Here is a 144,179-nt window from a genome sequence, read left to right on the forward strand (position 1 = left end):
TTGAACTACCTATCTTTCTGGGGGGTGTTTTAGCGATAAAGGGGCCTGTGTTGTGGTGTGCAGAGATAATCTCACATTCATGGGGGGTTCTGGGGTACTGTAAGTTGTCGGCTAAATAGGTGTGCGTCTTTGTCATTTTCACAGTGATGTCCCGTCCCTGCAAGAGAAGGGTCCATCTAGCTGCTCTAATCTGGCTTACTGTACCGTCCTTGAGTCGTCTGTCCAGTAAAAGTTGGGTGGGGGTGTGTTCGGTGAGAATTGTGATGGGGTTCAGTCCGGTAATATAGGAAAAATACTGCACTGCCCAAAATACTGCGAGCAGGTGCCTCTCACAGGCTGAAAATCCCTGCTCCACAGCATCTAAAACTCTGGAGGCGTAAGCTACGGGCCTTAACAGGTCGTGCCGTTCCTGGAGGAGCACGGCTGAAAGGGTGCGGTCTGTGGTCGCTATCTCTATGGCGTAAGGGGAAAGCGGGTCTGGAACTTGTAGTGCGGGGGCTGCTATGAGTGCCTGTTTTAAAGAGTCCACAGCATCCGTATGCTGCGGAAGCCATTCCCAAGGGGCTCCTTTCTTTAGGAGGCCTGAGAGGGGTGCTGCCTTGCTGGCGAAACCGTCAATGTGGTTTCGGCAGTCGCCAACCAGTCCTAAAAACGACCGGAGGGCTGAAACATTCTGGGGACGGGGCAATTTAGCAATCGAGTCAATCCTTTTATGCTCGATCTCGCGTTTACCATGTGTGATAATTGTTCCCAAATATATCACTTTTTCTTCCAAAATCTGGGCCTTTTTGGGGTTGACTTTACAAACAATTGAGTGTAAGAGTTCCAGGAGTTCGGACAGAAGTTCAATGTGCTCTTCCTTGGTGTCTGTCTGCAGTAGTAGGTCGTCTACGTACTGTACGAGACATTCGGGGCGAGAACATTTGGCTAAACCATTTGCCAGCTGTTGGTGGAAAATGGAAGGGGAGTTGTGGAATCCTTGTGGCAGGCAGGTCCACGTGTACTTCTGTGCTTTAAAGGTGAAGGCAAATTTGTACTGGCACGCCTTTGCCAATAGAATGGACCAGAATCCATTACTGACGTCCAAAACCATAAAGAATTGAGTCCCTGCTTGAGCATGGTCTCGGGACTTGTTGCTACTGTGGGGGCTGCTGCAGGGGTGACTTTGTTGAGTTCCCGGTAATCGATGGTCAGTCGCCATGATCCATCAGGCTTTCTCACTAGCCAAATCGGGGCATTATTAGTGGAGGCTACTGATCTAAGTACACCCTGCTCTAGTAAGCTTTCTATTACCTTGGAGATTTCTCCCTCTGCCTCTTGGGGAAATCCATACTGTTTTTGGGGTCTAGGGTCAGGTCCTGTTATTTGTACGGAGCCAGTCATCCGTCCACAGTTGTGCTTGTGGGTCGCGAATGCTGCCCTGTTCTTTTGCAGAACTGCCCTAATCTGCTTGTCCGTATTAAGCGTGGTCGGGTTGAACCAAAATTCGCCTACTGCGCTAATTTTGTTCATGTACTCTCCAATGTTGAGCGTTGCGGGGTCTCTTGCAGATTTTGCCATCTTCCAGACACACTGGTTGACTGGATCGAATGAAAGATTGTGGGAATTCATGAAGTCGATTCCCAGAAGGTGTTCTGCTGTGTGGGGCAGGTCAACTAAAACTACGGGGTGCTTGGTGGTGATGTTACCAATTTCAATGGGAGGGCTGTGATGTGTCCCTGCTGTGAGTGGCCTGTAAAGCCGCTGAGGGTGATAGTGGCTGTAGTGGGCCACGTGTCTTTTTGAAACAGGGTGGAGGAATTTATTGTGCTGCAGGGCCCTCCTGTGTCTCAGAGAAATTCGATGGGCTGTCCCCGAATTTTTGCTGCAACTACCGGTCGTCCGGACCTATCCCAAAGGGTGTCGCAGACCCAACTGGGAGAGCCCGTACCATCAGTCCGTTCCGGTCAAGTCCGTCTGATCTGAACGGGCGCTACCGCTATGAATGGGCTCTGTCTTTTTCTTACTCAGAGTGCCCGTCTGCGGGGCTCTCTGTGGCTTTTCGGGGCATTGCATTCTCTTGCAAAGTGTCCCAACTGTCCACAGTTGTAACACTCCTGTGACTTGGGTGGGGGGCTGTTCTTTCCCTCACTCACCCATGCGGGGTTGTGGTGTGTTTTTACTGCCTGCATATCTGCTCCGGCCTGCTTTTCCTCGGGATTCTTAACTGCAGGCTCACTTTGAACAGATTGCTCCCAAGCGCGGGACAATCTTTTCACTACCCACTTCTTGTTATGGGCCTCCTCTGAGGGATCATAACTCGCGCAGGCTTTCTGTCCTGTTTCTGTGATATGGGAGATAAGGGTGCGGGTCCATTTGACCATGTTGTCTGGGGACAAATGAGCACAGTCTAAGTCTCCAAAGACTGCTGCAAAGTGGATCCACAGGGGTCCAGCAAACGCTGTGGGTTGCTCGGAGTTCTTTTGCCTACATTTGTTGAGGCCATCTATGGGGTCACCCCGGTTATATCTGATCGCATCCAGGATCGCGGTATGCATTTCTGCAAGGGTGCCACCTCCTACATTCTGTGGGTCGGGAAGGGCTGCTGCTACTGAAGGGTCTAAACTTAAAACCGTGAGCCTTACATGCTCTCGCTCATCCAGGCCGTACATGGTCGCCTGATGCTTAACTGTGGCAAAGAAATGGTGGGGGTCCGAGGTGGGGAGGAACGGTGTGATCTTATCGCACGCGTCCCATAATTGGGTCACTGTTAAGGGGGTGGAATATAGATATTCCGCATCGTCCGATGTGGCTGTGCAGTGGGTGGTTACAGGGTTCATTGGAGCTTGAACTATCTGCTGTGTGGGGGGTTGAGGCGCTTTTCTCTTTTGTGGCTTTCCCTGCGCACATGTTCCCTGAACATATCTCTGCACTGTTTCATTCAATTCTTCCCAATCAGGGCCGTCTTCCTGATCTAATCTTTCTCCAAAGGTTTCCTGAAAACCTTTTTGAACAGAAAGCAGCGATTGCAGCTCTGCAATCTGCTTCCGGCACTTTACGTGATCTAACGTGCTTTGTCTTTGTTCTGTGGTGGCAGCATGGAGTGCTCTTAATGCTGCCTTGAGGTCACTACACTGTCTCTGTAATGCCTCTACCTGTTTTTCCGTTTCTTCTCATATCAGGACTGCACGTTGTGTGTCCTGATAGGCCTTTTTGTATTGAGACTGGAAGCTGCGTAAGTGCACCAGGCAAGGCTGGTGAGCCCTTTTGGCATCATCCACCTCTCCATCTTTTGCTGCCAATTTCCTTCTCAAGTCTAAATTCTCCTTTTATACCTCGCTTACATCGACCTTACTCATCCGATGTATGCCCTCAACTTCTTTCCGGAGTGACCTAACGACCTCCTCTGTGCCTCGCAATTGTGCCAAGCAGGACACGATTGCATTCGGCTTGTGAGCTTTCCCTAAGCTCTTTTGTGGACCTCGCTCAGGGTCTCCCACCAAGTATGTCCTATACTCCCGGGACCTGATTCCTCGTTGTCACAGAATTCATTCTAAAGGAGCCATCCTTTCCCTTTGAGATATTTCCTGATCTCTTTCTCCCAAATGGGACATTGTCCCACTCTACTGCTGCTGGTCGCTGCGACCACAAATTCCTCAGAGTTCATTAGGCGCTGCATTGCCTGCATTACCATCTTTCCTATCCGAATGCTGCTCCTCAAATTTGGGACAGGGGTACTAAGGCGGTGCTGTAAATACGGGTACTTTCCAAAATACAAACTTCCGACACTTTTGTCGCAACAAAAAATCTATCAGTTTTACTTTATCGCCCTGTTAGTTACGCATGCATACACACACTTCCGAATTATGGGTATTGATCAGAACTGCTTGAACACTTGTGGTTTTCTGTTTCCAATTGGATCTCTAATTCAAATTCTTGGGTTCTCCCGGAGTGGTTTTCCACTTCTAGATCGGGTCCCGTCAGGATGTCGCCAAATAATGTTGCTAACTTTTGCCTTAGTTTAATTGCTCCGTTTTATCACCTGTGCTCTTGAGTCGCCAGATATCTTTCTGATACCGCCACGTGGTTCAAGTCCGAGTAATGATCAATAATCCAATACACCACTTAGTAAGATTTAAATCAAAGCACATTTATTATACACAGTAATCACTACTCATGTACAAATTCTACATCTAAGCTACTTCTACAGTTAACAGGCCAATACTTAACTTGGAACTGGCCCACCAGGTCAGGGAAACGAATGGCCTTTCGTTCGGGTTCTGAGCCTGCGGGATTCGAAGTTGGTGCAGATTGGTAGCTAGGAGCGCCTATCTCGTAGCGAGCGTTGAAGTAAGACTTACTGGATATCGGCGGCGGCTGAACCGGTCACTGTCAAGGGTTGGTTCGTGTTGCTGAGTGACCCGGTCCAGAAGAACGATTTGAACTGGAGCTTAATTCTTATAGTCCCCAGGGGCTTCCCGCCTTTCGGGGCAGACCCTGTACCTGGTTCCAAGTGATTGGACTACCGCATGGTGTTTGCATTTGACTGTCTCAGTGGCTGGGTCCAGAGAGAGCAAGAAACCTAGTGGCCTCTGTCTTTATAGTGGTAGTGTCCTGACTGGTGATTGGCTGCACTGTGTTGTTAATTACTGGTCATCCTGTGTGTCAATCACTGCCTGTCTGCATCTCATTATATACATCAGTGGATATTAGGACACCATCCTTCTGATGCCTGCCCTCTGCCAGCTCTGGAACCCACCATCCATCTTACCCGGGACAAACCTATGGTTGTTACATATCGGGGTCCAGACCGACACTCCCTCCACCTTCTTGTACCTCCTCCACTGTCCCCAGATCCTCAGTGTCGCCACCACCACCGGACTTGTGGAGTAATGGGTCGGTGAGAACGGCAAAGGAGAAGTTATCAAAGCTCCCAGACTAGTACCTTTACATGACGCCGCCTCCAGCCGCTCCCATGCCGACCCTCCCCCATCACTCATTTCCTAATCATAGCTATATTAGCCGCCCAGTAGTAGTTGCAAAAATTCGCAGTGCCAACCTACAACTCCCCCCCCATCCCTCCCACTGCGCTCCAACAGCAATCTCCTTACTCGCGGGGTCTTATTCGCCCACACAAAGCCCGAAATGATCCTACTCACCCACTTAAAAAAGGCCTTAGGGATGAAGATGGGGACGCACTGAAAGACAAACAAAACCCTGGGGAGGACCGTCATTTTCACGGTCTGTACCCTCCCTGCTAATGACAGCGGGAGCATGTCCCACCTTTTGAAGTCCCCTTCCATTTGCTCAACCAACCGGGTCAGATTGAGCCTGTGCAGGGCGTCCCATTTCCTGGCCACCTGTATACCCAGGTAACGGAAACTTTTCTCTACCATCCTGAGCGGCAGCTCTTTCAGTCTCTTCTCGTGCCCCTTGGCCTGGATCACGAACAACTCACTCTTTCTCATGTTCAGTTTGTACCCTGAAAAACTACCAAAATCCCTCAGGATCCGCAGAACCTCCCCATCCCCTCCACAGGGTCCGAAATGTACAGGAGCAAATCATCCACGTATAGCGACACCCGATGTTCCACCCACCCCCCCCCCCCCCCCCCCCGAACCAGTCCCCGCCAGTTCCTCGAGGCTCTCAGCACCATAGCTAGCGGTCCTATAGCTATGGCAAATACTCACGGGGAGAGGGATGAGCTCCCCTCTGACACCCGGTGAAGCTCGAAGTACCCCGACCTCAGCCGGTTTGTACATACACTTGCTGCAGGCGCCTGGTATAGCAATTTCACCCAACCAATAAAGCCCTCACCAAACCCGAATCTCCCCAGCGTTTTCCACAGGTACTCCCACTCCACCCAGTCAAAGGCTTTCTCTGCATCCATCGCTGTTACCACCTCCACCTCCCCTCCTTCTGAGGGCATCATAATAATATTCAAAAGTCTCCGAACATTGGTATTATGTTGCCTGCCTTTAACAAACCCAGTCTGGTCTTCCTCTATCACCCCTGGACGCAATCCTCAATTCTTGTGGTCAGAATCTTAGCTAGCAATTTGGCATCCACGTTTAAGAGCGAAATCGGCCTGTATGACTCGCATTGTTCCTGGTCCTTCTCTCGTTTAAGAATGAGTGAGACCAAGGCCTGTGACATTGTTGGGGGGAGGGTTCCTTTCTCTCTAGCCTCATTGAAGGTCCTCATCAGGAGTGGGTTCAGTATTTCCAAAAAATTCTTATAAAATTCGACCTGGTAACCATCCGGCACCGGTGCTTTACCCGATTGCATGCCCTCTATACCCTTGACAATCTCCTCCAATTCAATCGGGGCCCCCAGCCTCTCCACCAGGTCCTCTTCCACCTTTGGCACTCAACTGGTCCAAATATTGCCTCACCCTTCTGCTCCCGCCGGGGGCTCCGACTCATATAGTTTACTATCGAACTCCTTAAAGACTCCATTCACCCCCCCTGGATCCAAGACCGTGTTACTCTCCTTATTCTTTACTCCCCCGATTTCCCTGGCCGCCTCCCTCTTTCGCAGTTGGTGTGCCAGCATTCTGCTCGCTTTCTCCCCATACTCATAGACTGCTCCCCTTGCCTTCCTCAGCTGTGCTACCGCTTTCCATGTGGTCAACAGTTCAAAGTCCGCCTGCAGACTCCGCCGCTCCTTTAGTAGCCCCGACTCGGGGGCCTCCGTGTATCTCCATTGCACTCGGAGTATCTCCTCCACCAGTCTCTCCCTCTCCGCTCTTTCTCTCTTTTCTCTATGGGATCGAATTGAGATGAGCTCCCCTCTGACAACTGCCTTCAGAGCCTCCCAAACCGTTGCCGCTGCTACCTCACCCGTAGCGTTTGTTTCCAGGTAATCCTGGATGTTCCTGTTAATCCACCCGCAAACCTCTTTGTCCGCCAGCAGCCCCACATCCAGTCTCCAGAGCAGGTGCTGCCCTCTCTCCTCACTAAGCCACAGGTCCACCCAGTGCGGGGCATGGTCCGAGACTGTGATTGCTGAGTATTTTGTCCCCGCGACCTTTGGGATTAACGCCCTGCTCAAGACAAAGAAGTCTATGCGGGAATAAAACTTATGAATGTGGGAGAAAAGAAAGAACTCCTTCGCTCTCGGCCGTGCGAACCTTTCACTCACCTTTTGGTTTCTTCTTTTTCGACTCTTATTTGAACACGATTCCATAAATTGGGGGTCACCTCCTTTTCCTCTCGCTTTAATCAACTTATGAAATTAAATAAAAATCGCTTATTGTCACAAGTAGGCTTCAAATGAAGTTACTGTGAAAAGCCCCTAGTCACCACATTCCAGCGCTTGTTCGGGGAGGCTGCTACAGGAATTGAACCGTGCTGCTGGCCTGCCTTGGTCTGCTTTAAAAGCCAGCGATTTAGCCCAGTGTGCTAAACCAGCATTGAGAACTTTCCAGAAACATCCAGCTTAAAAGCCGTTAAAAGACCACTAAGGGCGAGAGCTGCTAAATGTGCGACCGTTCACTCCATGGCCGCCACCGGAAGCCCTCTTCAGCAAGTTAATCTGATATGATTTTGATTTTAACAAATGGATGCTGGCTACATCGAACGTAGAACTGTACAGCTCAGTACAGGCCCTTCGGCCCACGATGTTGTGTGAACTAGTCTGAAACTAGGCATTAATTTGATCGCTAGTTTTCCTGCAACTGAATTAAGACTGGGCAGAGTTGTATCTCTCTCTTAGAGTAACATTTACAATCCTCTGGCATCATCCCAATATATCGACAAGATTTTGGCCAGAGTTTATTTATCTCCCTCGGCATCTTGACCAGTGCAGCAAGACATCAGGATATCATTTAAATATGGTGTTGCATCTCTCTAGCCTCTGGGCCCCCTGCACTCATGCAGGGCACCTCTGACTCAATGCCAGCCTGGCAGAGCCCCTTCTGCCAGTGCCAGGGTGCCCAGGTGGCACTAGCAGTACCAGGGTACCACCCTGCCCAGAGGGCTTGCATCTGCGGGCCTCCAATCCCTTGGGAGACCCCCACAAGTGCCATTCTGTCTGGTCTATGTTTGTGGAGACCAGTACTGAAATGGTGCTGGCCCGAGACCTCCAAGGTGAGGGGGAGATGGGGTTGAATCCCACACCAGTAGATCTCAAACTCATATTGGAGTAAGACTAGCTGTCATTTGTCAGAAAGTGATCCAGCACACAATGGGCAGGATTCACATCGCAATGTCTTGTGAGCATGTTGGATCTCGCGAGCCAGGTAGACCCTGGAAGTGGGATCTCCTGGCATCTACCAGTCATGCTCTGCCACCCCAAACCCCTCTCCCTGTTTTTTTCCTTCCCTCTCACTCCTGAATACACTGTAGCCAGGTATATTTACTGCCCTTTATAGCCATTAACCCTCGACCCAGCCACTGTAGCATATCCAAGGCAACTTGCACCTGCAGCTCATCAACTTTATTTGGAACACTGCAGATCAGTAACCTTTTGGAACTTGGGCACAAATTTAGGCTGATGCTCCAGTGCAGTACTGAAGCGGTGCCATTGTTTGGTATGAGACATTAAACCACGGTCCCACTTGTCCTCTTCATGTCATGATTTTTTTAAAATTCGTCATGGGATAAGGATGTTGCAGGCTGGGCTGGGTCAGCATTTAGACCCCCTCCTGAGGGGGCTGTTGCTGTGGGTCTGGAGTCACATATAAGCCAGACCAGGTAAGGATGGCAGATTTCCTTCCCTAAAGGACATTAGTGAACCAGGTGGGTTCTTGTAACAATTGCCTATGGTTTCATGGTCATTATCAGACTTTTAGTTCTCAGTTCCAGATTTTTATTCAATTCAAATCCCCATCTGCCCTCATGGGTTGAACCCAAGTCTACAGAGCAGTACCCTGGGTCTCCGGTCGGCTAGTCCAGTGACAATACCACTACCATCACCACCTCCCCTTTACCATCATTGTCACAACATACAGCTGCCAGGCTAATGACAGGTGAACGGATTTGGATTTTTGTTTCTGTCCAGCAATTCCAATGTTCTGATGGAGAATGGGGAGCCATCGCTGTAGCCTTTGGATTGTATATTGGATGATAATCCGGAGCATTGTGGCATAATCATACTTTCATCCCGGTTGTAGTTGGCACCAGTTTCTGGATCATGTGAGACAATTGTCTAATAAAGGAATATCCATGAAACCACTGAGAGTGGACCAGTTGCTGAAAAGTTTGCTTCTGGGGGCGCACGGAGGCCGGTGTAGCCCCTGGGTCATCAGGGAAATCACCGGCACTACCATCCTGCCTGATCCTGCCAGGTTGGTATTGACCAGGGGCAGGGGGGAGGAGGCAGTGCTGGTAATGATGGATGGACAGGGGGGAGATTGCCGGCGATAATGGTTAGGGTTGGGGGAGGGGGAGGGGGGGGGGGAGATTCCTGGTGGTGATGGATGGGTGGAGGTAAGATTGCCTTGCCCTTCACTAAGTTTGCAGTTGTAGCTGTAGTCGTTGTCAAATTTCAGTGGGAGATTCCTGGCGGTGATGGAGGGGTGGAGGTGAGATTGCCTTGCCCTGCGCTAGGTTTGCAGTTGTCGCTGCAGTAGTTGTCAAATTACAGTTACAACCTCTTTTTATGATGCAAGAGTATATCAAGTATTAATCATCATTAAAGTTGAGGTAAGATATGGCCTCCTGCTAAGCGGCCCTCTCCTCTGTCTCCTCCTCCCTCTTGCAGCTTGTTACCTCCTGACATTCCCAGTGATGCTCGATTCCCAGACGAAGCAACACCAGGTCATTCCTTTGTTTCAACACAAAATTTTTATTCAACAAAAACTTGCTTCACTGCACCAGCTGGACCTAGACTATCCAAACATGTCGAGGAAAAACAATTATGATGGCAGTAGCAGCCAGAAGAAATAACCCTGTATCAAACCTGTGAGCACTTTCATCAGGTGTTTAGTTGTGTGGGGTTAATACAGGGAGTAGGCTGGAGCATGTAGTTCAAAATAGCAGTCTGACATCAAATGAACAATACACATGTCATATCATAAAAGCAAAATACTGTGGATACTGGCGATCTGAAGTCAAAGCAGGAAATGCTGCAAAAACTCAACAGGTCAGGCAGCATCTGTGGAGAGAGAAACAGAGTTAGTGTTTTTGAGTCCAGTGTAACTCTTCGGCACTGGGCAGAGGTAAGAGTGTGATGGATTTTATAGGCGGAGCAAAAGAGGCCAGGAGTGGTAATGTTGGGTACAAAAGGTACATAGCATTGGTCCAGAGTAGGCAGAATAAAAGGTCAGCACGGCCCGAAAGCAAAAACATGAGAACAAGATACAGACTGGCATTTGGCTGAAAAAAAATGGAGGACAGAGTTCATGATCTGAAGGTATTGAACTCAACATTGAGTCTAGAAGGCTGTAAAGTGCCTAGTTGGAAGATGAGATGCTGCTCCTCCAGCTTGTGATGGGCTTCACTGAAACACTGTAGCAGACAGAGGACAGAAATGTGAGCATGAGGGCAAGATGGTGAATTGAAATGGAAAACGACCGCAAGGTCGGGGTCATGCTTGTGGATGGAGCAAAGATTTTCCATAATGGTCCCCCAATGGCCTCCCCAATGTAGAGGAGGCCGCATTGTGAGCAGTAACTGCAGTAGACCAAATTGGACGAGTCCAGTAAATCACTGCTTCATTTGGAAGGGGTGTTTCGGGTATTGGGAAGTGAGAAGGAAGGAGGTTAAGGGGCAGGTGTTACACCTCCTGCGTTGTCATGGGAAGGTGCCATGGGAAGTGAACAAGGGGTAGGGGGTGATAAAGGAGCATACAAGGGTGTCACGGAAGGAATGGCCCCTACAGAATGCTGACACGAGAAAGGAGGGGAAGATGCATTTGGTGGTGGCATCATGCTGGAGTGGGTGGAGATGGCAGAGGATGATCCTTTGAATGTGGAGGCTGGTGGGGTGGGAAATGAGGACATGGAGGACCCTTTCATGGTTCAGGGAGGGGGGGAAGGCGAAAGGGCAGAAGTGTGGGAAATGGGTCAGACACAGTGTGGACCAAAGTGTTAGAATCATATCGTTCCAAACTATATTTTTCTTTCAAAATATGAAAGGAGACTGTATTATTTGAGCACTTGGATTTCTTTTAAGGAAGGTTACAAGTGCCTCTTGGACTGTGATCAAACATGCCTTTTCTGAGAAATCACGTCACAGCATGGTACTTGAGGGGAAAGAGCTGTTTGTTTGTTTTGAACTGCAAATACTTTAATTTTATTTTTATTCATTTACGGGATGTGGGCGTCGCTGGTTAGGCCAGCATTTATAGCCCATCCCTTGTTGCCCTTCAGAAGGTGGTGGTGAGTTACTTTCTTGAACCGCTGCAGTCCTTGAGGTGTAGGTACATCCACTGTGCAGTTAGGAAGGAAATTCCAGGATGTTGCCCCAGCGACAGTGAAGGAACAGCGATATATTTCCAAGTCAGGGAGGTGAGTGACTTGGAGGGGAATGTCCAGGTGGTGGGGTTCCCAGATATCTGCTGCTCTTGTCCTTCAAGATGGTAGTGGTCGTGGGTTTGGAATGTGCTGTCTAACAAACTTTGCTGAGTTACTGCAGTACATCTTGTAGAGTGTACACACGGGTGCCACTGTTCAGCGGCGGTAGAGGGTTTGAATGTTTCTGGAAGGGAGAGCAATCAAGCGGGTTGCTTTGTCCTGGATGGTGTCAAACCTTTTGAGTGTTGTTGGAGTTGCACTCATCCAGGCAAGTGGAGAGTATTCCATTACACTCCTGACTTCGGCCTTGTAGATGGTGGACAGGCTTTGGGGGATCAGGAGTTGAGTTACTCACCATAGGATTCCTAGCCTCTGACCTGCCCTGGTAGCCACAGTATTAATATGGCCGGTCCAGTTCAGTTTCTGATCAATGATAACCCCAGGATGTTGGTTATGGTAGATTCAGTGATGGTAATGCCATTGAATGTTAAGGGGTGATGGTTAGATCCTCTCTTGTAGGAGATGCTCATTGCCTGTGTGTGGCGCGAATGTAACTTGCCACTTGCCAGCCCAGGCCTGGATTTAATTGATGGGGAAAAGTTGGTAAAGGCAAAGGCTCGTGATTTATTGGAAAGCACATGACATAGACAAGCTTTAAGTTTTGAACCTGGTGTTTTTGAAATCAGAGTGTATTTGAGAATAATCTGGGGAGGAAGGCTGCCGTAACTGGCTCTCACCCTGCCTTACTTGAAGTTCTGTGTGTGGTTATCAATCGGCAGCAGGAGACTCCTCACCTGAATATAACTTGTCTGCTTTTGGCAACCTGTAAAGCTGAGACAAGAAGAAAGGAACCAGTTTGATATCCTCCTCCATGCCGAAGCTCCGTTGGTGAGAACCTTCGTGCATCTTCACACAAGGAGCTCTAGATCGACAGCATCAAAGCCTTTATCCTTTATTTTATAAATCCACCAACAGCCATCTCTGCAGAGATCCTTGGCACGATTTTCCCAATGCGCTGTGCTCAGAACCAATCCCATTGTGCTGAGTGCATCGTAGAAGAGGCCTAAAACGGGCTTCGCCCCGTGCACCGAGCTGATCGCAAGTCATCAGACTCACAATGCCTGGCGCTATCTGGATCACGCCCAAAATGATCCAGATAATCATGTTTAAATGAGCCATTAGGTTCATCTAAATATGTGCCGCCTGTTTGAGGCTGCATTTTCCCGACCAAACTGGCAAGACCTCAATGGCACTTAGGAGGTGTATTGCATCCCCTATCTGTTTGTCCTTTGTTTATTTTTCGTGCTGGGTTATTTTATTTTTAAAAAATGATAGATAGTTGTATTTCCAAAGTACAATTGTGTGTGTGCCATTTCTGCAACTTGTTTTTAAAAAAGGAACTTCTTTTATAATAAATCAATCATTCTGAGTTGATGAAGCCTGGTTAAAGCCTATTTTTTTCTGGGTCTAATAGCAGTGCAGGTAAATAATTGGCCATCTTGGTGAGTGAATTAAACTTTTAAACTAATGGTGTGACCTGTGGCTCAATAAACTGCACACTGTTCCCAACTCGGTCGTAACACTGTCAACCACAGTGTATGGGGGGGTCTTCGACTGAGCAAAAAGCAAGCTATATCTCTTCCCATCTCACTGTCCAAGGCCGCAAAAATCATTTCCCGATTAAACAGTGATTTATATGTACTTTCAATTTTATCTACTGTATTCGCTGGCTCCCCTACATTGGAGAGACCAAGCGCAGACTGGATGACCACCTTGCGGAACACCTTCACTTAAACCGCAAGCATGAACCTGACCTTCTGGTCATTAGCCATTTTAATTCACCATTTTGCTTTCATGCTCACATTTCTGTCCTCGGCCTACTACAATGTTCCAGTGAAGCCCAACAGAAGCTGGAGAAACAGCACCTCAACTTCTCGTTAGGCACTTTACATTGTAATGAAAAAGGAATAATTCGCAATCGAGTTGTTAGAGACCCCTTGGGGAAGAGCGATCATAACATGATAGAATTTTTCATCAAGGTGGTGAATTCTGAGACCAGGCTCCTGAATCTTAATAAAGGATTCTACAATGGTATGAGATGCGAGTTGGCTTTGACAGATTGGGAAACGTTACTGAAAGGGAGGACAATGGATAGGCAATGGCAAACATTCAAGGAGCGCATGGATGAACTGCAACAATTCTTTATTCCTGTCTGGCGCTAAAGGAAAACGGGAAAGGTGGCCAAACTATGAGTTACAAGGGAAATTAGAGATGGTATTAGATTCAAGGAAGAAGCGTACAAATTGGCCAAGAAAATCAATGGGGATGATCTTCCGGCCTCGTTACACTCGCGCTCAAAACGTAACGAGGCCAATGAATAGCGGGAGAGGAGAAAAACAAGATCCGTGCCAGGCACCAAACAGTTTGTGATGCAACCGGCCCACTCCTGTAGGCGAAATCGGGATCTTGCATTAGCGTGGCGAGAAACCTATTATCACCACTCAAGCCCCATTTCCATGCAATCAATGAGAGAGACCCCATATCCAATGGCCTCCTGTCATTCATTGGCTTCCCCACCAAGTGCTCACATTGGCGCCGATTAGTACTCCTTTTTAAAAACGTGAACCTGGCGGAATGGCTTCCATGTGGAGGTGAGGAGGTGAGCAGCCATCTTTGTTCACAGGCAAAGAGCCCAGGTACGCTGGGCTTGCCACCCCAGTGCTCAGTGTGGGTGTGGGACCCTCCGCAGGGATGGGCCACCAGAGGAGGAGAGGCTGGGGGGCAACTGGGGAACAATCACTCACGGAACTATCATGCCAATCTTTGGATCCCAACCCCATTCTGGGGCAACCCTAGCCCTGCCCATCTGCCCCACCCATAACCCCTAGCGACTGCTGAGGACTCTGGCTGCACGGCTGATGCTATCATTAATAGGGAGTTGGCAATCGTTGGTATCTGAGCACTTGACACATCCCAAGTGGATACCCGTGGGTGGGTGGGCCATGTGGCAAGTGAGAGTCATTGCCTAGCATTCCAATCAAACCTTGAGGCCTGGACACTGTACCTGAACACTGCGGGAGGCAACATCACACACGCAGCAGCCAACATCCGAACACCCAGGGGTTGGCACACAGCTCCGGGAGCATGTCCACACTCGGAGGCTGGGTGAGCATCATGGGTGCCTGGAGAAATGGGCAAAGGGTCCGGGGGACAGCCCGTATTGCGGACGAAAGTGACAGAGGCATCATAATGGTTGTGCAAAAAGTTGTTCAATGTGCTGTACAGTACCCCATTCCCGATCGTGCTACCTCCCCACCTAACCCCCCCCCCCCCCCCCCCCTCCCTCCCCTCACCCCCATGCCCAACCCAGTGCTTTCAGTGATCTTCAACGTGCCTGGCCCTCCTAGCTCTACCACTACACTTGGTGTTTCCCAGGTCCATATCTGAGGTGAAGGCAGCTAGCTGCCTATCTCGTCCCGTGGCCCTCGATGCCCCTGGTGGATGTCCTTTGGTGCCGGAGGGTCCTCATAGAATCATAGAATTTACAGTGCAGAAGGAGGCCATTAGGCCCATAGAGTCTACACCGGTAAGAGCACCCCCACCCAAACCCACGCCTCCACCCCATCCCTGCAACCCAGCAACACCACCTAACCTTTTGGACACTAAGGGGCAATTTATCATGGCCAATCCACCTAACCTGCACATCTTTGGACAGTGGGAGGAAACCGGAGCACCCGGAGAAAACCCACGCAGACACGGGGAGAAAGTGCAAACTCCACACAGACTGCCACCCAAGGCCAGTATTGAACCTGAGACCCTGGAGCTGTGAGGCATCAGTGCTAACCACTGTGCCACCGTGCCAGTCCTGGCTCACATGTTGGTGGTACTTGAGGGAGCTGGTGGCCACCGTCCCCCCTCCATGGGACGGGTTCATGTTGTCACCCAACGCCACCTCCTCCCGATCGGTGCCCATAGGGCCCTGCAGTTCACCTTGGAATGGGGGGGCAGCTGCTTCGAGCCCCGGATGATCCTGCATCTCTACCAGCCCTAGTCGTTCCCCATGGTCCGCACCATCGTGTCGAAGCCCTCAGCAATGCACCTCAGTGACTGGGACATGCTCTGCAGCACCTCGGCAATGCCTACCTGTGACTGGCAGCGCCGCAGCCATGCCAATCTAAGAGCGGGACAAGTCCCACAGAGCCTAACTGTACTGTACTGTCATTCATTGGCTTCCCCCAGCGAGTCAGACATTCTGCCGCCAACCTCAGGATTTTATGTCTGGCACCCCTCCGCCAGTCTGGGCCCTCTCCCGCCGACTGTGTGAGAGCTTTTCCTGACGAGACACAGAAAGAGTATCGTTAGCCACATGCGTGGTTCAGTGGTGGGAAAGGGGGTGTGGAGGCGGGGAAGGGGAGGGAGGGATAGTAGTCACTTGGAGAGTTGGGGGGTGGATGCTCCCTTGGGGTGGGGGGGGGGGGGTGGCGGTGGTGTCTACTCACTCGTACTGCCCAGTGTAAGTTGTTGACCTCCTTCCTGCACTGCTGGCCAGTCCTCTTGGTCATACTGTTGAAACTAATGGCTGCCGCCACCTCATCCCAGGCAGCACTGGCTGTCTTGTGGCTCACCCTCCAAGACTCCCGGGGGAAGAGGACATCCCTCATGGTCTCCACCCCATCCAGGAGCCTCCCCAGGTCAGCGTCCCCGAATCTTTGGGCCGCTTTCCTGGGCGCCATTATTGCGAGCTGGCTGGGGTTGGCCGAGCAAGTGCAGCTAAGTGATGCTCAACCTTGTTCGCAGGGGAGCTGGCGAGCTCAATTAACGTTGAATTGCATTGACAGTTTTGCTGGCCCGAGCGGCAGGAAACACGCAGCAATTCCCACTCGCTACAACACTTGGAAATTTTTCTGGAGAATCGTGCCCAATAGGTCTAAGGATTTGGAGCAGTTTAGAAAGGGATTGATTATAAAGGGTAAAATAGAGCACGAGAGTAAGCTTGCGGGGAACATAAAATCTGACTGTAAAGGTTTCTATTGGTATGCGAAGAGAAAAAGATTGGCTAAGACAAATACAGTCAAGAAACAGGGGAATTTATAATGGGGAACAAAGAAATGGCTAACCAACTAAATACATACTTTGGTTCTGTGTTCACAAAGGAGGACACAAATAAGAAACCAGATGGGCGGCACGGTAGCACAGTGGTTAGCACTGTTGTTTCACAGTGCCAGGGCCCCAGGTTTGATTCCCGGCTTGGATCACTCTGTGCGGAGTCTGTACATTCTCCCTGTGTCTGCGTGGGTTTCCTCTGGGTGCTCCTGTTTCCTCCCACAAGTCCTGAAAGACATGCTGTTGGGTAATTTGGTCATTCTGAATTCTCCCTCAGTGTACCCGAATAGGCACTGGAGTGTGGAGATGAGGGGATTTTTACAGTAACTTCATTGCAGTGTTAATGTAAGCCTACTTGTGACAATAATAAAGATTATGAAGAAATGTTGAGGAACACAGGGTTTAGTGAGAAGGAGGAACTGAAGGAGATCAGTATTAGTAGAGGAATGGTGTTGAAGAAACTGATGGTATCGAAGGCCGAAAAATCCCCAGGGCCTGATAATCCACATACAAGAGTATTTAAAGAAGTGGCTCTAGAAATAATGGTTGCATTGGTGGCCATTTTCCAAAATGCTGTAGAATCTGGAACAGTTCCGACAAATTGGAGGGTATCTAATATAGCCCCGCTATTTAAAAAAGATGGTAGAGAGGAAACAGGGAATTATTGACCAGTAAGCCTGACATCAAGAATGGGGAAAATTCTGGAATCCGGTAGGTATCAAACATTTTATAGCAGAGCACTTGGAAAACTGTAGCAGGATCGGACAGAGTCAGCATGGATTTGTAAAGGGAAATCATGCTTGTCAAATCTACTGGAATTCTTTGAGGATGTGACTAGTAGAGTTGATGTGGTGGGGGGGGGGGGCGGTGGTGCAGTGGTTAGCACTGCTGCCTCAAGGCGCCGAGGAATCAGGTTCGATCCCGGTCCAAGGTCACTGTCCATGTGAAGTTTGCACATTCTCCCCATGTCTGCAGGGTCTCACCCCCACAACCCAAAAGATGTGCAGGGTAAGTGGATTGGCCACACTAAATTGCTCCTTTATTGAAACATTTTTTTAAAAACAAGAGTGGATGTGGTTTATTTGGACTTTCAGAAGGGTTTCAACAAAGTCCCACAAAAGAGATCAGCGTGTAAAATTAAAGCACGTGGGGTATGGGGTACTATATTGAGATGGATAGAAAACAGACAGGAATCAAAGAGTAGGAATAAACAGGTCTTTTTCCAGATGATAGGCAGTGGCGAGTGCGATACCACAGGGATCGGAACTGGGACCCCAGCTATGCACTATATATATTAATGATTTAGATGAGGGAACAAAATGTAATATTTCCAGATGTGCTGTTGACACAAAACCGTATGGGAGGATGAGCTGTGAGGAGGATGCAGAGGTCCTTCAGTGTGATTTGGACAAGTTTAGTGAGTGGGCAAATGAATGGCAGATGCAGTATAATTTGGATAAATGTGAAGTGATCCACTTGGGTAACAAAAATGGGAAAACAGATTATTATCTGAATGGCCATAAATTAGGAGAGGGGAATGTGCAACGGTACTTGGGTGTCCTCGTACACCAGTCACATGCAGGTGCAGCAGGCGGTAAAGAAGGCAAATGGTATGTTGCCTTTCATAGCGAGAGGATTCGAGTGCAGGAGCAAGAATGTCTTGCTGCAATTATACAGGCCTTGGTGAGCCTGCATCTTGAATATTGTGGGCAGTTTTGGTCTCCTTATCTGAGGAAGGAGGTTCTTGCTCCAGAGGGAGTGCAGAGATAGTTTACCAGGCTGATTCCTGGGGTGGCAGGACTGATGTATGAGGAGAGATTGAGACTGTATTCGCTGGAGTTCAGATGAATGAGGGGGGATCTAATAGATACCTATAAAATTCAAAAGGACCAGACAAGTTGAATGCAAGGAGACCCGTTGGTGGGGGTTTCCAGAACTAGGGGTTACTGTTTGAAGATACGGGGTAGACCATTTAAGACAGGGATGAGGAGAAATTCCTTCACCCAGAGAGTGGTCAGCCTGTGGAATTTACTACCACAGAAACTAGTTGAGGCCAAAACATTGTGGGTGGGGTTCTCTGTTCCTGAAACTAAGTGCTGACGCTGGGACAAGATTTGTGGACTTCTACGACAGCAAAACTGGCGCCGCACCTGGTCATTGAGGGGCTAGCACTCACGCCATGTGGAACACGACCAATTCCAATGAAAAACGGTGTCTGATTCGCTGGGTCCATGTTTGACATTCAGGAGGCTGACAGGCTGCAGCTGAATATACACACTTCACTCCCCACACACACTCATCCCAGCCAACAAGATGGCACTGGTTGCACTAGAGCACGCCCATCCTGTTGATGCGTCGGCTGGGGCCAGATGGCACCTGGGGGGACACCCATACGACCGATGGCCCTAAGTTCACAGTGGGCAGTCAGCAGCGTGGGCAGCTGCATGGCTGCCTTGCAGGCTGTGGCAATGGTGTTCCATGCCTGCCCACCCCGACCTCACAGCCCACCTCCTCGCTACCCCCCGCTACTCCCCCCCAGCCAGCGGCACACCTGTCGGCACACTATGGCAAAGTTGGACACTTTCTGTTCCCCCTCTCTCCCCCTCAGCAGCCATGGTGCCTGTTTCACGATTTTTGAAAGCACAAGTGAACCACGCCAACGGGATTTCCCCCCGGTGAAGGCGGAGAACCGCAGAGGCCCCGGAGAATACCGGGTCAGGCCCGCTAATGATTGCAAACGCCATTTACTATACATGCGGAGTGGAATGCATTGACGCCACTGTCGTGGCATCGGAGAATTGTGATTTGGCATGAACCCAGCGTCCGCCATGATTTCGGCGTCAAAACCGATTCTCCGCCCAATCGCCTTTCCCGATTTTGCCGTCGGCTGAAGGGGAGGCCTGCCCTATATGTTTTCAAGAAGCAGTTATATATACCTCTTGGAAAGAAGGGGATCAAAGGATATGGAGGAAGGCGGGATCAGGCTATTGAGTTGGATGATCAGCCATGATCATAATGAATGGTGGAGCAGGCTCGATGGGCTGAAAGGCCTAATCCTGCTCCTATTTTCTACGTTTGTATGTTTCTGGGCTCAACGTTGAGTTCAACAACTTCAGGCCATGAACTCCATTCTTTTCACCCAAGTGCCAATCTGTGTCTTGTTCCTATGTTTTTGTTTTAAGACAGCATTGACCATTATTCTGTTATTGATACCTACTCTGGGCCAAAGTTTTTTTGTCTTTTATGCTATTATTATCACTCGCTTTGCCTTGTGTACTATGACATATTTGTCATTTAATCTCCTTGACTCTTTAACCTATACCTAAACTTCTCTTTTGCCCCTTACTTCTTTCTCAACTGTATAAAATCCATCACATTCCTACCTCTCTTCAGTTCCAAAGAAGTCCTTTTGGACTCAAAACATTAACTCTGTTTCCCCTTCCACAGATGCAGCCAGACCTGTTGGGTTCTTCAGTTTTCATTTTAGTAGCTATGTCACATATCTGTTGGCTCCGTATGTTGCCAGTGGTCATTAACACTTCCTGATGGAAGTGAGCAACTGCTTCTGACACAAAGTTTCAAGCATTAGGAGGACACATAGCATCAACAAGATGAGTGTGACAGATGCCAATGTTCCTGCACTATGTTTTGGCATGCAGCACGGTGACACAGTGGTTAGCACTGCTACCTCACAGCACCAGAGACCCAGGTTCAATTCCGACCTTGGGTGACTCTGAGAAACTTGCACTTTCTCCCTGTGTCTGTGTGGGTTTCTTCCGGGTGCTCCGGTTTCCTCCCACAGTCCAAAGACATGCAAGCTAGGTGGATTAGCCATGCTAAAATTGCCCCTTAGTGTCCAAAGATGTGCAGGTTAGGTGGGGTCACAAGGATAGGGTGGGGGAGTGGGCCTAGGTAAGGTGCTCTTTTCACAGGGCTGGTGCAGACCTGATGGGCCGAATGGCCTCCTTCTGCACTGTAGGATTTCTATGCAGTATCTATATGCAGTATTTAAAATAATTACTTCTGAAATATTTCTGTTGAAAGAAGACCAACAGATCTCAAAATGTGACATCTTGCCAGCTCATTAGCATCCAGGCACACTGTAGCAGCCTAGTTTAGATCTGCTCACAACACAGACCAGGAATGTTACCTGAGACGTTCTTGAACTGTTCAAAACTTTTAGCAATCGGAAATTTTCACCTAATTTTTTTAAATAACCCATTTCTTCCTCTCTTTTTTTGAATAACACATATCTTCCCTCATTTATTTAAAATGTGCCTTAAGAATCTTTTAATTGTCCCTGCCCCCTTTGCAATTTATTAACCTTGCTTTTAATTGAAATGGTCTGTGAGTGATTGAAGATGATTAAAATCCTTCCTCTCTCATCATTGGTTGATGACAATGAATTGATTCATTTTCTATTGTCTCTGAGTGTCTATTGGTTAGATTTACTGCCAGTATTAAAATAAGCCCCTGATTGGTATATAAATGTATTGCCTAAGCCCCAGATAGAAAAAGAGGTTTGTGAAGGGTAGGTGTTTTGAAATAATTTCCAGTCAAACAGTATTAGTGTGACCCAATGAAATATTTTCATCTTGCTAGAAAAAATGGAGAGTTTGTGGATTTGTTTAAATAGCTGTGCATTTAAGTTGTCTGTGATGTGTAGGTTTTTGAAGCTACAAATCAGTGTTAAAGGCAGACAATTTTTTAATATATTCTTGGTTATATGGCTGTTCCTATTGGATACTGTATGCTTTCTTTAATTTTTAAATGGTGACCAACTTGAAAGTGAAGCTAATTTTATTTTGCCTCTTCTGCAGGACTTTTTCATTCAACATGGCATCAACAACAGAAGAACAGGTTCCCAACACTGCAGACAGCCAAGAGAGTCGGAACCAACAGGTACCTGATTGCTGTTGGGAAATGCTGGCATGAAATGTCCACTTCTGTCTTGCTTAGCCATGAGTATGTCTTGCTTAGCCATGAGTAATCAGCTAAAGTACAATAATTTGGATAACAAACACCAGTAAGGTCCAACATTTAATTCTATATTAATAGCCATTGAGTCTCATGAAGAAAATTGCATTGTCAGCCAATTAATAATGACTGTTAATTGTTTAGTTACAATTTTTTAAAGGTACAATTAAATATATTTGGCTATTTGCCTTACAAGGCTACCTCAAATGGGCATGGGAGTAGTGACTAAAATTGTGGCAGTTTGAGGCCATTGAGTCTGCACTAGCCTTGGAATGAGCACCCCACTTAAGCCCATGCTTCCACCCTATCCCTGGAAACCAACCCTTTTGCACAGGGTAATTTAGCATAGCCAATCTTCCTAACCACATCTTTGGATGTGGGAGAAAACTGGAGCACCTGGAGGAAACTCCTGCAGCAGGATGCAATCACCTGAGGCTGGAGTTGTGAAGCAGCAGTGTTAACTACTGTGCTACCTAATAGCTTCTTCTTATTATTTTTTTTTTTGTGTGATAATTCCCAGATGTAATTTTTAAAAACGTTTTTTGCTATGCAGCAGTATTAAAGCTTGCAAACTCTTGCTGGTCCAATACAATACTACCATGCCCTCTTAAAAATTTCAAATCAAACCCTGGAGTGAAGACCAGTGTATATGTTGGGTTCAGAAATGGTCAGCTAATGCAAGGCTTCCCATCTCAAAACACAAGTTTTGTGACTAGCTAAAATTTTTAATTGTGCAAATGTTTTCATGGATCTGCATGTTACCTAGCCACCCAATGCTAATCATAGCACTGCACATCCATTGTATTACAGGTCCTTGTTGAAACAGGGAATCTAGTGACCCTGACTGATGTAAAAGATACAGCAATTGAGATTGTTAAAAGTGCAGTCCAAGGCAACCTGGAAAAAACTAAAGCTGTTGTGATTGAAGGTGCCAGTGCTGTGGGTCAACTTGTGGCTACTGGTGTGGATATTTCTCTCCTCAAATCTGAGGAACTTGTTGATCATTACCTTCCTATGACCAAGGAGGAACTAGGTAACTTTTTTTCTTGTCCTTGGCTATGATCCCAAGATTTTTAAACTAGACTTGATTACATGCCAGCTATTCAGTATGCATTTTCTGTTTTATATGCATTTGAGTTTATTTTGTGAAATGTGGATAATGGTGTCCCTGTATCTGGAAGGTGGGTGCCACAGAATTCTGTCCTTGGGCCCAACTATTTACAATCTATATTAATGAATTGGATAGAAGGGTTCTACAGCCAAATGCAGATGACACTATAAAGGTGGGACAGTTTGCAATGAGGAATTGTGAACCAGATGACTGGTTTTTTATGACTATGGTTTCATGTCCATTGAAACTGGCATCTGGATTTGCCACTGCCTCCCCATAACATGGATAAGTGAGCTCATAACTTGTGCAAATAAGAGACTTTGGGGTGCTCCAGTACAGAGGATCTGGGTGTCCTTGTGCATGGAGGTAATAAAGAAAGCAAATGGAATGTTGGCACATAGCTAAAGGAGTGTTGTAACTGAGATTGCACCTGAAATATTATGCCCATTTTGGTAAAGTAATGGCATTGGAGACCGTTCAGAGGAGGTTGACAAGTTTATTTCGAGATGAGGCAAATGGAAATGGGCAGTTTAGGCCTATACTCCTAGAATTTAGAAGAATGAGAATTGAGTATGCAAGATGATAAAAGATATGGATAAAATAGATGGAGTGGATGCTTCCTCTTGTGGGACATTCCAGAATGAGAGGTCATGGTCTCAGGATAAGGCGTAGCAATTTAAAACCGCGATGAAGAGAAACTACTTCTCCCAAAAGGTTGTGATCTGTGGCATTCACTGCTCCCATATGGTGGATGCTGGGACATCGGTAAATTTTAAGGAAGACAGATTTTAATGGATTGCAGGGTTATGGGGAACAGGTGAGGCCATGATGAGATCAGCCATGATTGTAGTGAACAGTGGAGCAGGCGTGAAGCTAAATTTGCTGCTCTTGGTTCTTGCATAAGAGAACTATTATGTCTAATTCCAGCTCTTAGTCTGTAGCCCTGTGGGTAACAGCACCTCCCAGCACCATGAGAATCTCATTCTTGATTTATGGGTGGGGAAAAGGCAGGAGAATGATGATGAGGGACATCAGCTTTGATCAAACAGTGGACTTGATGGGCTGAATGGCCTAATTCCATGTCTAAAGTAATTCAATTAAATACAAACTATAATTGCTGATATTCAACTGGACTTTACTTCCCTTCTGCTTCAGCTGAAGTGGCCACTCCTATTGAAGGTTCTGATATTGCAACAGGACAAGGACCAAGTTATTATGTACGCTTGGGATCTTTATCCTTGAAGGTTCGCAATCGTGCATACGAGCGTTCCATAGCCAGAATGCAAAAAGCCAAGGAGAATGGCCAGGAAACACTCTCTCACCTCCACAACCTTGTAGATCTGGTAAGAGCAATTGGCTTGTTGGAGATGCCCTTTGGGCACCTTTTTTATTAGAGGCAGGCAAACACACTGGGGGAGGAATAGACCAGTCTGAATGGCCTAGACATTCACTAATCTAGTTTGCATGCCTTTGCTCTTCTGTACCACAGGTTAGATTTTGGGTGGTTCAAAAGCTTCCTATTGGAACAAACCAAGTTATAGTAACTGTCTCTCTTCTACAGAAAGGAAAGATAATTGATTTTTCAAATGAGATGCTTGTTCTTTGAAACTGAATATTATCTTCCATAAATGTTTCCAGATTGAAATGGCTAAGCAAGGAGCTGAATCAACTATCAAACTTCAAGATATTCAAGCCAAACTAAATCTGATCCTACTCCACTGGAAAAAGCACCAGCCAGGTGATCTCGCTGAAGAGGAGGGGTCAGAAAAACCTGAAGTAAGAACTTTTCTCATGACTGTCATAGCCAAGAAACCGTTTGTGAAGCCATACTTCCCAATGCCATCACTGGTGGTGCAGCAAAATCTTGTCCTGTCAAAGGGTGCATGACCAAATCTTAATCAATGGGAGCTCTTCTAATTAGTTGCATTATCAGATTGTACTTGTGGCATGACCTCAAGGCAACATTTTATTTTAACCTGGCCATTGTCCATAACTTTTCTTTTAACGTGAGCATCCCAATGCACTTGTTGTTAAAACCTGCATTTTGAATGAATTTGGCACCATTTTCGCTTTGGGTTAGATGGTCAAAATGTTGATTGGATCTTTACAGGTTACAGGAGCTTGGGGTTACAGGCGCTTGGGGCATAGTGAAGGCATACCAAATGGGAGGAGGGGTGTGAAGGTGTAGAATTGTGGAGAATGAAAGATGGATGAGTCATTTGAAAAGCCAAAGGAATGGGTCAGTTGGACTAAGTTTAGGTAACATAGTTTTGGAATGTAATGACATCAAGATCTTGGTAGTGTGGTGTTTACAGCAGTTTGGTGAAAAGATCAGGGTTGCAAAGTTGTCTGGTTCAGCCTTTGGTTGACTAGGAAATAGTTTCAGATCAAGATCTAAAAACAAGCATGTTCTTCTGCTTCCAGCAGTGCTGGATGAGGTGCATTGGAAGAATCTTTGCAGATTTTCTGGATAAATGAATGAGACCTGGCATTTCTATTTGGGTGAGGAAAGATGTTTGAGAATGGTCTTAATCTGGTGGTGAGGGAAAGAACCTCATTGGGGTGACAATATCCTCTGGGTTTGAGGCAAGGGTGTTGGATTACGGGGCTGTGGTATGAGTAATCCGAGATGGGCTGTAAAAAGGTAGGTTTTGGCAGGGAATTTTTTAAAAAATATTTTTTATTAAGGTTTTTAACACTTTTTTTTTTTTTTTTTTTTTTTTTTTTTTTTTTAACCCCTTGCAATCTCCCTGAGCAAGATATATACATGGCAAGATGGTATATTTACATAGCTTTATACACTGGCTGTTGGCCACACTTATTGTTTCTCCCCACCCTCCATGCCATCTGCTCGTCCATCCCCCTCAAACAATCTCGTTTCCTCTTTCCTTTTTTTACCCCCCCACACAGGGTTGCTGCTGCTGACCAGCCTTCTAACGCTCCACGAGATATTCTAGGAACGGTTGCCACCGCCTGTAAAACCCCTGTGCAGACCCCCTCAAAGCAAACTTAATTCTCTCCAATTTTATGAACCATGCCATGTCGTTAATCCAGGCCTCTAGGCTAGGGGGCTTCACTTCCTTCCACAATAGCAAGACCCTTCGCTGGGCTACTAGGGACGCAAAGGCCAGAATTGGCAGGGAATTATAACTGCAGCAATTCCCATTAACTAATTTATGTAAAGATCACTTGCTGATTCTCTAATTTGAAGGAATGCAAGGGTTATAGGTGTAAACTAAATGTTTTTAAATATTGCAGCAACTTGAATCTAAGTCGCTGGTCGTGACTCAGAGTTTCTCTGATCAACTCCAAACCATCTGCCGAACACTGGCTTCAAGTGTTCGTGGTCTGCCTCAGAATATTGAAGATCAAGTGCAGCAGGTCTGTAAATTAGCAGAAGAAATCTACAGCTCTCTTTCTTCAGCCACGTCCTTCCAAGATCTGTCTGCACCATTCCTGACCCAGACTAAAGAGCAAATGCTGAAGATCCGTGAGGGAATGGATGGGGTGATGGACTATCTGCTTCACAACACCCCCCTTAACTGGCTGGTGGGGCCCTTTATCCCACAGCTGGCTGAAGATCAGGAGCCTCTCCCTTCAACTGAAATGAAGCCATCTGATGTTGTGCCCCAATAGATGCTGGGGAAGAGATTCTTTCATCTATTCAGATTATATTTATTGAATGCATTATGTAGATTGTTTTCCAATTGCAATAGTACAAATATACTTGCAGTAACTGTTTAAGGAGTAGAATTGTCACTTGCTGCTTTTTTGGTCCAGTCAATAAACAAACGCATATAAAATCCAGTTTGTCTGAGTGTTCTAATTTGATGTCATCAGTACCCAGTTGGTGTCTGCAGAAACACCGTCTATTCCTCTTACCATTGCGTCCACTATACTATAACTCTGTTGTTTCCTGCCCAACTGAGCCAGCCATGAACCTGGTTGCTCCCACTTTCTCCCAATACTATCCACATCTGTTTATGTTTTGGAGGGAGATGACTGCAGGGGACCCCTGTACTGCCGTCCTACTCCTCCTCTATCTGGTAGTCACTCATTTCCTATCCCCCTCAGTATGTTTAACTGCTGTGACCAACTCTCAATGTGCTGGCCATGAGTTCCTCAGCACCATGGATGCTCCCCAAAGTGAATCCATCTGCAGCAGACACTTCTTGCACGTGAGGGAACTAGACCCTGGAAAGGCCCCTGAATTCCCATATCACAAGAGGAGCATGACACTTCTTGATCTCCTGCCATGACCAACTTAACCCTTAACTTAAAGAAACCTCCACTCCTCATGAAGAGCACCTCCTTTGCACCGACTTCCCATGGTTCCAAATTCTCAATACCCTCACTCTAGCTGAAATCACTCTGGCTGACTGGTCATGCACAAGCTCGCCGATCCTGTGCTTGCTTAACCTACAGCCTTATATACAACGGAGAGCTGGGATGACTCTCATAGCAGTTCACCCCTTTGCTTATTCTTCTTTGAATTCTTCTGCTTATTCTTCTTTGAATTCTTCTGAACGATACCTTAATCTCTGTTCACTTCAGACATTTTCTGTCCCAATTGCATCTGTTCGTTTATTCTTGTCCTGTTGAGTTTATCAGAGCAAACTTGAGCTGTTCACTTCTGGCTCCAATTGCAATCTAATTAGCTAAACTAAAAATTACTTCACGTTGCTAAGCAAACACTGCTGGTGTATTTACTCTTCATACCATAGCCCTCTCTAAGTATATTAGAATCACAGTTGGAACTGAAACCAACCTTCACACGGGACACTTTTGTCCAGCATGAATCTAACTAATACATTCTACCCTTCCAGCCACAGAAACATAAATTTAATCAATACAAGTCTAATTTTGTTAAAGCTACCTGTTTTCCTGTGCCCCAGAATTGAAATGCTGGTCAGAATCTGAGGTAAAATCAGATAACAGTTGGGTGTAGCCTTCCATGGGCATTCAGTTCCAGGGTTTTGTTTTAATGATATTGAATCACCCTTATCCCTTCTAAAGAGACTGATATTAAAAACAATCAATTCAGCATTTCTGACTGGTGTAATCACAATTACGGACTGTCATTAGGTTCGAGAAAGCGCTTTTGCAATTGTGTGGCAGTTCTGTTTTGTGCATGGAGAATGCAGAAATTACATATCTATCCTAAAGAATATCAGCTTGAGTATTAAAATGGCATCACGGGTTAGATTTGCTGCACCCCATGAAGTTGTACTTGAGCTCCGTCCATTTCCTTTCACTTTCATTATATTTGTATCCATTCCAGGAGAAATTACATTTGGCTTGAAAAGGTAGAGTAATGTCAGATAACACAAAATTAAATCTTAAAATCACAATTTCATGAAGCCTGTAGCACTCCAATTTCAAATTCTAAATCGGTCAATACCACAAACTTAAGTTTCTCAGGTAGTTTGTTTGTTTCTTCAATAAAATGATGGAAATATTGGTATCTTGGAATAATGGAGTAATGGTATTTTGGATTATTGGCACATCAGTACATTGGGATATTACATTATTTGGATATTAGTATACCTGCATGTAAAAGTCTGTCCCATTTCACTTTTAGTCGGACTTCATGTTTCTGCGAGTCATAAAGCTGTTTTTATCTGTTAGCTTTGTCACTTTTCTAAGTTGATGTATTTAGACTGCTGTGTCTTGTTCTGCTTTATCAGTGTCATTCTTGCCTATTTGGAACATAAGAAAAAGATAGGAGCAAATCATACAGAGCCTCCTGCTTGCACCACCATTCAATAAATTCTTATTGATCTATAAGATCAGAATATGGCCGATCTTCTACCTCCACTCCTCTCCCACTCGATCCCCATATTTTACCTAATATTTCCCCCATTCTTTTACTATGGACGTATATTAAATGGAAATGAGTGGGAGGGGGACCTCCGTGCCCACACTTGGAGCAGCAGGCTTCCCCTATATCAATGACTATCTGAGCATTCCGGCCTGCTAAAAGCTGCTGGTCAATCGGGTCCGTGCACTATGCTCACCCATGACCTCAGATCGCCAAGCGACATAGGCACACGTGAGTGATGGAAGAATGGGTTTTGCAGGATTGGGGGGTCACAGGTGGGGTTTGTGGATGGGGAGGAGGGTCAGCAGCCAGGGCAAGGGGTGGCTCTCAGCAGGCTAAGCTCCCTCTTTCCCCCCATCCCCCCCACCCCACTATTCCGACGCCGGTTCCCCCACTCAGACACTGACTGCTTAGCAATGAGGGATACGCCCCTCAGCACCCACACCCCATCCCAGTGTCTACAAGCAAACAGACTTTTGGGACTGCCTGGGCAGAGCATTTCCTGCCCACTGTTGGGTGAATACCAGCTCAAGCAAGATAAGGCCTTTAAGTGGGCATTGATTTTCCATTTAAGCGCCTCAATTGGCGATGGGGCAGGAAGGCTGTCCCTGGGGCATGCCATTGTGGCCTTAATTGAGGCAGTGGCAGGAAGGTGTCCTAACATCTGATTAAATGCCCCCCCCCCCCCCCCAACTTCAAATTCATCATGGTGGAGGGGCCATTATCTGCCCATTGTCTCCTGTCTGTCTTTTATGTCTGCCTTCCAGCCATCTCCTATTTTTTACTTGCATGTTATTTCAATCATCCTAATCCTATCATTTTTTAAAGTATTTGTGTACTCCCCCCCCCCCCCCCCCCTCTCCCACCCCAGTAATATGATCCAGAATCAGACCTCAATGTTTGCTGGCATACCGGACAGGAACCCCGATCACTTTTTAATTTGTAAAACTGTGAGGAAAGGATATTTCGCTCCAGGAGTGATTCCAAGCACACATAGGAATATAATAATAATATTTATTGTCACAAGTTTTTCTGGGGAAAACCAGAGAGGGAGAAAGAGCAGCTTCTTCCCTCTGAGCGTCCAGGACTCCAACTCTCCTTCCCCTGGCTCTCTGAAAATCATCCCACTCAGACAGGTTCTAATCACCACCTGTTACCAGGCAGAAAACAGCCTTTTGGCCAATTCATTGGCCAACAGCCAACCGATCGAACCATTTATCTCCTCAGGTGCCAAAAACTTTTGAGTTCTTTTGTAACTTTTGAATTCCTTACTTCCCCTGCTCGACTTAAAAACATATCTTGGATTGGGTGTTGTGCAATGAGAAAGGATCAGTTGACAACCTAGTTGTGAAAGAACCCGTGGGGATGAGTGACCATAATATTATAGAATTCTTTTTCATGGTGGATAATGAGGTAGTTGATTTGAAGACTAGGGTCCTGAATCTTAATAAAGGTAACTATGATGGTATGAGGCATGAGCTGGCTATGATGGACAGGAAAACATTACTGAAAGGAAGGACAGCAGACAGGCAATGGCAGGCATTCGAGGAATGAATGGGTTAACTCCAAAAGTTGTTTATTCCTATTTGGCGCAAGTGTAGAAAGGGAACCGCGGCCAAACCATGGCTTACAAGGGAAATTAGAAATAGTATTAGATTCACAGAAGAGGCATACAAGTTAGCAAGAAAAAGCAATAGACTAACGGATTGGGAACAGTATAAAATTGAGCAAAGGCAGACCAAGGGATTGATTAAGAAGGGGAAAATACAATATGAAAGTAAGCTAGTGGGGAACATAAAAACTGACTGTAAAAGTTTCTATAGGTATGTGAAGAGAAAAAGATTAATAAAAATTAATATAGGCCCCTTACAGTCAGAAAAGGGGGAATTCATAACGGGGAACAAAGAAATGGCTGAGGAACTAAATTCGTCCTTTGCTTCTGTCTTCACAAAGGAAGACATGAATAATGCACCGGAAGTTCTGAGAAAGACATGTTTTAGTGAGGAGCTGAAGGACATCAGTTTAGTAGAGAATTAGTTTTAGGAAAATTAATGGGATTGAAGGCGAATACATCTCCAGGGCCTGATAATCTTCATCCCAGAGTATTTGTCGAATTGGTTAGCACTGTTGCTTCACAACGGCAGGGTCCCAGGTTCAATTGCCGGCTTGGGTCACTGTCTGTGCGGAGTCTGCACGTTCTCCCTGTGTCTGCGTGGGTTTCCCCTGGGTGCTCCAGTTTCCTCCCACAAGACCCGAAAGATGTGCTGTTATGTGGATTGGACATTTTGTATTCTCCCTCCGTGTACCCGAACAGGCGCCAGAATATGGCAACTAGGGGCTTTTCACAGTAACTTCATTGCAGTGTTAATCATAGAATTTATCATAGAATTTACAGTGCAGAAGGAGGCCACTCGGCCCATCGAGTCTGCACCGGCTCTTGGAAAGAGCTCCCTACCCAAGGTCAACACCTCCACCCTATCCCCGTAACCCAGTAACCCCACCCAACACTAAGGGTAATTTTGGACACTAAGGGCAATTTATAATGGCCAATCCACCTAACCACATCTTTGGGCTATGGGAGGAAACCGGAGCACCCGGAGGAAACCCACGCACACACGGGGAGGATGTGCAGACTCCGCACAGACAGTGACCCAAGCCGGATTCGAACCTGGGACCCTGGAGCTGTGAAGCAATTGTGCTATCCACAATGCTACCGTGCTGCCCAAAATGTACTACTTGTGACAATAAAGATTATTATTATTTAAGGAAGTGTTCCTGGAAATAGTTGATCCATTGGAGGTCATTTTCCAAAATCCTTTGGACTCTTGAATGGCTCCTACAGATTGGAGGGTAGCAAATGTAATCCCGCTATTCAAAAAGGGAGGTAGAGAGAAAACACGGAACTATAGACCAGTGAGCCTAACGTCGGTAGTATGGAAGTTGCCAGAGTCCATTATCAAGGATTTCATTTTACAGCATTTGGAAAACAATGGTATAGTCAGACAAAGTCAGCCTGGATTTATGAAAGGAAAATCATGCTTCACAAATCTACTGGAATTCTTTGAAAACGTAACTAGTGGAGGTTTTCAGGGAGATCCAGTGGATGTGGTTAATTTAGACTTTTGGAATGCTTTCAACAAGGTCTCACATAGCAGATTACCATGTGAAGTAAAAGTGCACGGGATTACATAGTAACATACAGAGAAAATAGAAGCTGGAGGAGGCCATTTGCCCCTTCTTCACTAGAAAAGTGAGGGGGGATCTCAGAAACTTATAAAATTCTTACAGGATTAGACCGGGTGGATTCAGAAAGAATGTTCCTGGTGTTGGGGGATTCCAGGACTAGGGATCATCGTTGGAGGATAAGGGGATAAACCTTTTAGGACTGAGGTGAGGAGAAATTTCTTCACCCAGTGAGTGGTGAATCTGTGGAATTCAATACCACAGAAAGTATTTGAGGCAGAAACTTTGTGCAATTTCAAGAAGGAATTAGACGTAGCTCGTTGGGCTAAATGGATCAAGGGATATGGGTGGAAGGCAGGATCAAGGTATTGAACTTGATGATTAGCCATGTTTACAATGAATGGCAGAGCAAGCTCAAAGGGCCGAATGGCCTCTTCCTGCTTCTATTTTCTATGTATGTATATGTGTCCAGTAAACATCCATGGATCAAAATGATAACAGCAAAATAAAGAAAGGGGGAAAAGGGAATCAACAGGAAGGGCCCTTATAAGGTCAAAATCCACTTTTAAATATAGTTAGCAAACACAGGATTACTTTCCAATCTTTGAATAGTTATTTTAAAAGGCTGTTGAACAGAGAGAGAGAGATCCTGTCAGATTAATACTAATCTCTGACAGCCTTTTACAGAAGCTGTTGTTCAGCACACAGCCAAAACTCAGACTCTGCCTGTTACAGACCTGGCTCCTCCCATTAATTACATCATCCCCATTCCGCTCAAACCCCATGACCTACTTATGTTTAAACACAATGGGTGGGATTCCTCAGTCCGCCAGCTGTGTCTTCCAGCGTGGCACGCCCCCGCCGACCAATGGGGTTTCCATTGTGGCCACCCCATGCCGTCAGGAAACCCTTGGGCGTGGGTATGCTGCTGGCAGACCGGAGGATCCTACCAACGGAGAATTCCACTGAATGTCTCTAATTATCTTCTCCCCAGGGAATCCCAAGAAATCAGTTTTAAAAACCATTAGGCATCCCTTTGTAAACATATACAGGTTGGAAAGAAGGATTCACTCACTTTTACAACATCTTAATTGCACCCTTAATTGCACCTACTGCAGCCATAGTGTCCATCTGTCTTTTAAATCAGGATTTTTAAAATATCATACTACAGCAGATATATACACACTGTTATGGGCCAGGGTTTAGAAAACCCCAAAGTGTATTGTGGAGTTCACCTGACCCACAACTTTTAATAGATTGTAGTTATGGGGGGCACACGGGCCCACTCTGCAGGTGTGATGCAACAGAAATATACAGTACTTTTGAATTAAAACAATGTTTATTTATGAAACCAGTTAACACTTTATAAACCCACAGTAAACATCTTAACAACTATCAACACTAAATCCCCCAAAGAATACAGTACTCTCTAAGTAACTCTTAATCTTTCCTTGCAACATCCATAAGTCAAAAAACCCTCTTTACAGAAAGACATCAGGTTTAACTTCACTACTGAGAACAGTTACCACTTTGAAATCACCAAATTAACATTCATAAGCTTGCAGAGACTCATACACATCTTGCTGTGATTGCAGCTTTTTCAAATCTAAAACGAAACTAAACATACCCTGTAGCAAACAGCCTAAAGCGAAAGTAAAAGCAGACAGACAGCCCAGCTCCACCCACACTCTGACATCACTGATAAACACCCATTTCTTAAAGGTACATCCACTACAGATATTTTTATAAACACCCATTTCTTAAAGGTACTCCCACATGACAACATCCTAAGCCAGACTTCTAAAACCATTAGTGCACCAGATACATAGACTATACATAAGAAATTCCTACATTCACCGCACCAGCCCCTTGTCCTGTTATATAATACCACTCATTTGTAAAATCTTCTAGTCCTGACAAAGAGTTCACATGCTTAAAACAACTAGTTTGTTCTGTCAGTAGATGCTACCTGGTGACCTGCTAAGTGTTTCCAGCATTTATGTTCTTGTTTCAGGTCTCCAGTAGCTGCAGTATTTACCTTTAAGGTAATTTAAAAAAAAAAAATTTTAGACTAATATCGGAAAGATCTACAGAGTGACCAGCACAACAACAATGACTTCCACTTCCGCCAAATGTCCCGGAATAATTTAAAAATCAACTGGACGGTGCAATGACGACGTGAGGGCATGATTCTCTGGAAAGCTTTCTAAGTGTGGTAGCGAGCGGGACCTGCCACGTGTTTCCCGGCACTCGGCACAGCAAGACCAGCAATGCAATGCAACATTATTGGTCCTCTTAACGAGGCCTCATGGGCTTCACATCGCAAATAGAGGTTTGTCAGCCCACCGCTAACAAGGTCAAGCAGCTCTGAGACCCAAGATTTGGAGACACAGACCTGGGGAGGCTCCTAGATGGGGTCAAGGCCAGGACAGATGTCCTGTTCAGCCGAGAGTCCTGGAGAGTGAGCCACAGGGCAGCCAGTGCCACCTGGGATGAAGTGGCATCGGCCGTCAGCTTGGGCAGCATGATCAGGAGAACAGGCCTCCAGTGCCGCAAGGAGGTCAACGACCTACACTGGGCTGCACACGTGAGTTGATACCGCCCCCACCCAAAACCTGTCCACTCCATGCAACCAGCCCCCAAACTCTACATTAGCCTCCCCAACCCTCCCTTTACCCCTTCTTCACCAAACCTTCCTTCACACCACCGCCACCTCTGTGAACAATGCCCTCTCTGTGTCTCCACAGGAGAAGCTGTCCCACAATTGCTGGGAGAGGGCCATGACTGGCGGCGGGGTGACGGACATAAGAATCCTCACCTCCTTCGAGGAACGGGCCCTGGAGGTGATGGGGGTGGCCGAGGAAACAGCGGTTACCGATGCAGAGGTCGGCGCATGCCGCAGGGATGAGGATCCACCGGACCCCACCCGGTGGACCTGTCAAACATTGAGTTGTTAATGCATACAGATTGACCCATCCCTCCCACTGATCACTTGTCCATTCTCCCGCAAGACCTCCAGCCGACGGCGCCGGAACATCCGGGGTTGTCTCCCTCTACCCTGCCCAATGCCTTCCAGGAGAACACCTCAGAGGAGAGCTCTGAGGATGCCACCATCGATGCATCACAGCTGTTCATCTGCACCCTCCATCAGCGCAGATACACGCACCTTGGTGGGCAACGTTAGTGGTCAGGCTTCTGGGACACATTATGGTAAGCCCCACACAGTTGCTGATGTACGTCAGGTGGAGGCAGGAACCCCCAGGCGAGACAGCAGTCAGAGGTCTGCTGGGTCCCAGTCAGATTCCGAGTCCCTGGAACAGGTTTACCCGGAGCTGATGGAGACGTTAAGGTGCAGCTGGGACATTCGGAGGGAGATGTCAGCAACACTCCAGCAAATCCATAGTCGTTTGGAGTAGTCCCAGGAATTATGGGCACAGGTGTTGCCACTAGTAATGTGTGACACCGAGGCCAGCACTGCTAGGGTGACGACCGCAGTGGAGAGCCTGGTGCACGATGTCGGCAGCACGAGTGGAGGTGTCCAAGGCGTGGCGCAGATGATGACGGCCATAGATGAGGGCCTCGGCAGATGCTGCAGGACATGTCCCGGTCTCAGATGGGAATGGCCGAGGCACTGTGGAGCTTGCCCCAGTCGCAGGTGGGCATTGCAGAGGCACTGCAGAGCATGGCCCAATCACTGCGGAGCATCGCCAATGGCGGCGACACCATAGTGCAGACAATGGGGAGCCACCAGGGCTGGGAGAGCGAGGGCTCAATCCAGCTACCCCTCCGTTCCAAGGTGAATCCCAGGGCCCTATAGGCACCAACCAGGGGAGGAAGGGACATCGGTAGCCACCAGTTCCTCCCGTGTTCCACCCCTCTGACGAAATCGCAGTCAGCACCCGGAACAGGGTGGCACGGCTGTGCATGTGCCACCATTATGTGCACCGGGACCCTCCAGCCCCAGTGCCCCCAGAGGACACCCACCAGGGGCATCAAAAACCACGGAACATGGCAACAAGCTGGCTGCCTCCACCTCAGATGTGCATCCTCGGATTAGACTTGGCGGTGCAGCAAGGAAGGCCAAGCATGTTGAGGATCATCATATCATAGAATTTACAGTGCAGAAGGAGGCCATTCGGCCCATCGAGTCTGCACCGGCTCTTGGAAAGAGCACCCTACCCAAGGTCAACACCTCCACCCTATCCCCATAACCCAGTAACCCCACCCAACACTAAGGGCAATTTTGGACACTAGGGGCAATTTATCATGGCCAATCCACCTAACCTGCACATCTTTGGGCTGTGGGAGGAAACCGGAGCACCCGGAGGAAACCCACGCACACACGGGGAGGATGTGCAGACTCCACACAGACAGTGACCCAAGCCAGAATCGAACCTGGGACCCTGGAGCTGTGAAGCAATTGTGCTATCCACAATGCTACCGTGCTGCCCACAGGATTGCTGAGAGGGCACTGGGGGTTGGGGGTAAGGAGGGTCCTTCACACCGGACCACACATCCTGCACCCCAGACATCCGAACAGAATGTCGCCAAACACCAGCCACAGACAAGTGCCCCGGGCTGGTGCCCATCCCCTCGGCGTTTGGAAGGTGGCTGCTGCATCTGTGGTGCTGTCGTCCGCAATGTTCAAGCACAGTGTCCATGCATCAAGGTGTGTTTGGGATGCTAGGCAATGAGCCCCACATGCTACGTGGCCCACAGGGATCCACTTGGGATGCATGAAGTTCTCACTTAACCATGATTGCCAATTCCCTATTAGCAATAGCCTTCAGTTGCATGGCCAGACGCCTCCGTGGGGCAGACAGGCAGGGACTAGGGTTGCCTAGGAACCGGAACACACGATCCAGGAGTGGCATGGAGAACTTGCTCTGGGCAGGTGGGGGTTGCCCCCCCACCCGCCCTGATATTTTTCAAAGGGAATAATAATGGGTGCCAGCGCGACCACTTGTTGGGGAGGCAGCTGGATCACAGGAGGTGTTGGATATGGGGTGGCTCCCATTAATTGTATGAAAATGGGGCTTTTCTTTAAATTTAGAGTACCCAATGCATTTTTTTTTCCCAATTAAGGGGCGATTTAGCGTGGCCAATCCACCTATCCTACACATCTTTGGGTTGTGGGGGTGAAACCCACGCTAACACGGGGGGAGTGTGCAAACTCCACACGGACAGTGACCCAGATCCGGGATCAAGCCTGGGACCTCGGTGCCGTGAGACCGCAGTGCTAACCCACTGCGCCACAGTGCTGTGCTGCCATGGAAATAGGGCTTAAGTGCTGATTATTGGTTTCTCGCCAGGCCACGATGGGATCCCGATCTTGCCTATGGGAGCGGGTCGGTCGCATCACAAACGGTTTGGCGCCCGGCGCGGTTCTCGTTTTTGGCCTCTCCCGATATTCACCATCCTCGTTGTGGTCTCGCTCGAGCAAAACGAGGCCACTGAATCGCGCCCCAGGACTGAAAATGTGAGTGAAGTGAGTCAAATCGTCTCTCTCGTCCAATGTGACTGTGTGCTCGTGGCCAGCTGATTAAAGCATTGCTGTTTAGTTATACTATACTCCTTTGTGTATCTAGCATATTTCATCAATCAAACTCTTCCAGGGTAAGGCGAGTAAGTCCCTCCCCGCGTGGGCTGTTGCAACCCTGGACGTGACTGAAATGAACCAAACCCCGCCTCTGATAGTCTTTCATTGGTCAGCGCTTCAATCAGTTTCACTCCCTGCACATTGATTGCTCAGATATTCTGACAAACACTCAGTGTGCCCCACCCGGATAATGTCACAAGCCTTTTAAAATGCAGTGCCTCACACCAGGAACTGAATTTGTAGAGGGCGGAAAGAACAGTGCAAGTGCTTGAGACAAGCTGGCAAGTTTACGATTAAACTTTCTGCCTATTTCCCAAACTTTAATTAGTTTATTTTGTAGCCTCCCGATGGGGTTCCAAGTTGCCCTCTGCTGTTCCAAGAATCTCGTCTGGTGCATTTTGTCACAGGCAGACTTTTCAAAACAACTTTGTGCTTAATGGATTTTCTGCCCGAATTGGCAATAGACTGGTTAACTGTAAAAGTTGCTCTGAATCTGTTCTTCGTGTCTATTTATTTACTCCGGCATTATCCCACCCTGGGCAGCTGCCGGATAGCTGACCGAGAGAGTTGAACTCGCTGATTTTTTTTCTCGCTCTCATCCCAATTTATTTCCATTAGATTTCGCTGATTTTTGTTATGGCGTCGGAAGTGGCCGGAAAGGTTGAAGTCTCCGAACTACCCGAACCCCAGGAGAACGGAGAACAACAGGTAAGTGTGGGGCTGTGCAGTTCCAGCTTTCTGACTTACTACTGCAAACTGAAGGGTGGCCTGAGAAATCCTCCCATTGTGTGTTGTAAGATGATGAATTGCTTTCACTTCTAAATGGGAAGTATTAGTCACTGGGCTGTTGTGTGACCCTTGGCCTAATTTGCAACAATTTAAGTTTCGTTACCTTGAAATACAAAGCTGCATGTTTGTGTGTGTGTAAGAGCTTCTTTTGCAACAGTCAGACTTTTTTTTTAAAAATCTAAGCAGCGAACTTAAAATGGCATTCATTCTGAACAGGGCCTCTTTTTCTTCCCCCCCCCCCCCAACCACTATTCATCAGAGCACAGGGCCCTATCCCTAACCGCAAATTTCTCAATTATTTTTTCCTTAATGTAATTGTTTATTCCTTGTAATCTTATTTAATTTTTATTGAATTCTCAAAGTTACAAAGGACAGGGCAAGCCCTTAATCCATCTGCTCGCTTGCTCCAAAACAAATTCAAATTGAATCCGATTCATGACCTCCACGAGAAAGATATACACGAAAAGGCATTGCACTTGATTTTTGCCAAAATATATTTTGGGGTAATGCAATGGATAGCATTGTTGCTTCACAGCACCTGGGACCTGGGTTTGATTCCTGGCCTGGGTCTGTGCGGAGTCTGCACGTTCTCCTCATGTCTGCGTGGGTTTCTTCTGGGTGCTCCGGTTTCCTCCCACAAGTCCTGAAAGACATGCTTGTTAGATGAATTGGACATTCTGCATTCTCCCTCAGTGCCCATACAATGTACCTGAACAGGTGCTGTAGTGTAGCGATTTTCACATAACTTCATTGTAGTGTTAATGTAAGTCTACTTGTGACACTAATAAAGCCTTATTATTATTTATTATCTAGCCAATGATTGAAAATGGCTGAATGAAATAAGCTGGACAATCTCAGCAGGTCTGACAGCATCTGTGAAGAGAGAACAGAGCTAATGTTTTGAGTCTGGATGATTCTTCGTTAAAGCTAGAGAACTGGAAATCGGATAAGATCTATAATATGGTGGGGCTGAATAGGGGGCCAGTGATGGGTGGAGATTGAAAAAGATGTCGTGGGCAAAAGGACAAGGGGATGTAAGTATGTGGTGATGATGACCAAGAAGGGTGCTGTTAGTGGCACATAAAGACATCAAAATGTGCTAATGGCAGAACAGGGGTAAGCAGTGTGTCAAAGGTCAACAGGGAACAGATGCCCTAGTGGGGGGGGAGGGGATTCGATGGTGAGGGGAAAATGGATCATTGGAGAGAAGCTGGTGTTGTATAGGGTTTTAAAAGACTGAGCAAAATGGGGAGCAGTGATGCTAAATTTAACGTGAGGACTCTGTCACCAATTGAATAAAGGGATGAAGAGGTTCAGATGGAGGAGCTTGCAGAATGAGGACTAAGTTGAGAGAGGTGGAAGTCTTGTGCAGCTGGGAAAAATGGGATGGTACCTTGGATTTTGTCTGGCTGTTTGATGACCTTAATCCTTTGTCTCCCCACTTGGTCCTAAAGTGGAGGCAGTGGCATTGTCACTAGATTCGTTTTTAATAAATTTAGAGTACCCAATTCACCGGATAGTGACCCAGAGCCAGGATCGAACCTGGGACCTCGGTGCCGTGAGGCTGCAGGGCTAACTTACTGTGCCACGTGCTGCCCTTGCCATTACGCTACTTAACCAGAGACCCAGAGTAATGCTCTGGGGACCCGGATTCCAATCCCGCCACTGCATATGGTGAAATTTGAACTGCAAAGTCGAATGATGACCATGCCATTGTTGATTGTCGTAAAAACCCATCTGGGACTTCCGGGTGCGGCTATGCAGAGCTAGGTCGCATATTCGGTAGCTCCCGCTTGGAACAGACTTTTGGGCTCTTTTACAGGGCCCCCACGGCATTTGTTTGACATTTCCCGGTGTGGGAAGAAGACTGCAGCATTCCCCTGACAGTGTCCCCCAGGAATGTTATGTCTTTTGGCTACCAGACCTGGCAGAAACAGGAAAAGATTTGGCTGCAACAGGATAAACTCTTCCATCATGCAGGCGGGGGAAGGGCAAGCTTAAAGCTGTAAGCTGACCTGAGGGCCTTTATCAAAGGCGAATTCTAGCAGCAGAGGGAACAACTGTGAAAAGATCTCACCAAGGCCACTGAAGAAGCGGGGACGAGGCTTCCGGTGGCGGCCATGGAGGAGTAGGTCGCGCATTCGGCAGCTCCCGTCTGGAACGGACTCTAAGACCTTTTTCAGGAGTGTCCACAGACATTTTGTGGCAGATTGGTGAAGCAAACACTGCCAAAAGGATTCCCTCTTGAGACTTCCGGTTGCGGCTATGCGGAGCGGAGCTAAGTCGCACATTCGGCGGCTCCCGCAAAAACGGACTTTTGGGCTCTTTTCAGGGCCCTCAAGGGCACTTTTTTGACGTTTCCCAGTGTGGGAAGGAGTTCATAATAGCTCCCTGTCAGTATATGGCTTTAATTAGGAGCGGGGTGACAAAAAAGGTGGTGGACCGGAAGAAGGACAAAATGGCGGCGGGCGACGACCAGGCAGCGTGAAGGCAGTGGGCGGAGGAGCAACAGGAGGGTATCCAGCGCTGCCTCAGAGATTAAAACGGACCTGCTAGAGCCAATGAAGGCGTCTATTGATAAGCTGCTGGAGACACAGACGGCCCAGGGGGTGGCGATCCGAGAGGCACAACAAAAGATCTCTGACAATGAGGACGCGATCTCAGTCCTGGCGGTAAAGGTGGAGGTGCACGAGGCGCTCCACAAGAAATGGCAGGAGAGGTTTGTGGAGATGGAGAATTGGTCGAGGCGGAAGAATCTGCGGATTCTGGGCCTCCTGGGGGGGCCGGACGTGGGGGCCTATGTGGTCACCAAGTTAAACTCGCTGATTGGAGCAGGGTCCTTCCAGGGGCCCCTGGAGCTGGAAGGGGCCCATAGAGTGCTGGCGAGGAGGCTCAAGGTTAACGAGCCTCCGCGGGCAGTGCTGGTGCGGTTCCATCGGTTCGTCGATCGGGAGTGTGTGCTCAGGTGGGCCAAGAAGGAGAGGAGCAGCAGGTGGGAGAACGCGGAGGTTCGGATATATCAGGACTGGAGTGCGGAGGTGGCGAAGAGGAGGGCTCGGTACAATCGAGCAAAGGCGGTGCTGCACAGGAAGGGGGTGAAGTTTGGCATGTTGCAGCCGGCGCAACTGTGGGTTACCTACAAGGACTGGCACCATTATTTTGAGTCACCGGAGGAGGCGTGGGCCTTTTGTTCAGGCCGAGAAGCTAGACACAGGCTGAGGGTCGGGATGGGCGATTGGGGACTGCGATGGGTCCTAGGCGGGGAGGGGGGGGATCGAGCTGCTGCTGCTATGGTCAAGGGGGAGCTGGAGCGAGTGGGGGGGGGGGGGGTGTGTGTGTGTGTAAGAGACGGGGGTCTGCCACCATGGGGAACGGGCCGGGTGTGGGGTGCGGGCGCGTGGCTGGCCGAGGAGGGGTTATGGCTAGTCGGCGGGGGAGGGGGGCGGGTAGCCCCCTGATCCAGCTGATAACCTGGAATGTAAGGGGACTGAATGGGCCGGTTAAGCGGGCCCGCGTGTTCGCGCACCTGAAGGGGCTCAAGGCGGATGTGGTTATGCTCCAGGAGACACCTGAAGGTGGCAGACCAGGTAAGATTGAGGAAAGGGTGGGTAGGTCAGGAGTTTTACTCGGGGCTAGATGCCAAAAATCGAGGGGTGGCGATCTTGGTGGGAAACAAGGTGTTATTCGAGGCGTCTAGCATTGTAGCAGATAATGGCGGTAGGTACATAATGGTAAGTGGTAAGTTGCAGGAAGAGAGGGTGGTACTGGTCAATGAATATGCTCCGAACTGGGACGATGCGGGTTTTATGCGGCGTATGTTGGGTCGGATCCCAGACTTGGAAGTGGGGGGCCTGATAATGGAGGGAGACTTTAACACTGTGGTGGATCCTGCACTGGATCGCTCCAGGTCTAGGACGGGTAGGAAGCCGGCGGCGGCTAGATTGTTGAGGGGATTTATGGACCAAATGGGAGGGGTGGACCCTTTGGAGATTTGCAAGGCCGGGGGCTGGAGAATTTTCATTCTTCTCATGTCCATAAGGCTTATTCTCAAATCGACTTCTTCATTTTGAGTAGGGCGCTGATGGGGAGAGTAGAGGATACAGGATATAGAGTATTCGGCAATAGCCATTTCAGACCACGCCCTGCAATGGTGGACTTGGAGATGGGGGAGGAGAGGGACCAGCGCCCACTGTGGCGCTTGGAGGTAGGGCTGTTGGCGGACGAGGAGGTGAGCGAGTGGGTCAGAGGAAGTATAGAGAGGTACTTGGAGACCAACAACAAGGGGAGGTCCAAGTGGGGATGGTATGGGAGGCACTGAAGGCGGTGGTGAGGGGAGAGCTGATCTCTATCAGGGCCCACAAGGAGCGGGGGGAGAGGCTGGTGGGGGAGATGGTGAGGGTAGACCGGAGGTATGCGGAAGAACCGGAGGAAGGATTGTTGAGGAAGAGGCGCAGCCTCCAGGCCGAATTCGACCTGGTGACCACCAGGAAGGCGGAGGTGCAGTGGAGGAAGGCCCGGGGGCGGTCCACTAGTATGGGGAAAAGGCAAGCCGGATGCTGGCGCATCAGCTTCGGAAGCGGGACGCAGCTAGGGAGATCGGGGGAGTTAAGGACAGGGGCGGGAGCGTGGTGCGGAGTGGGGTTGGCATCAATGGGGTCTTCAGGGACTTCTACGAGGAATTGTACCGATCTGAGCCCCCACGGGAGGAGGGAGGGATGGGCCGTTTCCTGGACCAATTGAAGTTTCCAAAGGTGGAAGAGGGACTGGTGGCGGGACTGTGGGCCCCGATTGGGCTGGAGGAGCTGATCAAAGGGATAGGAAGCATGCAGGCGGGGAAGGCACCGGGGCCGGACAGTTTCCCGGTCGAGTTCTATAAAAAATATATGGACCTGTTGGGCCCGCTGTTAGTTAGGACCTTCAATGAGGCAAGGGAGGGGGGGGGCTTTACCCCCGACGATGTCCCGGGCACTGATCTCCTTGATCCTGAAGCGGGACAAGGATCCCCTGCAATGTGGGTCTTGCAGACCGATTTCCTTGCTAAATGTAAATGCCAAGGTGCTGGCGAAGGTCTTAGCCACGAGGATTGAGGATTGTGTGCTGCAGATCATCCATGAAGACCAGATTGGGTTTGTGAAGGGGAGACAGTTGAACGCGGATGTGCGGAGGCTTTTGAACGTTATCATGATGCCGGAGGCGGAGATAGTGGTGGCGATGGACGCTGAGAAAGCCTTCGATAGGGTAGAGTGGGGGTACCTGTGGGAGGTGCTGGAGAGGTTCGGGTTTGGGGAGGGGTTTGTCAGGTGGGTTAGGCTGTTGGAGGAGTTCCGAGTACTTTTGGTTGCACCGAGGGACGAGACAGGCGTGTCCCCTGTTTCTCCCCCCCCCCCCCCCCCCCCCCCCCTCTGCTCTTCGCATTGTGCCATAGCCAGGGGTTCAATTGCCAGAGTCGAGGAACTGGAGGGGGTTGGGGTGGGGAGGAGCATAGGGTGTCGCTTTATGCAGACGACCTGCTGCTGTATGTGGTGGACCTGGTGGGAGGAATGCCAGAGGTAATGAGGATCCTTAGGGAATTCGGGGACTTTTCTGGGTACAAGCTCAATATGGGGAAGAGCGAGCTGTTTGTAGTTCAGCTAGGGGACCAGGAGAGGGGGATTGGCGAGCTCCCACTAAAAAGGGCAGAGAGCAGCTTCAGATATTTGGGGGTCCAGGTGGCCAGGACTTTGGGGGCCCTGCGTAGGCTTAACTTTACAAGGCTGGTGGAGCAAATGGAGGAGGAGTTCAAGAGGTGGGACGCGCTGCTGTTGTCCCTGGCGGGTAGGGTGCAGTCAGTCAAAATGACGGTGCTCCCAAGGTTTTTGTTCCTGTTCCAGTGCCTCCCCGTGTTTATCCCGAAGGCTTTTTTTCGGCGGGTTAACAGGAGTATAATGGGGTTTGTGTGGGCGCGAGGGCCTCCGAGGGTGAGAAGGGTGTTCCTGGAGCGGAGTAGAGATATGGGGGGGGGGGGGCGGCTGGCGCTGCCTAACCTCTCTGGGTACTACTGGGCCGCCAATACGACAATGGTGCGCAAGTGGGTGATGGAGGGGGAGGGGGCTGCATGGAAGAGGCTGAAGACGGCGTCCTGTGTGGGTGAGGCTGGAGACGGCGTCCTGTGTGGGTACGAGTCTGGGGGCGCTGGCAACGACACCGCTGCCGCTCCCTCCAAGGTGGTATACCACGAGTCCGGTGGTGGTGGCGGCCCTCAAAATTTGGGGGCAGTGGAGGCAGCATAGGGGGGAAGTTAGGGCCTCGGCGTGGACCCCATTACGGGGGAACCACCGGTTTGCCCCAGGAAGAACAGGTGGAGGGTTTTCGGGGTGGCACAGGGCAGGGATACGAAAGTTGGGGGACCTGTTTGTGGACGGGAAGTTTGCGAGCTGGAGAAGTACGGGCTCCCCCCGGGGAACACCTTCAGGTACTTACAGGTAAGGGTGTTTGCCAGACGGCAGGTGGTGGAATTCCCACGGCTACTGCCGCACACAGTACAGGACAGGGTGCTATCGGGGGGGTGGGTGGGAGTAGGGAAGATCTCGGACACTTACCAGGTGATGCAGGAGGAGGAGGAGGAGGCCTCGGTGGTGGAGTTGAAAGGTAAGTGGGAGGAGGAGTTGGGAGAGGAGATCGAAGAGGCGACGTGGGCAGATGCCCTAGGGAGGGTGAACTCTTCCTCTTCATGCACGAGGCTCAGCCTCGTACAGTTTAAGGTGCTGCACAGGGCACACATGACCGGGACAAGGACGAGCAGGTTCTTTGGGGGTGTGTTAAGTGCTCAGGGAGCCCAGCAAATCACACCCATATGTTCTGGGCATGCCCAGCGCTGGAGGAATTTTGGAAGGGCGGTGTCGACGGTGGTAGGATCCAGGGTCAAACCGGGCTGGGGGCTCGCAATATTTGTGGTGGCAGAGGCGAAAGAGGCCGGAATTCTGGCCATTGCATCCCTGGAAGCCCGGCGAAGGATTCTCCTTCAGTGGAAAGATGCGAGGCCCCCAAGCGTGGAATCCTGGATCAGCGATTATGGCAGGGTTCATTAAATTGGAGAGGGTGAAATTTGCCTTGAGAGGGTCGGTACAAGGGTTCTTTAGGCGGTGGCAACCGTTCTTAGACTTTCTGGCAGAACGATAGACATTGGTCAATGGCAGCAGCGGGTGGGGGTTAACTTTATTTTTGTTTATGTTATTTACACTGGAAGGGTCTGAGGGGGTGTATACACCTGTTGTCTTAAGTCTGTGTGTTTAATGTTAATTTATTATTTAGGTATGGGGGAGGGGTTTGGGGGGTTGCTTTTTTAGATTGTGTTTTGTACTTAACCCTGTTGGGTTCTTTTTCTTTCTCATTTTGTTATTGATATTTTATGAAAACCTTTTTAATAAAAATTATTTTATTAAAAAAAAAACCCAAAACCCCATCTGGCTCACTAATGTCCTTTAAGGAAGGAAATCTGCAGTCCTTCTCTGGTCTGGCCTACATGTGACTCCAGACCCACAGCAATGTGGTTGACTCTTAAACTACCCCCTCAAGGGCAATTAGGGATGGGCAATAAATGCTGGCACAGCCTCCGATGACCATGTCCCATGAACAAATTTTTTAAAGAGCTGCTTCGCACTGAGCACAATACTACAGTGGAGGCCAGTGTTATAATAGTTTATTATGGTATGCTTTTGTACTCTGTCCCTTTTTTTGTAAAGATCCTGTATGCTTTAACCACTTTCTCAGCCTGCCCTGTCATATGTGCACGTGTTAACTAAACATGTTCAAAATGGGAGAGCTGACTATATTCCTCCAATATGGTTTTTAAAAATCACTACTTCATGTTGTCTGGGGTAAAGGAAATGCAAAAATTTAATTGATGCAAAGCAGATTCTGGGATGATCTGACTATTTGCATATCAAATCAAATCAAAATATGACTGGATCGGACAGGATTGATTTCCTTAAGGAGCCATAGATGGCTTTAATTCTGGAGGTTTTTAAAAAGTTGTGGGGAGGGATTACATTTGGTGTTGTGCAACTAAAAATTTCAATTTTGGGGATTGCAGATCTAGACAAGCTACATTCTATCAAAGTAGGGGGGAAGGGGAGAAAGAAAGATAAGAGTTGAAGGAAATGGGATCGGTATTTCATTAGAATGTCTAATTGCTCATTGTTGGCCCAAAATTAAATTAAAAAACTTATGCTGAAAATAATAAATGTTGGCAGTGTCTGTAGAGAGAGAGATGTGATGTTTTGTGGTCAATAACCCTTTTCTGCCTGAGAAAACCTAAACCAGTTGGACTGACTGCCCAATTTCAATGTTGTAACTTCTTCTATTTCTTGTCTGTTCTAAGGGTGACACTGGGTACAGCATCTCAAGTGGTAGCTGTAAAACTCTGATGCAGATGAATAAATACCTGAGATGCTCGCACTAAATGTCCAAATTAACGTGCTAAAATCCTTGCACAACCATCCTTCAGGATGTTTGTGCAATCTTTCCTGTATTTCCTTACACTGAGTATGGGACGTTGCTAGAAGTCCAACTGATCTCTCTGGAACAGTATTGAGCAGCATAGCATTATTGGAATGATTTGCTGTGAAATGATCTCGTGATTCCACAACTTGTGTGTTTCAGAATGTGGTGAGCAGAGTGACCAGCCTGCCACTTGTGAGCTCGGCCTACGACATGGTATCAGCTGTGTACAACAGCACCAAGGAGAACCACCCATATGTGAAGACTGTCTGCGATGTTGCTGAGCAGGGTGTGAAGACCATCTCTGCTGTGGCTGTCAGTGGTGCCAAACCAATTATAGACAAGCTGGAACCTCAAAGTAAGATTGGAGCATAAATTACTTCAGCTGACTGGGGTTTAAAGGCTAAAATGTTGCCTCAATGGCGACTGGATGTTAAGACTAAAATAATTGAATATTTTGCTTCAGGACCCTTGGGCACGTGGAATTTTGAAATATGAGCTTGTTCAAGCCAGCCTATTGGGCAGATGAATTGAACTTGGTACCCAGCAATTATTAAAAGAAACTCGAACGAAATGAAAAATTGTTTTTAAAACTTGTTAAAAATGGGTATAGAACAATTAGTTAACAAGTATGATTGAGTTATAATTTCTAGTTGCCACATGGCTCCACCCAAGTAGTGGGATAAGCAATTAAGTGTGAATTCTGCCTCCGATCTTCGTCTAAACCCTGAAGTACTTTTGTTTAATTATTGAACTCTATCTGCCCTTCTGAAGATTTAAAACTTGTATGGTGGTGTATTGGGTACACATCACTGACTTTCGGATGAAAACAGGAATTGGGTAGCTGCAAAAGATCATTTTTTTAAAATAAAAAAACAGGATATCCAATAGTTATTCCTCAACCAACGTCACAGATTTAGTCTCTAAGCCAAGGTTCTTCTGTGCTCAGTTACAGCAGCTAATGAATATGCCTGTAAAGGTCTGGATAAACTGGAAGAGAAGCTTCCAATTCTTCAACAGTCCACACCCCAGGTAAGAAACATCTACAAAATAACCCTGCAGATGGTACCTAGCTTTCAGAAGGATTGTAATGTACCCTGGTTATAGGAGGAATGTACTTCCAATCCACTAAAACCACCTTTATTATGATGGCTGATGAAAAAGTTGTAACTTTTAACTCCATCTTTGAACACCTACTTAGATGGTGTGCCATTAAAAATTAATAAATGCCCAATATTTTTAATTCCCCATGTCTATTAATTTCTAACTGGACACTTTGACCTTTGCATTTGTGGTCATATTGAATGACAATTTTGTTTAAAATTCTGGCTCTTCTGGAAGTATCTAATTGCACAGGTCAATCGGACTGATTGCCCAGCTGCATCTGAATCCATGCACATTTTTTATTGCCCCCTGTCCTGAATGAATTAAGGAGCCGGATAATGAGAACCCTAGTGTTCATCCCAGAACTTGATGTTTGCCCTCTTTTTGACTCTACTGTTTGACTAGTTGACTAGTCTTTCAATGTACTGCATTGTCATCTTTTTATTTAATTAATACAGGTTGTTGCTGATACCAAAGAGCTGGTTTCATCCACCATAACTGGAGCAAAAGATGCCGTCTCCAACACCGTGACTGGAGCCAAAAATACAGTGACTGGGGTAGTGGACATGGCCAAGGGGGCAGTGCATGGTGGCATTGAAAAGACCAAGACTGTGATGGTTGAAGGAGTTAACACGGTCATAGCATCCAGAGTAGGGCAGATGGTGGTCACTGGCGTTGACAACGCACTCAATAAATCTGAGGAGATGGTTGATCATTACCTTCCTATGACTGAGAAGGAACTGGGTAAGTAAGAAAGGATCATTTTTACTACCTCCTACTTGTCTTGATGCTTCATCCAAAACCGTCAAGTTGGGTCTTGCATGTATCAATAATCATTCTATATACTGTCAACCTTTGGCATGTATGCCCTCTAAATTTTACAGATTTGTATTGGAACACTTGGTTTGTAAACCAAAAGTAACAAATTGCTTGTTGCCACTTATTCCACTATTTATTTCCTGCTTTTCCCACACTCCATAATCTAGTCAAATTGTTCAATAGCTGAACTGTCCAAAGATTGTCGGTTAGATGAATTGGCCATGCTAAATTGCCCCTCGTATCCAGGTTAGATGAGGTTACAGGGATGGAGCATGGAGCTGGCCTAGGTTGGGTGCTCTTTCAGAGGGTCAGTACAGACTCAATGGGCCAAATGGCTTCCTTCTGCACTGTGATTCTATAATTTCCCAAAAGGAAAATGGGTCTTGTAAACCTCAAAAATATCATTCCCTTCAGCATGGGGAACATTAGAGCACTTACTTGACTCTTCCCAAGGTCCCTAATGGCCAGGAACTTGTCTTCCTTCTGTATAGGAGGCTTCAGACTGCAGGAGTATTAAACCTCTCCAATAGTGGTAAATCCTACCTTCAATTAGAAATGATAACTGTTCAAAAGTTGTCATTTAAATGCAGGTTTGACTAAGTATATTCCATCATGCAAACAGTTTGATTTGAAAATATTGGGTTGGACTTGAGGGTGGAACTTGAACAGCACCGTACTAATGCTCATCAAACTTTGAATGTGAAACCTGTTGTGAATAACGGCCGAAATTGTCAATAATATTGTGTTGCAGCAAAACTGGCTAATTCTGTTGAGGGCTTTGAGGTGGCTCCAGCACAACAGCAGAGTTACTATGTACGCTTGGGATCTTTATCTTCAAAGATTCGTCATCGAGCATACCAGCACTCCATTTTCCAAGATGCAGAAGGCCAGGCAAAGCAGCCAAGACATTATGGCTCAGCTTCACAACACAATGGATCTGGTAAGAGTACATCCTGCTGCTTGGTGGTTTTGACATGGAATGGAGTCTTCCTTGCCTCTGCAAGAATCTGCCCTCTGGCCCAAATGAGGTCTGGTAGTTTTAACCTGCATTGATATCTTCCGGTTCAGTATGATCAGTCTCTTGTATCACAGACATTGCGTTTTCTGCCCCCCCCCCCCCCCTTCATGCCAGTAGTTAGGCTCATAATGGCTTGTAACATAACTAGACCGGATCTGCTGCTGGGTAACATCTGGAGAGCTAAGCAGTAAACATTTGCCGGGCAGTCAATGACCCTTCACGTCGTTCTAATGCAAGTCATTGATCTGAACTTCCTGCTTTCTCGTGTCTAAATGTAACGAATATGGACTGAATTTTCCCAGTCCCCTCCACTTGGTGGAAGCGTGCCTGGGAAAACATGCAGGTTCAATATCCAGCCTGATGCAGTCCTGCCACTGGGGAAGTTTCCCATGGGTGAGGTTAGGATGCCTGTTGAATGGAGGCAGACCGGTATAGCCACATTAAAATACTTAAACCTCAGGCTTACCAGCATTTTGCTGACAGCAGAGCAACTCGCCCACTGTGGGGAGGTAGTTGAGGCAATGGACATAGCCTCCTGCTGCAGGTATTGGGGTGGGTACATCTGAGCAGGAGTCTTCATTTTCCTCAAAAGGGTGCTGACCACATCAAGGGTACCAACATCCCAAATGCTGCTCCCTGGAGGGATTCTCCTCTTATCAGTGTGGAAATCCAGTTGAGCCCCTCTGAATTTACTGCCTATGTCCCTAATCTTTTTTGAAGCTGCCTCTGTGCCAAACTTGAGGCTGCCTCTGTGCCAACCTATTTTGGCGGTGCTCATTTCTTGCCTTTCGGGCTGCTAAATCCGGAGTCCTCTAAGGCAAGTGCAAAGGTGACTAATTTAGAGACAACCTCTTGAAGGGGGTGGGGGGGGGGAACAGTTCACCGAGTGATCTGTCTCCGAGCAAGTGTGGGCTTGTAACCCCTGGTGTCCTGAAGTCCCGTAGGGAAAATCCTGACATATCTTTAACTTGTTGGTGTTCAAGTCTGACTGACTGAGGGTGGCACTGTGGTTAGCATTTTGCCCCTCAGCACCAGGGACCTGGGTTTGATTCTGGCCTTGGGTGACTGTCATGGACATTCTTCCCATATGTGTGGATTTCCTCCAGGTGCTCATGTTTCCTCCCACAGTCCTAAACTGTGCAGATTATGCCAAGTTGCCCCTTGGTGTCTAAAGATATGCTGGATAGGTGGAGTTGCATGGAAGTGGGCCAAGGTGGAGTGCTCTTTCAGAGGGTGTGTGGATTCAAGGGGCCTCCTTCTGCATTGTAGGAAATCTATGGTTCTATGAAGGTAGGTCTGGAGGGATTGTACATTGTACTGTCTGCCAGTTCAATTTTTCAGCACTTTATGACCAGCCCAGCTATATATGTATTTTTGCAGATTGAGTTCACAAAGAAAGGAGTAGATTCAGCAAATCAGAAGCTGCATGAGGTTCAAGACAAATTGCATCAGACCTGGATTGATTGGCAGAAGAAACAACAAAAGGGTCAAGTGGAAGAAGGGGCTCAGAAACCAGAAGTAAGGATTCATTTTTATTCTGGGATCAATGGTGGAGATTGAGGCATCTATTGTACAGAATGTTGCTACCAAAGGCGGACTCTTTGATTCAAACAGCCACCATACATTTTGAGATCCCTTTAATATACACGAGGATAAACCCCTTCACTTCAAAGCTATTAAAATTTAAACCATGTTTGTTTCAGTAGCAGACGGTGACAATGCGATACCTGACATTTGCCATAATGTGAGCCTTGGGAGACATTTAAGTAAATGTTGCCGTGACGGGTAGCAAAACATGTCTTTGTGCTGAGTCCCGAGATTTTTCCCTTTTGCTTGTCGTATAATTGGGCTACACAGCGGTATCCCTAATTTGAGAATCTATTATTGAACATCTGAAACTTGCTTTTAAACCTTCAAATTTTCTCTTCAGTGCCCTGCAAAAGAAGCCATTTGTGCTCTGACAATCCAGCCAGTGGACTCTTTGTGACCCAATAGGAAGGGCGTAGTAGCTGGGCCATATGTGGCTTATTTGTAAATTTTTGATGTCCTCTACTGGCAAGGGAATTGCAAATCCTTTTGAGTGGGTGATGGTGGTGGGCTACAGCCTTCTTCAACCGCTGTAGCCCTTTGTACAGATGGTGCCACTTGGAGGAGGTGACATGACTTAGCTACTCTTTGTCCCTCTTGCTGGTGGAAGGGAAGTTCTACCAGAGTAAGCTTGATGGAAATGCTGCAGGAGTGGACATTAATCCATGACGCCCAAGTACATAAATTGTTCCTCCAGCCTGGAAGATATTCCTTGGCTGTCTGAATGGGATATGCAATTGAGCCACGTTACCATGTCCAAGGAAAGTAGGAGGTAGAGGAGAGCAAATCTCAACTGCTTACGACCGAACCGGTTGATTTGTTACCATTGGCTCAATTCTCAAGGTGATTTTCTAGGAAAACTGAGTTTGATTATCACAGAGACATTCACTAACCAAGCACAAATTTGAGACCCGTCCAATGATCTTCAGACAACACTTTTTTTTTTTAAAGGTGATCGAAATTCTAAATTGTTTTTTTTATGTGTATTGCAGCAGCTTGAATCCCAAACATTAACTATGACTCGAGGTCTCACCCAGCAACTGCAGACCACCTGCTTGACCCTGGTTTCAAACGTACACGGCCTCCCTCTGCACATTCAAGATAAAATGCAGCAGATCCGCAGCACCGCAGAGACCATCCACTCCTCCTTCTCTGCTGCCAATTCCTTCGGTGATCTCTCTGGGCAGCTCCTGGTGCAAAGCAGAGAGCAAATGCTGAAGATCCGGGAGTCCATGGATGGGGTGATGGATTATGTGCTTCACAACACTCCCCTCAACTGGCTGGTGGGTCCGTTCGCCCCTCAACTGACTGAGCGCCCTCAGTCAGAGGAGATTGAAATGGATAAAGTTCAGGAATAGATGTGACCTGGCTGTAGCTATTTACTGTTGAGTGGTTGCTCTGCAGGGCCACACTTGTAGTAGGTTTGGCATTTAAGCTTTGAATTGACCTTGCTGTTTTGACTAAATTATATTTCTCTCCTACATCCCCTTCCTCAAACAGTATCTTTGTCTAACAAATTGCATGTGTGGCCCTGATGGGATTCTGTAATCTCACACTTCTGACTGGAGATGTATACTGACGCAGATCAATTAGCATCTCTGGGGGAGGGGGGGGGGGGGAAGGAAATGATGAGCAGTCCAACACCTTGAACAATCTATGATTCAGTTGTGTACATCCATGTAAAGGTGAAGTTTCAATTGCAATGCCTTTCCAGTAAGCTAATTATTCAGACAAAAGGTCAACAAGCTGAAATTTTCAGTTTCTCTCCAGTTGCTGTCTGACTTGTTTTAATGCTCTTCACTCCTACTGAACTGACAAATTCAGAAAATGTATTTTGTAACATGTGCCAACCTTAGATTTAATCTTTCACCCAGTTGTGCAATTTTGTTTTAGTCCTGAACCTGACTGAGAATGAACAATATTGATATAGACTAACATGAGTCACCAGCATCCTTGGACTATACAAATTTTGAGACCTGTTCTTTAATATTTCATGCAGTTAAGTGTCTGTACTAGGTGGAGAATTTGACCATTTGTATTGTGTAGTATTATTATGCCAAAAGAGTTTGACTTTACTTGTAGTTTTTCATCTTGTGATCCATGACTGAAGCTTTCCAAAGTGGCTACGGTGAATGATGTATCTGTACAAGCAGCATTTGATCTGATTTTGAAATACTTTTCATTTCTAATTGTCCAGAAAGATTAATACTTTCCCAAGTGTCACCAATCTGAAATGGGTACAGGAAGGAAGATTAATAAAATTGTGGGGTTTTTTTTTGTCAAAAATGAACCCAAACTTTTACTGAAGAATGTAATTCTCCAATTAGGTGCTATGATTCAAGCAGATGCTTGGAACACTAAATTAAATTACAAACATTTGGGGGGGGGGGGGGAAGGGAAAGTGTAGCTAGGATATAAATGCAATCCAGCATAGTACCTTTTTCATGATCTCAATAGAACTTCATAAATTAGTTATTTTTTTTGCAGTAATCACTGGGGGATATAAGGATACCACCATTCCCTGGGTCCCTGGATTATTAATCCCGTGGTGATGTTCTGAGGATGAAAGCAAATTACTGCGGATGCTGGAATCAGAAACAGAAAATGCTGGGCAATCTCAGCCGGTCTGGTAGAGTCTAAATGTCTCTTTGTCAAATGTTCTGGGGACCTGCATTTGAATCTTACACCATGGTTGATGGTGAAATTTGAATTGAATAAAGTCTGGAACTAATGATTACCTTGTTGATTACCTTGTTGATTACCCTAAAAACCCATCTGGTTCACTATTGGGGAAGGAAATTTGCCCTTCTTACCTGGTCTGGCCTACATGTTACTCCAGATGCACAACAATGTGGTTGACACAATTCTCTCCCTGACCCAGCCCCCCCCCCCCTCCCCCATACCTTACAGACTTCTCCCTGACTTCTAAGAGTGGCTGAACTTTGAAACTTATCTGCTTTATGGCAGCTAGTGCTGTAAAAAGGGGGGCGGTGACTTCCTTACCTCTATCTGTCCAGCTCTCAACGGAAGGCCTCAAGAACACGCTACCCCAGTTCTTGCCTGGTCTGAGTTGGAAAGAAAGGAACAACTGAATTTCCAGGGAACAAACTAGAAGCGGATTGGCAAGCCGCAAGGTTCAGGCCCAATATATTAAATGTCCCTTTGCAACTTCTTGTTCCCAACTATATTTTTTTATTCATTCACAAATGTGAGCATTCAGCATTTGTTGCCAGTCCCTAATTGCGCTTGAGTGAGCCAGCTTCTTGAACTCACCCCAATCCCCTTTAAGTCAGCCATTTTCCACCATGAGAGCTTGCCCCCTCTGTCCACCAGGCTCCTGAAATCAGAGCCCATCCCAGATGGCCACCTGCTCTGCCCATGACCAGAACAACTTGCTGCTCCCAGTCACCCTCTGCTTTCTATCGCCCCCCCCCATCCCAAATATCCCCATCCACTTCCTGTTGAATCGCTGCCTCTCACTTCCATCCCCCTCTCCCTGACCATTCACACCTTCTAGGCTCTGTGAAACCAGCTTGCACAACCTCTTCCACCACCTCGTACTCATTCACTAGCCATCCTCACTCAGCTAGCAAGGTAGCTTGCCCACCAGAGCCCATCCTATTCAAATAAACAAAGAATAAAGCCAGGCCCCTAATCAAAACCAAAAATCCTCTCTCTTTCTCCCCCACACCCCCCACCCCCACCCACTACCCCCATTCTCCACCATCCAGAAACTACTCGGCACCCTATTCCCTTCCCCAACCCAACACCAAGCCTTAAGAACCCTATAGGGCTCAAATAACCTAGGACATAGTGAGAGGGAATAAGGAACACCGAAATACAGGTTCAAACACCCTTGTTACAACATCTCCACACAGACCTCCCCAACCACCAACTAAGTCTCATGCAAGCCCCTTCATTTTAGTCCAAGTCAATCAGCCTTGATGAACGCCTCTGCTTCCTCCACCATCTTGAGAAAATGAAGGTTGCCCTCCTTCTCGCCAACTCTGCGGCTCATTCCCTTGTGGCTTCGCCGAAGTGATCAGTGGACCCGATCACGCATGATGGGGGCCCCTGCGCTTCCTCTTCCACCAGCTTCTTCAACATTGACTCAAAGTATTCAGTAAACCTCGGACCCTCCACCCTCTCAGACAGCCGCACGATCCTCCAGTTATCCAGTGTCAACCTATTCTCCAGCTCATCAACCTTCGCTCTCAGGCTCTTATTTCGCTCTTCCACCCTCTGCAACTCTGGATCTAGTGAGGCCAGCTGGTCTCTGTATCATGACAGCACCTCCTTCAACACCTCATCATGCTGCTGCACCATCGCAATCGTCTTCTCCACCGCCTCCTTTACAGGTGCCAGAGCCTCATCCATTGACTTTATGAGGGTCTCCATCATTTCCCTCTCATCCCTCTCAAAATGTTTGCGGAACTGTTCATCGAATTTGACAGCCATCACCTCTGTCAATGTCGCCTGTACCATCTGCGTGGCTCCACCTGATGTACTTGCCTCTGCCATCTTGGGTCAAACCTGGGCTCTGCACCTTGCTTGACTCCTCCGACAGACTTCAGCTGCCACCTTTTTTTTAAAATATATTTTTATTAGGGTGTTTGCAATTTTTATAATAATAACAATAACAGCAACATAAACATGGTACAATAAATATTTCCACCCCCATCACAATCTTCAAATCCCCCAACCATAAAACAACAGTCTGGCGCCCCCACCCCCCCCTGGAATTCTGCTTCTGCTGACATTTTAATTTTCCCCGAGAAAGTCGACAAACGGCTGCCGCCTCCGGGTGAACCCTAACATAGATCTTCTTAAGGCAAACTTTATTTTCTCGAGACTGAGAAACCCAGCCATGTCACTAACCCAGGTCTCTACACTCGGGGGCTCCGGGTCCCTCAACATTAATAAGATCCGCCTTCGGGCTACCACGGAGGCAAAGGCCAAGTTGTCGGCCTCTTTCGCCCTCTGGACTCCCGGCTTGTCCGACACTCCAAAGATCGCCACTTCTGGACTCTGCACCACCTGTGTTTTGAGAACCATGGACATCGCCTTAGTGAAACTCTGCCAAAACCCTCTTAAGCTGCAGGCATGCCCAAAACATGTGGACATGATTTGCTGGACTTCCCATGCACCTCGCACACCTGTCCTCTACGCCGAAAAACTTGCTCATCCGTGCCACCGTCATGTGTGCCCGGTGGACTACCTTGAACTGTATCAGGCTGGCACATGATGAGGATCTGTTAATCCTTCTTAGGGCATCCGCCCACAGACCCGCCTCTATCTCTTCCCCCTAGCTCATCTTCCCACTTGCCCTTAAGCTCCTCCACCAACGTTTCCTCCGATTCCAAAAGTTCCTGGTAGATATCTGATACCTTCCCCTCTCTCACCCATGTACTGGAGACTGCTCTGTCCTGTATCTCCTGTGGCGGCAGCAGTGGGAAGGCCGGACCCTGCATTCTCAAGAAGTCTCGCACCTGCCGATACCAAAACCCGTTATCAGGTGCCGTTATCAGTGCTCCCAAATTTGTGTCTTTACATGTCGCCGCCTCCATTTGCTCCCACACTGACCCCTCCCCCACTACCCACTTCCTAATCATGGCTATATTAGCCACCCAGTAGTAATAACAAAAGTTCGGCAGCGCCAACCCACCCTCCCCTCGACTGCGCTCCAGCAGCACTTTCTTCACTTGTGGGGTTTTACCCGCCCACACAAAGCCCAAAATAACCTTATTTCCGCGGTTGGTGGGGGGGGGGGGGGGGGGGGGGTTGGCGTTGCCGAACTTGTGCAGCTATTACTGGGCAGCGAATGTGTCTATGATTCGGAAATGGGTAATGAAGGGAGAGGGGGCGGCGTCCTATACAGATACTAGCCTGGGGGCACTGGTGACGGCATCATTGCCGCTTCCGCCGAAATGGTATACCACGAGCCCGGTGGTGGCGGCGACACTGGGGATTTGGGGGCAGTGGAGATGGCATGGGGGGAGGTAGAGGCCTCAGTCTGGACCCCGATATGGAACAACCACAGGTTTGTTCCAGGCAGGATACACGGCGGGTTCCTAAGCTGGCACAGGCGGGAATCAAAAGGATGGGGGACTTGTTTATCAATGGGACTTTTGTCAGTCTTGAGGGTGCTAGAGGAGAAATTTGGGTTCCCCCTGGGCACACTTTTAGGTACACGCAGGTTTGGGCGTTTGTGAAAAAGCAGGTGGGGGAATTCCCGCTGCTACCTGCCCGGAGGATACAGGACAGGGTGGTCTCGGGGATGGCAAAGTATCGGACATATACCAGGAGCTGCAGGAGGCGGAGGAGGCCTTGGTGGAGGAGCTGAAGGGCAAGTGGGAGGAGGAGCTGGGTGAGGGGCTGGATGAGGGCCTGTGGGCTGACGCCCTGGGCAGGGTCAATTCCTCCTCATCTTGCGCCAGGCTGAGCCTGATTCAGTTTGAAGTGGTGCACCGAGCGCATATGACAGGGGTGAGAATGAGTAAGTTCTTTGGGGTAGAGGACAGGTGTGTGAGGTGTTCGGGGAGCCCAGCGAACCATGCCCATATGTTTTGGACATGCCCGGCACTTACGGAATTTTCGAAAGGCTTTGCAAAGGCTATGTCCAAGGTCTTGGACACTCGGGTAAAACTGAGCTGGGGGTTAGGGATATTTGGGGTATCGGATGATCCGGGAGTGCAGGCATCGAAAGAGGCCGGAGTTCTAGCCTTTGCCTCCTTGGTAGCCCGGAGAAGGCTCTTGTTAATGTGGAGGGACGCGAAGCCCCCAAGCGTAGAGGCATGGGTCAGTGATATGGCGGGGTTTCTCAGGTTGGAGAAGATGAAGTTTGCCTTGCGTGGGTCCTTGCAGGGGTTCTCCAGGCGGTGGCAACCGTTCCTTGACTTTCTCACGGAACGTTAGATGGAGATCAGCAGCAGCAGCAATCCAGAGGGGGGGGGGGGGTTGATTTAATTTTATTTGTAAGGGGCAAATGCCCCACCTTGTTTTGTTTTGTTTGTTTATTAAATTGTTAATTTGTTAGAGGATTAAGTTGTTTTTGTTGGTATATTGTTTTGTTCTCTTTGCATTATATTTTCTTTTGTGGTGGTTTGTAAAAATTATTGAAAAATTTTGAATAGAAACATTTTATTTAAAAAAAAGAAAAAGAACAGACTCTGATACTCCAGGCCGCGCCCCCCCCCCCCCCCACTTCCCCATGGAGTGTGAACAACCCCCCATCTCCTGTTGACTTTTATACTATTACAAATCAAAGGTTTGAGATAAGACATCAACATTGTAATGACCACAGCAAGGTTACTCTGGAATATATAACCAGCAAGGCTTTTAAAGTCTTTTTAAACCAAGTCAGAGCAGATATCAGAAAGGTATACTGAAAAGTTGCAAGACCTGTCTCTTGCTCTCTCTCTCTCTGAAGTATTGAGCATGGATATTGCAAATATTCCTGAGAAGAGGAATCATCTGCAAAACAACATCTTTTGAGAATGAAATATGGAAATCTGCTCTGTCCAGCTATACTGAGGAAACCAACTGAACATAAAAGCCACAATGCAGGATCACCACACCAAGACCAGCCAAAGGACAGTTAACCGCATATTTCTCCATAGTTCATTTGCTTCGCAAACTGTAAAATATGTTTAAGTCTATCCTCATATTTTACCACCTGTACTAGTGTGTGTGGGGGCCCTGGGAATGTGTATTTGTGTGTGAAACAGAGTTACGATTTACCTAGTTCTTTTTTAATTCTGAAAATAGGGCCAATAAAATTATCCTGTTTTGTTTTGTTATTTACAGCACAGAAGGAGGCCATTCGGCCCATTGTGTCTGCACCAAAAGAGCTACCCAGCTAGTCACATTCTCCAGCCCTATCTCCGTGGCCCTCTAAATTAATCCCTTTCACATATGTATCCAGCTCTCTTTTGAACACTCCTACGGAATCCACCTCCACCACTCTCCCAGGCAGCACATTCCAAATCCCAACAACTCTGAAATAAAGAAGTTTCTCCTCATCTTACCCCTAGCTCTCTTGCTGACCATCTTGAAATTGTGATTCCCCTAGTCACTGACATACCAACTAGTGGAAACAGAATATCTTTATTTACCCTGCCAAAATTATTCAGAATTTTCAACATCTCCCTCAATAAGGTAACCTCTTAATCTTCTCTGCTCCAAGGAGAATCATTGAATTCCTACAATGCAGAAGGAGGCCATTTGGCCCATCGAGCCTGCACTGACCCGCTGAAAGAGCACCCTACCCAGACCCAATCTCCTGTGCTATCCCCTCACCCAACCCAAGCCCAATTTCTCCAATCTCTCCTTGTATCTAAAGTTCTTCTTTTCTGGTATCATTCTAGTAAATCTCCTCTGCACTCTCTCTAGGGCTTTAACATCTTTCCTTCGATAAGGTGCCCAGAACAAAACACAATACTCCAAATATGGTCTGACCAATGATTTGTAGAGGTGTAGCATCATTTCCTTGCTTTTATACTATATGCCTCTATTTACAAACCCAAGGAACGTATAAGCCTTCTGCACAACTGTTTCAACTTGCCTGGCCTACTTCAGAGAATTATGCAATTGAACCCCTCTGCTCCTGTACTCCCCTCAAAGTTGCACCATTGAGCCTATATTGTCTCCTCATGTTTCTTCTACCAAAATGCATTACCTCACATTTCGCTGCATTGAGGTTAATCTGCCAGGTGTCTGCTCATTTGGCCAACTTGTCAATGTCCCTCTGGCATCGTTCAGTGTCTCCCTCACAATTCATTATTCGCCCTAGCTTGGTATCATCTGAAAATTGAGAGATTTTGTCCCCAACACCCACCTCTAAATCAATTACATAAATCAGAAAAAGCAAGGGTCCCAACACTGAGTCCTAGAGAACATTACTTTCAACTGGTCTCCAGCCTGAGAAATGCCATCTATACCTACTCACTATTTCCTACTCTTGGCCAACTTCTAATCCATGCTGCCGAGGACCCATCAATCACAAACATTTTTAATTTGCTAACCAATGTGCCATGTGGCAACTTATCAAATGGTTTCTGAAAATCTAAATATACAACATCCACGACATTACCCTCATCCACTGCCTGTGTCACCTCATCAAAGAACTCAATTAAGTTTGTCAGACATGACCTGCCCCTGGCAAAGCCATGTTGACTGTCTAGTATTAACTTATTTTTCTCTAAGTGTATATTTATCACATCCTGTATTATGGCCTCCATCAGTTTTCCGAATATTGATGTCAAGCTGACAGGTCTGTAGTTTCCTGGGTTATCCTTTGCCCCTTTCTTAAACAATGGCATCACATTTGAAATCCTCCACTCCCCCGGGACTAATCCTGTGTTCGGCGAGGCTTGGAAAATTTCTGTCAATGGCACCACAATATGCTCCCTTACCTCTCTCAGCAATCTAATAATAATCTTTATTGTCACAAGTAGGCTTACACTGACACTGCAATGAAGTTAGTGTGAAAAGCCCCTAGTCGCCACATTCCGGCACCTGTTCGGGTACACAGAGGGAGAATTCAGAATGTCCAATTCACCTAACAAGTACGTCTTTCGGGACTTGTGGGAGGAAACTGGAGCACCCAGAGGAAACCCACGCAGACACGGGAAGAACGTGCAGACTCCACACACACAGTGACCCAAGCGGGAATCAAACTTGGGACCCTGGAGCTGTGAAGCAACAGTTCTACCCACTGGGCTACTGTGCTGCCCTATCATCAATATCTTTGGTCATCCAGGATACTCTAGCTTTGTATACTCCATATTTATTTCTCATGGATATGTACCTAGCTTGCACCTTATTCATCTCTCCTGTGAAAGCCTCCCATTTTCCAGCCATAGTTTTATTCGCCAAAATGCATTTCCAATCAACCTGCTCCAGTTCAACTTTTAGACCCTTAAAATTTGCATTTTCCAGCCTGGGATCTTAATCCGTGACTGATTTTTTCCCTCTTTTTCCAACTTATTATTGAATCGTATTATATTATGATTGCTATTTCCCAACTGCTCCCCCATTCTGACGTTCTCCACCTGCCCTGCCTCATTTCCTAGGACAAGATCCTGCACAGTTTGCTCCCTAGTAGGACTGGAAATATACTGTTCCAGAATGTTCTCCTGCACACACTGCAGGAATTTCTCACCTTCCATGCCCCATACTCTACCCTTTTTCCAGTCTACCTTAGGGTAATTGAAATCTGGATTTGGTGATGTGTAGTGAGGCAGACTTGATGAGGGAACTTAAAGAGAAGGAACCCTTAGGGGGCAGTGACCTCAACAAAATAGAATATATCCTGCAGTTTGAGAGGGTGAAGCTGGAATAAGATGTAATGGTACTACAATTGAATAAAGGTAACTACAAAGACATGAGGGAGGATCTGGCCAGAGTTGATTGGGGGGGGGGGGGGGGGGGGGCTAGCAGGGAAGACAGTGGAACAGCAATGGCAGGGTTTTGGGGAGAAATCCCGAATTTGAAAAAAACGGAAAAGGTTGGAACCAGATAGATTGTATCTGTCCGAGTGTTTTTCAAGGCCAGCAAAGCTTTCATCTAGGAATAGTTCCCTAAAGTGCACCAGGCCTCCCGTTCTCCAGGACCCGAATGATGGATCCAAGTCCAAAGGCAGAGAGAGGTGGTTGTCACATATCGGGGCAAGTGAGGACAGTGAGAGGAGATTGAAGTGCTGCTTCCAAATCTCTAGGGATGAAGTCACCACAGGGTTTGAGGAAAGTCTTCCCAGGGAGAAGGGCAGCGGTGCGGTAATTATGGTGTACATAGAACATAGAACATACAGTGCAGAAGGAGGCCAATTGGCCCATCGAGTCTGCACCGACCCATTTAAGCCCTCACTTCCATCCTATCCCCGTAACCCAATAACCCCTCCTAACCTTTTTGGTCACTAAGGGCAATTTATCATGGCCAATCCACCTAACCTGCACGTCCTTGGACCATGGGAGGAAACTGGAGCACCCGGAGGAAACCCACACAGACATGGGGAGAATGTGCAGACTTCGCACAGACAGTGACCCAAGCCGGGAATCGAACCTGGGACCCTGGAGCTGTGAAGCCACAGTGCCAGCCACTTGTGCTACTGTGCTGCCCATCAGGAAGTGGCGAAAGCCAGAGGGGCAGCAGATCTTGGATGCTACAACAGCCTCTCGCTTTATGGATGATCCATATTAGGGCCACTAAGAACGTCCCATCATGGTGATGTCCCTTCCCAGCTGACTGCTGACAGTGCATACCCTTACTAATATGGCTCATGTCATGGGAAGAGATCGGCCATAGCCCCAACATTGCAGGAGGATGATGATGACTTGCAGTGAGGACAGAGCATCGTTCCTCAAACAGCCACTGTGAACATGTGACTCCTGTCTGGCTAAAGGCAGCACACAAACTCTGTGACCAGGGAAATATCAGGCTGATGTTGCGCGGACAGTTTAATCTCTCCAAATCTAGGTTGCCTTTAGTTAAAGGTGCCCTTGAGTGCACAGGTCTCACAAGGGTCTAGCCACTGAGTTCCATGTGCTGAGATCAGACTCCAGTGACTGGGTGGCCCTGACCTTTGTGCGCTCCCCATTACCAAAGAGGCACTGGCATGACTGTCCTGTCACTGTGAGGGTTCAGGAACCATTGAGCTGGCTGCCTTGCAGAGAGCAGATGGAGGAGGCTCTGTAGTGACCATCCAGCCTTTCAGTGGAAGTTGGACGCAATTGTCTCAGTGACACAGCAGGGAGCCACAGAGAGGTTGTAATAAGTGAGATTTATTTCACTGACAGAGATGGTTGCTGATTTACACAGGTGGTCGCTATCTACAAATGTCTAATACCCGTGCCCATGCTGTGCAACCAGACCTTTCTAACCCCACTGCAACGTTTTGGTGTATTGCCAGGATCTACAGCGGAGGTGGAGGCAGCCTGCTGCCTGCCATGCCCTGTTGTCTGTGATGTACTTGACACATGTCCTCTGGATGACTGAGACCTGGAGGATCCTGGCCTGCTTTCGGGGTGCTGCTGCGTGGTGGTGCCACCCTCCTCAGCCTGTGGGGCTGGAGCTGATTAGGGGACAGGAAGAGGGGAGTCAGATGGGCTGCACACTCCCGATTGTCCTAGGTGGAAATCCCTGCACTATGCACCAGCTTCTCCTCTGCCCTGTGGGTGCTCGAGGACCCCTGGATTCTTCCTTGGGATAGATGGGCAGCTGAAGTGAGGTCGAGAGGCCTCACCATCCTCTGGCGCTGGCACTCATGGATCCCAACAAGTGCCTGCATCATGGGTTCATGCCCTGCACCATTGAATTCATGTTGTGCATCGTGAAGTGTATGTCCTGTGCGATGCAGTGCACGACATGCACTGTGGAGTTCATGCCCTCTACCAGTACAGGGCAGAAGACCTGCACCAAGGTCTCCATTGTGGATCACCCTCATAGTGTTGACCTGGCTGCCTTGGTGTGTTGGCAATTTCCTCAGACAGAAGGCAGGAGGAGGTTGGGGCACAAGACCGTGCCTCTAATCTACTCTAGTTTGATTTCAGATCAAACAGCCATGATAGGATTTCCTGCATATTGGCAGCCCAGTAATAAAACAGGAGATTCGGGAGGGCCAAACCTCCCGATCCTCTGCCTCTCTGAAGCAGAGCACTGCAAACTCTGGGACTCTTACCTACCCAGACAAATGCTGACATTTGTTGACCGTAATAAAAAATTCATTGGGTAAAAAAATGGGGATACTTTGAAATAAGAACAAAAACCTAGGTAGCACATTCACCTTAACAGTTTGGATCCTGCCCACTAGAGTCAGAGGGAGGTTATTCCACCTCCGTAAGTCCATTTTGATCTTGTTGATGAGGCTGGAAAAGTTCAGTTTGTGGAGTAAGGCCCAGTTATGGGCTTCGCGGATCCCCAGATATCAAAAATTAGAGGGCAAGAGGCAAAATGGCAGCAAATCAAGCTGAGCCCCTCTGACCATTGAGTTTACTGGGAAACACACACTTTTACTGATGTTTAATTTATAGTCTGAGAGTGTGCAAAATCTCGTGAGTATCTTCATGATGTTTTCTATTGATGAGATCGGATCCATAACATATAGACATAGGTCATCTGTGTATAATGAGATCCGGTGCTCCTCCCCTTCTTGGTCTATTCCCTTCCATCCCTCTGATGAACTCAACCCTATCGCCAGAGGGATAGGCCATCGCGAAGAGCAATGGAGACAGGGAAAAGCCTTGTCTAGTGCCCCTACCTAACGGAAAGTATTAGGAGGAAGTCATGCTTTGGCTTTAGGGGAATTGTAGATCAAACAAACCCAGGAGGAGAATTTGGGGCCAAAACAAATCCATCCAAGATCTCAAAAAGATAGTTCCACCCCACCCTATCAAACGCCTTGTCTGCATCCAAAGATACTATAACTTCAGGTTCCTGAACAGATGAGGGGGATAGGACAATGTTCAAGAGAAGTCGGACATTGGCCATTAACTATCTACCTTTGATAAAGCATGTCTGATCCTCCAAAATTATATCAGGAAGACATGGCTCCATCCGGGTGGCCAGGTCTTTCGCCAGTATCTTAACATCAGTGTTAAGGAGTGAAATGGGTCGGTATATCACACTCCACTGGGTCCTTACCCTCTTTCAGCACCACTAAGATTGTGGCTTGGGTCAAGGACGGGGGTACTGATCCTCTAGACAGTGAATCATTGAGCATGTCCAAAATTAAAGGTATTAGTTGCTCTGAGAACCTCTTATAAAATTTGGATGGGAAGCCGTCAGGACCCAGGGCTTTGCCGGATTGCAGCCAACCGATACATTCCACTTCCCGTTTCCTGCCTTCCTCAATGGCCGGAACGTGAAAACCATCTAGAAACCTCATCATGTCTGAAGTATCTGGAGGAGGCTCTGACTCATATAGCTCACGGTAAAACAAACTGAAAGCCTCATTTACCTGGAGAGAGGCTGAGACTAGGTTACCTTCTTTGGAACACAACACCTGGGTCGAGACCCTTCAAGTGTGCAAAAATCCTTGCCCACTTCATTGGTCCATTCAAACCCTTCACGTTCCAGGTTATAAGGCAGAGAGGAGAACCTCTACTGCCTCTCCCACCGGGGTCAGCCATTACATCTGTAGATCAGCAAGTAAGAAACTTCATAACGCCACGGCGAGGAGATCCCACCAGGACAGCGGTCTATACCGGTCCTAAGGCTGGATAAGCACAAATTAGTTTACGCTGAAATCTGGGGCGTCATTCGCCGACCCCCCGCCGGGTCGGAGAATGGCCGTTGGCCGCCGTGAATCCCGCCCCCGCCCCCGCCGAAGTCTCCGCTCCCGGAGATTGGGCGGGGGCGGGAATCGGGCCGCGCCAGTTGGCGGGACCCCCGCTCAATTCTCCGGCCCGGATGGGCCGAAGTCCCGCCCAGAAATTGCCTGTCCCGCCGGCGTAAATCAAAGCTGGTATTTACCGGCGGGACCAGGCAGCGTGGGCGGGCTCCGGGGTCCTGGGGGGGGCGCGGGGCGATCTGGCCCCGGGGGGTGCCCCCACGGTGGCCTGTCCCGCGATCGGGTCCACCCATCCGCGAGCGGGCCTGTGCCGTGGGGGCACTCTTTCCCTTCCGCCTCCGCCACGGCCTCCACCATGGCAGAGGCGGAAGAGACTCTCCCCACTGCGCATGCGCGGGAAACTGTCGGCAGCCGCTGACGCTCCCGCGCATGCGCTGCATTTCCACGCCAGCTGGCGGGGCAACAAACACCATTTCCGCCAGCTGGCGGGGCGGAAATCCCTCCGGCGCCGGCCTAGCCCCTCAATGTTGGGGCTCGGCCCCCAAAGATGCGGAGCATTCCGCACCTTTGGGCCGGCGCAATGCCCGTCTGATTGGCGCCGTTTTTGCCGCCAGTCGGCGGACATCGCGCCGTTGGGGGAGAATTTCGCCCCAGGTCTGACGCCGCTCCCGTGATTCTCCGGTGACCAGAGAATCCCTGGAGAATCGCTCGGGAGTCTCTCACGCGCAAACTACGCGGCGCGGGTAGGGGGCCATTGACAGAGGCCCCCCGCCTCCCATCCCTCTCCACTCTCGATGTGTAGGGTTGATCAGAGAACAAGTCTTTTAAACCAACAAAGCTATTTTATTCATCAGTATTAACTGGATTCGACACTTATGCCTAAGAAACAAACAGTTGACAAATACTATGCTCACTATACTTATCTATATCTACCTCACTAACATAATAAACTACTCTCTCACTATCTTCAGTCCTTCTAGCCAGCTCCTGCTCCTACCACCTACTCCAGCCTTCTGACCCACAAGGCTCTGCATCATTCCTTATATACTTCTGAGACTAGCTCCCTCTAGTGGCTCTCTGTGTACATTTCATTAACCCTTACATTACTGGCATGTATAATAATGCCATCTCCCCCTCTCTTGTTCCTGTTGTTTTTGAGCATGTTAAGGTGCTGTACTTTTCCCCTGATCTTTTTTTCTGCTAGCGCTGCTCATTATGTGCTTTGTGAGTTGGGTCAGGTCGGAGCATTTCCCGGTGTGCGTCCTTTGTTCACATCCACCGCCGATAGTCACAGTCAAATCTGCATATTAAAGTGAGACATCTAGTCTCACTTTAAAGTGCAGATTCCCGAGTACCCAGGGAGCTCGCCCCGGAGACCTGGGGCGAGTGCCGTTCTGCACTGGTCTCCACAAACGGGGACCAGATGCAATGGCACTCATAGAGAGTCTCCAAGGGGATCAGAGGCATGCCATTTGGAAGTCCATATGAATAATATCCAGTGACGCTTCCTTATCTAACAGATTAGTTACCTCCTCAAAAATGTAAAACAATTTTGTTAAGACATGACTCGCCTTTTCAAAACCGTGCTGGTTCTCTCTGATCAGTTCATATGATACGAACGCCCAACACACCTTACCCGGTCTGGCCCACATGTCATTCCAGACTCATAGCAATGTGGTTGACTCCTAAATGCCCTCAAGGCCAATTGGGATGGGCAATAAGTGCTGACACAGCCAGTGATGCGCACATCCTATGAATTAATAAAACAAAAGGCCTTGTAAATTTCTGTTGGCATTGTGGATGCTACCCCGAGTTCTTGGTGCCGTTTATCAACTGGAACAGTAAAACGTTTTGTATCGCAAAAGCCAGGTTCACGACATGCTGGGCATTTTACCTTTCCATGTGCAAACATTTGTCTCACCCTTCTAGTCTGTTGGATCCAATCATAAAACAAGTCATAACTTTACGAAAAGGAGCAAACAATTCAAAAATGAAGGAAACAGGTAGAACTAGCTCCAATAAGGATACGCTAAAGGGATGAACATTGAACAAAGGTTAAACCAATGAAAAAACGGTTGAACTTATTAAATTGACCCAGACAATTCCAAAAACCTTTCTGGTTACATTTTTGTTTTGTGCATGAAATAATGGCCAGAATTCTCCAGTTGTTGGGATTCCCTGTTCCTGCTGACAGCGCCCGCCTACGATTCTCCTGATGGCTGGGGCTTCAATGGGAATTTCCATTGACACACATCGGGAGCAGAAAATCCTGCCACCAGCGGACAGCGCACCGCTGACAAACACGCGGCTGAGTGTTTGGAGAATCCCGTTCAATGTCTGTAAACTAACACAGACGTAAAATTGTTACAGGTATGAGAATATTATTAAATTGATGCATGCAATAATATTCCTGTGTTTAAAAATGCCTGTGATTGAAGGCTGAAATCTCTGCAGATTCTCAAACCATTCACTGATGGGACTGACCAAGAAGAAAATATCTGCCAGCTGCTAATGTACTTCTCACCGCTGGCACAAGCAAAAATGTCACCCCCAATACAATTAGATCACTCCTTAATCTTCTGCTGTTAAGGGAATACAATTCTCATCTGTCTATTCTGTTCTCCTGGGGTGGATTGTCAATTGCCCAACATCGCGATCGGGATTCCTGATCAAGCGGAGAATGGAGCGTCCCCCAACGCCAAACCTGTTCGGATGCTCCGATCCCCTGCCAGCGGCCTCAACGTCGGGGTAATGGGTTGAAAACCCGATTCATCAACACGGCAGCTGGTGGAATTTGAAATCAGGTAATAGCCTCAGTAATGGTGACCATGAAACCATTGTAGAATGTCAGAAAAACCCATCTGGTTAACTAATGCCCTTTAGGGAAGGAAATCTGCCATCCTTATCTGGTCTGGCCTACGTGTGACTGGTTGGTTCTAAAATGTGGTTGGTTCTAAAATGCCTTCTGAACTTTGACCTACCAAGGTCACGTTAAGGACAATTAGGGATGGGCGACAAATACTGGCCTTGCCAGTGACATCCACATCCCATAGAACATGGAACATACAGTGCAGAAGGAGGCCATTCGGCCCATCGAGTCTGCACCGACCCACTTAAACCCTCACTTCCACCCTATCCCCATAACCCAATAACCCCTCCTAACCTTTTTGGTCACTCAGGGCAATTTATCATGGCCAATCCACCTAACCTGCACGTCTTTGGACTGTGGGAGGAAACCGGAGCACCCGGAGGAAACCCACGCAGACACAGGGCGAACGTGCAGACTCCACACAGACAGTGACCCAGCAGGGAATCGAACCTGGGACCCTGGCGCTGTGAAGCCACAGTGCTATCCACTTGTGCTCCAGTGCTGCCCTGACCCCATAAAACAAACTGATCCCATAAAACAAAAATATGTAGGATCACAATAGGCATCCAAATACAGCTATGCCTCCTAGAGCATGTGAGGAGGCAGAGAAGGGATTGATGGAGGGAGTGACCCTAATTCCTTTTGCAGATTTTTAAAACATTTTTCCGTAAAGGGGCAATTTAGCATGGCCAATCTACCTACCCTACACATCTTTGGGTTGTGGGGGTGAGACCCACACAGACACGGGGAGAATGTGCAAACTCCACATGGACAGTGACCCGGGGCCAGGTCCTCAGTGCCATGAGGCTGCAGTACTAACCATTGCACCACCGTGCCGCCCGCACAGCAGACCTAACATCACAGGCCTCTCTTTCCTCAACAACCAAAAGGATAATGTAAATAATAATAATCTTTATTAGTGTCACAAGTAGGCTTACATTAACACTGCAATGAAATTACTGTGAAAATCTCCTAGTCGCCACATTCCAGTCCCTGCTCGGATACACAAGGAGAATTCAGAATGTCCAATCCACCTAACCTGCACGTCTTTGGAATGTGGGAGGAAACCGGAGTACCCGGAGGAAACCCACGCAGACATGGGGAGAATGTGCAGACTCCGCAGAGACAGTGACCTAGCGGGGAATCGAACCTGGGATCCTGGCGCTGTGAAGCCACAGTGCTATCCACTTGTGCTACCATGATGTCCTATCCGTGGACACCTAAGCACCTACCAGAGGAAAATAAAATCCCAATTATCTGTTGTCACAATAATTAACTCTCCTCCTCCTGATGGTTTAAGCATTCAGCTGATGATGTCGTTGCTCACCCCCATTTCTGATCCACCGTTAGTTATCGTGCAGTTGGAAATAGCAGATAGCAGCCGAGCCAACTCCTCCTGCTTCACCAGCTCATTTGTGGACGTCACACCACCCTGTGCCCCCCCACCCCCACCTCTCAAGCCTGGTCAATGAGTGCTCCCAACATTTCGGACCAGCTTTGTCTAAAGGAAGAAATTAAAATTCTAAAAACACGTCTTTGCTGTGCTGTCTTTTGACACATTTTACCACTATGGAGACAGCTTGTTAACTGCACTCAAAGGAGGGGGGTGGCTGTGTAATTAGGGATAAAACCAATCCAAGTCAGGACAAACTCCAAAGCAACTGCATTTAACGACACCTCATAAAATGAATCAACAGAAAAAACATCTTTTGACATTTCTGTGTTTTCCAACTCCAAAACTAGGGTTCCAAGTTCAACAAAATCCCTGGGAAAATGCATCAATCATTATGTTTTTTCTGGCATTGTTCCACCGCTAATGGCACACTACTATTTGCGCTCACTACCTGAACTGCTTTTTTCCAGGCTAAGGACATCAGTTTCCTGGGCAGTTCCATTTTTCTGCTTCCTAGGACACGTTGACGTCTCACTTGCACCTCACAGATAATATTTAGCTCTTCAACCTTGAAATTCTGCCACCATTTCTTCTGGACTATAATACTCTGCACTGACATCTTCTACATGCAAATACATAAGTAGGCTACACTTAGAATGGCTGGTCCAAGCTCCAGGGAAGTGTAACTGGGGGTTCACCCATAGATACACTGGGGAGCCGCCCCACAGCGGAATCCTTCAGGTAAGGATTGCACCGCAATTGCCCGAGAAGTTCAGGACCGGATTTACCGACTACCCTGCTGCCTGTTTCTCAGCTTTGAATTGACTTTGATGGTTTGGAGTTGAAATTGTAGCATGCTGTGATTCCAGTGATTGGGTGTCTTAAATACCCAGGTTTCACCGTCTAACACGGTGGCACTGCCGTCTCACAGTGCCAGGGACCCAGGTTTGATTCTGGCCTTGGATGGATATCCAAAAATTCAGTCATGGCCCAACTCTCCGATCTATAAAGATCCTGATAAAATGTTTCAAAAGCTGCCTTAAGTGGGGCACAAACAAGACTGCCACTCAAGTCCCTTATCTGCACAATCTCCCGGGAAGCTTCCTGCCTCTAAGCTGATGAGCTAAAAGGCGACTGGCCTTCTCCCTGCGTTCACATTATTCCCTTAACCAAGTGGGTTTTTGAAGAGAAATACTCCTAGAATCTTGGCGAAAAGGGCTAAAAAAGACCGTACACTAGCAGGAGCCACCTTGTGCACGTCTTCCTCCTACTTCCCACCACCGATTATATGAACATTTTGCAAACGTATTTCATTTTTGTTTTGCAGATTTTGGATATTATTATTCAGCAAATAGCTTTCGTTCATTAACAGTCAGCTGCTACTCTGTACTGCCACCTGCTGTTACAATTCAGGTAATGAGTCAGTATTTCCAAAAATATACGTTTTTGAGAATTCCAGAAAGTTCTCTGCCTCTCTGGTGCCCTTCATGGGGCCTGCTCAGATAATGTCTTTTCTTTCAAAGTCACACTGGGTGCTTTTCTATTCCTCATTTTTAAATTTTGTGTACTCCACAACTTGCAGTTTAAAGAATTAATCAAAGGCTTGTAATATCTCATCAAAGCTAGCTGAGGATTCCTCAATGCCTTGCATCCGGATTACTTAATCTGCAAATACACCTAATAAGTATAAAACCGTATTAACTTGTATTTCTTTTGATTTCCTACTTAATCCTGATGTACTGGTGTAATCTAAAAATAATTCACCAAGACGCCCAATTTCGAGTCTAGTTTGGCCCTTCCCTAAGCCTACATTGATCTGGTAACGTAGATTTTCTATCCATGGCTTTTTTTTTCCACGTAGGTGAATATAGCTTTAAATGTTACATAGAAACATAAAGAATAGGAGCAGGAGGAAGGCATTCAGCCCTTCGATCCTGCTTCGCCATTCATTATGAGCAGGAGCTGTGGGTGGAGTCACTGTGGAGCATCCATGATGCCGAGGAAGTCGTGGATAGCACATTTGGCGAGGTGGTCACACGGCAGGTGAGAATTGCAGACACACAACGAATGGGTGGCCATCAGGAACAGTGGAAGGCTCAGGAAGGCAGTGCAGGAGACCCCTGTGGTCATCCCCCTCTCAAACAGATACTGCTTTGGATAATGTTGGGGGAGGTGGCCTCTCCGGGGAAAACAGCAGCAGCCAAATCCACAAAACCTTGGGTGCTCAGATGGGTGGGAGAAAAACAGGTGTCAGGGACACAGTGATAGGGGATTCAATGGTTAGGGGCACAGACAGACTCTTCTGTGGTCGCAAATGTGAATCAAGGATGTTATGTTGCCTCCCTGGTCCGGGATGTCACGGAGAGGCTGCAGGACATTCTGGGGAGAGAAGGTGAATAGCCAGTGGTCATGGTACACATTGGTACCAATGACATAGGTAAACTAAAGGATAAGGACCTGCAAGCCGCGGACAGAAAGTTAGGAGATAAACTAAAATGCAGGACCTCAAATGTAGAAATTTCAGAATTACTTCCAGTTCCACACGCTAGAGAGAGCAGGAATAGGAGGATAAATCTGCTGAATGCGTCGCTGGAGAGATTCAGCCATGAGGGATTCAGATTTTTGAGACACTGGGACCGGTTCTGGGGCAGGTGGCATATGTACAAACCTGACGGGTTGCACCAATTCCTAGTGGGAATTTTTGCTAGTTCTGTTAGGGAGTATTTAAGCTAGTGTGGCAGGGGGATGGGATCCTAGGAGTAGGATCAGATAGGTCAAAATCAGATCAGGAGAATTGAGGTAGAACTTTAACTACTGACGTAGAAAATGTAATGACAGGTCTCCACCTGAACCGAGCTGGGACCAGTGTTCTGGCGAAAAGAATAAATAGGGTGGTCAATAGGACTTTAAACTAAAGATTGGGGGGGGAGGGAAAGTCAGGGAACCAAGAGGTGAAGTAATCAGTGGGAAGCGTAGCTGCTTAGGAATACAAAAAAGCACGAAAAGACAAAACTCAGGAGAGGTTACGATAGTCCCCATCCCACAAAATATGACACAGTGTATGGAAAGGCTCAGTAAACCAAGGTCCACCACACTAAGAAAACAAAAAGGGACGGTCAATAGAGAATTAAAGGTGCTATATTTAAATGCGCGCAGTGTACGGAACAAGGTAGATGAGCTTGTGGCCCAAATTGTGACTGGCAGGTATGATGTGGTAGGCATCACAGAGACATGGTTGCAGGGGGTTCAGGACTGGCATTTAAACATCCAGGGATTCACAACCTATCGAAAAGACAGGGAGGTGGGCAGAGGGGGTGGGGTTGCCTTGTTAATTAGGAATGAAATTAAATCAATAGCACTAAATGACATAGGGTCAGATGATGTGGAGTCTGTGTGGGTAGAGTTGAGGAACCACAAAGGCAAAAAAACCATAATGGGAGTTAACAGTTAAATAGCTCCTAACAGTGGTCAGGACCAGGGGCACAAAATGCACCACGAAATAGAAAGTGCATGTCAGAAAGGCAAGGTCACAGTGATCATGGGGGACTTCAATATGAAGGTGGACTGGGTAAATAATGCTGCCAGTCGACCCAAGGAAAGGGAATTCATTGAATGTTTACAGGAGGGCTTTTTGGAACAGCTTGTGATGGAGCCCACGAGGGAACAGGCCATTCTGGACTTAGTGTTATGTAATGAGCCAGACTTGATTAAAGATCTTAAAGTAAGGGAGCACTTAGGAGGCAGTGATCATAATATGGTAGAATTCAATCTCCAATTTGAAAGAAAGAAGGTAGAATCAGATGTAAAGGTGTTACTGTTAAATAAAGGTAACTACAGGGGCATGAGGGAGGAACTGACGAAAATCGACTGGGAGCAGAGCCTAGTGGGAAAGACAGTAGAACAGCAATGGCAGGAGTTTCTGGGAGTAATTGAAGACACAGTGCAGAGGTTCATCCCAAAGAAAAGAAAGGTTATCAGAGGGGGGATTAGGCAGCCATGGCTGACAAAGGAAGTTAGGGAATGCATCAAAGCAAAAGAGAAAGCCTATAATGTGGCAAAGAGTAGTGGGAAGTCAGAAGATTGGGAAGGCTACAAAAACAAACAGAGGATAACAAAGAGAGAAATAAGGAAAGAGAGGATCAAATATGAAGGTAGGCTAGCCAGTAACATTAGGAATGCTAGTAAAAGTTTCTTTAAATACATTAAAAACAAACGGGAGGCAAAAGTTGACATTGGGCCGCTCCAAAATGACGCTGGTAATTTTGTGATGGGAGACAAGGAAATAGCTGAGGAACTAAATAAGTACTTTGCGTCAGTCTCCACAGTAGAAGACATGAGTAATATCCCACCAATTCCGGAGAGTCAGGGGGCAGAGTTGAATATCGTAGCCATCACAAAGGAGAAAGTGCTAGAGAAACTAAGAGGTCTAAAAATTGATAAATCTCCGGGCCCAGATGGACTACATCCTAGAGTTCTGAAGGAGATAGCTGAAGAAATAGTGGAGGCGTTAGTTATGATCTTTCAAAAGTCACTGGAGTCCGGGAAAGTCCCAGAGGATTGGAAAATCGCTGTTGTAACCCCCCTGTTCAAGAAGGGAACAAGGAAAAAGATGGAAAATTATAGGCCAATTAGCCTAACCTCGGTTGTTGGCAAGATTCTAGAATCCATTGTTAAGGATGAGATTTCTAAATTCTTGCAAGTGCAGGGTCAGATTAGGACAAGTCAGCATGGATTTAGTAAGGGGAAGTCGTGCCTGACAAACCTGTTAGAGTTCTTTGAAGAGATAACACATAGATTAGACCAAGGAGAGCCAATGGATGTTATCTATCTTGACTTCCAAAAGGCCTTTGATAAGGTGCCTCACGGGAGACTGCTGAGTAAAATAAGGGCCCATGGTATTCGAGGCAAGGTACTAACATGGATTGACGATTGGCTGTCAGGCAGAAGGCAGAGAGTTGGGATAAAAGGTTCTTTTTCGGAATGGCAACTGGTGACGAGTGGTGTCCCGCAGGGTTCAGTGTTGGGGCCACAGCTGTTCTCTTTATATATTAACGATCTAGATGACGGGACTGGGGGCATTCTGGCTAAGTTTGCCGATGATACAAAGATAGGTGGAGGGGCAGGTAGTATGGAGGAGGTGGGGAGGCTGCAGAAAGATTTAGACAGTTTAGGAGAGTGGTCCAAGAAATGGCTGATGAAATTCAACGTGGGCAAGTGCGAGGTCTTGCACTTTGGAAAAAAGAATAGAGGCATGGACTATTTTCTAAACGGTGACAAAATTCATAATGCTGAAGTGCAAAGGGACTTGGGAGTCCTAGTCCAGGATTCTCTAAAGGTAAACTTGCAGGTTGAGTCCGTAATTAAGAAAACAAATGCAATGTTGTCATTCATCTCAAGAGGCTTGGAATATAAAAGCAGGGATGTACTTCTGAAGCTTTATAAAGCATTAGTTAGGCCCCATTTAGAATACTGTGAGCAATTTTGGGCCCCACACCTCAGGAAGGACATACTGGCACTGGAGCGGGTCCAGCGGAGATTCACACGGATGATCCCAGGAATGGTAGGCCTAACATATGATGAACATCTGAGGATCCTGGGATTATATTCATTGGAGTTTAGGAGGTTGAGGGGAGATCTAATAGAAACTTACAAGATAATGAATGGCTTAGAATAGGGTGGACGTAGGGAAGTTGTTTCCATTAGCAGGGGAGACTAGGACCCGGGGGCACAGCCTTAGAATAAAAGGGAGTCACTTTAGAACAGAGATGAGGAGAAATTTCTTCAGCCAGAGAGTGGTGGGTCTGTGGAATTCATTGCCACAGAGGGCGGTGGAGGCCGGGACGTTGAGTGTCTTTAAGACAGAAGTTGATAAATTCTTGATTTCTCGAGGAATTAAGGGCTATGGAGAGAGAGCGGGTAAATGGAGTTGAAATCAGCCATGATTGAATGGCGGAGTGGACTCGATGGGCCGAATGGCCTTACTTCCGCTCCTATGTCTTATGGTCTTATGGTCTTATGATAGACTTGGAATTACAGGAGAAATAAAGTTTTAAAAGTGTCTACCAAGGGTAAATGGCGGAGTTAAACTGTTTGTACTTCAATGCAAGGAATATTACAAACAAGGTAGATGAGTTAAGAGCAAAGGTAAACACATGGCAGCAGGATGTCATTGCTATAATGAAAACCTGGTGAAAGGAGGGGCAAAATTGGCAGCTCAAATCTGCATACAGAGTTTTCAGACAGGACAGCGGGTGAGTTAAAAAAGGAGGGGAGTAGCACTAATGGTTAAAGAATCAATTCCAGTTGTGAGAAGGGATGATGTACTAAACAGGTCAACAAACGAGACATTATGGGTTCAACACTGGGAGTATACTACAGACCCCCAAATTGTGAAGGGAGATAGAAGAGCAAATTCTAGGGCTGGTTTAGCGCAGGGCTAAATCGCTGGCTTTGAAAGCAGACCAAGGCAGGCCAGCAGCACGGTTCAATTCCCGTACCAGCCTCCCCGAACAGGTGCCGGAATGTGGCGACTAGGGGCTTTTCACAGTAATTTTATTTGAAGCCTACTTGTGACAATAAGTGATTTTCATTTCATTTCATTTCAAATATGTAGGCAAATTTCTACCTGTAAGAACAAGAGGGCAATTATAGTAGGAGACTTTAACGATCCCAATATCAACTAGGAATCAAACAATATAAGGGGAACTGTGGGAGAAAAGCTTGTGCAGTGTGTCCAAGAAAATCTATTCAACCAATTAGTGACAAACCCAACAAGAGGAAATGCAATTCTAGACCTAATCTTGGGGAACGAAGAAGAGCAAGTAAAGTTAAAGAAAACCCAAAGATGTTTTACCAATATATTAAGGGTAAAAGGTTAGTTTAGGAAAAAGTGGAGTCTATCAGAGATGAAAAGGGGAACTTTGTGTATATAACTTGTGTATATTTGTAGAGGCTGTAGGAAGGGTTTTAAATGAGTATTTTGTCTCCATGTTTACAAAGGAAATGGATAATGTGGATATAGTCGTCCGGGAGGAACATTGTGAGATACTGGACGGGATAATCATAAAGCGAGAGGAAGTACTCGAAAGGTTGTAATCCTTAAAAGTTGATAAGTCGCCAGTGCCAGATGGATTGCTTCCGAGGCTACTGAAGGAGATCAGGGAGGAGATAGCAGATGTTCTGAGGATGATTTTCTAATCCTCACTAGACACAGGGGAGGTACCGTAGGACAGGAGAAATGCAAGCATGGTTCCATTGTTTAAATAGGAATTGAAGGAAATGGTAAACAATTATAGGCAAGTTAGTCTTATGTCAGTGGTGGGAAAATTAGTAGAATAAATCCTGAGAGACAGGATTAGCTGTCACATAGAAAGGCAAGGACTAGTCAGGGATAGTCAGCATGGATTTGTTAAAGGAAGGTCTTGCCTCACAAATTTGATCAAATTCTTTGAGGAAGTGACAAGAGAGTTGTTGAAGGTAGTGCCATGGATGTGGTGTACATGGATTTTAGCAAGGCATTTCACAAAGTCCCACATGGTAGATTGATCAAGAAAGTGAAAGCCCATGGAATACAGAGCAATGTGGCAAACTGGATAAAATGTTGGCTTAGTAACAGTAAACAAAGGGTAATGGTTGATGGCTGCCCTTGCAATTGGAAAGTTATTCCAAGTGGTATTCCACAGGACTCGGTGTTGGTGACAATATTGAATTCTTTACCCGTCAGTCTGGCCTCAATAAAACTCGAGATGGATTTGTAGGTATAGTATTATTTATTTTAACCAACTTGCAAGGCTGACTCGCTTCTCAGGGACACAGAACATAGAAACTGTCTCCTGGACCCCTTGGAAAACGAATGAGGTCGGAGACAAAGTGATCTCTGCAAATACATTCAAATGGCATCAAGTTTCATTTACATGTACTCCAAAAACAAGACAATGTCCATGTAATGTTCCCTTCCCATCGCCGGGGCCAGTGCAATTGCTTCATGAGTCCTGCATTGTCCGTTAACCTGATGACCTTCCATGAGTCGATACCATGTCCTCGTATATAGGGGCAGCAAAGAACATCACCTCTGCATAAACAAAATGTCCTTGTAGTTTGGTTGGGGTTACAGATGTAGATGATATTTCCCTTTTCCATGTCCGTCACCGATGTCACTCCAAGCGAGGCGAGGCCGAAGATTACACAGGTGGTGTGTAGCCATCCCATCATGCTTCACACCTGTAAAACAGCGCTGGGGAAGGGAGGCAGGTTAGTAACCAACCTTTTTACAATGGTAGAGGTGGACCCAATTTACAGTGGTGGAGGTGGACCCAATTTACAGAGGTGGAGGTGGACCCAAGCACTCCGGTCCTCCACTTTAACTGCAGTGGGGGTGGTAAGGAGAACTTGGAAGGGCCCCTCCCATCGTGGCTCCGACCCTTTCCGAGTCCAATTTTTGACCATGACATAACTACCAGGCTGCACTGAAAGTGAGCTAGGTAATGGGGCGGTGGCGGGTGAGCTGCGCGGACCTGGCCATGGAGCTCTTTGAGGACCTTAGTGAGGGCTAGAACATAGGTGGTCATTTCTTCAGTCATATGGTGAAACTGAACCAGTCTGGGAACATGCAGGTTCCAGGGAGTTCTAAGGGGCCTGCCATAAAGGATCTTGGCAGGAGAGAGCCGGGCCGGTCCTGCAGGTGTAACCCGCAGCTGGAAGAGGGCAACGGGGAGCAACTTAAGCCATGTCAGTCCCATGTCTGCTCTTAATTTAGCCAATTTAGTTTTGAGGGTCTGATTGCGTCTCTCAACCAACCCAGCCGCCTGCAGTCTGTACGCACAGTGTAACTGCTGGCGTATGCCCAACTGGGAGCAGAACTCTCTATTAATCTGTCCAATAAAATGAGGCCCGTTATCAGAACTTAAGTGAGCTGGTATACCGTACCGGGGCATGATTTCCCGCATCAGAACTTTAACCACAGTAGCAGCTTTATTATCGGTAGTCTGATATGCCTCAACCCATCTGCTGAACACATCCACAATGACCAAAACATATTTATAACATTGACACCTTTCTAGCTCAATGTAATCCATTTGGAGCGTCTCAAAGGGACCATTGGGCAACAGGGTTTGCCCCATACCACAAGGGATACCTTTGCCGGTGTTATATTGCTGACAAATCAAACACCGATTACTGATATTTTGGGCCAATCCCTGCATTTTAGGGTGCCACCAAGTGTCCAGCAACAAATCACTAGTCCCCCGAGCCCCACAATGAGTTGTAAAGTGTACACATTCGATGACCCATAAAGCCAGTACATCAGACATACAAGTCTGATGTGCTGGCGTGGTCCATAAAGAGGAAACAGAATCATATGTACAACTTAACCGTTTCCACATTTGTTTATCACTCTGAGGGGCGTCCTCCTGTAACCTTATGACGTCCTGGATGGTTGGCATTGGCTTGTCAGAAGCAGACCTATTTATAGCAGATCGTTTAGTCTGACTTAACATTTTAGGCACCATCACTTGCTGAATTTTCACGGCTGTCCGCGCTGCACATTCTGCTTGTTCATTACCAACGTCAACTGGGGTCTTACCGTTTGTATGGGCAGTGCATTTAATGACGGAAATCTGTGCGGGCATAAGGAGAGCTTGCAGTAGGTCATTAACTAAACACCGGTGGGATATTTCCGTTCCGGCCAAGGTAAGGAATCCCCTATTCTTCCAGAGCTGTCCGAAGTCATGAACTACCCCGAAGGCGTATCAGGAGTCAGTATAAATATTTACCCAACGATCTACCCCAAGTATACATGCACGGGTAAGGGCAAAATGTTCGGCTTGTTGGGCTGAATAAGGGGTCTGAAAAGCGTCCGCTTCTAGAATCAGACCATCCTGATCTACGATTGCGTAACCGGACAGTCTCTGACCAGTGGGGCTTATTAATGCACTGCCATCAACATACATAATCATGTCAGGTTGTTCTAACGGAATATCGCTCAGATCATCCCTTGTTGTGGTAGTTTCCTGAATCAAGGCTAAACAGTCGTGGCCAGGTGCGTCTTCATGCATAGGGGGACCGCTAAGAAAACAGGCTGGATTGATGATAGTACAGTATTTAAATGTCAGACGTGAAATGTTTAAAAGGTATATTTCATACCTATTCTGACGAGCTGCAGTAAGATGCTGAGTCTGCAGTTGCCCCAGTAGTGCGATGACCGAGTGGGAGCTATACAACGTAATATCCTGTTGGAGAGTTATATTGGCAGCAGCCTGCAAACTATTGTATATCGCTGCCAAGATCTGGGTGCAAACAGGGTGACCGAATGCCACTGGATCAAGTTTGGAAGAGTAATATGCTACGGGCCGGTGCTTATCCCCATGTTGCTGGGTGAGTACCGCTGTTGAACATCCTTCCAGAACAGTACAGTATATCTGGAACGGGCGGTCGTACAGGGGCCTACCGAGGGCCGGTGCTTGTAACAAGGCCTGCTTCAGGCAACGGAAGGCTTCGAGTGCCTCGGTGGTGAGAGTAAAATTCCCCCCTTCACTAGTGTATGGTGTCAGCAGTTTTGTATAGACAGCGATGCTTGGTATCCACTGCCTACAATAATTCACCATACCCAGCCAATGACGGACCTCCTTGGCTGTGGTAGGGGCAGGGAATTGGCATATTGGTTCAATCCTACTGGGTTCCAGACTTCTTTCTGTGGCTGTAAGTAAAACTCCTAAGAACTTGACCTTTGTCTGAGCCATCAGGACCTTTGATTGTGAAACAACAGAACCCAACGAGGATAGGTGGTTTAATAACTGGATCACATTATCCCTGTTACTGGGCTCGTCAGGACTCGCTACCAATATGTCATCTACATACTGCACTATAGTGGAACCGTGCTACAATGTCAAGGCCTGGAGTTGGGTCTGCAGACATCTGGAGAAGAGCGTAGGTGAGTTGACGAACCCCTGAGGCAGTCGGGTCCAGGTATACTGCTGTCCATTGTAAGTGAAGGCAAACAAATATTGGCTTTCAGATGCGAGTGGAAGGGCAAAGAAAGCGTGCTGAAGGTCAATTATGGCGAAGACCCGGGCTTGAGCTGGAATTTGAGCCAGTATGTGGGCAGGGTTAGGGACGAGAGCATGTGCGATGGCATTGATTGAACGTAAATCCTGTACTAATCGGTATTGGTCTGGTTTGGCTGGTTTAGGCACAGCAAGTATGGGGGTGTTACATTCTGATTGGCAAGGGACCAAAATACCCTGTTGCAACAGCTCTCGGATTAATTTGTCTATAGACGGGGCAGCTTGGGATTTCAGGGGGTATTGCCGAATGGAAGGCAGCGTTACATGGTCCTTAATCGTTACCTTAATGGGTGTAACATTTGTCTGTCCCACTTGTGATGGGTATTCTGCCCAGACCTGTGGGTTGACATATTCCAAAACGTCACGTCCCAGGTGATGCTGAAGTCGAGTGTTAATCGTTTCAGGGACCTCAAAATATTTTAGGGAAGCGCCGTCTGGCGTGACTTGAAGTGCGTACTCTGTTGGATCTGAATGATCCACTGCCCTCCTTACCATAGGCCCCAGATCCTTGGCATGGTACTGGTCGTAAACCTGACGTGTAATATGAGGTCATACAGAAGCTGACTGTGGCCATAAATGTGGTGGTATTGTAACAAAATCGGCTGTGCCTTCTTGTCCCGTGACTGTGGCTGTAATCTTGACTGGCCATTCGGTCCCAATTAACGGCCGGTATTTGTCCTCCAACTCCTTGTTTTGTCCGGTTCTGTCATAGGCCAGGGTAACATGCTGCAGTGAATGTTCAATGTCTAATGTCCACCACTGGGGAATGATAGAAATATAGCACTGTTGTCTCATCCTCCATGGTTGAACCATTACCCCTTCGTCTCCGCACTCTAGCTGTAGCTGGAAGATACATAGTAAATCTCGGGCCAACAAATTACAGTCCAATCCAGTAGTCACCACAAACTGATGATCCGCAGACTTATTCTCGTAAGTGACTGTCACAGGTTCAGAAATAGGATACTCACACACCTGTCCTTGGAACCCCGACAAATGCTGGGTGTGGTCGGATAGTGGTAGTCGAAGTTCTGATTGCACCGAAGACATGGCTGCTCCAGTGTCGATTATAAATGGGCAGTCTTGATCTCCTATCTGCAGAGAAATAATAGGTTCCCTGTCCGATTGGAGAGCCCTTATGACTAAATTAGCTAGTCAATCTTGTGTTGGGAAAGGGTTTGCCTGGGAGAAGTCAGTCTGTCCTCCCCTTGGTGGGTACCCCCTCCTTTGGGTCGGGTAGTCTCCTTCTGCTGCCCGTCTTTTAAGGGGGCATTCCAGATGCCAGTGATCCGCATGGCCAAAATTAAAACATGTATTGTTCCCTCTATATCTGCCCCATCCTCTTCTCCCAGTAGACCAATGGCCCCTCAGAGGGGGCGGCAGTTGTAAAGCTGTTGGTGCATACGGTGGGCCATAAAGAGGAGCTGAGGGTCCATTTGGGTGGGTTTGATATCCCCCTCCGTGTTGATCCACCAACCCAAGGTCACAATATTGGGGTTCCAGCTGGTACGCCACCGTATCTGCCGCTGGTTGGGGTCTCAGATCATCCTTTTTCATTACATACTCAGTCTTAATCTTTGTAACTGAGCCTCCTTCCTGGCCTACACCCTCCTTCCAATAAAATCTGACTGCCCTGGCCATCTGAGAAGGGTCATTCTCTGTCCAATTCATGTTATTACATTTCACAGCAGTAGCCACGGAAGGTGGTAGGCAATGCATTAACAAAGCACAATATTGAGGGGAATTCTGACCATTTTGGTACAGCAAGTCGCCTGACTGCCCACGGTAGATTTCATTAAAATGTTCCAGAAATTCCTCTGGCTCTTCAGTCTTTTTAGGTTTGAGGTCTAAGACAGCAGAGATGTTTATGGGCTTTTGAAATGTGACATTCAACGCATTCAGGATTTGTGCCCGTCTATCATCGTCCAAAGCATGGGCTTGCTGAAGTGCGGCGTGGCTGGCATAATTCAAGTTATTGACGTGATTGCGGTACTCTGCTGGGGTTAAAACCTGCTGGACTAGGGCCCAGAGGTCCCTTGAATCAGCTTGATAGGGACTTCCGGTTGCAGCTATGTGGAGCTAAGTCGCACATTCGGCGGCTCCCGCAACAACGGACGTTTGGGCTCTTTTCAGGGCCCCCAACGGCACTTTTTCGACGTTTCCCAGTGTGGGAAGAAGTCTACAACAGCTCCCCGTCAGTATATGGCTTCAACTAGGAGCGGGGCGACACAAAAGGTGGTGGTGGACCCGAAGAAGGTGCGAGGGAAGAAGGACAAAATGGCGGCGGGCGGAGACCAGGCAGCGTGGATGCAGTGGGCGGAAGAGCAGCAGGAGGGTATCCAGCGCTGCTTCAGAGAGATTAAAACGGACCTGCTAGAGCCGATGAAGGCGTCTATTGATAAGCTGCTGGAGACACAGACGGCCCAGGGAGTGGCGATCCGCGAGGCTCGACAAAATATCTCTGACAATGAGGACGAGATCTTAGGCCTGGTGGTAAAGGGGGAGGCGCACGAGGCTCTCCACAGGAAATGGCAGGAGCGTTTCGAGGAGATGGAGAATCGGTCGAGCGGAAGAATCTGCGGATTCTGGGCCTCCCGGAGGGGCTGGACGGGCCGGACATGGGGGCCTATGTGGTCACCATGTTGAACTCGCTGATGGGAGCGGGGTCCTTCCAGGAGCCCCTGGAGCTGGAAGGGGCCCATAGAGTGCTGGCGAGGAGGCCCAAGGCTAACCAGCCTCCGCGGATGGTGCTGGTGACGTTCCATCGGTTCGGCGATCGGGAGTGCGTGCTCAGGTGGGCCAAGAAGGAGAGGAGCAGCATGTGGGAGAATGCGGAGGTTCGGATATATCAGGACTGGAGTGCGGAGGTGGCGAAGAGGAGGGCCGGGTACAATCGAGCAAAGGCGGTGCTGCACAGGAAGGGGGTGAAGTTTGGCATGTTGCAGCTGGCGTGACTGTAGGTTACCTCCAAGGACCGGCACCATTACTTTGAGTCTCCGGAGGAGGCGTGGGCCTTTGTTCAGGCCAAGAAGTTGGACACAGATTGAGGGTCGGGACGGGCGATTGGGGACTGCGGTTGATATGCTATGTTTATTTTTGTTTCGAGGGGGGCCTTTGTATTGCTCCGGGGTTCTTTTTCTTTGTGTTTTTTCTCTTTTGGATTGGTGAGGGTGGCTGGGGCAGGTTGGGCACTGTTTTGGTTGGGTTGGTCGGGGTGGCTCTTGGAGGTGAGACGGGGCCCCGCGGCGGACGGGGAGGCCCGAGCCAGGGGTGCGTGGACCGGGCCTGTAAAAGGAGCTGCGTCAGAGGTGGCGGGGCCTGGTAGGTGGAAAGCGTGGGCTCTTTCCGGCGCTGAAGACTGGAGGGGGCGGGGAAGCGAGGGTTGTTTCCCGCGCTTAGAACGGAGGGGGGAGGTGGAGGGCCTATGGATGCGGACGGGAGAGGAGGATGTGCCACACAATGGGAGGAGTCGAAGGAGAGGCGGGAGTGGCTGGGGTCAGCAGGAGTCAGCTGACTTGCGGAAGTGCAATGGGGAGAGCAAATCCGCTAGGATGGGTCCTAGCCCGGGGTGGGGGGGGGGGGGGGGGGCTTTGGGGGGCGGGGGGGGGGATCGAGTTGCTGCTGCTATGGTCAAGGAGGAGCTGGAGCAAGAGGGGGGGGTCGAGACGAGGGTAAGCCGCTGTGGGGAACGGGCCAGGTGTGGGGTGCGGGCGCGTGGCTGGCCGAGGAGGGGTCATGGCTAGTCGACGGGGGAGGGGGGCGGGTAGCCCCCTGATCCAGCTGATAACCTAGAATGTAAGGGGACTGAATGGGCCGGTTAAGCGGGCCCGCGTGTTCGCGCACCTGAAGGGGCTCAAGGCGGATGTGGTTATGCTCCAGGAGACACACCTGAAGGTGGCAGACCAGGTAAGATTGAGGAAAGGGTGGGTAGGTCAGGTGTTTCACTCGGGGCTAGATGCCAAAAATCGAGGGGTGGCGATCTTGGTGGGAAAGAAGGTGTCGTTTGAGGCGTCGAGCATTGTGGCAGATAATGGCGGTAGGTACATAATGGTAAGTGGTAAGTTGCAGGGAGAGAGGGTGGTACTGGTCAATGTGTATGCCCCGAACTGGGACGATGTGGGTTTTATGCGGTGTATGTTGGGTCGGATCCCAGACTTGGAAGTGGGGGGCCTGATAATGGGGGGAGACTTTAACACGATGCTGGATCCAGCACTGGATCGCTTAAGGTCTAGGACGGGTAGGAAGCCGGCGGCGGCTAGAGTGCTGAGGGGGATTATGGACCAGATGGGAGGGGTGGACACTTGGAGATTTGCAAGGCCGGGGGCTAGGGAATTTTCATTCTTTTCACATGTCCATAAGGCTTATTCCCGAATTGACTTTTTCATCTTGAGTAGGGCGCTGATAGCGAGAGTAGAGGATACTGAGTATTCGGCAATAGTCATTTCGGACCACGCCCCGCATTGGGTGGACTTGGAGATGGGGGAGGTGAGGGACCAGCGCCCGCTGTGGCGCTTGGAGGTGGGGCTGTTGGCGGACGAGGAGGTGAGCGAGCGGGTCCGAGGAAGTATAGAGAGGTATCTGGAGACCAACGACAACGGGGAGGTCCGAGTGGGGATGGTATGGGAGGCGCTGAAGGTGGTGGTGAGGGGAGAGCTGATCTCCATTAGGGCCCACAAGGAGAGGAGTGAGCAGAGGGAGAGGGAGAGGCTGGTGGGGGAGATGGTGAGGGTAGACAGGAGGTATGCGGAGGAACCCGAGGAAGGATTGTTGAGGAAGAGGCGTAGCCTCCAGGCCGAATTCGACCTGGTGACCACCAGGGAGGCGGAGGTGCAGGGGAGGAAGGCGCAGAGGGCGATTTACGAGTATGGGGAAAAGGCAAGCCGCGGATGCTGGCACATCAGCTTCGGAAGCGGGAAGCAGCTAGGGAGATCGGGGGTTAAGGACAGAGGAGGGAGTGTGGTGTGGAGTAGAGCTGGCATCAATGGGGTCTTCAGGGACTTTTATGAGGAATTGTACCGATCCGAGCCCCCACGGGACTAGGGAGGGATGGGCCGCTTCCTGGACAAATTGAGGATTCCGAAGGTGGAAGCGGGACTGGTGGTGGGATTGGGGGCCCCGATTGGGCTGGAGGAGCTGATCAAAGGGATAGGAAGCATGCAGGCGGGGAAGGCACCGGGGCCGGATAGTTTCCCGGTCGAATTCTATAAAAAATATATGGAACTGTTGGGCCCGCTGTTAGTTAGGACCTTCAATGAGGCAAGGGAGGGGGGGGGGCTTTGCCCCCGACGATGTTCCGGGCACTGATCTCCTTGATCCTGAAGCGGGACAAGGATCCCCTGCAGTGTGGGTCTGACAGGCCGATTTCATTGCTAAACGTAGATGCCAAGGTGCTGGCGAAGGTCTTAGCCACGAGGATTGAGGATTGTGTGCCGCAGATCATCCACGAAGACCAGACAGGGTTTGTGAAAGAGAGGCAGTTGAACACGAATGTGCGGAGGCTTTTGAACGTTATCATGATGCCGGCGAGGAAGGGGGAGGCGGAGATAGTGGTGGCAATGGACGCGGAGAAAGCTTTCGATAGGGTAGAGTGGGGGTACCTGTGGGAGGTGCTGAAGAGGTTCGTGTTTGGGGAGGGGTTTCTCAGGTGGGTTAGGCTGTTCTATGAGGTCCCGATGGCGAGTGTGGCCACAAATTGGAGGAGGTCCAAGGACGTTCGGTTGCACCGAGGGACGAGACAGGCGTGTCCCTTGTCCCCCCTGCTCTTTGCACTGGCGATTGAACCCCTGGCTATGGCACTGAGGGAGTCAAGGAACTGGAGGGGGTTGGTGCGTGGTGGGGAGGAGCACAGGGTGTCACTTTATGCGAACGACCTGCTGCTGTATGTGGCAGACCCGGTGGGAGGAATGCCAGAGGTAATGAGGATTCTTAGGGAATTCGGGGACTTTTCGGGGTACAACCTCAACATGGGGAAGAGCGAGCTGTTCATAGTTCATCCAGGGGACCAGGAGAGGGGGATTGGCGAGCTCCCACTAAAAAAGGCGGAGAGGAGCTTCAGGTATCTGGGAGTCCAGGTGGCCAGGAGCTGGGGGGCCCTGCATAGGCTTAACTTTACAAGGCTGGTGGAGCAAATGGAGGAGGAGTTCAAGAGGTGGGACGCGTTGCCACTTTATTATTTTTTGTTTTTGTTATTCGCACTGGAGGGTCTGAGGGGGTGTATTTACTTGTTGTATTAAGTCGGGGTGTTAATGTTAATTTATTATTTATGTACAGCGGGGGAGGGGGTATGGAGTGTTGTTTCTCTGGACTGTGTTTTGTACTTAACCCTGTTGGGTTCCTTTTCTATTTTGTTATTGATATTTTATGAAAACCTTTAATAAAAATTATTTTAAAAAAAAATAAGAATCAGCTTGATAAACTGAGATGGTAGTTCTGAGATAGTCCACGAAAGCAGCAGGAGATTTCATCCTGTCTGGGATTGCAGCCAGAATAGCCATCATCTCAATGGGTCTCCATGGGAAATAAACGTCTATTGTGGGCTGGGCGGTTGCTGTTACAGCATCAGGGTTTGGTATTTTCCTAATCGGCAACTGTCTCAGAGTCTTACTAGGGGGCGCTCTAGCGGATTCCTCTGGCTCTTCAAAGACTTCAACGTCCTTCCCTTATACTAGAGGGAGCTCCAGCTCCTCAGAATCATTCCCATCCTCTTTCTTTGTTCTCATACTTTTCTGTCCTACCATATCGGTCTGAAGGGATCTAGGTGGTATACGTGATTGTTTCTGGATAGGATCAGGCCCCTCTCTCATTGTCCGAGATCGGGTCCTAGAGCTAACTGGGCTTGTTGAACAGAGCTCCCCTTCTCTAACAGACGGTCAAGGTGCTGAAATAGGACCCAAGCTATCAATCGAAGGGGCTGGAGAGGGTGGCGTGATTTGAATCTGGGGAGCAGTGACTGGATATAAATTATGATTTCTGGTGGTTCCGGAATTAGTGCAGACAATGCTACTGGTGCAGTCGGGACTCTGGCCGACATGGTCTAATTCTCTGGGTCCTCGTCTGCGTCTGTCAATGCAAGGCCAGCCATTGAATTAAGTAGCCCATTTTTTTTACTCGAGTCCACCCTCTCTTTACTTGTGCGTTTTTTAAATGCACACTCCTTTTTCAAGATCTCCAGAGTTTTCTGGTTCCCCCTTTCACTAATTGGAATCCCCATTTTAAGGGCATTTTCTTGCCAACTTGATAACATGATCTTATCCCTTTCCTCTTGATAATATTGTCTCCATAATCCAATTAATTCTTTTGCTTTCCTACTTTGGCTCTTTTTCCAGATTTCTTCCTGAATTTTCTTAATGATGTCCAGGTCTTTAGTGCCCCCTAGTGGCTATTCGTCACCCGATTTCTTCCTTAAGGTTGCTGACATTTTCCAAAAATCTCTCGCTTTATCTGGATAAATATCACATAATGTTTGCAATGGAGTGCCTGGATCACTCGTGTTATCCAAGCAATTCCCCATAATCTCGAACTAATCCGTAAGACTGCATTTCTCGCCACTACGTCCAAGGATACAATTTTAGCTTAATCAACTATAGTTTCCAAAACACTCACACGTGGAATTAAATCAATTCCAAAACACTCACACCTGGAATTAAACCATCATCCGATGTCCCATCAATCCCAAACTACACACATATGGAATTAAACCATCAATTCGATGTCCCAACAATTCCAAAACTACACACATATGGAATTAAACCATCAATTCGATGTCCCATCAATTCCAAAATTAACCCAAAACCGAACTAGCAATTCATGATATCCCATCAGTTAAATTTTCTAATCCCCAGACTGACCTTTGATTTCATCGAGACGATCTTCCCATACCAACCGCGAGTGACCAGACCATAAGAAGAGGGGAAAATCAATGCATGATCATTTTCCAGCTACACACATTGTGGGCCCTTTTCCACTTTCCTTGTCCAAAATCAGTCTAATTCTGATTTTGCAGTTGGTCGGTGACTGTCTGGAGAAACCCCGGGTTTTCGGCACCAAATGACAATATTGAATTCTTTACCCGTCAGTCTGGCCTCAATAAAACTCGAGATGGATTTGTAGGTATAGTATTATTTATTTTAACCAACTTGCAAGGCTGACTAGCTTCTCAGGGACACAGAACACAGAAACTGTCTCCTGGACCCCTTGGAAAATGAATGAGGTCGGAGACAAAGGGATCTCTGCAAATACATTCAAATGGCATCAAGTTTCACATGCACGATTCCCATAGGTCACCCTATACCCCTCCTGACCTGGCCATCCATCCTAATTGGCTCACTTCTCATTCCTTAACTCTGGGCCTCTTGTTACACAGCAACCTTTTCCCCTCCTCTACCAGACACCACTCCCCCCTTCCTTGCCATGCTTTCTGAAATCCTTTGTGCTTTGTCCTTTGTGAACTCACTGGAATTAAACTGGCCTACATCTACATTACTGTAACTAATATTTAAACTAACTATTTTATATCACATTCATCATTGGGACCCTTACTGTTTGTGTTATATATTAACGATTTGGGCGTGAACGTGTGGAGCATGATTGGGGAATTTGGAGGTGACACAAAGATTGGCCGAGTGGTGGACAGTGTAGAGGATAGCTATAACCTTCAAAAATATATTGATAGATTGGTGGATAGATTGGTGAGCGATAAAGTTGCAGATAGAATTTAACACAGAGAAGTGTGAGGTCATGCATTTAGGGAGATCGAACAGTTGTAGGGAGTACACAGTATATGAGGATATACAAAGAAGGGTAGATGAAATGAGAGATCTTGGCATACAGGTACACAGGTCCCCAAAGGCAGCAGTTCAAGTAGACAAGGTTGTTAAGTAAGCATATGGAGCACTCTCCTTCATTGGCAGAGGTACAGAATATAAAAGTAAGGATATAATGTTAGAATTGTATAAAACACTGGTGAGGCCACAACTGGAATATTGTGTGCAGTTCTGGTCGCCACATTACAGGAAGGACATTATTTCTCTGGAGAAAGTGCAGATGAGGTTCACAAGAATGTTTTCAGGGCTAGAAAAGTGTGGCTACGAAGAGAGATTGGTTAGGTTGGGGTTATTTTCCTCAGAACAAAGAAGACTGAGGGGGTGACTTAATTGAGGTGTACAAAATAATGAGGGTGTCATAGTCAATATTTTCGCTTCTGTGGTAGAAAAATTCAACACACTCGTTAAGACAGAATAACAAGCTTTATTGTCGAAAACAACTGCTTGCAGTAATGACTGAAACTTGAAGTAAGAGGGCAGTCAACAAAACTGCTCAGTCTTTCACAAGTTCCGCACTTTCGCGGAGAATTAACTCAATATTTATACATTAACTTTATCAAGATTATGTGACAAAGAATGGTCAGGAGTTTGATCGGAAATACAAACGGAAGCAAAGACCAGACCATGTTTGGTCATATCACTCACACCATTATTTAGTCCTCAGAGGGAATATTGAAAGGTCAGAATAGACTTGTTTCTTCCTGAAGTTATCTTTGTTTTAAATTCCTACGGCCCTGGGTTATGACGAGTTAGTTTTATCAGGAGTTGCCGAGGTCCGGTGTTTTGGAATGGCTCGACCTTCGCTGATCTTTTCAGACTTCAAGTTATGCAGAGTTGGCCCTACGGCCATACTAGTCTGAAAATGGTTAGGGCAGCATTCTTTACCTGGGCCTGGGGAGCAGGAATGAGTAGTTTCAGTCTTTCTGGTATTGTATCAAACCTTTTGACCAGTCTTCCCATTGACCAGTTTTCCCATCATGCCATGACTTAATTTGTACCATATCACAAGGGGAAGAGAGGGTGGAGAGGATAAAATTGTTTCCCCGGTAGAGAATTCTAGAACAAGGGGATATAGATTCAAGATACGTGGCAGAAGGTGTAGAGGGGACACGAGGAAAAAACTTTTTACGCAGAGGGTAGAGGGAGTTTGGAATTCGCAGTTCGAGATGGTGGTGGAGGCAGAGACCCTGAACTCTTTTAAAAGGTACCTTGATTGCACTTTAAGATCTGTAAGCTACAGGGCTGTGGCCCGGGTGCAGGAAGGTGGGATTAGAAAGGCACCTGTGTTTCCTCGGGCTGGCATGAACAAGATGAGCCGAAAGGCCTCCTCTGTGCTGTAACTTTTCTAAGATTCCATGATCAATCCATGTGGTTCAGTTCATTGAAGACGTGCTCAACACCTTGGTTTTTGCTGACCCACATTGGCTCTCAAATTTTCAATGCCAGGAACTGGAAATTCTCATCTTATCCTTTTATTACAATCCTCGCACAGCCTTGTCCCTCCTCATTGCTGAACCCTCAAGCTTTGAAGCGTCTTCCCCCCACTACTTTCTATCAAGGCTCTAGACTTTGGATAGCCCCCATCAAACCCTCCGCCTTACAACTTACCCCTCCTCCTTTAAAATTCTGTGTAACTCCACTGCCCCCTTTCCCTGGTTCTGTCATTTAAAACTCGATAACTTCTGCCAATTCTATTTTTTTTAAATTTAAAGTACCCAATTCATTTTTTTTTTTACCAATTAAAGGGCAATTTAGTATGGCCAATCCACCTACCCTGCACATCTTTGGGTTGTGGGGATGAGGCCCACGCAGACAAGTGGAGAATGTGCAAACTCCACATGGACAGTGACCTGGGGCTGGGATCGAACCTGGGTCCTCGGAGCCATGAAGCAGCAGCTCGAACCACTGTGCCAACATCACGCCCTTCTGCCAATTCTATTGTTTCTCTGTCTGCAGATGTTATCTGTTCTGCTGAATTTTTCCAGCCTTTTCTGTTTCCTTTTCAGATTTCCAGCATCCACAGTATTTTTTGTTTATTTTTATTTTTTCTTCCTTATGGCTCTGCAAAAGCTTTGCCTCATTAATGGTGCAAATGAGTACAGGATGTTCCTTCTTTTTTATTTGTTCATGGGATGAGAGCATTGCAGTCTAGGATTAATTGCCCATCCTTAACTGCTCTTGAGAAGGTGGTGGTGAGCTGCCTTCTTGAACCGCTGCAGTCCCTGAAGTGTAGGTACACCCACACTCCCACAGTACCATTAAGAAGGGAGTTCCAGGATTTTGACCCGGCACAATGAAGGAACAACATATAATTCCAAGTCAGGATGGTGGGTGGCTTGGAGGAGTACCTGCAGGTGATGGTGTTCCCGTGTATCTGCTGCCCTTTTCCTTCTAGATATTAGAGGTCGTGGGTTTGGAAGGTGCTGTCTAAGGAACCTTAGTGAGTTCCTGCAGTGCATCTTGTGGATGTTACACACTGCTGCCACTGTGCATCTGTGATGGAGGGAGTGAATGTTGAAGGTGGTGGATGCTGCCTTGATATCAAGGGCAGCCTCAAGTGGGCTGCTTTGTCTTGGATGGTGTTGAGCTTCTTGAATGTTGTTGGAGCTGCACTGATCCAGGCAAGTGGAGAGTATTCCATCACACTCCTGACTTGCCCCTTGTTAATGGTGGACGGGCTTTGGGGAGTCAGGAGGTGAATTATGTTCTGCAGAATTCCCAGCCTTGGAGCGGCTCTTGTAGCTACAGTGTTTATATAGTTGCCCAATTCACTTTCAGGTCCATAGTAATCCACCAGGATATTGGTAGTGGGAGGTTTCAGCAAGGGTAATGCTATTGAATGTCAAGGGGACATTTTAGATTCTCTCTTGGTCACTGCCTGGCACTTGTGTGACATGATTGTTACTTGTTCTTATCAGTCAAAGCCTGGATATTGTTCCCGTCTTCCTACATACGGGCACAGACTGCTTCAGTATTTGAGGAGTCGGGAATGGTGCTGAATATTATGCGATTATCAGCGAACATCCCTACTTCTGACCATATAATGGAGTGAAGGTCATTGATGAAGCAATAAAGATGGTTGAGCCTAAGACACCACCTTAAGGACTCCTGCAGTGATGTCTTGGGACTGAGAAGATTGACCTCCAACAACCACAACCAATCTCCTTTGTGCTAGGCAAGCCTTGAATCAGCAGAGAATTTTTTCCCCCTTATTTCCATTGACTCCAGTTTTGCTAGGGTTCCTTGATGCTACACTCAGTCAAGTGCTGCCTTGATGTTGAGGGCAGTCATTCTCACCTCACTTCTGGAGTTCAGCTTTTGTATCCATGTTTGGACCAAGGCTGTACTAAGAGCAGGAGCTGAGTGGACCTAGCAGAACCCAAACAGAGCATTGGTGAGTAGATTATTGCAGAGTAAGTGCCGCTTGATGACTCCTTCCATCGCTTTACTGATGATTAAGGGTAGATTGATGGAGCAGTAATTGGTTGGGTCAGATTTATCCAGCTTTTAGTGTGCAGAACATTACTGGGCAATTTTCCACATGTTTGGGTGGATTCCAGTGTTGGAACTGTAGCGGAACTGCTTGGCGATGGGCGCGGCAAGTTGTGGAGTGCAATTCTTCAGTAGTATTCCCAGATTGTTGTCAAGGCCCAAGGCCTTCACAGTATCCAGTGCCTTCAGTCCTTACTTGACATCATACTTGATATCACTTGGAATGATTCCAATGGCCTGAAGATTGGCAATCTGTAATGGGGACCTCAGGAGGAGGCGGAAATTGACCTTTCACCTGGGAGTTCTGGTTCAAGTCGGTTGAATACGCGTCAGTCTTGTTTTTTGCACAGATGTGCTGTGCTCCTCCATCATTGAGGATGGGGGGATATTTCTGGAGCCTCCTCCTCCTGTGACTTGTTTAATTGTCCACAACCATTCATAACTGGATGTGGCAGGACTGCAGAGCTTAGATCTGATCTGTTGATTGTGGGATTGCTTAGGTCTGTCTATCACATGCTTCCTCTGCTGTTTGGCAGGCAAGTAGTCCAGTTTGTAACTACAGTCATTTGACACCTCAATTTTAGGTATGTCTGGTGCTGCTCCTGGCATGCCCTCCTGAACTCTTCATTGAATCAGGGTTGATCCCTTGGCTTGACGATAATGGTAGAGTGGGGGATATGTCGGGTCATGAGGTTGCAGATTGTGGTTGAGTACAATTTTGCTGCCCACAGCGCCTCATGGGTGCCTATTCTTGAGTTGCTCAATCTAGATGTTGTTTAACACACTTTCCCTGGCACTATAAGCAGACTGTTTCATGACATTGAATAGGGGGACTTCCGGTTGCGGCTATGCGGAGCTAAGTCGCACATTCGGCGGCTCCCGCAAAAACGGACTTTTGGGCTCTTTTCAGGGCCCCAAACGGAACGTTTTCGACGTTTCCCGGTGTGGGAAGGAGATTATAACAACTCCCCGACAGTATATGGCTTCAACCAGGAGCGGGGCGACTAAAAAGGTCGTGGTGGACCCGAAGAAGGTGCGAGGGAATAAGAACAAAATGGCGGCGGGCGGAGACCAGGCAGTGTGGATGCAGTGGGCGGAGGAGCAGCAGGAGGGTATCCAGCGCTCCTTCAGAGAGATTAAAGCGGACCTGCTAGAGCCGATGAAGGCTTCTATTGATAAGCTGCTGGATGATGTGTTGGGTACTCTGCTACACAGACGAACCAACACGGTTGCGAATGGTACAACTCAGTTTTATTACTAACATTTATTTACACTGGTAAACTGGTTACTGAGGTTCGATCATAACCCTAGAATCTGTGGACCTATTCCTAATACTATCTTGGAGTGGCACTCAGCACATGGTGGATGTCTGAGTGGCTTGCTGTGAGCTCTGTGCCCTGAGCTGTCTCCTGCTTGAATGCCCGGGAAGTGTCGTGTTCCCTGTTTTGTAGTGTGTATGCTCTTGCCTGTGATTGGCTGTGGTGTTGTGTGTGTGTTGATTAGTCCATTGATCTGTCCATCAGTACGTAGGTATGTTTGTACCATGATGTTTCCCTGAATATCATGACATCCCCCTTTTTTACAAGAACATGTGCCTATGTGGTTATAAATAGAGATGTGTACTGAGTGCAGCTGGATGTGTGTGTGTGCAATATCTACAGCATGTACATGGGGCTAAACTATATACAAGGGGCGATGTCGGGTGCGACACAGCAACGAGGTTGTACCATAAACAAAGAACGGGGAAATGTTGAACGACAAAACGAACTCCTGTAACGACAAGGAAGAACAGAAACATATTAACACAGTGGTATGATGAGTTCAAAGTACAAACAGGCTCATAAGTCCAGTCTGGTAGGTGGGCGACGAATTCGGGTTGACCGTCTTAAGGGTGGGTCTGGATCCACCGGCTGAGGAATGGGCCTGGCCACGGGCGAGAACGGAAGGGGCATGGTGGCAGGAAGCTCCACAAAGTCGATATCAGGAACAACAGGAGGGCGCGGTGCCAGTGTAAGTTCCCGTAGCGAGCGTGGAAGTAGGCGAAGAGCCCGGTGATTGCGCCTACGAATGGATCCATCAGGCATGCGAACCAGGAACGAGCGGGGAGCCACGCGTCGGAGAACTTCGGCAGGTGCTGACCAGCCATCTTCTGGTAGGTGGATGCGAACGTCGTCGCCAGGCGCCAGGGCGGGAATATCAGTTGCCCGTGTGTCCTATGCCATCTTCTGGCAAACGCGCTGCTGTTGCATTCTGTGTAGTACCGGAGCATGGTTGGTTGTGGGTACCAGAATGGAAGGCACAGTGGTCCTGAGGGCGCGACCCATCAACAGCTGGGCTGGTGAGAGGCCAGTGGCTAGTGGGGCCGAGCTATAGGCCAGCAGGGCTAGGCAGAAATCCGAACCGGCAGCAGCAGCCTTGCAGAGGAGCCGCTTGACGATGTGAACGCCCTTCTCCGCCTTTCCATTGGACTGGGGATGCAGAGGGCTGGACGTCACGTGAGTGAAGCCATACAAAGCAGCAAAGGACGACCGTTCCTGGCTGGCAGAACAGGGCCCATTGTCCGACATGACAGTAATCGGAATGCCGTGGCGAGCGAAGGTGTCTTTGCAGGCCCTTATGACAACGGACAATATCAAATCGTGCAGGCGTATGACCTCTGGATAGTTTGAAAAGTAATCAATGACGATTATATAGTCCCTGCCGAGCGCGTGAAAAAGGTCCACATCCACCTTCGCCCAGGGGGGCGTCACCAGCTCATGGGGCAGAAGCGTTTCAGGAGGTTGCACCGGTTGAAACCTTTGGCAGGTGGGGCAGTTGAGCACCATATTTAATGTCATCACTGATGCCCGGCCAGTATACCGCCTCTCGGGCCCTCCGTCTGCACTTCTCGACCCCCAGATGGCCTTTGTGTAGTTGGTCGAGGACCAGCTTGTGCATGCTGTGCGGAATCACAATCCGGTCCAGCATTAGGAGGATGCCATCAATGACGGCCAAGTCGTCTCGGACATTGTAGAACTGCGGGCACTGTCCTTTGAGCCACCCTCCCGTCATGTGGCGCATCACCCGTTGTAGAAGGGGGTCAGCCGCAGTCTCTCAGCGAATATGGGCCAGACTGGAGTCGTCAGCTGGCAGATTTGCCGATGTGAAGGCCACCTGTGCTTCGACCTGACAGACGAACCCCTCCAAGTCGGGCGGTGTGCTCACTGCTCTAGACAGGGCATCCGCAATGATAAGGTCCTTTCCCGGGGTGTAGACCAGTTGGAAGACATATCTCCTGAGTTTAAGTAGGATGCACTGGAGGCGAGGGGTCACCTCGTTCAGGTCCTTGTGTATGATGCTGACCAGGGGGCGATGGTCAGTCTCAACGGTAAACTGGGGGAGACCATACACGTAGTCATGGAATTTGTCTATTCCGGTCAGCAAACCCAGGCACTCCTTTTCGATCTGCGCGTAGTGCTGTTCTGTGGGGGTCATGGCCCGCGAGGCATAGGCGACCGGGGCCCATGACGCAGTGTCATCCCGCTGTAGGAGTACCGCCCCAATTCCGGATTGGCTGGCATCAGTCGAAATTTTAGTGTCACGAGATGTGTCGAAAAACGCTAATACCGGGGCTGTGGTGAGCTTAATTTTGAGCTCCTCCCATTCCTGCTGGTGTGTGTGCAGCCACTGGAACTCCGTGGACTTCTTGACGAGGTGGCGCAGAGCTGTCGTGTGGGAGGCAAGGTTGGGAATGAACTTCCCCAGGAAGTTGACCATGCCTAGGAAGCGTAGCACTGCTTTCCTGTCTGCCGGCTGCGGCATGGCTGTAATGGCGCTCACCTTGTCTGCATCCGGACGGATCCCTGACCGGGAAATGTGGTCCCCCAGGAACTTCAGCTCGGTTTGGCCGAAAGAACACTTGGCTCGGTTGAGACGCAGGCCGTTTTCCCGTATGCGCGCAAAGACGCGCTGGAGACGATTGATGTGCTCCTGTGGTGTAGTGGACCAGATGATGACGTCGTCCACGTAGACGCGCACCCCTTTGATGCCCTCCATCATCTGCTACATGATCCTGTGAAAGATCTCGGATGCCGAGATGATGCCAAACGGCGTTCTGTTATAGCAGAACCTGCCAAAACGGTTGTTGAAGGTGCACAGCTTTCGGCTGGACTGATCCAGTTGGATCTGCCAAAAACCCTTTGAGGCATCCAGTTTTGTGAAGATTTTAGCCCGGGCCATTTCGCTCGTGATCTCTTCCTGTTTGGGGATGGGGTAGTGTTCCCTCATTATGTTGTTGTTGAGGTCTTTTGGATCAATGCAGATCCGGAGCTCGCCGGAGGGCTTCTTAACACACACTATGGAGCTGACCCATGGCGGCTCCATGACCCGGGATAGGACCCCTTGGTCCTGGAGATCCTGCAGCTGCTGCTTGAGGTGGTCTTTGAGTGGCGCTGGGACCCTGCGAGGTGCGTGAATGACCGGGGTGGCGTCCGGTTTGAGCCGTATTCTGTAGGTGTAGGGCAGTGTTCCCATGCCCTCAAATGCCTCCTGGTTGTGCGCGAGGAGCGATTGGAGCTGTGCCCTGAATTCTGCATCCGGGAAGTCAGATGTGCCTTCTGGAGACAGAGCGTGGACTCGTTGCACAAGGTGGAGAACCTTGCATGCCTGTGCGCCTAGCAGGGAGTCCTTTGATGATCCGACTATTTCGAATGAGAGTGTGGCCGTGTGTGTGTTGTGTGTCACCTGGACCTGGCAGGATCCCATAGCCGGGATAACGTTCCCATTGTAGTCGACCATCTTGCAACAGGATGGCCGAATTGGTGGTCTGACCTTCATGGTGTGAGAAGGCTGACCATACTATGAGGTTGGCGGAGGCGCCAGTGTCCAGACGGAATGTTATCGGTGAGCGGTTGACCGTTAGGGTGGCACACCATTCATCACCCGGATTGACAGTGTTCACCTGCAACGGCTGGTGGGTCCTGGATGGAGACATCCGCTTCCCATCAATGACCGCAACACGGAAGGCGTCCCGGTCGTCTGTGACACTGGTTTGGATATCGTCTGGGCACGACTCGCAGTGAGGAGGCTGAATGGTCCGCACGTCCCTGCGAGGTTGTCGGAATTGGGGAACATTGGCAGGTTGAGCTGCTCGACAGCGGGCAGCGTAGTGGCCCATCTTGCCACAGCGGAGGCATTGTTGGTTTCTTGCTGGACATTGCCGCTTTAAATGTGCGGCTCCGCAGTTGCCACACATCGTGACTTCATGGCGTTCGTTGCGCCACTGCGCATGCGCAGTTCGGTCTTGCGTCGAGCGCGCCTGCGCATCACGTCCCACTGTGTCAACGTTTTTTTTTTGCATGCACAAACGTTGGAGGCACGTGAAAGCGCGCAAAATGGCCACCCTCATCCGGGCCGCGGGCCGGGAGGAACTCAATCGCCTGGACCCGTTCGGCCTCGTAGGACGCCTGCCTTGCCGATCCGGCCGCGTAGGACCCCTGCCGCGCCGATTCAGCTGCTTGAAATTGGGAGTAGCGGCTAGTCGCGTTTTCATGCAGGACACAGGCTTCGATTACGGAGGCTAGGTTGAGGCCTTTAATTTTTAACAGCTGCTGGCGTAGGGTGCCCCAGGTGACCCCAAAAACAATCTGGTCCCGAATCATTGAATCGGACGTGGTGCCATAACCGCAGGACTGCGCGAGGATACGGAGATGCGTAAGGAAGGATTGAAAGGGCTCATCCTTACCCTGCAGGCGCTGCTGGAAGAGATACCTCTCGAAACTCTCATTTACTTCTACGCTTAAGTGTTGCTCGAGTTTGAGAAGGACCGTCTTGTACTTGGTCTTGTCCTCACCTTCCGCGAACACCAGGGAGTTGTAGACATGGATGGCGTGTTGACCTGCCGTGGAGAGGAGGATGGCGATCTTTCTGGTGTCCAAAGCGCTCTCCTTTTCGTTGGCTTCCAGGAAGAGCTGGAAGCGCTGTTTGAACAGCTTCCAATTGACGCCGAGGTTTCCAGCAACTTGTAGCGGCTGCGGCGTGCTGACGGTGTCCATGGCGCGGGATGGCAGATTCCGGAGGATTCGTAGGTAGGTCCCACAGTTACTCCTCATACTATGATGTGTTGGGTACTCTGCTACACAGACGAACCAACACGGTTGCAAATGGTACAACTCAGTTTTATTACTAACATTTATTTACACTGGTAAACTGGTTACTGAGGTTCGATCATAACCCTAGAATCTGTGGACCTATTCCTAATACTATCTTGGAGTGGCACTCAGCACATGGTGGATGTCTGAGTGGCTTGCTGTGAGCTCTGTGCCCTGAGCTGTCTCCTGCTGGAATGCCCGGGAAGTGTCGTGTTCCCTGTTTTGTAGTGTGTATGTTCTTGCCTGTGATTGGCTGTGGTATTGTGTATGTGTTGATTGGTCCGTTGATCTGTTCATCAGTATGTATGCATGTTTGTACCAGGATGTTTACCTGAATATCATGACACTGGAGACACAGACGGCCCAGGGGGTGGCGATCCGCGAGGCACGACAAAAGATCTCCAAAAACGAGGACGAGATCTTAGGCCTGGCGGTAAAGGTGGAGGCGCATGAGGCGCTCCACAAGAAATGGCAGGAGTGGTTCGAGGAGATGAAGAATCGGTTGAGGCGAAAGTATCTGCGGATTCTGGGCCTCCCGGAGGGGTTGGATGTGGGGGCCTATGTGGTCACCATGTTGAACTCGCTGATGGGAGCAAGGTCCTTCCAGGGGCCCCTGGAGCGGGAAGGGGCCCATAGTGTGCTGGCGAGGAGGCCCAAGGCTAACGAGCCTCCACGGGCGGTGCTGGTGAGGTTCCATCGGTTCATTCATCGGGAGTGTGTGCTCAGGTGGGCCAAGAAGAAGAAGAGCAGCAGGTGGGAGAACGCGGAGGTTCGAATATACCAGGACTGGAGTGCGAAGGTGGCGAAGAGGAGTGCCGAGTACAATCGAGCGAAGGCGGTGCTGCACAGGAAGGGGGTGAAGTTTGGCAGGTTGCAGCCGGCGCGACTGTGGGTGACCTACAAGGACCGGCACCATTACTTTGAGTCTCCGGAGGAGGCGTGGGCCTTTGTTCAGGCCGAGTAGTTGGACACAGATTGAGGGTCGGGATGGGCGTTTGGGGACTGCGGTTGATATGTTATTTTTTTGGGGGGGGGGCCTTTTCTTTGCTCCTGGTTTCTTTTTCTTTGTGTTTTTCTCTTTCGGGTTGGTGAAGGTGGCTGGGGCGGGTTGGGCACTGTTTTGGTTGGGTTGGTCGGGGGGGCTCTTGGAGGGGGGTAGGTAAACGGAACAGCGGTGTTGGCTGGCGGTGAGATGGGGCCCCGCGGCGGAGGGGGAGGCCCGAGTCGGCGGTGAGGGGACTGGGCCTGTAAAAGGAGCTGCGTCAGAGGGGGCGGGGCCGGGTAGGTGGAAAGCGTGGGCGTTTTACCGCGCTGAAGTCTGGAGGGGGCGGGGCCGGGGCGGGGAAGCGAGGGTTGTTTCCCGCGCTTAGAATGGAAGGGGGAGGGGGAGAGCCTATGGATGGGGAACGGGAGAGGAGGGTGTGTCACACAATGGGAGGAGTCGAAGGAGAGGCGGGAGTGGCCGGGGTCAGCAGGAGTCAGCTGACTTGCGGAAGTTCAATGGGGGGAGTAAATCAGCTAGGATGGGTCCTAGGCGGGGGGGGGGGGGGGGGGGGGGGGGGGGGGGGGGAATCGAGTTGCTGCTGCTATGGTCAAGGGGAGCTGGAGCGAGTGGGGGGGGGATCGAGTCGGGGGTCTGCCGCCGTGGGGAACGGGCCGGGTGTCGGGTGCGGGCGCGTGGCTGGCCGAGGAGGGGTTATGGCTAGTCAGCGGGGGAGGGGGGCGGGTAGCCCCCTGATAACCTGGAATATAAGAGGACTGAATGGGCCGGTTAAGCGGGCCCGCGTGTTCGCGCACCTGAAGGGGCTCAAGGCGGATGTGGTTATGCTCCAGGAGACACACATGAAGGTGGTAGACGATGTAATTGAGGAAAGGGTGGGTAGGTCAGGTGTTTCACTCGGGGCTGGATGCCAAAAATCGAGGGGTGGCGATCTTGGTGGGAAAGAAGGTGGCATTCGAGTCGTCGAGAATTGTGGCAGATAATGGCGGTAGGTACATGATGGTAAGTGGTAAGTTGTAGAGCGAGAGGGTAGTACTGGTCAATGTATATGCCCTGAATTGGGACGATGCGGGTTTTATGCGGCGTATGTTGGGTCGGATCCCAGACTTGGAAGTGGGGGGCCTGATAATGGGGGGAGACTTTAACACGATGCTGGATCCGGCACTGGATCGCTCCAGGTCTAGGACGGGTAGGAAGCCGGCGGCGGCAAGAGTGCTGAGGGGGTTTATGGACCAGATGGGAGGGATGGACCCTTGGAGATTTGCAAGGCCGGGGGCTGGGGAATTTTCATTCTTCTCACATGTCCATAAGGCTTATTCCCGAATCGACTTTTTCATTTTGAGTAGGGCGCTGATAGCGAGAGTAGAGGATACTGAGTATTCGGCAATAGCCATTTTGGACCACGGCCCGCATTGGGTGGACTTGGAGATGGGGGAGGAGAGGGACCAGCGCCCGCTGTGGCTCTTGGAGGTGGGGCTGTTCGCAGACAAGGAGGTGAGCGAGCGGGTCCGAGGAAGTATAGAGAGGTACCTGGAGGCCAACGACAACGGGGAGGTCCAAGTGCGGATGGTATGGGAGACACTGAAGGCGGTGGTGAGTGGGGAGTTGATCTCCATTGGGGCCTACAAGGAGCGGAGGGAGTGGGGGAGAGGGAGAGGCTGGTGGGGGAGATGGTGAGGGTAGACAGGAGGTATGCGGAGGAGCCCGAGGAAGGATTGTTGAGGAAGAGTCACAGCCTCCAGGCTAAATTCGACCTGGTGACCACCAGGAAGGTGGAGGTGCAGTGGAGGAAGGCCCAGGGGGCGATTTACGAGTATGGGAAATAGGCAAGCCGGATGCTGGCGCATCAGCTTCGGATGTGGGACTCAGCTAGGGAGATTGGGGGAGTTAAGGACAGGGGAGGGAGTGTGGTGCGGAGTGGGGTTGGCATCAATGGGGTCTTCAGGGGCTTTTACGAGGAATTGTACCGATCCGAGCTCCCTCGGGAGGAGGGAAGGATGGGCCGCTTCCTGGACCAATTGAGGTTTCCAAAGGTGGAGGAGGGACTGGTGGCGGGATTGGGGGCCCCGATTGGGCTGGAGGAGCTGACCAAAGGGATAGGAAGCATGCAGGCGGGGAAGGCACCGGGGCCGGACAGATTCCCGGTCGAATTCTATAAAAAATATATGGAGCTGTTGGGCCCGTTGCTAGTTAGGACCTTCAATGAGGCAAGGGAGGGGGAGGCTTTGCCTCCGACGATGTCCTGGGCACTGATCTCCTTGATCCTGAAGCGGGACAAGGATCCCCTGCAGTGTGGGTCTTACAGACCGATTTCATTGCTAAATGTAGATGCCAAGGTGCTGGCGAAGGTCTTAGCCACGAGGATTGAGGATTGTGTGCCTCAGATCATCCATGAAGACCAGACGGGGTTCATGAAGGGGAGGCAGCTGAACGCGAATGTGCGGAGGCTTTTGAACATTATCATGATGCCGGCGAGGGAGGGGGAGGCAGAGATAGTGGGGGCGATGGACGCTGAGAAAGCCTTTGATAGGGTAGAGTGGGGGTACCTGTGGGAGGTGCTGAAGAGGTTCGTGTTTGGGGAGAGGTTTGTCAGGTGGGTTAGGCTGTTGTATGAGGTCCCAATGGCGAGTGTGGCCATAAACAGGAGGAGGTCCGAGTACTTTCGGTTGCACCGAGGGACGAGGCAGGGGTGTCCCCTGTCCCCCTTGCTCTTCGCACTGGTGATTGAACCCCTGACTATGGCACTGAGGGAGTCAAGGAACTGGAGGGGGTTGGTGCGGGGTGGGGAGGAGCATAGGGTGTCACTTTATGCGGACGACCTGCTGCTGTATGTGGCGGACCCGGTGGGGGGATTGCCGGAGGTAATGAGGATTCTTAGGGAATTCGGGGATTTTTGGGGGTACAAGCTCAACATGGGGAAGAGCGAGCTGTTCGTGGTTCACCCAGGGGACCAGTAGAGGGGGATTGGCGAGCTCCCACTAAAAAGGGCGGAGAGGAGCTTCAGGTATTTGGGGGTCCAGGTGGCCAGGAGCTGGGGGCCCTGCATAGGCTTAATTTTACAAGGCTGGTGGAGCAAATGGAGGAGGAGTTCAAGAGGTGGGACGCGCTGCCGCTGTCCTTGGCGAGTAGGGTGCAGTCAATCCAAATGACAGTGCTCCCAAGGTTTTTGTTCCTGTTCCAGTGCCTCCCCTTGTTTATCCCGAAGGCTTTTTTTCGGCGGGTTAACAGGAGTATAATGGGGTTTGTGTGGGCGCGAGGGACTCCGAGGGTGAGAAGGGTGTTCCTGGAGCAGAGTAGAGATAGGGGGGTACTGGCGCTGCCCAACCTCTGTGGGTACTACTGGGCCGCCAATGCGACGATGGTGCGCAAGTGGGTGATGGAGGGGGAGGGGGCTGCATGGAAGAGGCTGGAGACGGTGTCTTGTGTGGATACGAGTCTAGGGGCGCTGGCAACGGCGCAGCTGCCGCTCCCTCCAATGAGGTATACCACAAGCCCGGTGGTGGTGGCTGCCCTCAAATATCTGGGGGGCAGTGAAGGTGGCACGGGGGGGGGGGTTGGGGCCTCAACCCCAATACCTATTCCCCAATACTGGGGAACCACCGGTTCACCCCGGGAGAACAGATGGAGGGTTTTTGGGGTGGCACAGGGCAGGGATACGAAAGTTGGGGGACCTGTTTGTGGACGGGAAGTTCGCGAGCCTGGGTGAGCTGGAGGAGAAGTACGGGCTCCTCCCGGGGAACACCTTCAGGTACTTACAGGTAAGGGCGTTTGCCAGACGGCAGGTGGTGGAATTCCCGCGGCTACTGCCACACACAGTACAGGACAGGGTGCTATCGGGGGGGTGGGTGGGAGTAGGGAAGATCTCGGAAACTTACCAGGTGATGCAGGAGGAGGAGGAGGCCTCGGTGGTGGAGGTGAAAGGTAAGTGGGAGGAGGAGTTAGGAGAGGAGATCGAGGAAGGGACGTGGGCAGATGCCCTAGGGAGGGTGAACTCTTCCGCATCGTGCGCGAGGCTCAGTCTCATACAGTTTAAGGTGCTGCACAGGGCACACATGACCGGGACAAGGATGAGCCGGTTTTTTGGGGGTGAGGACAGGTGTGTTAGGTGCTCAGGGAGCCCAGCAAATCACACGCATATGTTCTGGGCGTGCCCAGCGCTGGAGGAACTTTGGAAGGGCGTAGCAAGGACGGTGTCGAGGGTGGTAGGATCCAGGGTCAAACCGGGCTGGGGGCTCGCAATATTTGGGGTGGCAGAGGAGCCAGGAGTGCAGGAGGTGAAAGAGTCCGGTATTCTGGCCTTTGCGTCCCTGGTAGCCCGGCGAAGGATTCTTCTTCAGTGGAAGGATGCGAGGCCCCCAAGCGTGGAATCCTGGATCAATGATATGGCAGGGTTCATTAAATTGGAGAGGGTGAAATTCGCCTTGACAAGGGTACAAGGGTTCTTTAGGCAGTGGCAACCGTTCTTAGACTTCCTGGCAGAACGGTAGATATTGGTCAATGGCAACAGCAACTCGGGGGGGGGGGGTTTACTTTATTTCTGTTTCTGTTATGTACACTGGAGGGTCCAGGGGGGTGTATATACCTGTTGTGTTAAGTCGGGGTGTTAGTGTTAATTTATTATTTATGTACAGGGGGGAGGGAGGGTTGCTTTTCTAGACCGTGTTTTGTACTTAACCCTGTAGGGTTCCTTTTTCATTTTGTTATTGATATTTTATGAAAACCTTAATAAAAATTATTTTTTTAAAAAAAGATATTGAATAGGGAGCAGGAGTGGTGGTCTTGGATCATTGCTTTCCAACCTCCTTAGCCCATTTACAGAGATGTCCTTTATAACACCATAACCAACTTGGACTAAAGGGGAGTGAACCTGAGACCTTACCAAACAGTATGGCTCAGTATCTCAGTAAGCATAATTCTTACTTATAGCATGAGAGTTCCTTTCTTCAGTTACAACACCATTGCACAGAGTGTCAGGGCAACTCCTTAATAGATCTTTTTGCTTGCTCCAAAAACTAATTCAAATTGAATCCAATTCATTCTCTCCCAGAAGGGAGACATACAAGGTCCAAGCTGACAATAACATTACTGGGTAATTTTCCACTGGCACCTCGTGTTGGGCTTGATCTGATATTTGACCTTAGCCCAAAGACTAGCTTATCTTTCACTCACTTAAAATGCCTCTTAATAATCTATTGAATTTTATTGGAACCTGATTAAACCCTGTTTCTGAGGCTCACTGCAATTGGAACAGCTATTTTGTGAATTTCTATTGGTTAGTTTAACAAAGAGTCTTCGCAAGCAAATGGAATCAGGTGTATAAATGCATTGTATGTGCCACTAATAGGAGAGCATGCCAAGTTGTAGGAGGTAAGGGTTTTTTTTTTTATTTGGAGTCTGTGAGAAAACTGAAGGATAGTGTCACTAGTTCTGCTGAAGTGGTATTTTAAGTAAATGTTGTCATCTTGGTTTTGTTTAACTTTCTGGGCCTTTTATGGTCTTCTGTGTTTTTCTTTAGGAGGATCTTTGCTGTTCTATGTTAATGTTTCTATAGTAGCTTTAGCAGATATGCTGTTATATCTTTAAAAACTTGAGAAATGTTTTTATTTCTAAGTAGGATTTTTGCAGCTCATTATGGCATCAACAAAAAATGTTGCCAACACTGAGGGCCAGGAAAATGGAAACCAGGTAAGAGCCTGTGTGGAGAGAATATCTGTTTCACATTAGCTTGTTCAAGCTGCCATTTAAATCTGATCCTTTTTTAGGGGGCTTACTTTAATGTGAAACTCTGGGTCGGCATAATAGCAATGCTATTTCAATAATGCACAATTGTCTGGGCCTTCCCAATGTGTATGAGAATTTGAAATCCAACCACTTGTCAACTGATTTCATTGGTGTTGCAGTGCTCTGCTTGATTACCCAATCAATTAACTACTCCCTATATTTAAATTATTTAGGGATGCAAAATTAACTGCAGCTGAACTAGCCAGTTTAGTCTCCTTACTCCCCTATGTATGGTATGTGTTGTCTGCATCCCATGCAAGAAACTACTTTTCACTGTATACTAATGTGACAATAATTCAAATCAAATGTGTACTCTTGGGCATCAGCACTAACTTTAGGATGAATGGAGATTAGCTAGTTGGTTTTAATCGAGTGATGGATTTGTTAGTCTTAATCCCTTGAGTGATGGATTTATTTGTATTTATTCTGCCTTTTTGTGAACTGAATGTTGATCTAGATTTTTTTTTTTTTTTCATTCAAAATCATCTGATTTCAATGTCCTGGCTAGTTGCCTCCTAAATAGTGAAAATTGCTGTTTTTTAAAAAAATATATATATCTCCAGTAGATACTAAATAATTAACCTCTTGCAGAATGTGGTTGATCGAGTGACCAGTCTGCCGCTTGTGAGCTCTGCCTGTGAGCAAGTATCTGCTGTGTATATGAGCACCAAGGAGAGCTCACCTGCTGTGAAGACCATCTGTGATCTGGCTGAGCAGGGAGTGAAGACCATCTCTACTGTAGCTGCCACTGGTGCTAAACCAATTGTAGACAAGCTGGAACCTCAAAGTAAGTGGAATCACTTATTTTTCAAATAAGTACTTGCCTACATTGTCAGTTTTTTAACTCCATGTGTGTAGTAATCACTTGATGTGTCTAACTAGACAAGTCACTGAATAGTTTAGACATTGACTGATGTGTAGTTAGTGATACTGATGTAGTTAGTGATACATGGGCAGCACTTATTCCATCCTAAACTTGGCCATTTTAGTACATTGTGATTGCCACTTAACTATAAGAGTCCTCGTACAACACTGACATGGTGGGGTCCCCTTCAGTACACAGATGTCTATACCAGCTGTCAAATGCCTAACTTCTGTAAATCATTTACCAGCACTTGGGTCCATAGCCTACTATGCCTTGGTGAGTGATCATCCAGATGATTATTAGATGTTGTGCAAAGACAATTATTCCTTCCTGATCCAAGAACAGTACAATATCTTGAATGACAGAACTGTAAAACATTCATTGTTGTTGTATGCTCAGTTGCAGTAGCTAATGAGTATGCCTGTAAAGGCTTGGATAAACTGGAGGAGAAGCTTCCTATCCTTCATCAGGTGACAGACCAGGTTAGTGCTATTCCATAAGAAGTTGGACATGTAGTTTAATTCATCACCACCACTATGTAATATTCCATTTTGGGATTTTTTTTTTTTTTTTTTAAGCCTTGTCCTTGCATGCCTGATCCTAAGGTACTCTGTTAATTGTGTGGGAACAGGCCAATGGCCTTTAAAAGCTTGACCCCTCTTAATGTGATACTGTTGTGGAATTTTTGAGCTTGTTATATTGGATTTTGGTGGCAATTGGTGAAAAAATGCTACTTGTAATGGGAATGGAATAGGAAACATGTTCCTGCTTTTTCAGGTCCTGGCTGAAACCAAGGAGCTTGTGTCATCCAAGATGGCCAATGTGAAAGAATCTGTGATGGGAGTTGTAGACATGACTACAACTGCAGTCCAAGGCAACCTGGAAAAAACCAAAGCTGTTGTGATTGAAGGTGCCAGTGCTGTGGGTCAACTTGTGGCTACTGGTGTGGATATTTCTCTCATCAAATCTGAGGAACTTGTTGATCATTACCTTCCTATGACCAAGGAAGAACTAGGTAACTAAAAGTAATGGTTGGCTATTTGGCTTCTGAACCTACACTGCTGGGTGGAGTATTAACTAACCCTGCTGGTAAAAGTAATAATTACAGCATATATTTTTGAAACCCTTGGGAACCATTTTGGTTTTCCTGCAATCCCTTCTATTCTATTGGCTTTACAATATCTTGATGACTTGCGGGTGGGATGAGTTACTGCAGTCTGATATATTTGGGCTTTCTTTCAGCTAAAGTGGCCACTTCCACAGAAGGATCGAACTCTGCTGCAGTACAAGAGCAAAGTTATTATGTACGCTTGGGATCTTTATCATCTAAAGTTCGCAATCGTGCATACCAGTATTCCATCTCCAAGATGCAGCAAGCCAAACAGAATGGCCAGGAGACCCTTTCTCATCTCTACAATCTTGTAGATCTGGTAAGGAAACCGATTTTCTGGATGCCAGGTTGGCTGTTTCTTGTCTTCTGATCCAGATCAATATGTTAAGTCTTCAATTCTTGATCTTCCCCTTTGGTATTTGCCATGCCTGAAAGGTTACTGAATGTTCACTACATTATTTTTAGTCACTGCTGTAACTGCATTTCACCATCCAAGAATTATTGCAAGAACCCTGGGTGGGATTCTCCAATCCCACGGCAGTGTCCACGCTGTCGTGTTTTACGACTGAACGGGCTGCTCCCAGTATTTAATTCACTGGAGCGGTTCGCGCCACTCCAGCTGCTGATCCTGGCGCAAACTGTGCGCCACGGGATCTGCGCATGCACAGTTGCGCCAACGAGGATGTGGCGCCGGCACCAAAGCGCACATGCAGTGGCCTCCTACAACATGCCAGCCCCTTTCCCACCAGCCCAGAGCAGGTTAGAATGGCGCGGCGGGACTGTTTACTTATGGCTGCTCGGCCCTGGAGAATCGGTAGGCCAGCTGCATAGAGGGGTGCCGTGCCAACCATGCTGGCGCCAATGGCACCAATTCTCTGCTCTACAGGGAATGTCGGGGCGGTGTGGCTCATTCACTGGGTTCTCCGGCCCAGGGCTGGGAGAATCCTGCCCCATACCTCTAAATTATGCCTTTTTTCTTTTAGATTGAATCTGCAAAAAGAAGTGCTGAATCCACACACCTCAAACTCGAGGATGTTCGAGCAACTTTGACTCGGATCCTGGTGGACTGGAGAAAGCAACAGCCTGATGGCAAAGCAAAAGAGGAACTGTCTGACCAATCTGAAGTAAGAACTCTTGTAGAGGCAGTTTTATCCGCTTCCCTCCTGCTAATGACTCAGTCACTTGAAGGAATTGCTTTTTTTTTTTTTTTTTTTTTTTTTTTGTCTGGTGGATGTGACTAGATATCTGACGGTCTTGATCTAATTATTGGATAAGCATATGGATGATAATGGCATAGTGTAGGTTAGATGGCTTTTGTTTCGGTGCAACATCGTGGGCTGAAGGGCCTGTACTGCGCTGTATTGTTCTATGTTCTATCATGGCTCTCCTTAAACTGTCTTCTGAGAATTCCAAAGAGACACTTGCCCTCAGAATTTCACCTCATCACTTTAAATAAATGACTCTCCTCAGTTCTAGATTCTCCCACCAGGAGACCTCAATTCCTCCTTTATCTCTCCACCCCACATCCACCTTGTCAAGATCCTTCATTGCTTCCAACACCTGCATCCCCAAAACTCCAACTCAACCCACCCCCATGGAGCTCTGCAATAGTTTTTATTCTTCTAACTGTACTCATTTGCCAAATCCTTTTGTAACCTCCTATGCCGCTTCATATTGTTCATTCCTACCCACCTTTGTCATGAGCAAATTTGGCAGCCTGCTATTGTCCCTGTTGGCTGGCTAAGGGTATTATAATGATATCATGGTTGTAATTCACTGACTGGCCACTGGAGTCTTGTAAGTGAATGTTCGAGTCAGGTGACCTCTGACTGGAGAGCTGAAAGAGGTTGCTTGTGCATAATCATTCTGTTAATCTGTTTTGTATAAAGTTTGCCCACCGTTAATTGCTTATAGGGTTCTTGTAATATAAATAAGGCCAGGTATTTTCCACAACCTGTGGCATCCTATGAAAATCCAGGTACAACGCATCCACTGGTTTCCCAAAAGCTCAATAAATTGGTTAAACATATTCTCTTGAAGATTCCTGCTTTTTGTTTCTCCCTTGTTTGCTTCTTCTTGGTTGCATTATCTAACCAGAGCTATTGGCCTGCTCATTGGAATACATCAATTCTGTATATGCTGACACTCTCCTTTTCATCTGCCATTGCCTCTTGCCCGTTCACCTAGCTCTGCTTTTGTCTTGGGTTGCCTTAAAAATCTTGGAGCCATTCTGCTCTTCATCATAAATATTGTTACCTGTGCGGTAGGTAACATGTGCTACTCAATCCTTGGTTAGTGATGAGGTATTCTGAATCCCGATGAAGATTTGAACTCTTCCAGTAGTACCAAAAGGTTTATTGAGTAACTAGAACAATATTTACATGAGTTTTCTACTTCAACTTTGATACTTGTGATCAGGTTAACGAGATCTAACTATACATAACTCCACTGGTCATCTAAACTAGTCTGCTGTTGCTTTGATCAGTGCACCCAAGAGAGAGCCCCAATGTGGCTGCCTTTTATACCCTTATTGGTTCGGCCCTCTAGTGATCATGTGGTGCTACTGATTACACATTAACCCCTTGTGTACATGCACATATAGTGATCACTACATCCCCCTTTTTTCTTTCCATGTTACATATGTTGTAAAGAAAATTGAACAAACAATGGATGCAGTTTGCAAATGCATGACATGAAATCAATGAGTTAGTCCGTCAAATGTTAATACATTCCGTCAAGTTTTTGGGTATTTTTGCTTGTGAAATAGGTAGACAAATGATGTTTTGTACAAATTGTAGTGATCTTGACATTGTACAAAGCCAATTCATATTTGAGTCCAATTTTAAATATGAATTAAAAAATTAAATTTGAATCCATACTGTTCGGTCGAGTTGCTTTCTTGGGTGTTGAGGTGGTGATGTTGGTACTTCTTTGTGACTGTCATCAGTGTTCCTGTGTTTAAGTAACCAAGAAGTCATCAATGAGGTATCTGAATGGTCGAATCACTTTGTTGTCTGATTTTATGGGTTTTTTGTTGTTGTTTTTTCTATGCTTGTGGTAGTGATTCTCTGTTGTCTGACCTGGACTTTTTCCTGTGTTTGTAGTATTGATTCTGCATGTCATCTTTCTTGAAGACTGGTTGGCTTGTTGTGGAGCAAATGTGACTTCGTGAGATTTGTTGCCATGGTATGTTTGTACTCTTGCCATTTTGCAGTGTGCTGTGGCATTGTCCTTCATGTGCAGAGTTGTACCATTGTTGTCGTTTTCGTTGTCATTCTTGTTGTTGTTTTCGTCATGCTTGATTTTCTTGTCATGCTTGTTGTTTCTGTTTTGTTATGGTTGTTGTGCTTGTAGTTTTTGATGTTGTCGTCCTTGTTTCTGCAGCACTTTGTGGTGTTGTTGCTCGTTGCACTACATGTTGTTTTCGCTGTTGCGCTCAAATGAGTATTCTATTTGGATGATGTGAGTCATTGTCACAGTTATTGGTGTTGGTGTCCTTTGTGGTATCCGTTGCATTGAGCATTTCTTGAGAATTGTGAGAATGATTTGATGTTGGTGACATCAGGTCATTTTGTGGTGGATTCAATTCCTCTGCTTTGCTCCCTTGGTACTCCTCCTTCTAGAGTCATTTTCTGGTTCGCTTGAATCATCTGATCTTTGCTGCTCTTCTGGGGTGCTCTCTTAGTTGTTTCGATTCATTTGAATCGCCTTTGATTTCTTGGTGCTCAAGTCAATCTTCAGGATTTCTATTGACGTGGTCTCTAGTACCCGTCGTCTGATTATTTGAGTGCTTCTGTGCAGACGAGCTGCGATATGTCAGTCTGTCTCTCTGATCCTGCACATCCTGTGATATCTTCATCGCTGTGATCCACATAGCTGAGTAACTCAGCCATGTCTGAGCAGTGTTGCGCTTGTTCCAGGGTGTTGAAGTTATTCTCAACTGCTGTGTAAGTTCGGGCATTGTTCTGTTTGGGGTAAGAAAATTGGGTTTTGCAGCTTTAAATTTATTTTATTCATTTCCATGCATTTCCCTTTAAGTGGTCCTGGTCCTCTGACGTCATGCGTAGGACTCTTATTGCACAATTCGAGTTTCCTTTACTGTGCACTCTTGGCGCAACTGCGCTTGCGCACAATTGCAGTTTGCCATTTCCCTTTTGAGAAGTGCATACTGGCCAAAACGCTCTTGCTAAGATGGCTGCCAATCAAGTGCTGTTGCATCAAATGAGATCCTGCGTCTGCCTCGTAAGTTTTGGCGCCGTTTTTCCTTTTTTTTTTTTTTTTTTCCAGCCACTGACTGTAAAGGCTCATTGATATTGTTTTTGTTCATAAGCAAGGCATTTTTGTATTGCAGCTTCTAGAGTTAGATGCTTATTGTGATAGTTCTTCCCTCAAATTTTTATCAGATAGTCCAGAAATTAATTGATTCATTATCCGTGTCTCTGAAATCAGAATATTCACAGCCTTGTGGTATTAACTTGAGATTTGTAATAAAATCAGTGACCGGCCCTCAGTTTTCTCTGCATTTATGACAATTGTTTAAATCTTTCCAGCATCTCACCAGAGTGACTGTGTTCATCAAATTATTACTTCTATTTTGGTGTCATCTTCTCCTAAATAATTAAAGCAATTATAGATTTCTCAGAGGAGTAGTAGTGCTATTTTCATTGCATTAGAGACCGTGCTTAAACCATCAGCTGCGATAAATGTAATATCTGTTCAAATCTTCTCCAGTCTTAACTTAAAATTACCAGTTGTTTCCAGCTGCCCTAGAGGTCCAATGAGTCCCATAGTTGGCCGTCGAGAATCCATTTGCTGCGAAGTCTTCCACAGTCCAATGTCTTTTTTTTTTTTTTTTTTTCCAACCTTCTCTAACTAGTTCTGTTAAAGCCACTCGACTGGTACCATGTTTTGTTACCTGTGTGGTAGGTAACATGTGCTACTCATTCCTTGGTTAGTGATGAGGTATTCTGAATCCTGATGAAGATTCAAACTCTTACAGTAGTACCAAAGGTTTATTGAGTAACTACAATATTTACATGAGTTCTCTACTTGAGCTCATTCAATGTGTACCTTGCTGTCCATCTTAGTTCCAAATATGTGATAACATTTTATTTAAAGAAAAGCAAGCCACAGTGACCGTTCTGACATGGAGAATAACATTCTGAAATCATGAGTGGGGAAATTCATGCAAGCAGCTTTCTGCTTAAATTCCACCTCTTGCTGAAATAATAGATCTGGACTGAATTTTAATTTGGTTTTCTTTATTCCAGAGAATTGAATCTGAAACACTGGCCATGACTCAGACTTTTTCTGATCAACTCCAAACCATCTGCCGAACACTGGCTTCAAGTGTTCGTGGTCTGCCTCAGAATATTGAAGATCAAGTGCAGCAGGTCTGTAAATTAGCAGAAGAAATCTACAGCTCTCTTTCTTCAGCCACGTCCTTCCAAGATCTGTCTGCACCATTCCTGACCCAGACTAAAGAGCAAATGCTGAAGATTAGTGAGGGAATAGATGGGGTGATGGACTATTTGCTTCACAACACCCCCCTTAACTGGCTGGTGGGACCCTTTATCCCACAGCTGGCTGAAGATCAGGGACAAAATAAAATTCAATAATCCACTACTGTAATTAATAGGTTGGAGTTTCACAGTTTCACTGTTTATATATTAAAAAAAAAAAAAAAAAAAAAATTGCTGCAGTTTGGTTTTCAAGCCATAACCAGCCAGTTATCCCACTAATTAGTCAGCATTTAACAGTCTGGGGCAGCTTTGTTCCTTTTGCAGTTGTATGTATTTTTGTAATTATTCTAATAAATATTGCATGATTAAATCCAATTCTGTACAAATTAATTCCACTGACTGAGCTGATTGGGTGGCATAATAAAAGTGAGTTAGTCATACATTACTAAATAGTGTAGCTTGTAGTTATTAGATCTATCTTGTCCTTGTATTCCCAAAATATTCAGCTTAGAGGGGGGAGAAACCATAAACTTGCTGGCTTGTATTGTCAAGTACCACTTTCGTGCTGCAGGATAATCAACTCGTGCAAAGCTTAAGATGTAAGTATCTCCTTGGTACACCTAGTGGAATTAACGTAGTGAATTTAACCGGAGCTGCATTGTATATAGGTGACTATTTGGCTGAACCCACATTATGTTTTATGACAACCTTGCCAGTACAGGTTAATGGAGAGATTGTCATGGCATTAGAGGGCCATCATTCACATACTACTTCTGGAGTTCAAACTAGGCAATTTAATAAACTTAAATGTTCGGTGTGGTGCCTTGGTGTTGGTTAATTGACATTTGAGGGTTTGGAGAATTTTTACTGAAATGACGGAATGGCCAAATCTTGTCAGTTGTATGTGGGCATCACTGGACAGGCCAGTTAACTAGGCCATTTCAGAGGGTGAGGTAAGTATCACCCACATTTCTGTGGGTTGCCTATAAACCAGACCAGGTAAGGGTGGCCGATTTCTCCCAAAGGCCACTAGTGGGTTTTTTTTTTCTTATACTGCAATGGTTTAAGGGTCACTGTTATCCAGATTTTTTTTAAATGGCACCGGTCACTCTCTGATCTACAGACTAGATTATAATTGTTGCCTTGTGCATCGGTTCTTGCCTTCATCTGTATTTGAATAACTTGAACTTTTTTCAATTCCTTTTTTAGTACCCAATTTGTTTTTGTTTTTTTTTTGTACCCAATTGGTTTCTTTTCCAATTAAGGGGCAAATTAGCATACCCAATCCACCTAACCTGCACATCTTTGGGTGGTGGGGGTGAAACCCCAGACATGGGGAGAATGTACAAACTCCACACAGACAGTCTGTTGTAGGCAGCAGTGCTAACCACTGGACTGTCCTGATTGCTATCAAATCTATTCAACAATGATTTTTCTGATGGTGATTTTGTGGCTTCACTAGTCTGACTCCCCCCCCCCCCCCCCCCCCCCCTGTGGGAGGCTCCCAGAACAAAGATTGCCTATCCTAGGTGTGTTTGGTTTTTCTTGGTACTATTTTATTACTTGGTACTGTGAACATCCTCAGCACCTGAAAGTGATATAAAAGTGTAGTGAAATTCAAACACTTTTTCTCCCCCTCAACTTCTCCCTCAACTTGTGGTTCCGTACAAGCTGAACAAAACATGGGAGGAGGTCACCAACTATTTCCCATGTATTGTAGTCTTTTGTTCGTTCAAAGATCAAACCTCCTTGGGCTTTAAAGGAATGGCTATTGCATAAATTGTCTAGACCTAGGGAGTGGTAACTGCAGCAGAAACATTTGTCCCTATGGGAGACAGCCTGGTTCTTGTATCTGCCATTGTTCTCTTAACAAGCAGGTACTTTGGAGTCACTCTTCCTCAGTCAACATTTCTGTCCATAAAGCAGTTGTCCTGGAGTGAGGCTTATTAACTGAGTGGTCAAATGGCAGCTCTGCAATTGCAAAATGGCTTTGAAAGGATCAAAATAGGCATGGAGGACATTACCAGATGACACCAATTGCATCAAACACCACTTCTAATGGCTAGTTATTTTAAGAACTTTGATTTGCTTCAGTAGCTTTATTATTTAACATCTGTCTCTGCTGTTGTGTATTAATCCATTAATAATTCTCTCTCTGGGTCATCTTAATGTACTGCTGCAACACTAAGTAGATTTTTATGATGGTGTATGCTTATTTGTGAGATAAGGATCAAAGCTTAAAAAAAAACAGCTAGCTGTTATCTTGTACTCTTTGCAGCTTAGCTTGTAGCCAGGAAGTAGGATAAATATTTCAATTACTACCTTGGCCAAGCACAGGCCAGGTGAAGCATCAAATTACAACTTGCTCATCCCTAAAGGATTTTTTTATAAAGCATCATGGACATGTCCCTATTTTAACCGATCTTTTTTTAACGAAGCAGTACTGACAATGAGTTGGCCCTGGACCCACAGTATTCAAAGCAGCATCCAATAAAGAGATGCTGGTTAAGAACCCGTGATGTTACCTTTTGAGATTGTCTCGAACGATAAGTTGAACCACTGCTTCTTTTGTGGTGAATCTGAGAAATCATATGCAACCCAGTGATCAACCTGTCCACTCAAACAGTTTAAAAAAGGGAAAAACACAGTAAAAAGGAAAAACACACAGCAAAAGACTATGGCAAATCTATACCCAAGTTCCCTGAATTCACGAGAGACATCCAGTTTCCCCTAATTTTAGTACATCCATAGGTCAAATCCACAGTGATCAGGTCTGGGAAAATGTTTGTGGTTCAGTGCAGGCACAAAATTGTAAGGGAGAGGCTAGCAAGCATCAGTGTAAAGAGTAACATTGTGTTCATTTAAGGCCTGGGGTAATTTGGTGCAGAATTTGTGCCAGTTGCTGTTTTGCACTTGATAGGCACACTGAGTATCTCTTGGCAGAATGCTTTAAGTAAGCATATGCCCTCTGCATAATTAAGCACATTGAGCAGCTGCTCTTCCGTTATTGGCAGCAGTTTAGACTTGGCCTTTTACATGGGAATTTGTTGTTGAGCACAGAACCTCTGGCCTGTCTCTGGCTTCAGACCAAATAATTATGGAAACCGGGGCAAACTAAATTTAAACGTCTCTCGAACTCTGCTATCAATCCAATTCACAAATAAAACGCACTAGATATTTCACAGAATGATGCAGCATAGGCTGTGCAGTATCCATTGTGCTTTTCCTGTTGCTTGGTGCAACTATCCAATTAACAACAACTTCTGTGTTTTGCCCAAGGCCCTTTTATTGTTTTTTTTTAAATCCCTTCAATTATTAATCCAATGCTATTATTGATTCCACCACCTGTGGGCAGTGGATTCTCCAACTTTTTTTTTTTTAAACTTGGTGTCCTCTGGTTACTGCCCTGAACTGGAACCAGTTTTTCTTTGTTTATTTGCAATACCCTTTGGGTGGGGATTTTCTGGTTGGCAGGAATTTCCAGTCCTGCCAAAGACCACCCTCCCGCAGTGGGTTCCCCAGCAGGGCTGGTTGAGCCCCATGCAACACATCACCGGCTTCAGCGAGACCAGAAGGTCCCAACGGTGGGCAAAGCATAGCTCCCTGCACCACCGGAAGACACGCCGCCTGAGGGCCGGAAAACCACGGCCAAATTTGTGATTTTGAACACCTCTATCAAACCTCCTCCCTCTCTGCTCCAAAGAGAACCACCAAATCTCTTATAACTGAAGTGCCTTCGAGTAAATATTTCCTGTACCCTCTTCAAGGCCTCAACACCTTTCCTAAAGTGGCTAAATTACCTGTCTGACATCTAACAAGTGTGTTAAAATGATTCTGCTAACTTGCCTTTGTACTTTCTATATTAAAGCCAAATATTTTATGTGCTTTTTTAAAGTCTTAACTTGTCCTGTCACCTTCAAAGATTTGTGTATGTGCATTTCTAATTGAGTTTGTCCTTCACTGCATCCCCTTTAAAATGATAATTTAGTGTACATTGCCTCTCTGCATTCTTCCTCTCAAAATGCACCACTTCACACCAATTCTCGTCTGTCATGAGTCGATGTCTTTCTTGAGTCTTTTGCTGTCTGCTTCATTGCTTATTATATTTCTGTGTATTGTATCATCCACAGGCCTTAATGTTTCCTTTTACACTGAAGTGCCTATCATGGTGGCCCTCATACCAACCCTTGGGGAACAACATCTGATTCTTTGATTTGTGGAGGGAGGGCCAAAGATCACTGGGCCTTCAGGGAAAGTGATGCCCCAGTTAGAAGGGGTCTTCTCATGGAGGCAACTCCGCCATTCTTGCCCCAGATCTAACTTGGATTATTTCCAGCACCACCAACCCCACCCTCCACCCCTCCCACAGATCTCTAATCTGCCTGGCAGCCTACAAATTCAGGCTGAATGGGAAATAGCCCTTAATGACCATTAATTAGCCAGTTCAGGGCAGTTGGAGCAAGGACAGACTTCCTGCCTGAGACCCTGCTAGTCCCAGAGTAAAATTGCTGCAACAGTTTGGCGGGCGGCAACCTGGAGGAAATCCTATCCCTGCAATTTCATGTTCTCCCTCTGCCCCAACCCCACCTGAAAGAAAGAGAGTCAGAATTTCATGGATAAAGAAATAAATGTTCTTACAAAGTTAGGTGGAAAGAGATGTAACCGCATTCCAGGAAGAGAAAAGGTCAAACTGCTTAGGAAAGTGATATCCTTAGCCTGGAAGGAAATAGTTCAGGCAGTGTGTGAGAATAACAGTGTGCTACCCACAGTGGATCAATGTAGGTAAAAAGCTTCATGATTTGTTGCGTTCTGCCAGGAATTTTCTTAAATTTAAATCCTGGTTGAAAATGCAGAAAGGTCATGATGTTGTTTTTGAGGTTCCATTAAAATGACGATGCCTTGCAGCTGACGCTTACATTTGATTAATTTTATCTCTAATCACAACATGTCTTCACCTGAGTAAAACAAAAAAGATGTCTCTAGTGGTGGGAAAATGTGTCACAAGACAGCACAGCAAAGGCTAGAGCATGATTTTAAATTTTTGATTCATTTCTTCTTTTAGTCAAATTTGGCCCAAAACACCCAGGAGCACTCGTTGACCTGGGGAGGGAGGTCGTGGCGGTTTTCAAGATGGAGCTGATGGATGGAACAGAAGGAGTTGGCAAGGCAGTTACTTGGTGTTTCCAATTGCATAATAACCAGCCTCATGTTGGGTTAAGTGAAGGGGGTGTCATCAGCTGAATGCTTGAACCATCAGGTGGAGGAGAGTTAATTTCTGTGACAAAAAATAATTATGAATTTCTTTCCTTTGACCGATTCACAGGTGTCCATGGAAACTACAGATGGAGATGGAGGGGAGTTAGCAGCAGTGTCGGAGGTTATAGTATAGAATCTCTACTGTGCAGAAGGAGACCATTCGGCCCATCGAGTCTGCACCATCCCTCTGAAAGATCACTCTACTTAGGCCCACACCCTCACTCTGTAACCCCACCTAATCGTTAGGGGCAATTTAGCATAGCCAATCCACCTAACCTGCACATCTTTGGACTGTGGGGGGGAACCGGAGCACCCAGAGGAAACCCACACGGACAAGGGGAGAAGGTGAAACTCCATACAGTCATCCAAGGCCGGAATTGAATTTGGGTTCCTGGTGCTGTGAGGCAGCGGTGCGAAGCACTGTGCTACCGTGCCGCCTCTGAAAGGGATGATGTGAAAGGGACAGAGTCGAATGCTTCACACCAAGGCAGTGTGGTAGCTGCACTGGAGGAGGGAGTGGCGTGCCAAGAGGATATGATCTCCGAGCTTGAGGACAGTTACCGTGGTCTTGAGACATTTGTGTCAAAATGAAAGCTTATGGTTTGTGAGGCTGTAATGGTCGCTGTTGAAGCAAGGTGTTGGAAATCTAGGGAGGCACAGAGTCTGCGGCTTTGGAAGTAGAAGCACCTCAGGCATGTTGGTGGGGAACAAACTGCAGATAATGCCAGTGACCTGATTTCCTCAAGTTGTTATTGTCATGATATTCAAACACACACATCATGATAGACACACCAACAGACAAATCAGAACACACAACACCACAACCAATGACAGAAAGATATAAAAGCACAGACACGACCCCCGGTGGTCAGTATTAGCTGCAGAGGAGAACCAGGACACATCTATTGCCAAACACACTCAGGGAGACAGCACGTGCAGAGTATCCAGAACGAACTGTATTATAAGAGTTATAATAAAATAGAGTTGTACCACATACAACTGTGTTGGCTCATCTGTGCACCAGAGCACCCAACACCACATGGTACAGGAGTGGATCGATACCTGCCGGCATACCTCAGTGTACACAGACAACCAGCAGTGCCCAGGCATGATGTACGAGCTCCCGGTTCCGCAGGCGCTCCAGTGCCACGGCGACCTCCGCGAAAACTGGCGGCGATTCCGGCAAATGTTCGAATTGTTCCTGGTGGCAGCTGAACTCAAAGACCTGGATGATAAGGAAAAAATTGAATTTCTCCTCACCATCGCCGGGGCAAGGGCAAGAGAAATATTCAGAAGGTTCAGGTTCTTCAGGAGGCAGCAAAGGTACGATTACCAGGCAGTCCTGGGCAAATTCTCCAAGTACTGTGAAGAAAACGCAATCCAATCGGCACATAAAGGTAAGAAAAGCTGCAGTACTCACCTCATGGCTGGGATCCCGGAGCCCGAATTCCCAGAGGCCGAAATCCCGGGCCTGAGAGAAGGCTGGGTCGAGGTCGGTGGCCATCTTGCTAAAGGTATAACGCTAGCACAGTTGCGCGAGAAGTGCGCAGAACCGGAAGTTTCGTTTGCGCATGCGCGAGATGCTGCGCATGCGCAGTCAAGAAAACGGCCATCGGTAAAGGAACAGCGATCTGAGCATGCGCAGTCGCTTCCTACGTGCTACATACCGAGCGTCAGGATGTCAGAGGCCCCAGACTGCACCAATTTAAAAGGGAAATGTCCCAAATCCAATTTAAAAGGGAAACGTCCCAAATCAAAAAAACAAAAATCTGTTAAAGCTGTAAAACAACCTTCCCTCACCTGGAATGACAGCACAGTGCCGCAAATTGACCCAGGAGATGAATTTGACCTCCGAAGAACCCTCCGACAAGCAGTTACCTACGCACAAGCCGATGATTCCGACCTTGAATACTTCGATGACGATTTTTACAGTGTTTCCGGACCTCGCGAGCCCAATGATAGCTCCGTGGTCCTATATGACTATGACTCGGACGAACCTTTCGTGTTGCACATTGGCGGCCCCCACATTGAATCCGACGCAGATGCGGATTCATTTTTCGGATTTGAGGATCTTCAATCCAGCAGATATGACGTTCCAACTTATCAGTACCGGATGATGCTGCAGCCTGACATTAACAGACAGGGAGCGGTGCAAGCACACGGAGAGTGCCCTGCTGCCACACAGAGCGTGGTCCACGTCCCGCTCAACGTTCCCGACTCTATGAAAGAAGACATGCAAGACTCCAGAGTGCAGTCCTCGCATGAACCAGAAGTGACTCCAGTGTCACAAGCTTCCACAGCAAGCTCGTGGACAGACTCCACAATTGCAGAAATGCAAGACTCCAGAGCGCAGTCCTTGCACGGACAAGAAGTGACTCCAGTGTCACAAGCCTCCACAGAGAGCTCGTGGACAGCCTCCATGATAGAAGCAACGCAAGACTCCAGAGCGCAGTCCTTGCACGAACAAGAAGTGACTCCAGTGTCACAAGCCTCCACAGAGAGCTCGTGGACAGCCTCCACGATAGAAGCAACGCAAGACTCCAGAGCGCAGTCCTTGCACGAACAAGAAGTGACTCCAGTGTCACAAGCCTCCACAGAGAGCTCGTGGACGGACTCCACGATGGAAGGAACGCAAGACTCCAGAGCGCAGTCCTTGCAGGAACAAGACCATGAGGGTCTAGCAACCTCTCCTGACCAACCAGCGGCAGACGATGCAAGTCTGCCATGCTCACGTGAACAGCAAGAAGGCTATAACAGCCTACCATGCTCCACTACACAGCAGCATGCACATGACGGTCTCTCATGCTACAATGAAGGGCACAGCGCTGAAGACTGTTCAAGCCCAACTGAAGACAAGCCAAAGGAATCGCCTCGTCCAAGCCCGAAGAAAAAAGGTTTATGCGCTGACCTTCAGGATCATTGTAGCCGAACAGAGATTAATAATGCTGCACGGCCACAGAAGGATGCTGAGGATTTGTTAACAAAATTAATTGAATGTTTAACTTGCAAGTAGCAGACTGAGAATTGCCAGTGTTTTAGTACGGATCGAAAAAATGGACAAGACATTGATCCTCAGGTAATGGAAATAACACAACCTGAATCATATCTACAGCAGGGACAAATGTCTCCCTTCAACACAATGCCGCAAAATCCCAACTTCGTAGACCAGCAGTTAGTCAGTAATGACTCTTCAAACCTTGAGGGGAACATTAATTGCATTGAACCTATACACACTCCACTGATTATTGAGCAGAACATTGGAGCAAGAATCCTGAGGACACCGACATCGAGTAGCCAGATGACGAATTTAAAACCCACAGCAGTTTCAAGTGAACCAAGTGTGCTTTCCACTAATGGTGAAGATGCAGATAAGGTCGACCCGATTATCCATTGTACCACACTAACCCCAGTGATTAAGCAGTTATGTATGGGGAGTATAATGTGGGCAATTGAGAACAGTAAAAGAGAGACTGTGACCATGCCAGTCCCAGCAAAATCAGACCCAGAGACCATGAAGGCATGTACATTAAACAAAGTTACATATAAAGTTCCAAAGAAGAAAAGCCCAAATGAAGGACAACGGCAAGACAATGACAGTCCACCGACATGGTGTGCACCACCAGATGAAAACTCTGACAATTTACCCAACCCTAGTGAACAGCAAGCTGCTAATGAGGATCTATCCACGGGATGTGAGACGAGTGACGACAGCATCCCACTTCCCATGCAAAAGGTGCAAGGTGACAGACCTCGCCTAGTGCGTACCGAGGCACTCGACGATCACGGTGGGACCACTGACGACTGCGGTGGCGGCGCACCGCTTCCACCCTCGATGGCTCGAGCCTCTCCACTGGTTGGTGCATTCCTGCATGGTCCGACTCCAGAAGTGCAGCTTCAGGGAATCTCGGCTGCCTCCAGTGAACCTGTTGGGACTCCGGACGGGGGGCATCGACGGAAGGCAGACCGGACTCCAGATGGGGAGCAGCCAAGCGCCGACTCTGATTTGCGCACGCCAGACCTTGCTCCGGACGGGCGGTGTCGCGGCCTCGGTGATGGCACGCTCAGGGTGACGGCGGATGCCACGGCGACAGGGAATGGATCGCGTGGCAGTCCCACTGGGTCGGCAGTGGCAACCAGCACCGGCGGTCCAAGATGGACACACCAATTCGCGCCATCGCCAGACGTTGATGCGAGCAACAATTCTCTCTCCAAGGCGACATGCTTCGACGTTTCTCTGCGGAGTCGCCCTTCCGGCACAGCAGGTGGCCGGAACCAGCGTACACGGTCTCGGCCAACTTCCACATCTGGCACAGTCATCGCCTTGCATGATATTAGTGATGGTGCTACTTCGATGGCAACGACCCATCGGCTACAAGATGCCGTCCACCACAAACATAAAAAGAAAACAGACTCCACCTTGTTCCTGGCATGCAGGGCGGATGGATTGGTGCGTAGGCGCAATCAGCGGGCTTTGTGCCGCCTTCCACGCTCGCAACTGAACCGTACGCACACGCCGGATCCTCCACTGGTTCCCAAGGATGACTTCGTGGAGATGCCACGGATCATGCCCCTTCCATCGCCACCAGAACCAAACCACAGCCAGGGCACCACTAACAAAGATGTTGAATGTTATATTTGCACGAATGAAAAAACCAAGCACTGCACGAAGTACAACAAATGGTAAAGTAGAGACTTCGGCAACAGCATCACCTCCAACAGTCCAAGGTGAACCAGTGTGACCCCAAATCTCCACAGCTGAACCGGCTTGAGGACCAGCCCATTCTTGAGGCGGTCACCCATTAGACTGGACTTATAACGCTGTTCATACGTTCAAAAAGTCAAACACTTCTGTATTATAACCTGTTGTTGTTTATTGTTCCAGATATCGTCTGACCGGACCAATGTTCAAGTTTTTTTTTCTCTCGCATCCAAGTTTTGTTATGGTACAACCTTGTTAGTGTGACGCACCCGACATCGCCCCATGTAAATAGTTACGTCATAAACACACGCTGTACACAACACACACACACACTCTTAGATGCACTCACGACACAATTATATTTATAACCACGTAGGCACTTATCTTTGTAAAAAGGGGGGATGTCATGATATTCAAACACACACATCATGATAGACACACCAACAGACAAATCAGAACACACAACACCACAACCAATGACAGAAAGATATAAAAGCACAGACACGACCCCCGGTGGTCAGTATTAGCTGCAGAGGAGAACCAGGACACATCTATTGCCAAACACACTCAGGGAGACAGCACGTGCAGAGTATCCAGAACGAACTGTATTATAAGAGTTATAATAAAATAGAGTTGTACCACATACAACTGTGTTGGCTCATCTGTGCACCAGAGCACCCAACACCACAGTTATATCTCAGCCAGCTTGAGGATAGTGAGAAGCATCTGGTCATGACTATCTTGCTGTAGCAGATTTTGATTGATTTGATTCAAAGTGTGTAACATCAAAACGGGTCTCAGCCAGGCATTTGCAAGTTCTTCGCCAGCTTCAGCAAAAGAAACTAAGGTTATTTGTCAGCTTCTGGAAAGAAACAATGAAACCCTGACAAAAATCAGGAAGACCCCCCTTTAAATTGTGGTGGCTGCATCTTCTGGCCAGCAACAGCCCAGTGCAGAGACATCTGCTGGTGGGCATGCCTCGGGCACAGGAGAGCTCACTTCACAGGAATGGGGGAACTTGCAGAAGGTATTAGGCCCCACCCCCAATCAGTTTCTGATGCCCGAACAACACACTGATAGCTGTCTTCGTAAAGCTTTCTGAAAAATGTTATTCACATGAACATACTGAATAGAGATTTTAAAAATGTTGAGTATTTCAGAAGACAATTTTATTGTACCACCTTTAACTTCAACAACTGCAGTTTGCCTCTTTGAATGGTTGTGGTGGACACAGGTACAATTGAGGCATTCAGGAGGGAATTAAATGATTAGGGAAGGAGGCGGGGGAGAATGGCACTAGGCGAAAGTGTTCATTCGGCAAGCCGGTGCAGACACGATGGGCTGAATGGCCTCTTCCTACGCTCTAACAATTGTTGAACTAATATTTCAAGTGTTTGGTACTAAAATAAAACCATTTGCTTAACCTGCAAATAACAGTTCTCTTCCCTGATTTCTGGAGTGAGGGAAAGGGAATTTTCAATTCTCACCATTCAAAAGCAGTAGCAACAAACTGATCTTTAGCTGCTCCGGTGGTGGCTGCTCCTGGGACCTCCTCATGTGCTCCAGGATACATCTCTGTATATGAATCCGTGTTGCACTCTTCCATCTTTTCTCCTTCTGGCATGTCCTGGAGGTGGGACACACATGCCCAAGGATGGCAATGGTGTCTGGGACATTTGCTGTAAGGTATTATTCCATGAATCAGGTTGCTTGACTAGATTGTGAGGCAGCTCGCCCAATTTTGGCACAATCCCCCCGATGTTAGTAAGGAGGACTTTATGGGGTCAACAGGGCTGAGTTTGCGCTGTCGTTTCAAGTGCTTTCGTCAATGCCAGGTAGTCTATCCGGTTTCATAACTTTTAGGCTTTTTGGTTTGATACTGTCATGATATGCATAAAGCAATTCTTTACATAATATTATACATGACCCCCGACCACCAGGTGGCAGTGTAGACCCACCATGTGACCCTGTGTCTGGGGAGTTTGGAGTCAGTCATGTTGGAGGATAGATGTATTTTGCAGTAGCTCTATAATAGTTAGTGTTAGTACTTTATTATTTTATTTATCCTAGTTATCTTTATCATGTAGTTGTTTCATAATAAATTATTTAAACTAGATGTTCTGTAGTTCATCATTCATATCGGCCAGTCTAAAGAACATGACATGGTACCAGGTTTGATGATTTACTAAGAACAAAAGGATTCTGCAAAAAATCTGATAACTTTGAAGAAGAAAGAAAACACGTTTTTTTTCTACTAACCTTGCAAGCTGCTGGCAATTGGTGCTCAACGCGCGGTAAAACTTCAAAGCCTGGGATGGAAGGTATCAAGGCACCTCAACAGCTTCCGATTACCGGTAACATAGACGAGAATTGGAGGGTATTTAAGCAACAGTTCAAACTCTATGTTGCAGCCCTTGGTCTGCAGGCACAGCCCGACAAGAGGCGTATCACGTTGCTGCAGGTTGTCAAGATATTGAAATTTTCAACATGTTTGTCTTCGAAAACAAGGCAGACAGCAAGAGCTTTGATGAAGTTCTCAAACAATTTGATCGGCATTACTCTCCTTAAAAAAAACCTTTGAGCGCTATATATTTTGTACATACACCCAGAATGCGGGAGAGGCATTTGATAGCTTCCTCACTAACGTGCGAGTGAAGGCACAGTCGTGCAATTTTAGCACATTCCAGACGTCAATGGTATGCCATCAGGTCATTTTCGGGATCTCCTACAATAAGATATGCGAGCGGCTTCTACAGGAAACAGACCTGCAATTCAAAAATGCTATCCAAATATGTCACGCTAGCGAGCTTGCAGCAAAACAAATCAGCATATCAAATCTCCAGCATTTTGGCGCGAAGGCAGAAGAGGCAGCAGATGGCATTAGTGTGGTGACACAGCCAAATAAAAAAAAGTGCTCCCAGTGCGGGTGGCCATTTTGAGTGGCCAACCCAAACCTCCATTTTATGTTTGTGATGTGGAAAACGGCATTTGCCACGGCAATGCCCAGCGTTTGCGTTTGGGAAGACATGTGCTAGCTGTAATGGCAGAAATCATTTTGCCACACAACGCTTTTCCCAGAGAAGGCCTGAACAAACAAAAAGTATCAGCACAGTGGATGAAGTGTGCCACGAGGACACATTTTTTGTCGGCATGATCTCCAGCAAAGCCAAGGATACTCAAGTCATACCAAACTACAATGTGTTTGTACCAATCTGTAGCAATAGTGAATTAAAGGCAGAAAGTCATAAGGATAAATGGACAGTGCCATGAAGGATAAATGGCACAGTGATAACAGTCAAGCTCGACACCGGTGCAAGGACCAACCTCATCAATGCGTCCGACGTAAAAACACTGCAAATTGTACCGAAAGTAGTTAACAAAACAATATTGTGAAGAGATTGCAAGGGTAATGAAATCTTCCTAACTACTCTGTCCAGCCCCCTCATGATATTGATGGATTATAAACTGTATAAGAGGGGGTGTAGCAGGTGGAACAAAATAGGTCCGTGATAGGCATGAGAAGCAAAAAGACATAGTTAATGACAGTGTTAAGGACTATAGAAGGTGCTATGTCATAAAGGTAAGGCAGCAGAATGTTTCAATAGGAGAACAAATGATCAGTGCTCAGTGAAAGCAAAACTTAAGAACCAGTGACAGATAGCCCAAGGGGGAGATGGGGGCTTGTGTTGGGACAAAGAAAATTGGATTTAAAAAACAGGGGTCAAGGTGGAGAAGAAAGTTCAGTCTAAAGTTGTTGAACACAATGTTGAGTTTCTCTGGATTACTCGTCGAATGAAAATACCACTATGCACCACCTTAATACACCATGCTGCATACACAAAGCCACTTTTAAAAAACATTCTAAACAGACAAATTGAACAACAAAAGTCGGAAGAAAAGTCACATTTTTTAAACAGGCGTCACAGTGGTTAGTACAGCTGCCTCACAGCGCAAGTGACTCTTGGATGACTGTGTTGAGTTTGAACTGTCATCCAAGGCTGGAATTGAACCCAGGTCCCTGGCTCTGTGAGGCAGCAGTGCTAACCATTGTGCCACCATGCCGCTGAGTTTGCACATTCTGCCTGTGTCGGTGTGGGTTTCCTCCAAGTGCTCCAGTTTCCTCCCACAGTCCAAAGATGTGGTTAGGTGGATTGGCTATGCTAAATTGCCCCTTAGTGTCCAAAGATTAGGTGGGGTTACGGGGATAGGGCAGGAGAAGTGGGCCTAGGTAGGGTGCTCTTTCTGAGGATTGATACAGACACGATGAGCCCCAAGGGTATTCTTCTTCACTGTAAGGATTATATGCATCCTACGGTTACAGATCATTGCATTATGTATTAAACATCAAAACCAACCTTCATGGGGTCTCGGATGCAGTTTCTACCACTCCCTTTAACTAGCTGAATCTATTTACCTGGTTGTAAAAGGGTTTCCTTTACTCCACAACAGACTGGTATTGGGTGTCACAGATAACTGTGGGTGTGTCTCTCTTGCAAATGTTGATACCACAACCCGGAAGTGTCGCTTTGGGACAGCTTCACAAGAGAGGGGGAACAATCTCCCTGTTTATGCCTAACCAGTGGGTATGTCCTTATGCCGCGCCAGTTACCTTGACTATGTGGTGATATACATCACTGTAGATACACCAGGGGTTAATGTAGATACACTAGGACTGAGTAAACACTAGAGGGAGCACCAGAGACATAATGACACACAGATATTCAACCAATAGGTCAGTAAGATAGGACACGACCAATGGGCAGTCAAGACACACCCAGAGGTGACACTACCACAAGGGGGCTACCCATATAAAAGGACAGGGCACTGTAATTGATAATATGGAAAGATGTGTCATTTGAAACATGGAAGTCTGGCAATATCTGGTCTGAGAGAAACATGAGAGAATGTCGGGAAAGATCCCACGAAGGGTTAACAGCAGCTGCAAAGAGCAGGATTATAAAATGCAGATTCTTTCTCCCAAACAGGATTTTTGTATGAAGCTAAAAACAATGGTTCACACCTTCATTGAAATTAACTATCTTAGTAAGCATCTGGAAAAGCATGGATGAGGGTTTCAGTTGAGTTAAGTGATAAATGTAAACCTTTCAGGTTATAACCAAGTGGATTTTTAGCATACAGCTAAAAGCAATGTTTTACACCTTCATTGAAATTAACTATCTTAGTAAGCAGCTGGAAAGGAAAGAATGAGGTTCAGTTAAATTTGGTGACAATTCTAGGTGTGAAATTCTGCTAACACCAAGTAAATTAAAGAAAACTGGAGACTATCAGTCTATGAGAAACATAATTTAGAGCCAAAATCAAAGTCAAAATTATGAGCTGAGGACACAATTGGAAAATAAAACTATAGAAATGACAGGAACCAAACCAAAATTCACACCCCTATTGAAACCAAAGCATCTTTGAACATCATAAAGGACAATGTAATCAGATCTGAGGGTTGAGGCCATGCCCAAAATGAATACTTAGTTGTGTTAGAAAAATTCAGATTAAAGGTACCTTTTACAATCCAAGGGAAATAAAAGTTACTTTACAAAAGTCATAAAAACTTAATAACTATTAGAAAAATTGATAAACCTGAAGAAAGGGGACAGCCAGCAGAGCCAGCTCTCACAGCTCGGTACATGGGAAAGATAGGACATAGCAACCGAGCTCACCAGCGAATACATCTAAAGAAGACCAGATTTTAAAAAGAAGATTGATTGTCAAATTAGGCCTGAAGGTCCCTTCAACCAACCAGAAGGATCTAGAAGCAAGATCTTTTTACTTTTCTGTAAAGACAGTGATTGCATCTTTTTAAAAAATATATATATATAATAAAATAACTTAAAAATCTTAACCTGAAACAGTGGTTATTAGCCTACTTTACTTACTTAGCAACGCAGGACCCAGGATATCAATGCTACTAAGGGGTAAGTAGGTAAAATTCTTTGGTGAAGGTATGGGTTATACCAGGGGATAACTTGAAGATATAGTCTGACCTGAATAGCACCCACCGAAGCATGCATCGGAGTCAGGGAGTGAGAATCCCTGTTCACCATTTAGAATATCGACCCTTTTTGGTATAGGGGGAATTCTAAGAATAGTGGTGAGTTTTTAACTTCAGCACACAGCTCTCTCTCTTTCCATAGGCGACACTCAGAGAGACAGGGGCAGATCAGGAAGCATCACACCCACACATGGATTAGAGCAGATTGGTTAGTTAGATTGAGTTACTATAGTAAGATCAGCAGGAGAGTCGAACTCAAGTAGGAGAATTGTTAACTGTTCAATAAATGTGTTAAACCTATCTCCAAGTCTGAACCTTCCTTTGTCAGAGTATACATCAAGGAAGCAGCTTATGCTACATGAAGAAGCATAACACAACAACTGCCACCTATGTCTGTGTGAGTCTCTCCCCTGTTGATGGTGAAATGTCACCCGGAAGTGCCCCATTAGTGCAACTTCACAAGAGAAAGAAGGACTACTGTTTATCCCTAACCAGTAGCCTCTCTTGAGTAAGCCTGTTTCAAGCGCTCGGATTCCTTTTGGGTCCTCGATTACGGAATTAAGTTCTGGCAATTATTGTGACTCAACCAGAGCAGACAGTGAAAGAAAGGTGAGACTGCAACAATGGTAAATTTACAAGTAAATAATTTATTCAAGAAAATTAGGCCCTCCACAACTAAACACCGGTTATAAAAATACTATAGGAAGCAAGAAACTAAACTGCATATCAAAAGTTCTTACTTTTACACACGTTTACTTAGGCACACCCACCCCAACCTCAACAATCTAACCTAATTGGGAGTTTCTGTGGGCTGAGGGAGTATACTCACCTTTCCCAGAAATAATAGTTAAACCGGCACGGATGTCTTTGGCTCTTCCTCAAAGCTGACTGGTCCATTTAGCTGCTGGGCCTTGATCCTGTGTACTCTGGTGTTCGTGACCTTTGGTCTTGTAGTCTGGTAGAAACCCATAGCAAGTGAAGAGAGAGCTAAGCAAGAGAGCGAGATCCTCGGAGTCCTGTACTTTTAAGGGCAAAAACCTGAATGGAGCTGACTTGCCCCTCCCACAGGTGAGTTCCAGTACAAAGGCCTGCTAATTGCTGACAGGAAGGATGTAATTGATATAATTAGTTTCTTCACTAAAGGTTCCATAATGTCTCCGGAGACCGCTGACCTCTTGCAAATGGTTCAAGTGGACGTTGGGGACAACTTAATCATTTTCCCATTAGTATAGTGCGATTTTGTCTGGCCAGGGCAAAACTGATTTACATCCCATTGTTTCTCTTGGGAGTGAATTAGGGCCGTGTAGATCTTCCCGCATAATTTTTCCGTTGGCCCTGTCATGACTCATGGCCCTGCTTTGTTCCTATCAGAGATGAGTCTTAGGGATGTATATTCTGCTGTCTGCCTGCAGACATGGATTCTGTTTCCTGTACAGCATTTGTCCTTTTAACATGGAATATATCCTTTCTAATTCTTGTCCAGTTTTGTTCAGCTGATGAGTTGCTGTAACTTACATGGTGTTAGACCAGCAATGAAAATGTGCTACGGAAATCTCCCTAATTCTCTGTATAACTTCCAGGGATCGAGTCCAACATTCGCGCAGGGTCTTTGGATACATCAGAAAGAATCGGACAGTGCAAGAGACCCGATCGGAAGTTTGAAATTCAAGTGGATCTTCTGGAATTTGAAATACTGTTTCCAATTCTGGTCACTGCACTACCAGAAGGATGTGGAGGCTTTGCAGAGTGTACAGAAAAGGTTTACCAGGATGTTGCCTTGTATGGAGGGTATTAGCTATGAGGAGAGATTGAATAAACGGGGATTATTCTCCCTAGAGATATGGAGGCTGAGGGGCGACCTGATAGAAGTGTATAAAATTATTAGGGATACAGATATGGTTAGGGTTAGATAGGGTGAACAGTTGGAGGCTTTTTCCCAGGGCAGAAATGACAATTACAAGGGGGCACAGGTTCAAGGTGAGGGGGGAAAGATTCAGTGAAGATGTGCGGCGAACGTTTTTTTACACAGAGGGTGGTGGTAGCCTGGAATGTACTGCCAAGTGAGGTGGTTGAGGCAGATACGTTAGCGACCTTTAAGACTTATCTGGATAGGCACATGAACAGTCGGGGTATAGAAGGATACAGGCGGTTGGTCTAGATAGGATACGTGATCCGCGCAGGCTTGGAGGGCCGAAGGGCCTGATCCTGTGTTGTATTGTTCTTTGTTCTTGTTCTGCAAATGTTTGTGCGCCGGGACTTCAGCAGGGTCCAGATGCACAGCACATGACTAAACTGCTGCCCATGTTGCAGAAGCCTCCACAATTTCTACCCTTCATTTCGTAACCTAGGATACATTCCAGTTAAACCAGGTGTCTTTTCGTTGTCTGAGATTTGCCTTTTTCAGTACTTTAACTGAAATTGCACAAGGGCCAAGGACATGTTTAATGCAAGAAGGATAGATATTTGGTTCAAAATATTGTTCGCTGACACAAAGTAACTACTCTTAACAGAACATGAAAAACATGCACTAGAGTTTGGAATAACAAGGTTTCACACAACAGACCATTAAGCTGCTGGAAATGACATGGAAAACCTCTTACCAGCACACCACAGAAACCACAACAGTTACTAATTAAAATCAAACGGTGATTGTGAGATTTGAGATAAGCCTGGGAATTGTAGGATTCCATCGGACATGCCAAGCAGATTATCGGGGACCAATTTGGGTGTGACACAGTGCCTCACAACGCCAAGGATCCGGGTTCAATTTCAGCCTTGGATGATTGTTTGTGTGGAGTTTGTATGTTCTCCCCATGTCTGTGTGGAGTTCCTCTGGGTGCTCCGGTTTCCTCCCACAGTCCAAAGATGTACAACAGGTAAAAACAGAAAATTCATCCTCATAATATGGGGGATGGGGGAGGGTTAATAAAGTGGAGGTTGGGGTGATGAACGTACGTCTCCCTCATCCCTGTGACGTGACCTGTGCTCGAGGCATGTGCAGCAGCAGATGTCTATCTGCACTGGGTTGCTACTGGCCTGAAGGTAGAGCCACTGCCAGATTGAGCCAAGAACTGCCTGATTTCAGTCAGCTTTCATTGGTTCTTTTCAGATGTTGGCAAAGATCCATCTCAAAATTACACAAACTTTGCATCAAATCATGCAATCAATATCTGTTTGGCGACTCAGCACTGGCACAGATCTTCTGGTATCCCATTCATCCGAACAGCCATTCATTCCCTTGCTCTCCGGGTCTCCATTTCTGAGTTAGAGTCAGAGACTTCGGACAGTTCCGACATACTTACCTTGATGGTTACCAGGAAATGTTCGAAAGAACCTAGTCTAACTCCTGGGTAACGACAGAACTTGCCTCCCCCACCCCACTATCCCCCAGACCCACCTACACACTACCCACAGCTACCCATCTCACCCATCTGCCACCCTAACGACCTGCCATCCTATCTACCTGCCACCCTATCATTCACTTAGTTGCTAACATTCACACTGGACATGTAAACTTAACTTACAGCAGCAAGTGTTGTAAAAATGAGGGTGCCAAAATAAAACAAAATAACGGAATAATAACCGTCACTACTGTAATATTGAACTGGGCACTGGGCCTACTCAATGAGTCACAGGCGCATGCAGATTGCAACACATTCCCTCAAAATCTGGTATTGAGGATGGTGTGTATCTAATCTCCAATGTGGCATCATGGCTTGATTGATATTAAGATTTGATGCACACCCCAGTGTGCTAAATCCAGCTTCCCACAAATTATGTAGTCAAAAAAAAACATTATTTGCAATGTGAACTTGCAATATCAGGATAGTTAGTCTTCACACCAAACCAGAATTCTGTCGAAGAAATGTTTTTTTTTTGTAAAAATTGATCACATTAAATTTCAATATGCTGTTCAATTTCAGAAGCTCAGGCTGACTTTGAAAAAGGGGATTTGGACACAAGCAAATGTTGTCATATTCAAATCAGCGAGGGTAAAAGGATGCAAAGTGCGCCTCCAGGTGGCGGAGATGGTCAGCCGTCACAAGAGTGGGGCATTTTAATTTCAATGTCAGAGAGAAACTCGGAAAAGATGGGGCGGGGCGGGGAAAGTGTCTTCGTTCAACTTCAACATATTACTCTTCCAAAATGCAATTTGTGTCATGAATTTGGCCATAGCCTTAGAATTTATAGTGCAGAAGGAGGCCATTCGGCCCATCGAGTCTGCACCGGCTCTTGGAAAGAGCACCCTACTCAAGGTCAACACCTCCACCCCATCCCCATAACCCAGTAACCCCACCCAACACTATGGGCAATTTTGGACACTAAGGGCAATTTATCATGGCCAATCCACCTAACCTGCACATCTTTGGACTGTGGGAGGAAACCGGAGCACCCGGAGGAAACCCACGCACACACGGGGAGGATGTGCAGACTCCACACAGACAGTGACCCAAGCCGGAATCGAACCTGGGACCCTGGAGCTGTGAAGCAATTGTGCTATCCACAATGCTACCGTGCTGCAATTGTGAGACGATCACTCAATTGCAGAGTGTTTGCGTTCTTTCCTTGCATTTTGTTTGTATCCAATTCCAGTTTTCCAACTTGTGGTAGTATGCATTAGGGGTCATGTGGGACTGTGAAGCCGTGATGTCATTGGCTGACAGATCCCGGGTCCTGGTTGGCTGTTGATCTCTAGCTCCGCCTTGAAGGCGGAGTATAAGAACCAGGAATTCTTCCCGCAGCTCCAGTCTGTTGCTGAACTGCGGGGAACGAGTCACGCTTAATAAAGCCTCATCGACTTCACCTCTATTCGTCTCTCGGGAGTCTTTGTGCGCTACAATTTATTAAGCGTGCTTAAAGGACTATGGAGCTCAGGATCATCCCGGAATGCCTGAGGATCAGCCCCCACGCAGTGAACTCAGCAGCAGTTTTTAAACACTGGCAGACTTGTTTCGAAGCCTACCTCCGAACGGCCCCCGGCCGGGTCACAGAAGACCAGAAACTACAGGTCCTGCACTCGAGGGTAAGCCCGGAAACTTACCCTCTCATAGAAGACGCAGAGGATTTCCAGACGGCGTTCGCAGCACTAAAGAGCATCTATGTTCGCCCAGTGAACCAGATCTACGCACGCTACCAACTCGCAACGAGACGGCAAAGTCCCGGAGAATCGCTAGACGAATTCTACGCCGCGCTGCTAATTTTGGGACGGGCCTGCAGCTGCCCGCCGGTAAACGCGATTGAACACACGGACATGTTAATTCGCGATGCGTTTGTGGCTGGTATGAACTCTCCCCAAATCCGCCAAAGACTTTTAGAAAAAGAGTCGCTAGGACTCTCAGAGGCACGGGCCCTTGCAGCCTCACTAGATGTGGCCGCGCGAAACGCCCGTGCCTATGGCCCCGACCGCGCGGCAGCCCCTTGTGCTCCGTGGACCCCCGTCGCGACAACCCCCCCCCCCCCCACAGGCTTGCGCGGTTCAAACGCCAAGTCGCACCGGGGGGAGCCCGCTGCTATTTCTGCGGCCAGGCGAAACACCCCCGGCAGCGCTGCCCGGCCCGCGCAGCGATTTGCAAGAGCTGCGGGAAAAAGGGCCATTTCGCGGCTGTGTGCCGGTCCCGGGGGGTCGCCGCTGTCCCCAGAGAAGAAGGAGTCCTGCGCGTTCCAAACGCTCCCCAACCCCCCCAGCGCCCCATGTGCGACCGCAGGCGCCGCCATTTTGGGTCCCGGCCACCACGAGGGGAGGAGGGGCGCTGCCATCTTGGGACCCCCAGCCCTGCGCGACGCATGGGGCGGCCATTTTGTCCACCCCCGCCGCCATCTTGTGACCCCCCAGCCATGTGCGATGCATGGGGGCGGCCATTTTGTTCACCCCGCCGCCATCTTGGACGGCAACAATGGACCCCAGCATCGACGGCTCCACGGGGTTCGAGGAAGACGCTGAAGCACTACGACCACGTCTGGCCTCAATGACGCTGGACCAAGCACGGCCCCGGACGCTCCAGACGACAACAACAACGGTGCTGATCAACGGACACGAGACACCATGCCTGGTCGACTCCGGGAGCACGGAAACCTTCATCCACCCCGACACGGCAAGACGCTGTTTTTTGACCATCCGTCCCAGTGCGCAAAAGATTTCCCTAGCTGCAGGATCCCACTCCGTACAGATCAAAGGCTTCTGCATAGTGACCCTAACGGTGCAAGGGAGGGAGTTTAAAAACTACAGGCTCTACCTCCTTCCCCAACTCCGTGCGCCCACATTACTGGGATTAGACTTCCAGTGCAATCTGCAGAGCCTAACTTTCCAATTCGGCGGCCCAATACCACCACTCACTATCTGCGGCCTCGCAACCCTCAAGGTTGAGCCCCCATCCTTGTTTGCAAACCTCACCCCGGATTGCAAACCCGTCGCCACTAGGAGCAGACGGTACAGCGCCCAGGACCGGACATTTATTCGGTCCAAAGTCCAGCGGCTACTGAAGGAAGGCATAATCCAGGCCAGCAATAGTCCCTGGAGAGCACAGGTGGTAGTAGTAAAGACAGGGGAGAAGCAAAGGATGGTCATAGACTATAGCCAGACCATCAATAGGTACACACAGCTAGATGCGTACCCTCTCCCCCGCATATCCGACACGGTCAATCGGATTGCCCAATATAAGGTCTTCTCCACCGTGGACCTCAAGTCCGCCTACCATCAGCTCCCCATCCGCCCCAGTGACCACAAATACACAGCCTTCGAGGCAGACGGGCGATTATACCACTTCCTAAGGGTCCCATTTGGCGTCACAAACGGGGTCTCGGTCTTCCAACGGGAGATGGACCGAATGGTTGATCAACACGGGTTGCAGGCCACGTTCCCGTATCTCGACAACGTAACCATCTGCGGCCACGATCAGCAGGACCACGACGCCAATCTCCAAAAATTCCTCCAGACCGCTAAAGCCTTGAACCTCACATACAACGAGGACAAGTGCGTTTTTAGCACAAACCGGCTAGCCATCTTGGGATATGTAGTGCGCAATGGGATAATAGGCCCCGACCCCGAACGTATGCGCCCCCTCATGGAATTTCCCCTCCCTCACTGCTCAAAAGCCCTAAAACGCTGCCTGGGGTTCTTTTCATATTACGCCCAGTGGGTCCCCCAGTACGCAGACAAGGCCTGCCCCCTAATACAGACCACGACCTTCCCTCTGTCGACAGAGGCTTGCCAGGCCTTCAGCCGCATCAAAGCGGATATCGCAAAGGCCACGATGCGCGCCATCGACGAGTCCCTCCCCTTCCAGGTCGAGAGCGACGCCTCCGATGTAGCTCTAGCGGCCACCCTTAACCAAGCGGGCAGACCCGTGGCCTTTTCCTCCTGAACCCTCCACGCCTCAGAAATCCGCCACTCCTCAGTGGAAAAGGAAGCCCAAGCCATAGTGGAAGCTGTGCGACATTGGAGGCATTACCTGGCCGGCAGGAGATTCACTCTCCTCACTGACCAACGGTCGGTAGCTTTCATGTTCGATAATGCAAAGCGGGGCAAAATTAAAAATGACAAGATCTTAAGGTGGAGGATCGAGCTCTCCACCTTCAACTATGAGATCTTGTACCGTCCCGGAAAGCTGAACGAGCCGTCCGATGCCCTATCCCGCGGCACATGTGCCAACGCACAAATTAACCGTCTCCAAACCCTCCACGAGGACCTCTGCCACCCGGGGGTCACTCGGTTCTACCATTTTATAAAGTCCCGCAACCTCCCCTACTCCGTGGAGGAGGCCCGTACAGTCACAAGGAACTGCCACATCTGCGCAGAGTGCAAACCGCATTTTTTCAGGCCGGATAGTGCGCACCTGATCAAGGCTTCCCGTCCCTTTGAACGCCTCAGTCTGGATTTCAAAGGGCCCCTCCCCTCCACCGACCGCAACACATACTTCCTGAACATGGTGGACGAGTACTCCAGTTTCCCCTTCGCCATCCCCTGCCCTGACATGACAGCGGCCACAGTCATTAAAGCCCTTAGCACCATATTCACACTGTTCGGTTGCCCCGCATACGTCCATAGCGACAGGGGGTCCTCCTTCATGAGTGACGAGCTGCACCAGTTCCTGCTCAGCAAGGGTATAGCCTCGAGCAGGACGACCAGCTACAACCCCCGGGGGAACGGGCAAGTAGAGAGGGAGAACGGCACGGTCTGGAAGACCGTCCTACTGGCCCTACGGTCCAGGGATCTCCCAGTTTCACGGTGGCAGGAGGTCCTCCCGGACGCCCTCCACTCCATCCGGTCGCTACTGTGTACCACCACTAACCAAACGCCTCATGAGCGCCTCCTTGTCTTCCCCAGGAAGTCCTCCTCTGGAACGTCGCTGCCGTCCTGGCTGGCGGCCCCAGGACCCATCTTGCTCCGGAAACATGTGCGGGCGCACAAGTCGGACCCGTTGGTCGAGAGGGTTCACCTCCTCCACGCGAACCCGCAGTACGCCTACGTGGAGTACCCCGACGGCCGACAGGACACGGTCTCCCTGCGAGATCTAGCGCCCGCCGGCAACACACACACCCCCTCGACACCAATCACTCCCTCCCTGCCACCGCCGCACCCCGCAACAGCCCCCTTCCCGGGAGGATCGGTCCTCTTCCCAGGTCCGACCAGAAGTGAAGCTGAAGCAGAAACCGTAAAGCTCCCGGAGGCGACAACACTGGAACAAGCACCACCACCACCACCGGGGCTGAGGTGATCGACAAGGACGACCAGACCGCCCGCCCGACTCGTGGCATCGGTGTAACACTAGAATGTTGTGGACTTTAACGAGAATGTTTTTTTTTTTCCTTTTCCCTCTTACGAATACTGTAAATAGTTCAAAACAAAAAACCCTGTACATAGCCCAGTGTAGGGCACTGTAATGACATGCAAAAGTATTTTTCCTCCCAGGACCAGCCTTGTAAACCCCTACCACCATGCGAAGCACCACACCGCCGGGTTCATTTTTAACAAGGGGTGAATGTGGTAGTATGCATTAGGGGTCATGTGGGACTGTGAAGCCGTGATGTCATTGGCTGACAGATCCTGGGTCCTGGTTGGCTGTTGATCTCTAGCTCCGCCCTGAAGGCGGAGTATAAGAACCAGGAATTCTCCCCGCAGCTCCAGTCTGTTGCTGAACTGCGGGGAATGAGTCACGCTTAATAAAGCCTCATCGACTTCACCTCTATTCGTCTCTCGGGAGTCTTTGTGCGCTACACAACTATGCCGGCGACATAAGCAAAGAGACACGTCATGTTTTGGTCACATTGACAACCAATTAATTGTTTGCTTTGGGCAGTCCATCACAAATGCAAGCAGTTGATTCCTCAGTTCAAAAACCCTTGGCAGTACCTTTTTTTCAACAGCCAGTGGACCTCACTGTTAAACAATATGCAGACCGCATATCTGCAGTTTTGCAATTTGACACGCACCAAGTGGGCAAGGTTTGATATGTGCCGGTGCAACTCGTCACCGAGAACCGTACTCGGTTCTGCCATTGCTAGTTGATCGCTGTGAATCGTGCAATGAATCCAAATAGCAGATGGAGCCATTATCTTCATCAAAGGCACGCCGCTCTCACTTGCAGCCTGCCTTAGCTGGCGCACCATCGGTACAAAATCCAGCCAGGCACTGTTTTAGTCCTCCCTAACGTAACACACTGAATGTTCCCTGTACCGTTTCATGGTCAGGAAGTAAGAGACAAAACAATAGCTTCAGGAATACTATTTTCCAGCTTGAATCACACAAAAGCTCAAATGTGCGCATCACGCCCCTTCACTGTCATCAATTTGAAGAGCAAAATTCAACCGAGTCCCTTCAGAAGTACGGACTGGATCTGTTCTCAATACTTAAGATGTATGTCAGAAGGCAGTGCTAAAATCTCCACCATGGGTGGGTCAAGGAGGTAGGTCACAAATCCACCGCAGCTGGAACAGGGATCGAACCCATTCTGTTGTCACCAACCTGATCCACATTGCCTGTCCAGCTAATTGAGTCAGCCGGCCTTCAAGGAGTCAGCATTGCTGTAGCAACGTACATTTTTACACGAGACCACATCGGGAGCAGTGAACAGTTTCGCGCCCCAAAAGGATATGATTACATCAGAAGCAGTTCGCGTAAAATTCACTTTGCTTAATCGTGGGATGAAGGGCTTATTTTTTTTAAAGAAATGTTGACCAGGCCTATACACATTGGAGTTAAGAACCGGCTTCTCGAAGGGTCAGCCCCAGGGCTAGATGTGATCCTCGAGGTGGAACGATCTCGCCCACCACACCTTGGGACTTGGCACTGAAGATTTGAAAAATGCTGTGCAAAGCAATGTGCAACTGGTGCAGCTTGGGTTGGGGGGGGGGGGGGGGGGAAGAGGTGCCCAAGACCCTTAATTAGGCGGGGGGGGGGGGGGGGGGTGTTGCCCAAGACCCTTAATTAGGCTCTGCCATTGCTATCTTTAAGAGAGGTGATAGCAAACTGTATACTGAGAATGTTACCCTCATTTAGAAGGCTGCAAGATTTATACTCCGGGCCGAGAAATTATCACCATTAATCACCCAGAACATTTTCTAATTTGTTCATGGGATGGTAGCACAGTAGTTAGTATAAATGCTTCACAGCTTCAAGTGAGAATCGGCCGATTAAACTCACCGAGGCTAAAAAGATATCTGGCAGCAATCTCTTTTTTCAAGGCTGTAAACTAAAGTTATGAGACAGTGACCAAGATCAGTTTCTTGATAGCTGAGGCAACAGCCAAGTGAATTAAGCCATTATTGAATGGGGAATTTATGAAAGACACATTGTGTTGGCCCGCGCAGTTGTTTAAGAAATGTTAATGTGTTAAACTGAAAATTGCAAATGCTTCAATAAAGTATTTTCTAAAACAAAAGGACTGTATGAAATTGACAGTTGAACCTCCATCACATGTCTCATCTCCAGTTCTTTGAATACAGCCGATCTTGGTGGATGATGCAATGATGTGTGATGACTTCCTGCGGCACTGATTTAAGCATCAGACTGACAAAGCTATTGTGCTTGCCATCGAAGAAGCTCCATCAGTTGTCAGGCCGCAGCGTTTGAACACTGGAAGATTTAATTTCACCAGGACACATGACACTTCAGTGAAAATGTCTTGCCCGTTGTCGTGCGAGAATGGTAGGGGCACTGTTAGTAAAGCCTCCAAACTTATACCCTTACAGGATGCCGCTTTCACTCGCTCCCCGGCCGACCCCTCCCCCACTACCCACTTCCTGACCATCGATATGTTGGCTGCCCAGTAATAATTAATAAAGCTCGGGAGGGCCAGGTCCCCCTCTCCGCGACTCCACTCCAGGAGTGCCCTCTTTACTCTCGGGGTTTCCCTGCCCACACAAAACCTGTAATCCCCACGTTTATTTTTCTATAAAAAAGCCTTTGGGCCAAAGATCGGAAGGCATTGAAAAAAGAAAAGCAGTCTTGGGAGGTCTATCATCTTCACTGTCTGGACCCTTCCCGCTAGTGTCAGCGGGAGCATGTCACATTCGTGGAAATCCCTTTTCATTTGATCGACCGCATTGCCCAGATTTAACTTGTGGAGCTGCCCCCGCTCTTTAGCCACTTGAATCCCTAAATATCTAAAACTCCCCAGCACCACTTTAAAAGATAACTCCCTCAGTCTCCTTTCCCGACCCCGTGCCTGGATCACAAACATCTCGTTCTTTCCCATATTTAACTTGCAGCCTGAAAATCGCCCAAACTCTCCTAGTACCTCCATGATTTCGGTCATACCCCCAACAGGTCTGTCACATAAAGCAACAAGTCAACCGAGAGAAACCCTGTGCTCCACCCCCCTCACTATCCCCCGCCACGCACTCGATGCCCTAAGGGCCAATGCTAAAGGCTCTATGGCCAGGGCAAACAGTAATGGGGAGAGCGGGCATCCCTGCCTTGTCCCTCTCCCGAGATTAAAATATTCTGGTTGGTTCTCACATATGCCACCGGGGCCTGATACAACAGCCGGACCCATTCCAAATATCCCTGCCCGAACCTGCCTAAAATATCCCATAAGCATGTCCACTCCACCCGGTCGAAAGCCTTTGCCGCCCATGGCTACTGCCACCTCAGCCTCACACCCCTCAGCTGGCACCATTATAACATTAAGAAGCCGTCTAATATTGGATGTCAAGTGCCTGCCCTTCACAAATCCCGTCTGATCCTCCCCTATTATCTCCGGGACACAGTCCTCTATTCTGGTGGCCAAGATCTTTGCCAGTAATTTAGCGTCTACATTTAAAAGTGAAATTGGTCTGTATGACCCACAGCTCTCCGGGTCCTTGTCTCGCTTCAGGATGAGAGAGATTGATGCCTGTGATAGCATTGGGGGAAGCACTCGCAACTCCTTGGATTCATTGAAAGTCTTAACTAACAGCGGTCACAGTAGCCCCGAAAACATTTTATAAAATTCCGAGGATCCGTCAGATCCCTGATTGCATTGCCCCCAATCCATCTATCACTTCACCAAGCTCACTTGGGCCCCCCCAAAAACTTCCACTAGCTCCTCATCTACCTTCGGGAATTCAGGCCTCTCCAGGAATTGGTTCATTCCCTCCTCCCCCGCAGAGGGTTCCAACTCATATAAACGACTATAGAATTCAAGAAACACATCATTAGCTACCCCCGGGTCCCTCACTACTTTCCCCCTCACATCCTTAATTTTCCCTATTTCTCTCACCGCCTCCTGCTTCCTCAGCTGATGTGCCAACATCCTGCTAGCTTTCTCCCCATATTCATATACTGCCCCTTTTACCCTCCTCAGCTGTCCCTCCGCCTTGCCTGTGGAAAGGAGTCCAAAATCCATTTGAAGTCTCTGACCCTCCTTTAGGAGCTCCTCATTTGGGGACTCCCCGTATATCCTAGTCACATGTAAGATTTCTATTAGCCTGACCAGCTCCGCCCGTTCAGCCCTCTCCCTATGGGCCCAAATAGAAATATATTCCCCTCTGATGAACGCTTTCAATGCCTCCCACACCACCCCAGCCGCGGTCTCTCCCATGTCGTTGGTTTTTATATACCCCCCGAATGGCCTCCCTCACTCGCTCACATATCTTGTCATCTGCTAACAGCCCTGCATCTAGCCTCCACTGTGGGCGTTGAGAATTTCTCGTGTTCACCTGTAGGTCTAGCCAATGTGGTGCATGGTCCGATACTACGATTGCTGAATACTCTGTATCCACCACCCCCGCTAACAATGTTTTGTCCAGTATTTAAAAAAACGATCCTATATGCCTTGTGCACATGAGTGCAGAATGAATATTTCTTGCTCCTTGGCCTCTCAAATATCGACGGATCAACCCCCCCCCCCCCGATGTGCTCCATGAACCCCCCACAGCTCTTTCGCCATTGCTGATACTTTCCCCGACCTAGAACTTGACCGGTCCATCCTAGGATCCAAGACCGTGTTGAAATCACCCCCCATAACCAATTGGTGAGAGTAGAGGTCCGGGATATTTCCCAGCATCTTCCTAACAAATGCGACATCATCCCACTTTGGGACATATATATTTACCAACACCACTGCCATCCCTCCAGTTTCCCACTAACCATAATAAATCTGCCTCAATGACCCTGAACAGTGTGGGTCTTACAGGCCAATCTCGTTGCTAAATGTGGATGCCAAGCTATTGGGTAAGATCTTGGCCACGAGGGTAGAGGATTGTGTCCCGGGGTGATAGGGGAAGACCAGACTGGATTCGTTAAGGGTAGGCAACTTAATGCTAATGTGCGGAGGCTTTTAAATATTGTTACGATGCCCTCGGAAGGGGAGGAAGCAGAGGTTGTGGCAGCGATGGATGTAGAGAAAGCTTTTGATCGGGTGGAGTGGGAGTACCTGTGGGAGGCGCTGGATAGGTTTGGGTTTGGTGAGGGCTTTATCCGGTTGGTGCGATTGCTGTACCAGGAGCCTGTGGCAAGCGTGCGCATGGACCGGCTTAGGTCGGAGTATTTCAAATTGCAACGGGGGACGAGGCAAGGGTGTCCCCTTTCCCCGTTATTATTTGCTCTGGCCATTGAGCCGCTGGCCCTCGCATTGAGAGCTTCAATGAACTGGCAGGGGCTGGTCTGGGGGACACACACACCGGGTCTCGCTCTACGCGTATGACCTCCTCCTGTATATTTCAGACCCATTGGAGGGGATGGGGGAGGTGATGCAGATCTTAAGGGAATTTGGCAGTTTCTGGGGGTATAAATTGAACATGGGGAAGAGCGAGCTGTTTGTGATCCACGCTAAAGGACAGGAGAAGAGACCGAGAGAGCTGCTGCTGAGGTAGGTGGAGAAGAGCTTTCATTACCTGGGTATACAGGCGGCCCGGAAGTGGGATTTGTTGCATAAGCTTAACCTGACCCGGGTGGTGGAAAAAATGGAAGGGGACTTTAAAAGAAGGGACATGCTCCCGATGTCACTGGCGGGGATGGTATATACCATGAAAATGACGGTCCTCCCCAGGTTTTTATTTGTATTCCAGTGCCTTCCCATCTTCATCTCTAAGGCCTTTTTCAAGCGGGTTAATAAGAGCATCTAGGGATTTGCGTGGGCGAATAAGACCCCGCGAGTGAAGAGAGTGTTGTTGGAACGTAGTCAGGGGGGGGGGGGGGGGGGAAGGTGGAGGGTGGATTGGCGCTGCCGAACTTTTGCAACTGCTACTGGGCGGCCAACATTGCCATGATCAGGAAGTGGGTAATGGGAGAGGGGTCGGCATGGGAACAGTTGGAGGTGGCGTCATGCAAAGGCACCAGTTTGGGATCGCTGGTAACTCCTCTGCCGTTCTCACCGGCCCGATACCCCACAAGTTCGGTGGTGGTGGCGGCACTGAAGATCTGGGGGCAGTGGAGGAGACACAAGAGGGTGGAAGACATGTCGGTTTGGACCCGATATGTAATAACCACAGGTTTCTACTGGGCA

The 144,179-nt window shown here is 47.9% G+C and overlaps 2 protein-coding genes across 2 annotated transcripts; both read left to right on the forward strand.

Moving 5' to 3' along the window:
- The first annotated feature begins 13,455 nt into the window (after nt 1-13,455).
- On the forward strand, nt 13,456-26,431 carry LOC140394730 (perilipin-2-like). The gene is made up of 7 exons (XM_072481948.1): nt 13,456-13,528; nt 19,988-20,054; nt 21,361-21,442; nt 22,328-22,550; nt 23,784-23,971; nt 24,267-24,404; nt 25,887-26,431. Exons 1-7 carry the CDS (start codon nt 13,456-13,458, stop codon nt 26,262-26,264), a joined length of 1,149 nt encoding a protein of 382 aa, XP_072338049.1. The 3' UTR covers nt 26,265-26,431.
- Nucleotides 26,432-37,397: 10,966 nt separating this feature from the next.
- Nucleotides 37,398-113,592, forward strand: LOC140394731 (uncharacterized). The gene is given in 18 exon segments (XM_072481949.1): nt 37,398-37,512; nt 37,850-37,939; nt 46,661-46,856; nt 47,448-47,530; nt 48,061-48,346; nt 49,173-49,291; nt 49,293-49,361; nt 50,820-50,957; nt 52,019-52,382; nt 70,903-70,988; nt 105,357-105,441; nt 105,686-105,759; nt 106,447-106,642; nt 107,120-107,202; nt 107,498-107,735; nt 107,963-108,150; nt 108,815-108,955; nt 113,102-113,592. Coding segments are annotated over 17 exon segments (2,766 nt in total). The 5' UTR covers nt 37,398-37,512; nt 37,850-37,867; the 3' UTR covers nt 113,450-113,592.
- Nucleotides 113,593-144,179: the final 30,587 nt, after the last annotated feature.

The sequence above is a fragment of the Scyliorhinus torazame genome, chromosome 18, assembly GCF_047496885.1.
Source record: "Scyliorhinus torazame isolate Kashiwa2021f chromosome 18, sScyTor2.1, whole genome shotgun sequence".
Classification (NCBI taxonomy): Eukaryota; Metazoa; Chordata; class Chondrichthyes; order Carcharhiniformes; family Scyliorhinidae; genus Scyliorhinus; species Scyliorhinus torazame.

Coding starts and splice junctions, on each gene's coding strand:
- LOC140394730 (XM_072481948.1), top strand. CDS start 13,456: ATGATAGAATTTTTCATCAAGGTGGTGAATTCTGAGACCAGGCTCCTG. Junction 20,055..21,360: donor GTCACATATCTGTTGGCTCC/GTATGTTGCCAG, acceptor CCTCTTCTGCAG/GACTTTTTCATTCAACATGG. Junction 22,551..23,783: donor TATGACCAAGGAGGAACTAG/GTAACTTTTTTT, acceptor CTTCTGCTTCAG/CTGAAGTGGCCACTCCTATT.